Below are 110,718 nucleotides of genomic sequence, written 5' to 3' on the forward strand. Positions count from 1 at the left end.
CTCCCAAAACAGTACTGAACATGAAAAAGCCTGCCCTTTTCCTAGGCAAATTCCCAAATTATACCTCCCATACACTTTCTTCTGGACTCCAGAATCCTATGTCTACAACTGTGAATTCTGCATTTTTGCTTAGAGGTCAACTAGGCATAGCAAACCTAACATATTCAAACTAGTCATTGCTAGCTCAGTAAATACCTCCATTCTTCAGGACCTTAGACCATAAACCTTGTAATATGACTCTTCTGTTTCCCATTCATCTCATCAACATCCAATATGTGAGTATCTAACAATTTCCCACTTTTTCCACCACTACTACACTACTACCTTTGTCCAGGAAACTTTATGGATAACTAATTTTATTGCAATCTTTTTTTTTTTTTTTTTTTTTTTTTGGTATTGGGGATTTAACCTAGGGCCACTTAACCACACCCCCAGCCCTTTTAATTTTTTGAGACAGGGTCTTGGGAAGTTGCTTAGAACCTGGCTAAATTGCTGAGGCTGATCTCCAACTTGCAATCCTCCTGTCTCAGCCCCGCCCAAGTCACTGGAATTACAGGCATGTGCCATCATACACAGCTGCAACAGCTTCTTAGTTGTCCCTCTGTCCATCCTTTCCCTCCCAATAATGTATTGTCAGTAAAACAGAAAAAGTAACAGTTTAAAATGCAGTTTATTTCCTGTCACTTTCCTGCTCAAAAAAAATTAATTAAATCACAAATGAGGCCAAGAATTTAGCAATGTTGCTCAGTAGTACAGTGGATACATAAGACCAGCATACACACATAAAAAGGGATTATAATGAAATACAAGAAAGGCCAGGGCCTAACTCAGTAGTAGTACCATGTATGAGGCACTAGGTTTGATCTCCAGTATAGGAAAAAGAAAAAGACAGCACTTTCCTAAATTGATCTACAGGTGCAATGCAATCCCTAACAAAATTCCTATGTTGTTTTTTTTTCCAGAAATGAACAAGCTTACTCCTAAAATTCATATGCAAATACAAGGGATCCAGAATAGCCAAAACAATCTTGAAAAGGAAAACACAGTTGAAGGATTCACACTTCCAATTTCAGAAATTACTACATTCAGAAACTATATAGTGATGGTGGTTATACAACATTTTGAATGTACCAAATGACACTGAACTTCACGCTTTAAAATTTTATGTGTTTTTTTTTTTTCTTTTGGGGAGATGTGGTCTATGTTGCCTAGGCTAATCTAGAACTCCAGAGCTCAAATAATCCTCCTACCTCAGCCTCACAAGTAGCTGGGATACAGGTATGCACTGATATACTGGATAATTTTCTTTTAAATGTACTACAAAGCTACAGTAATCAGGACAGTATGATACTGGCATGAGGATTAAATAATAGCTCATTGAAATAAAACCAGGAGAAGAGTATAGAAATAAATCCATATATTATTGGTAAATTGCTTTTTTTTTTTTTAAGCTGGAGTCTCACTGTGTTGCCCAAGCTAGTTTCTAACTTGTGGACTCAAAGCGAGCCTCTTGCCTCAACCTCTCAAGTAACTGGGATTATAGGCAAATGCCACCACCTCTAGCTTTTGGTCAATTGATTCTTTTTTTCTTTTAGGTGATGCTGAGGATTGAATCCAGGACCTTGCACAGGCTAGGCAAGCGCTCTGCCAACTGAGATATATTCCCAGTCCAGATCCATTGATTTTTTAAAAATATTTTTATTAGTTATTGATGCACCTTTATTTATTTATTTGCTCATGTGTGGTGCTGAGAATCGAACCCAGTGCCTCACAAATGCTAGGAAGCACTATACCACTGAGCCATAACCCCAGCTCCCTGCTCCATTGATTTTTGACAAGGATGCCAAAAACATTCAAGGGGGAAGGAATAACCTTTTTGACAAATAGGGCTGGAACAACTGGGCAACTACATGCAAAATAATGAATTTAAGCCGGTGTGGTGGGCATGCCTGTAATCCCAGTGGCTTGGGAAGCTGAGGCAGGAGGATTGCAAGTTGCCAGCCTCAGCAATTTAGCAAGGCCCTCAGCAACTTAGAACCTTTCTCAAAATAAAAAATAAAAAGGGCCAGAAATGTGGCTCAGTGGTTAAGCACCCCTGGGTTCATTCCATAGTACCAAAAAAGAAGGAGGAGGAAGAGGAAGAAATTAATTTAGACTTCACATCATATACAAAAAAATGACTTGAAATGGATCACGGATCTAAGAATGTAAGAGTCAGCACTACAGAACTCTTCAAAGAAAACACAGGTGCCAGGCACAGTGGCACATCCTGTAATCCCAGTGACTCCAGAGACTGAGGCAGAAGGATCCCAAGTTGGAGGTTAGCCTGAACAATTTAGGAAGAATCTGTAAAAATTTTTAAAGGGTTGGGAATGTAACTCAGTGGTACAGAGCTTGCCTAGCAAATATGAAGCCCTGGGTTTGATTCACAGTAACACACACACACACACACACACACACACACACACACATATATCAAAACTTTCCTTCTTCAAAGAATACAAATGAATTAAGTATAAAGACAATCCAGGGCTGGGGCTATGGTTCAGTGGTAGAGCACTTGCCTAGCATGTGTGAGGCACTGGGTTCAATCCTCAGCACCACATATAAATAAATAAAGGTCTATCAATAACCAATAAATTTTTTTTAAAAGACAAGCCAATGGGAGAAAAATATTTGGAAATCACGTACAGGATGTTTCTAATATCAAGAATAATATAAAAAGCTCAGCGGCTTGGGAGGCTGAGACAGCAGAATCGTGAGTTCAAAGCCAGTCTCAGCAATGCCAAGGAGCTAAGCAACTCAGTGAGACCCTGTCTGGAATAAAATACAAAATAAGGCTGGAGATGTGGCTCAGTGGTTGAGTACCCCCGAGTTCAATCCCCAGTACCAAAAAAAAAAAAAAAAAAATCAGCCCGGAACAACTCAACAGGACCCTGTCTCAAAAGTAAACAAATATAACTGATGTGATTCTGCAATCTGTATACCGGGTAAAAATGGGAGTTCATAACCCACTTGAATCAAATGTATGAAATATGATATGTCAAGAACTATGTAATGTTTTGAACAACCAATAATAAAAATTAAAAAAAAAGAAAACTGGAAAAAAAGTAAATAAATATTTTTTAAAAAAAACTCCCACAACCCAACAATAAAAAAAAATCCCAATTTAAAAATGAGAACTTAAATAAACATTGCTCCAAAGAAGATACACAAATGGCCAATTAGCACACGGAAATATGCTCAACATCACTAATTATTAGAGAAATGCAAATAAAAAGCCAGAAGATTGCACTCATATCCACTGGGATGGCCACGACAAAAAAAAAAAAAAAAGATACATAATACCAAGTGTTGGTCGGTATGCACAAAAATTGGAATCCTCACACATGGCTGGTGCGAATATAAAAAATGGTGCAGTCGCTACGGAAAACAATGGTCAGTTCCTCAAAATGTTAAACAGAGTTACCATAAGACCCAGTAATTCAACCGCTGCTAGGTTTACAGCCAAGAAAAATGAAAACACCCCACTATTATTCCAACTCAGATCTCCAGGCTCCAATCAGACAGATCAGTACGGCCCAGGCCAGTACTGAACGCAGGACCTTGCATATTCAAAAGTGCTCTACCACCGAGCAACATCCCCGGCTTTCCGGACTACCCTGTACTAAGCACTGATCCCAGGAATGATCTACCACTGAGTTACATCCACCAAACCTTTTTTATTTTATGTTGAAACAGGATCTCACTAAATTGCCAAGGCTGGTCTCAAACTTGCGATGCTCCGTCGTTGGGGTAATAGGCGTGCGCCACCACAGCAAGACAGGACTTTCTCTTTTTGCTGTCTGCCCTGCTCTCTTTAGTTTGTTGCCTGACACACTGCCATCAAGTGCTCACTGTCGCAAAATAACCTACCCTCTACTTTCATTTCCCTTCTGCCGTCAACCGCGGCACGATTTCTCTCCCAGAAGGCCTCAGAGAGAGTGACAGAGCGCTTTACGACAGTTGCTTTGTGGCAGCACTGGAGGAGGAAGATGGCGGCCACCTTAGTTGCTGCTCGAGGAGAGGGTCCCGCACCCGCCTGGGGGCGGGAGGCCGTCGCTCCAGACTGGGAAAACCGGGAAGTCTCCACAGGGGTGAGGAAGGAGTCAGGATTCAGAAAATGTGCAAAACTGGGGAGGATAAAGCCCAAGTGGGGTTGGGAGAGGGGAGGTGGACTGTGTTATGCTCACGGCGGGGGAGAAGTATTCTGAGGATGCTGAAGTGGTGTGGTACGTTGGTGATGGGGAGTAAAGGGTGGGTTGAAGCGTGAAATTCTATCTTTCAGAGCAAATGAAACCTCTGAACTTGAGGGTTGGAATTCTGGTATTCTGAGGAGTACCAGATTGGAAAATGGGTCCGCGGCGCACGAGTTTTGTATTATGGATCTGGGGAAGGAATTGTTGGGGTTTATGTATGTTGGGGAATGTGGAAAAGTCTAGACTCACCCTTCTCTCCCTTTTCTCAGACCACTATCATGGCTGTGCAATTTGACGGGGGTGTGGTTCTGGGGGCGGACTCCAGAACAACCACTGGGTGAGCTCAGGACAGATTTATGAAAGATTTTCCCATCTTTCCCTTTCTTGCCTGCCGGACCATCTTGTTTTCCCTCTTTTCGGTGCTGGGGAATCGAACCTGTGGCCAGCCAAGCAAGTGCTTTATCACTGAGCCACGCATCCCTAGCCCTGCCAGCCCATCCTTAATCCTCCAGTCTAATGTGGGCAGGGAAGTTTCTCGTCTACCTGGAGAGAAAGATTTATCCCAGCTTGTATTTCTATAGCTTCATTCATCCTTATAAAAGTCTGTTCTCCATCTAGCCTACTTCCATTTGTATGAGAACCAATAAGCAATACTGGTTTCCTATCCCTGAAAACACACACACCCCAGGTACCCCCCATTCCCCTGTGGATAGTGATGGGATGGAGGTGGGAGGCAGGTGGGGTCATTCCCTCACTATTCTGCCATCCTGCAGGTCCTATATCGCCAATCGAGTGACTGACAAGCTGACTCCTATTCATGACCATATTTTCTGCTGCCGTTCAGGCTCTGCAGCTGACACCCAGGCTGTAGCAGATGCTGTCACTTATCAGCTTGGATTCCACAGGTGCTTGTGGGCAGGGAAGGAGCAAGTATGGGAAGGGAACTGGGACCTGAGGCACTAAGTGGGCTCACTGTCAGGACCTAAGACTGCCTTCTTTGTAACCCCCACCCAACCCTCCAGCATTGAACTGAATGAGCCTCCATTGGTGCACACAGCAGCCAGCCTCTTTAAGGAGATGTGTTACCGATACCGGGAAGATCTGATGGCGGGAATTATCATTGCTGGCTGGGATCCTCAAGAAGGAGGACAGGTGAGAAAATCTATTCCAGCACTGAAGCCTTGCCTTAGATCCTTTCTCTACTCCAACCATTTTCTATTTCTCATTTCAGTTTCTACCTCACTTACCATTAACTCTCCCCAGACTGATCCCACGATGGGAAGGTGGATGTATATGTGCTGGGAGAAGGTTATACACTGTGACTATTCTCCTTCATCTGGCAGGTATACTCAGTTCCCATGGGAGGTATGATGGTAAGGCAGTCCTTTGCCATTGGAGGCTCTGGGAGTTCATATATCTATGGCTATGTTGATGCTACCTACCGTGAAGGCATGACTAAGGAGGAGTGTCTGCAGTTCACTGCCAATGGTGAGAACTTGGGTTTCTGGGCCTGTGGTCGTCAACTCTCCCTACCTAAGCCAGGCGAACATTTCTCATTTATTACAGTATTCCCAGCAACTAACTCCAAATCCAACTTCCTCCTTTTATCCACAGCTCTTGCTTTGGCTATGGAACGGGATGGCTCCAGTGGAGGGGTGATCCGTCTGGCAGCTATTGAAGAATCGGGGGTAGAGCGGCAGGTACTTTTGGGAGACCAGATACCCAAATTTACCATTGCTACTTTACCACCTCCCTGAGTCTGGGATTCTAGGATGTAATAATATTCACCCCATACCGATAAGACTTTAATAAACAGTTTGTCAAAGAGAGTCTTTGTAATTTGAGGTTCTTTTCTTAACCTCAAGCCTGAACTTGTCTGGCCCACTAGTGGTTTGTGCAAACTACTGCACTAAACTCAAGAGGAGTTACACAGAAGATTGAGGGAGTTTATGAATGTTCCACCGCTCTTCTAAACTTTTGCATGTGTGGTTTTCTTCCTTCCTCCCTCCTCCTCTTTCCCTTCTCCACCCCTTCCCCCTTCTTTTCTCTTCTCTGTCTTTTTGTGGTGTTATGGATTAATCATAACAGAACCTCCTACATGCTAAGCAAGTGCTTTACCACTGAGCTGTAATCCCAGCAGCGTCCAGGCTGGCCTCATGCTTGCCGTCCTCCTACCTCACTGCCAGCCTATCTCAAACCTCACATAGTCAGGATTACAAGCATGTAGAAGTATGCACTGCACCCAACCTGATTTTTTTTTTTAAGGATTTGTTTTTGCTTTTTTGTTTTGGTAAACTTTTTTAGAGAAGTATTGGTTTACAGTAAAATAGAATGGAAGTTAGAGATTTTTCCATATATATGCCCGTCCCCACATACAACTGCCTCCCCTGCTTTCAACATTCTACACCAGGTGATGTGTTTATTAGAATCGATGACCAACAGTGACACATGCTACATGGTTGCCCCCAGCTACATGGTTGGTTTTCAAACCTCTTTCTCCAAACTATCCCCCATATTTCCTTTTCTCTATCATTTCTAGCTACTTAAACTATTAGAATATGGTTAATGTGGGGGCTACCAACAATACCTACCCCTCTATGTTCAAGTCCAAGGTAGAATTTAGAATTCTGAGATTGAGGTCATCTCTCCTGGCATACCAGTCATCATCAATGATTACTGGGCCGAAGACCAGAAGAACTCTCCTTTAGCCTCACTTCATGGTTCTCTTTCTCCATACTTAACTTCTGTTACCTCATCTTGTGGTCAGGACATAGCAATGTAACTTCCTTGGCTTCAGGGGAAAGAAGTTGGTCTTGTCTGCAAGTGGAATTTAAACGCTTTAGACTGGCTCTGAAAGTCACCATTCTCACAGAAGGCTGAGAATGGATTCTGTTCCTTCCAACGTCAAGGACCTAAAGGAATTCAGTGATGCTTATTGACAGTGACAAATGTTTAGTCTTCTTTTCTCCAGTGTAGGGGTCAGGGAACCATAAAAGATACATTTGGAAACCTTGTTCTAGTATGCATAATATCCTGCCTTGGAGGGGTTTAGAGGGCAGGAGAGAGGAGCATACATAGAATTCATCTACTTACCATCTCCATACCACAATCCTGATCCAAACTACCATGATCTCTGAATGGCAACAACCTCCTAAATGGCCTTTCTGCTTCCTACTTGCCCTTAGGACAGTCCTTTTCCCATACAGCAAGGGAAGTAACCTTTGTAAACATGAGACCATGTTGCTTCCCTGCTTTAACATTCTTGGATGTCTTACCGTACCACCTGGACTAATATTTTGGCTCCTTACCAAGACTTTGAAGTTCAACAATTGCTTAACCTTAACACTCCAGTCATTCCTTATTTTTGGTTTCCTACAACCTTACCATTTACTGTTTTTTCTGCCTGGGGGGGCCTCATCCATGCTAAGTAACAGCTTTACCACTGAATTATACCCCCAGTCCTGTGAAAATTTTAATTTATTCTTTGTTACTGGGGATTGAACCCAGGGCGCTTTGCCACTGAACTACATCCCCAGTCCTTTTAATTTTTTTGAGACAGGTTCTCATTAAGTTGTTAAGGGTCCAGCAGAGTCGCTAAGGCTGACCTCAAACTTGTGATTCTCCTGACTCAAGCCTCCCCAGTCACTGGGATTATAGGTGTGCAGCCCTGCACCAGCCTGATTTTTTTTTTTTTTTGAAACTATTTCTTACAGCAGTATTAGGTTTACAGCAAAATGGAGTAGAAGGTAGAAATTTACCATATACCCCTTCCCCCACATATATACAGCCTCACTGCCATCCTGCATCAGAGTGGTATGCTAGAGTCAGTGGCCTACACTGATACCTCATTTCCCAGCTTTCACTTGGCTGCTTGTCGTTCAGGTCTCAACTCAGAAAAGCCTTTCCTATCCATCTGAAATTAAAGAAACACCATCCTCTGCCATCTCATTTTCACATTACCCTGTTTAATTTTCTTGTTAGTATCTCATATTGTCATACTTATTTGTTTACTTGTCTTCTCCCTGTACTAGAAAGTCAGCTCAAAAAAAAGAAAGAGGGGCTGGGGATGTGGCTCAAGCGGTAGCGCGTTCGCCTGGCATGCTTGCGGCCCGGGTTCGATCCTCAGCACCACATACCAACAAAGATGTTGTGTCCGCCGAGAACTAAAAAATAATAAATATTAAAAAATTCTCACTCTCTCTTTAAAAAAAAAAAAAAAAAGAAAGAAAGAAATAGAGTTTTTTCTTCTTGATTCAATGATACATTCTCTATATCTGGCAGGCAGTTAATACCAAATATTTATTGAATGGTATGCTCCCTAATCCCATCTGTTCTGCCTAACCTCCCACAATCCGCCCCCCCAAAAAGGGGATTGAAACTCGTGATGCTTAACCACTGAGCCACATCTCCAGCCTTTTATTTTTATTTTATTTCAATTTTGAGACAGTGCTTAGTGCCTCACTAAATTGCTGAAGCTGTCCTCGAACTTACAATTCTCCTGTTTCAGCCTCCTGAGTCTCTGGGGTTACAGGCAAGCACCACCATACCCTGCAAACCATCTCCCCAAACTTGTTCTCACCACACTCATCTCTTTTTTTTTTTTTTAAGAGAGAGAGAGAGAATTTTTTAATATTTATTTTTTAGTTTTCGGCGGACACAACATCTTTGTATGTGATGCTGAGGATCGAACCCGGGCCGCACGCATGCCAGGCGAGCACGCTACCACCTGAGCCACATCCCCAGCCCCCACCACACTCATCTCTGAAGCTGGGTTTCAGCAAATTTACTTTCCTGTTAGCACACCTGGGGTCTGCCTCACAGTTACCATTTCTGTGACCCACTCCCACCTGATGCTACACTTCCCACCTCAGCCTTATACTCAGCCTTAGTGCCTTGACCCTGTCAACCTTCCAGTCATACACAGAACACTTGGAAAGTCTGAAAGAATTTAATGAGAAGGTCATGATAGATTTGGGAGCCAGACACTGGGACCATTGAGAAATGGGTAAAGGGAGGTTTCCAAGTCTTCCTGGAGGTTCAGCCCCTGATTGCCTCCCTTCAAATGGTGGAGTCATTGGCCGATGCTATGTCATGCAGCTGGTGGCGGAAGGAGAGTCGGGCTTTTCTGCTGAAGTAGGCACCAGCCCCTGGGGAGGGTGGCCCTCCCTCAGTCACCATGGGGGTGATAGCTGGGCTGGAATCTGGAGGGGCAGCAGAACCCAGGCCTACAAGGGAGATTGGAGGAGGAAGAAAGGGATTGTGGTTAAGGGTTCAACTCCCCCCCACACCACCTCCCATCAGTAGCTGAAGAGGAAAGAAATTGTCCTGGGAGTCTGAGGGATGAGAGAAGTTGGTGGCAGCAGCAGGGATGTTAAAAAGCAAGGCTGGCTTCACAGGCATGCAACCTGAGCAATTGCAAAATCCCCCTAAGTCCCTCTCCTGCTCAGAAAGTCTCCCACGCTTGGAATAGTGGTCTACTGTCACCATCTTGAAGTTTTTAAATTTTGCCACAGGGCACCACTGTTCCATTTTGTACTGGACTCTGCAAAGTCTTTAACCAGTCTTGTGAGAAAGTGAGGAATCCACCTCCAAACCAAGGAGATACAGGATCCTTTTTCCTTTGCTGGTTTGAGGGTTTATCTTTCTCCCCATACATTTGTCTATCTGTATGCCTAACAATCCCCCTGTTCCCTCAGTTAACCCTCATACCTGCTCCTCTTTCAGTCCCCCGTTGTCTCCGGCACCCACACCATGGGAAACACCATACACCCTTCAGACCCATCTCAACAATGGAGAAGACCAGGATGCTGGGAATGGCCAGGAGGGCCCCAAGGGGAGGAGTGTGGTTTCTAAGCCCCCCCACCAAGGGCAAAACTACCACTTAGCCTCAGACTGCCTGGTGATTATAGGCGCCAGGGGATAGAAGGGGAAGAGCAGGGAGGAGGAGGGAATGGGAGAGAATACCCCCCATTGAGACACCTGTGTGTGTGTGTGTGTGTGTGTGTGTGTGTGTGTTACTTGGGATTGAACCCAGGGCCTTAAGCATGCAAGGAAAGTTCTCTACCATTGAGCTACATCCTCAGACATTTATTTCTTGTGCCCCTTTAATTTTGAGTTTCTCTCTGATACTCATGTAAAAGCAGCAGAATGGGGTGGGGGGGTGGCTGTAGCATGGCATGGCAGAGATAAACACAGAGTTGCTATGACTCCTGAAAATTTAGTAGAACAATGCCTGAGAACTTGGTGCCAGAGGCTAGACACTGCCAGGGTTGAGAATCTGTTTGTATTTTCTTTCTTTTCTTCTTCTAGGTATTGAACTCAGGGCCTTGTGCATGCTAATAAGCATGTGCTCTGTCACTAATTTATATGGCTAGCCGGCCTACCCACACTCACTCACTTCTTCCTTCCTTCCTCCCTCCCTCCCACCCTTCCTTCCCTCCTTCCTTCCTTCCCTCCTTCCTTCCTTCCCTCCTTCCTTCCTGACTTTCTGTACCAGGGATTGAACCTAGGACTTTGCGCATGCTAGCTTGTCCTGCCACCAGCACTCTACACTGAGCTACCTAGCCAACACTTTTTTTTTTTTAAGTTTAGAATAAGATTTGGAGTTGAGCCAGGCATGGTGGCACACACCTATAATTCCAGTGGCTCAGGAGGCTGAGGCAGGAGGATCACAAGTTCAAAGCCAGTCTCTGCAACTTAGCAAGACCCTTAGCAACTCAGTGAGACCCTATCTTGGAATAAAAAATAAGAAGGGCTGGGGATACAGCTTAGTGGTTATATACTCCTAGGCTCAATCCCTGATACCAAAAAAAAAAAAAAGGGGGGGGGGAGTACCGAAGGTATAATGTATAAATTTTGAAAGAATACTCAATTTTTAGAATGAGAAACTTTACTAGATAGGGAAATGTTATGTTCTCATTAAATGGTCTGGCAGCTTTTGTCCCTTTTATGTTTATTTCTTTGTTTTGAAACAGGGTCTCACTATGTTGCCCAAGCTGGTCTTGAACTCCTTGGAACAACAGGTACAGTGTCATGTGCCCAGCACTCTTGACCATTTTTTATGGGGATAGTTGTAATTGATTAATTATGCAGCGCCCTGTAGATGCTAGAGACTTAACATTTTTATCTCATTTAATCATGTTAATGATGGGGGGGGAGGGTGGAAACAAACCCAGGCCCTTAAACCTAAACTCTGCTACTGAACCACACCCCTAGAACTCAATGATCTTTTAAGATTATTGTTATTACTGTCCTGATTTTACAGATGAGGAAAGAGGCACTAAGAGATAAGATAATTTGCCCTAGGTCGCAGAGGTAGTTATTGCAGAGCAGGAATGGAATCATGCCTCCCCAACCCTACTCGAAGTCTGTCTGACTACAGAGAAGGCTCCATTAACCACTACACTGAGCTTTCCAACCATATTCCCAGGCATTGATGTCCTCAGCCTGTGTAGCTTGGCCAGAGCCTAGTCTGGGAGCTTTTGATTTGAGAGCAATCTAGCCAAGAATTCCAAGTGCCTTGAAGTAAAACTCAGCAAATAGTGCATCATTGTTGCCTAAGGATAGCATTCCGTGGGAAATTTTAGGAAGCACTATTATACTATATGGCCTGACTTAGAAATCTGTTTTGTTTTGTTTTTTACAACCATTGAAGTAAAAATGTATGTACAATTCAATACACATAATGTACAGTTCCATGAGTTTTGTCCAGTATATACACTCATATAATCATCAACTCCAATCAAAATATGAGTGATTTCTATCACCCTGAACAATTCCCTTATAACCAGACATGGTGGCACACACCTGTAATTCCAGCGACGCAGAAGGCTTGAGGCAGGAGGATTGCAAGTTCAAGGCCAGCCTCGGCAACTTATCTAGGCCCTAAGCAAGTTAGTAAGACTCTGTCTCAAAAAATAAAAAGGACTAGGGATGTGGCTCAGTGATAAATCACCTCTGGATTCAATCCCAACTACAAAAAAAAAAAAAAAAAAAAAAAAAAAAAATTCTAAAGAATTCCTTTTGGAGTATAGGATTATAGGATGTAGTTCAGATGGAAGGATCTTGCCTAGCTGTACTGAGTTCAATCCCTACCACTGCAAAAAATAAAAGAAAATTCCCATTATATGTCAGTCTTTCCCCATACCCTGACACAGGCAGTCAGTAACTAGATTTCTATTGATTGGTTTTGTCTGTTCCCACCCCACCCCACTCCAGTAATCAGGATTGAACCTAGAGACACTCTACTACTGAGCTATATCCCCAGCCCTCTCTATTTTTTACTTTTTTCTACATCTCCCAGCCTAATTATTTATTTATTTATTTATTTATTTTAGTCCTGGGGATTGAATCTAGGGGTACTTTAACACTGAGATCTATCCCCAGCCCTTTTAATGTTTTAGTTTGAGACAGAGTCCCATTAAGTTGCTTAGGGCCTGGCTTAATTTCAGAGGCTGACCTCAAATTTGTAATCCTCCTGCCTCAGCCTTCTTAGTCACTGGGGTAACAGACAGTGCCACCACACCTGGCTTCCAGCCCTTTTTATTTAGAACTACATCCCTAGTTCTTTTTAATTTTTATGTTGAGACAGGGTGTTGCTAAATTGCCCAGGCTGGTTGGATGTAGTGGCACACACTGGTAATCCTAGTGGCTTAGGAAGCTAAAGTAGGAGGATCACAGGTTTGGGACCAGCCTCAACAACTTAGAGAAGCTCTAAGCAGTTTAGCAAGACACTGTCTCACAATAAAAAAAAAAAAAAATGGGCTGGAGATGTGGCTTAGTGGTTAAGCACCCCTGGGTTAAATACCTGGTACCAAAAAAAAAAAAAAAAAATTAAATTTAAATTTAAAAATTTAAAAATTTCCCAGGCTGTCCTCAAACTTGCAATACTCTTGCCTCAGCCACAGAGTCCCTGTGATTACAATGTTGCACCATCATGCCTGGCTGGTTCTGCCTGTTTTAAGACTTGGTATAAAGGAAATTATCTGGTATTACTCTTTTGTGTCTTGCTTACTTCAGTATAATGATTTTGAAATTCATCCCTGTGGTATGAATTAACAGTTTGTATGGTTTATAGCTTCATTGAAATATAACACACATACCATAAAATTGACATGCACAATTTTAACATACGCAATTCAGGGCTGGGAATGTAGTTCAGTGATAGGGAACTTGCCTAGAGTGTGCAAGTCTCTGGGTTTGATCCCCAGCACCTTTGTACTCTTTAGAGTTTACTCCCCATTTGTCCTTCTCCCCAGCCCTGTCAACCATTCTTGTCATTCCTGTTTATATGGATTTGCTTAATCTGAACATTTCAAATTAATGGAATCTTACACGTGGCTTTTTGTGTCTGGTTCCTTTCACTTAGCCTAATGTTTCCAAGGTTCATCCATGTTACTAACAGTATGTATCAGTACTTATTTTCTTTTCATGGTGAGATAACATTACATTGTACAGAGATTAATTCATGAATGTTTACAATATGTACTTCTAAGAAGAGACTTGTATCCAAATGATGGACATTTGGCTTGTTTCCACTTTTTGGTTATTATGAGTAATGCTGTTGCAAATATGTGTGCACGAATTTTTCTGAGGGATTATTTTCATTTCTCTTTTGTTATCTACCTAGGAGTCTAATTATTGTTCATATAGTAACTCTACATTTAACAATTTAAACTATTTTCTTCCCCTATCCCCAGTACTGGGAATGCCTCGCTTGAACTATTTTCTAAAGTGGCTACACCATTTACACTTTATTCATTTTATTGTAAGTAATATTCTATTATTAAAATAGACCACAGGGAGCCAGGCAGAGTGGCGAACACCTGTAATCTCAGTGGTTTAGGAGACTGAGGTAGGAGGATCACGAGTTCAAAGGCAGCCTTAGCAAAAGCGAGGTGCTAAGCAACTCAGTGAGACCTTGTCTCTAAATAAAATAAAAAATAGGGCTGGAGATGTGGCTCAGTGGCTCAATGGCGGAGTGCATCTGAATTCAATCCCAGAACCTAAAAAAAAAAAAAGGAATTGTTACTGACCTTTAGTCTATTTTTGTTTGTTTGTTTGTTTGTTTAAATAGACCACAGGGCTAGGGGTGTAGCTCAGAAGTAGTGTTTGCTTAGCATGTGTGGGCTCAACTCCCAGCACTGAGATAGAGAAAGAGAAAGAATAAACCATTTAAAAACAAACAAACAAAACAAAACAAAACAAAAAAACTTAAGCTCTTCAAAAGGTACAATTTTTAAGAAAATGAGCAGAGCACTGTGGAGCATGTCTGTACTCCTAGTAACAGGGGAGACTGAGGAGGAAGATGGCAAATTCGGGGTCAATCTGGGGAATTTGTGAGACCTTGTCTCAAAAAAAAAACTAGAAGGTTGGGGATGCACCTCAATCATAAAGTGCCCCAGATTCAATCCCTAGAACCCTAGGACTGAATTTTTTTTTAAAGTCATCACATCCTGGGACAAAATGTTTACAATATGTACTTCTGTGAAGAGACTTGTATCCAAAATATATGGAAAACTCTCATAATCCAGCAAGAAAACATGATTTTTAAAAATCAGCAAAAAAACTTGGGCTGGGGTTGTGGCTCAAGTGGTAGCTAGCGCACTCGCCTGGCATGCACACGGCCCGCGTTCAATCCTCAGCACCACATACAAACAAAGATGCTGTGTCTGCTGAAAACTAAAAAATAAATATTAAAAAATTCTCTCTCTCTGTCTCTCTCTCTCTCTTTTAAACTTGAATAGGCACTTTACCCAATATATATATAAATGGTAGTAAGAACAAGAAACATGGTCAACATCATAATATTAAGAGACATACAAGCTGAACCCAGTGGCTGGTGGACACATGTAATTCCAGCAGTTTAGGAGGCTGAAACAGGGAGGACTGCAAGTTGGAGGCCAGCCTCAGCAATTTATCGAGGCCCTAAGCAACTTATAGAGACCGATACTGAAAGGCCTGGAGATGTAGTCCAGTAGGTAAGGCTTTCTGGGTTCAATCCTCCATACCAAAAAAAAAAAAAAAAAGAAGAAGAAGAAGAAGGAGGAGGAGGAGTGGGGGGGGGAGGAGAGAAAAAAAGAGATAAAATGAAGTTGCAATGATGCACCTATTTTAGAATGACTAATTTAAGATTGACAATATTATATTAAATGTTGGCTATGCTGAAGAATGACTAGAATTATCACACACTGGTATTGAAAATGTAATTTTTTGTTTTTTGCTTTTTGTTTTGGTGTTGGGGATTGGACCCAGGGGTGCTTAACCACTGAGCCACATTCCCAGCCCTTTTTTTTTTTTTTTTTTTTTTTGGAGACAAGGTTCTGCTAACTTGCTTGGGGGTCCTGGCTAAATTGTGAGGCTGGCCTCGGATTTGCCATTCTCCTGCCTCAGCCTCCAGAATAAAGCCCGGTTGGAATAGTCATTTTAGAAGGAGGCTTGACAATTTTGTTTTTTCCTTTCAGTGCTGGAGATTAAACCCAAGGCCTGATGCATGCTAAGCAAGGCAGTTTCTTTTTAAATTAAACATGCTTTTATAATCCAGCAACTCCACCCTTAGCTAATTACCTAAGAGAAATTATAACACATATGCACATAAAGACACACAAAGATGTTCATAGAGGCTTTATTTGAATGGACAAAAACTAGAAACAACACAAATATCTATCGAAATAACAAATTTTCTTAAAAAAAAAGAGAAAGAAATAGCTTTACTTTTAGGATCTGAAAAAATATCCTGTTTTTCCTTAGTTTGTAAATTCCAGCATAACAGGTTCTGAGGCTCTTGTTTACTATTGTACCCTCAGTGTCTGGCACAGACCTTGCACGCAATAAATGTTTTGTGAATGAATGAAAGAATGCAAACTTTCACACAGTAATGATTTTGCAGCCACCACACTTCGGAATTTTTTTTTTTTTTTTTTTTATTCCCGCATTCCCTCCACCAGGCCCGAGGTGGTTTCGCAGCCTGCTCAGCAAGGGAGCATAGGAGGTTCCCGAGGTGGAGGCGAGTTGCGCCAGGATTCCAGGCAGAGCTCGCGGCTGGCCGGGCCGGGGGCCGAAGCCGGAGCGGAGGAATGTGCGCAGTGTTGAGTGCTCTCTGGGTGGCCTTAGAACAAGGTGTGACAGACGGCGCGGGACGGGTGGACAAACCGGCTGACAGCGCCTGCAGGGCGCACAAAACGGGTGGCAGATAGCGCCCCCGGGTAATGGGCGGCCCTGGGGCCACTGCGGCGCTAGGGACAGCGGGGCGGGCGGAGGACGGCGGGGGCGGGACAGAATAGACGAGAATCCCGAGGAGGTGAGGCTGGGGGGCCGTCCCGCCCCCAAGGGCAGGCCCTGAGCCCCGGCCCCGCCCCGGCCCTCTGGGGTGTGGGCTCTGGCTCCGGCTCTTCTGTGCTCCCTGTGCTAGCGAACCCGCGAGGGCGCCGGCTCCCGCAGCCAGGGTGAGGGGGCCGGGGAGGGGGCGCCGCAGAGGTCCCGGCCCCGGAAATCGGGCGGGGACGGGAATGGGCTGGGGTTGCTGGGCTTTCTGACTCAGCCACACGCCCAGATTTCGGCTTTTCTCTCCCGGGCGGGACCGCGTAACTTCCTCCTTCCCGCCTGGACCCTCTCTCCCTTCTGGTCTGGCCTGGCTTGAGCCCCGCGGGACCTCTTAACCACCCTGGACTCCTTCCCCAGGTTTCTGCGATACCCCAGTTCCTGGCCATCCGGGCCTGTCTGGGTGTTCCCCCAGGACCTGAATAAGGGACGAGGGGCGGGGCTGAAGGGTTCTGGATGAAGGACCTGAGCAGGAAGGGATGGAGGTTACACGAGGGTTGGTGGGGCGAGTCAGATCAATGGGTCTGTAATCAGAGAAAGGTTGGGAGTCAGCCAGAGGTAGATGAGTGGAAAAGATGAGGACCATGGAGCTTAGGATGGGGGCCAGATTCTGAAGGTCACGTCACTTTGCTGAGGCCTCCTCATATTCCTAGGATGACAGCGACCCTGGAGAGCCCCTTCCCTTCTGGGGACGACCTGGACTCCAGCCAGTTACATATGGAGCCGGATGAGGTGGACACTCTGAGGGAGGGAGAGGACCCAGGTACACAGGGAGTATGAGCCTGAGGGAGGGGAGGTCTGGGTGCTGGGGCCTCTTGGATTCTATACCCTTGGCCTTTTTTTCTTCCCAGCTGACCGAATGCATCCCTTTCTGGCTATCTACGACCTTCAGCCTCTGAAAGTACACCCTTTGGTGTTCGCCCCTGGGGTCCCTGTCACAGCCCAGGTGGTGGGCACTGAAAGATACACCAGTGGATCCAAGGTGGCTGGGCTGGCACCTGGGAGGGGCTTAGAGGGAATCCTGGCCAGACTGGGGGACTGGGACCCAATCAGGGGACATGGATTCAGTTTCTCACACCCCCAGATAGGAACCTGCACTCTATATTCTGTCCGCTTGACTCATGGTGACTTTACATGGACAACCAAGAAGAAGTTCCGTCATTTCCAAGAGTTGCATCGGGACCTCCTGAGACACAAAGTCTTGATGAGTCTTCTACCTCTGGCTCGGTGAGGGGGACCCCACTGCTTCCTGTGAAGGGCAATGCCCCTTTCCTGTGACAGATATCACTTTTCTGCCTGTTTCACCCCCAGTTATAACCTTTCTTCTTCCCCCCAAGTCTAGCTGCTGGGCCCCCTCCCCTGACCTGGTTACCAGGAAACTTTCTCTGCTCAGCTCTCCCTCTCCATGGTTCTATGCCAATATCTCAGCTGGGCTGAATGCCCAAAATACCCTTGGCAGCCTTTCCCTTCTGTTGTCTCCATTCCCAGGGTAGGGAGCCTTCCTTCTGCCAGCATCTAGGCCTTCTCCCCTCCTCCAAGACCCCTCCTTCACTGTCTAGGCACCGAGCCTTGCAACTCTTACCTGAGCCTCACCCCATCCCTTCCACAGTTTTGCTGTTGCCCATTCTCCAGGCCAAGAGGCAGCTGACAGAGAGATGCCCTCTCTACCCCGAGCAGGTCCTGAGGGCTCCACCAGACATGCAGCCAGCAAACAGGTGCGAGCAGACACGAGGTCCTCTGGAAAGGTATGCAGTGTGCAAAGGTCTCTGGTCTCATCTGTCTCTCTCTCTGCCATCCTTACTTTAGAAGTACCTGGAGAATTACCTCAATCATCTACTGACCATGTCTTTCTATCGCAACTACCATGCCATGGTAAGGTCCAAAGACTGGATGCCTGGGTCCTTTGAGGTGGAGCAGGATAATTAGACCCCCAGGAGGCAGGGGGTGTTCTAACTCAGAATCACTTAGAGTTTGAGGGGTTGAAAGTCAGGCCTTCCCTCCAAGCTTTTTTTTTCCTCTGCAGACAGAGTTCCTAGAAGTCAGCCAGCTCTCCTTTATCCCGGACCTGGGCTCCAAAGGACTGTGAGTGTGTGGACCCCTCCCCTAGCCATCTGCACATATCCCTATCCGTGCCTGAGAACAAGGCAGGCAATGCAGGGTAGGCTAGGGTCTGGAGTCCCCATCCAGCATCTCTCTTTTCCTGATGTTCCTGCAGGGAAGGGGTAATCCGGAAGCGCTCCGGTGGTCACCATGTTCCTGGCTTCACCTGTTGTGGCCGAGACCAAGTTTGCTATCGCTGGTCCAAGAGGTGAGGGCTCAGGCTAAGCAGCCAGACAGTGGATACAGGTGAGGAGGGAGATTGGGAGGGAGGGAAGAAAGCACAGAGCCCTTCCTGCTCCAGGTGGCTGGTGGTGAAAGACTCCTTCCTGTTGTACATGCGCCTGGAGACTGGTGCCATCTCATTTGTTCAGCTCTTTGACCCTGGCTTCGAGGTGCAGGTGGGGAAAAGGAGAACAGAGGCACGGTATGGGGTGCGGATCGATACCTCCCACAGGTAAGAGCTCCCTGGTGTGAGAGTCAACTGGTGAGTGGAGAACAGCCCATGGCCCTGAATTGAGTTTAGCAGAAAACATCACAGGAGAGGAAGGCTTTTCTACCCCCACCCTCTGGATCCACTACAGTTTTAAAGCAGGGAACAAGTTCAGCCAGATGCTTGGTATGCTCTTAAAGTCAGGACCAAAGGACATGGGGGTTAGTACAAGCCTGGAGGAAGGGCTCCCAATGTAAAAGACGAGGAATGGCATTCATTAATTCATTCATTCAACAAATCTAATTGCCTGATACAATGCTAGTTGCTGAGGACACAACTGTGAGTAAGGTAGGTGTATGCCCTGTGTCTATGGAGTTATGATTAGGGGCAAGGAAGGAAGTGGGGATAAGTAATAACCAGTTCCGGGCACAGAGGTGGAGGCCTGTACTCCCAGCAACTCAGGAAGCTGAAGCAAGAGGATCCCAAATTTGAGACCAGCCTCAGCAACTTAGTGAGGCCCTGTCTCAAAATAAAATATAAAAAAGGTCTGGGGATGTGGCTCAGTGGTAAAGTGCCTCTGGGTTCAGTCCCAGTCCCCCCACCTCCTACCCCCCCCCCAAAAAAAGAAAGGAAAAATAAAGAAAAGGTAACAGCCAAAGCTGGGAAGTCTCTGGGCGAGACCATAGGTGGTTCATCTCATTGTTTCTGTCCAGGTCCTTGATTCTCAAGTGCAGCAGCTACCGGCAGGCACGGTGGTGGGGCCAGGAGATCACTGAGCTGGCACAGGGCCCAGGCAAAGACTTCCTACAGCTGCACCGGCATGACAGCTATGCCCCACCCAGGCCTGGGACCCTAGCCCGGTGGTGAGACACTGAAATCCCTCTGAGCTTGTGTGTGGCTTTCTTGACCCCCTTGGTCTTCTCTGAGTTCTTGACCCTCTCTTTTATCTGCTCTGACATCTTCTGATTCCAGTGCCCACTTTGATTCCTCCAATCTCCCAGATTGCTTTAACCACACTGATTGATGCTGCTGACCTCCCCTCCTTCCTAACTGCTGACCTCTTAGGAACTCTTTAATCTCTCTGATTTTGTTTGTTTTCTTTCTATCTTTTATTACTTTCTTTCTTTTTTTTTTCTTTTTATACTAGAAATTGAACCTAGGGGTGCTTTACCACTGAGCTATATCCCCAGTCCAATTTATTTTTTATTTTGAGACAAATCTTGCTAAGTTGCTTAGGGCCTCACTAAGTTGCTGAGGCTGGCCTCAAACTCTCAGCTTTCTGAGTTGCTGGGATTACAGGCCTGAACCCCCACACCCAGCTGAACCCTCTCTGTTTGTGATCTCCTCAAATCTCTCTGATTTATTCCTTCATTTATTAAGCATTTTCTAAGTACTACTATATGCCCATCCAGTGCTGGCAATGATACAGGCTTCTTTGGTTTAGGGAAGTAGGTGATCTAATAATAAAACAATGTGAACTTGCTGTAAGCATGATAGATACAGTGTAAGGAGCACAGAGGGGGAGCATCTGCCCCGGCAATGGAATGTCAGAACCAACTTCCAGAAGGCATAATCCTGAGGTTTGCTTTAGCAAGATAAAGAAAATGGAGAAGGGCAGTCCAGGCAAAGAATGTAGAAATAGCTTGACATGTTTGGGAACCGTGAAGACTGATTATTACTGCAGAGAGGAACAGAGAAGAGCCTAGGAGTCAGTAGCACCTGATCTTGCAGGGTCAGTGTGCTAAGCCAAGAGGTCAGACTTTACCACAGGCAGAGGGGAGTGGTGGAATGAATTTTTTCTTGGAGGTAGTGTTGAGATTTAAAAAAAAAATACAAGAACTGGGCTTGGGATGTGGCTCAAGTGGTAGCACGCTCGCCTGGCATGCATGTGGCCCGGGTTCGATCCTCAGCACTACATACAAACAAAGATGTTGTGTCCGCCAATAACTAAAAAATAAATATTAAAAAAAATTTCTCTCTCTCTCTTCCTCTCTCTCTCTCTCCCTCTCTCTCTCTCTCTCTCTCTAAAAAAAAAAACAAAAAACAAAAAACAAAAAAAACCCTAACAATAGCTACCACTACATAGCATTTCCTTTGTTCCACAAACTAATTGTTTTATATGCATTAACCTTTGGATCCTCACAACTCTGTGAAGTAGGTGTGGCTGTCTCTCTTTTGTAGATGAGAAAACTGGGGCAAGGAGATGTTAGGTAATTTACCCAAGGTCACATTCATTGTGCACACTTGAACTGGGACTCAAATGTGGGAAGACGGGGTCAAGACTCTGCTCTTTACCACCATCCTAGACTGTTAGTTTTAAACGTCAAGGGCTAGGGCTGGGGTGTAGCTCAGTGGTAGAGTGTTTGCCTAGCATGCATGAGGCACTGGGTTTGATCCTCAGTGCCACATAAAAATAAATAAATAAAGCAAAGGTATTGTGTCCATCTACAACTAAAAAAAAAAGTCAAAGGCTAGCCCAGAGCAGTAACACATGCCTTCTGAATTCCAGCCACTTGGGAGGCTAAGGCAGGAGGATCTTGAGTTAAAAGCCAGCTTTGGCAATTTTGCAAGGCGCTAAGCAATTCATTAAGACCCTGTTTCTAAATAAAATACAAAAAGGGCTGGGGATGTGGCTCAGTGATTAAGTACCCATAAATTCAATCCCTGGTACCAAAAAAAAAAAAAAAAAAGGGCTAGGGATGTAGCTCAGTGGTAGAGTACCTTCCTAATACTTTTTTTTACCCCCCCAAGATCCTGTGTTTGATCCCCAACACTACAAACAAACAAACTTTTTGACTACAAAAAGTCAAAATTCAGTAACACAAAAAATAAAAGAAAGATTAAAACTTAACTCATTGGAGCTGGGGTCCTGACTCAGAAGTAGAGCTCTCACTTAGCACACGTGAGGCACTGGGTTCCATCCTCAGCACCACATAAAAATGAAATAAAAATATTTTGTTCACCTGTGGGAAGCCATTCTAACACGTGATTGGTGACTCCCGTTAAGGGCCTGAGGCGCTTTGGCTCTGTAGAAGCTTTCCCGACCCTTTCCTGATGAGAGAGCCCATCCGTGTGGGGGTGTGCCTGACCACTGACCCCAGGGACCCAATCACTGACCCTGACCTTGGAGTGCAGCCCTCCCTCAACCTTCATTGGATGGAATTCTCCCCTGAATCTCTTGTTCCCCAATAAAGGGCTACTCCCAGGCGTGTTCGCTCTCTCTCTCTCCTGCTAGCCCTGAGTAATCCTCGCTGCCCTGCTGGGCGGCTAGAGGTGGGAACCAGAGAGGTGAGCCGTCTCGGACCTAGCAATATAAATAAGGTAACTGTGTGTTTTATTTCGATCTATTCTAACTAACTTTATGCCTAGAACCTCATTAATGAAACCACTGCGCAGGACGCATGGTAGATCCACCTACAACTAAAAAATAAATATTAAAAAAAACCTCACTCATTACATAACACTCTATCTACTCCTCCTTACTCCTTCCTTAAACCTGTCCCAGCAATCCCATTTCTCTTCCCAGAAATAACCCTGACAGTAGTGGATATTTATCCTCTTAGATCCTTTCCTGCATATTTTTATATGTGCATGCACATATGTTATTTTTTAACATAAATGATATATACATCTTCTTGCAACTCCCCTCCACTTACTACATGTATTAGAAATTAAACATTTGGGTTATTTCCCATTTTCACTTTCATAGACAATATTTCCATAAACACAGTCTTTGCCTAAGCATTTTAGAATATGTATTCCTAGAAAGGGAAGTATAACTCTGTGGTAAAACATGCAAAACCCTGGGTTAGGATCCCAGCATCACCACAAACAAAAAGGAAAAAGAACATATATTACTAGAACTAAAATTACTATGTATATTTAATGGTATTGAAGAGTGTTGCATATGGGGCTGGGATGTAGCTCAGTGGTAGAATGCTTGCCTAGAATGCATGAGGCCTTAGATTTGATACCTAGTACTACCCCCAAAAAAGTTATTCATTTTAATTTCAGTTTCTTGTTTGCATATCTTTTTCTATGATTAACTATTTTTAAAACATTTTTTTTAGTTATAGATGAACACAATATCTTTACTTTTATTTATTTATTTTTACGTGGTGCTGAGGATCGAGCCCAGTGCTTCATGCATGCCAGGCAAGCATCTGCCATTGAGCTACAGCTCCAGACCTGATTAACTATTTTAATTTTTTCTGTTCTTTGCCCATTCTTCAGTGTCTTTTTCTTAATTAATTTGCTGGAGCTCTTTATGTGTAATATAGTAATCCTCCTAGTCTTTAGTCCATTTCTTTAGTTTATTGTGTCTTTTATCATTTTTTTAATGTAGCTCATATTGGCAGATCATACTGGTAAACCCCACTTTGATACCCTCTGACTTTTCTGATAATTCCTGATCTTTGACTTTGCTTTCACCTCTGACTTATGACTGTCCTCCCATCTTCACTCTCCAGAACTTTCTGGCTTCTACCTCCCCTGACCTCCTTGGCTTGGCCTCCCCCCAGGTTCGTGAATGGGGCAGGTTACTTTGCTGCTGTAGCAGATGCCATCCTTCGAGCTCGAGAAGAGATTTTCATCACAGACTGGTGGTGAGTGGAGAAAGACCTATGAGAGAAGGGGTAGGGTAGACCTGTAGCAGATCCGCATACAGGTTAAGCAAAGAGTGGCTGCCTGGCTGGAGCTCAGCTTGCCTCTTACCTACTGCCCTGAATCCTAGGTTGAGTCCTGAGATTTACCTGAAGCGTCCAGCCCATTCAGACGACTGGAGACTGGACATTATGCTCAAGAGGAAGGCGGTGAGGAAAGTGATCAGGCTAGAAAGGAGGAATGGTGGGATTGCATGTGGGTGAAGGTTGATTAGAAGGACAGCAGCAAGGGATAAGATAGGGAATCTGAGACTTCAGGGGAGGGAAATATGCTTGTCCTGGCTCAGTGTCAGTCAGACATCACCTCTTCTCAGTACTGGCAGACTTCACTCCTGGTACCCATAGCACGTTATTGTTACCTGGGGTGTACATGTATATCTCGTACTGGACTGATAAACAGCATTAGTTCTAGTTCAAAGCACAGCACCTGTCATATCAGGGGGCATTTGTGGATGTTGATAGCTGGGAGGAAGGCTACATGGATGATGGAAGGTGACTAGGTAAGTGGATGGATAGATAATGGAAAAGGAGATGAATGGAAGAATATGAGTTGGAAACATGGAGGCATACAGAGTGGGTGGGAAGGGGAATGAATGAGAGATGGTAGATAAGATGATGAGTAGGCTGGGGATATAGCTCAGTTGGTTAAGTGCTTGCCTCACATGCAGAAGGCCCTGGGTTCAATCCCCAACACCACAGGGGGGGAAAAAGATGATGAGTAAATGGTTGAGAAGATGGATAGATAGATAATGAAGGGTAGGTGGATAGACGTGTGGATAGATGAGTGGATGAGTAGATAAGTCAGTCTTAAGTTTGCTGCAAGCATTAAGGCAGTGTTGCATGCAGAGCATCTAGGATCTTCAGGCAGGTGGAGGGCCATATAGGAATCCTGAACATGAAGAAGGGAGGGAAGAAAGGGGCCAATCTGGGAGAGGTACAGGTTTTTAATTCCCTTATTCACCACCAGGAGGAGGGTGTCCGTGTGTCTGTACTGCTGTTTAAGGAAGTGGAATTGGCCTTGGGCATCAACAGTGGCTATAGCAAGAGGATGCTGATGCTGTTGCATCCCAATATAAAGGTGACTCTGCGTCAGAGACCCCTCCCACAGAAGAGTCCTCCTCACCACACTTCCCCATCCCCTCTAAGCCCCCTCCCTGGAGGTCTCATCCTTCCATCTTTCCCTCTCCATCTTCTCTTACCTAAATCCACCCTCATGACTCCTTCCTCTACACATGCTCCAGGTGATGCGTCACCCAGACCAAGTGACATTGTGGGCTCATCATGAGAAGCTTCTGGTAGTAGACCAAGTGGTGGCCTTCTTGGGGGGTCTGGACCTTGCCTATGGTCGCTGGGATGATCTACACTATCGACTCACTGACCTTGGAGACTCCTCTGAATCAACCACCCCACAGGTAATTCTCCCATGGCCTTCCTGAGGTTCCCCCAAACTCAGATAGTCAAAATCCATATGCCTTCCCAGCTCTACCCTTCCCCCTCCAGTCATTCCAAGCATTGCCCACCCTCAATCTTTCTAGAATCCCAAGAACCCACTTTGAGAATACTATAACCCAGTTTTTTCTCCATTTTCACTAACTAAAAGTGCAGCTGAAGGGGAGGGATGAAGGATCAAACTCTCTTTCATTCTTACTGTCTCTGTCTCTCTCAGCCTATTTCAGTGTTCCTGTCTTCTCTTTGGCCTGGCTCTGTATGGCCCCATGACCTCGCCTTGCCCCATGTTGCCCCTTACAGCCTCCCACCCCATGCCCAGACTCTGCAACCACCCCAGACCTCTCTCACAACCAATTCTTCTGGCTGGGCAAGGACTACAGCAATCTTATCACCAAGGACTGGGTACAGCTGGACCGGCCTTTTGAAGGTGAGGCTCCCTTCCTGCAAGGCCTCCAAGAGCTGGGAGCAGGGGCAGAAGTTGAGGCTGGGACTGAGAACTGGTTGACATGGTTAAAGATAATGTAGCCTTCCATCTGGTAGCCTCCTCCTCCTCCTCCTGCCCCAGGTATCCCCAAGAGACCAGCCTGACCTCTCCCCTGACTCGCCTGGGGCTCCCAGATTTCATTGACAGGGAGACCACACCACGGATGCCATGGCGGGACATTGGAGTGGTCATCCATGGCTCAGCTGCCCGAGACCTTGCCCGGCACTTCATCCAGCGCTGGAACTTCACCAAGGTGCTCACTCCTCCAGGGCATCTGGAAGTAGGGAGGGAGAGCCAGGCTTAGCTGCCCACCTCCTGCTAACTCTGCCATCCCTCTACCTCAGACCACCAAGGCCAAGTACAAGATACCCATGTACCCCTACCTGTTGCCTAAGTCCACCAGCACCGCACACCAGCTCCCCTTCACACTCCCTGGGGGACAGTGCACCACTGTGCAGGTGAGGCTCCTGACTTCAGCCAGCCCACTCTTCCCCTTACCCTCAGTCCAGTGCCCCACCCATGTTCCCTGTTGTGAGAGTTCCCAAGATTCCACCTCCTCTGGGATTAGAAACCACATTATTTTCACTGTGCCATTAGGTCTTGCGGTCTGTGGACCGCTGGTCAGCAGGAACTTTGGAGAACTCTATCCTCAATGCCTACCTGCACACCATCAGGGAGAGCCAGCACTTCCTCTACATTGAGGTCTGACGGGGGTGAGGGTGGAGGAAGAGGATGGAAGGGATGTCCCAGGGGAGAGGCTGAGAGTGCAAGTGTGATCGTGGAGAGCTGGTGTGGGTGGGCCTGGACTAGATGGGGAAGTGCAAGACCAAGGCCTGGGCTGGGGACTGGGGGGCGGGGAGTGAGGACAGGGCCTGGGACCAGGCTGCTGATGTCTCTCTCTGGTCCCTGTCCCAGAATCAGTTCTTCATTAGCTGCTCAGATGGGCGTACGGTTCTGAACAAGGTGGGCGATGAGATTGTGGACAGAATCCTGAAGGCCCACAAGTAAGGTGGACTCAGGATGGTGGGGACAGTGGGCATGGTTTAAGCCCAGCCAGAGTGGGTAGGGTTCACTTAGGGGGCGTCACACCTCTGATTCTGCCCCTTTCCCCAGGCAGGGACAGTGTTTCAGAGTATACGTGCTTTTGCCCTTGCTCCCTGGCTTCGAGGGTGACATCTCCACGGGTGGAGGTAACTCCATCCAGGCCATTCTGCACTTCACTTACAGGTGACCACAGCCAGGCTCTGCGTCTCATTCTGCCCATGCCTCCTCCTAACTCTGTCTTGACTCCTTCCTGCTAGACCTTTGAGGTCCACCTCTCCTGAAACCTCCCTTCCCCTGCCCAGCCTCCACCTCCCTCCCTTCCCCTGCCCAGCCTCCACCTCCCTCACCTTTTTTTTTTCCTCTCAGGACCCTGTGTCGTGGGGAGTATTCAATCCTGCATCGCCTCAAAGCAGCCAGTGAGTGCTGGGGACTGGGTCAAGCCCCCACCAGACCTCTAGGGAGCTGGAGGTCTGGGAGTAAGGAAAGGAGGCTGTCATTCTATTTTTTTTTTTTTTTATGGTACTGGGGAGATTGAATCCAAGGGTATTCTACCACTGAAGTATTCCCTAGCTCTTTTTGCTTAATTTCATTCATTTATTCAGTCATTTATTTTGAGGTACCAAGGATTGAACTCAGGGGCACTTGACTACTGAACCACATTCCCAGTCCTATTTCGTATTTTACTATTTAGAGACAGGGTCTTACTGAGTTGCTTAGTGCCTCAGTGTTGCTGAGGCTGGCTTTGAACTCACAGTCTTCCTGTCTCAGCCTCCAGAGCCATTAGGATTTCAGGCGTGTGCCACTGCGCCCAATTTCATTTTATTTTTGAAACAGGGTCTTGCTAAGTTGCCCAGGCTGGCCTTTTGTCTCAGCCCCTCAAATTGCTGGGATTAAGGCCTTTGCCACTGCATGGGGCTTGTCATTCTTCTGTGCTTCTGGAGCTACTCAGACCCCAGGTGGCCTTTCATTGCCAAGAGAAGTGTACAGATTAGACTCTAGGCAGGGCTTCTGAAATGAGGAGAGAGGTGGGACAGGGCCCCATCTGCACACAGAGGGTACTTCTCACCTCACTCCCCATCCTCTCTTATGTGCAGTGGGGACAGCGTGGCGGGACTACATGTCCATCTGTGGGCTCCGCACACACGGAGAGCTGGGCGGGCACCCAGTCTCAGAACTCATCTATATCCACAGCAAGCTGCTCATTGCAGATGACCGGACAGTCATCATTGGTCAGTTTTGGATCTGGGCCCCTAGCATCAACAGGAGGGTGGAGAGAGGCAGAGGGGTGACAAGGGATGACAGAGACTGCAGTTGAGGGTCAAGGGAGGTTTTGCCCACAGGCCAGTTTTCTGATAAAGGTGATGGGATATTTGAGGATGCCCCTGGGCCAAGGCAGATGCAGCATGTCCTGCACCTACCACAGGTTCTGCAAACATCAATGACCGGAGCTTGCTGGGGAAGAGAGACAGCGAACTGGCGGTGCTGATTGAGGACACAGAGATGGAGCCATCCCTGATGGATGGGGCAGAATATCAAGCGGGCAGGTTTGCCTTGAGCTTGCGGAAGCACTGCTTCAGGTAGAGCCGGGTGGGGTGCTGCAAGAAGGAGGGGGTGGAGGAGGGGGACTTGCCTTTTGAGTCAGATGTGAGAACTGCCTAGAGCTAGTGTTCAATTTCCCAGGAGGCAGGCTAATCCAGTTTAGGCTATCAGCAAAGTAGGAACACCAAAAAAAGGAAAAAAAATTAAAAATAGAGACAAATCAATGCTCTGTTGGACTCATTTACTTATTTTACAGTTTAATAGTGCCATCTAGTTTGAAGTACCAGGGTAGAGATACTATAACTTTTCTGATATTCATGTTCTCTAAAGATCATAATTTGGCTGGGGTTGTGGCTCAGTGGTAGAGCTTTTGCACTGGATTTGATTCTCAGCAACACCTATAAATAAATAAATATAATAAAGGTCCATTGACAACTAAAAAAAAAAAAAATCTTAATTTGGCCCCATCCGGATCTTTTCTTCCATAGTGTGATTCTCGGGGCAAATGCACGGCCAGACCTGGATCTTCGAGACCCTATCTGTGATGACTTCTTCCAGTTGTGGCAAGAGACAGCAGAGAATAATGCCAATATCTATGAGCAGGTGGGAGCTGAGGGGGGGCTAGCCTTGGGGATTTGATGAATTATCTTGCTGAAGGTGAGGCAGAGAGAAACAGTCATTCTCAGAAAGGAGGTGGGGGGGAGGGGGACTTGCCTTTTGAGTAGGGAGCATTTACTATTAGGGGATTTAGTGGCCCCAGTCAACATGGGGGATATTGAGAAGTGGTATGGGGAATCAAGAGTCTAGGCCAGTTAGCTTAGACTCTTGTGCAAGCGTCTCCAAGTGTAACTGGCTTCCATGCTCACCTGCCCCCAGATCTTCCGCTGTCTGCCGTCTAATGCCACCCGTTCCCTGCGGACTCTCCGGGAATATGTGACCGTGGAACCTCTGGCCACAGTCAGCCCTTCCTTGGCCAGGTCTGAGCTCAACCTGGTCCAGGGCCACCTGGTTCACTTCCCTCTCAAGTTCTTGGAAGATGAGTCTTTGCTGCCCCCGCTGGGGAGCAAGGAGGGGATGATACCCCTAGAAGTGTGGACATAGCTGAGGCTTCAGACAGGGAGAGGTCACCAGCTGTGGAACTCTACCATGCTTGGTTCTCTGTCCCTAAACCCTGAGGACTGAGGGTGGGTGCCCTTTGAGATCTGAGGAAGCAGGCATCCCTGGAGGGGACTAGAGAAATCATAGAGAACCTTTACTTGAAAAGTAGTCAAAGAGGCACTCCAAACCTGGTCTGGGGAGGCAGAAGAGGGTCCCTTTGAGGTTCACCCTCCCTGCCTCAGCATTGAAACCACTGCTCCAGAGAAGCATAATTCCTACCAGACGCCTGAAGTCAAGCTTCTTATTCTGGGAGGAGGGGACTCTACCCTGGGCATTCCCCATCTCTCCTTCTTTTGCCCTTGGACCCCCTCCCTACTCCAGGGTCTCTCAGCCCATTGCTGCCAAGATGGAGGGAAGGATAAAACCACTTCTGGCTGCAGCCCCCACTGGGGTCAGGGAGGAAGGCACACTAACTCCCTTCACCAGCCTGCTGACAGACACTAACTTCTTACCAGTTCAATAAGCATTTCATAAATAAAAGTTTAGAAAAGGCATATGCCTCTTTATTGAAGGAGTTTAGTGCTCGTCTCAGACACCCCCTTCCTGCCTACAAAGGACACCAGTCTCCTACACCTTCTCCCCCATCCCCACTCCTTTCTTCTTCCTGTCTGCATGCATCTCCGTGCTTCTGTCTGTAGCTTCAGAGCACAGTGCTGCTGCTTCAGTATAAGGAAGGGCAACGCAAAACCACGACACGGAGAACCCTGGAGCTTATACTGCAGCTGCCAATGACAGGGGTGCCCTGAGAAGGGCCTGACAGGCTCCTCTTATTCAAGTAGCAGTACCCAGAGGAGCTTATGAAACCCCTTTGGAATGGTTAAGAAGTACATGTTTGAGTCTAGGGGTACAGCTCAGGGGTAGAACTCATGTTTAGCATGCATAAGACCCTGGGTTCAAAGCCCAACACACACACACACACACACTCAGTATAGGCTTGGCCAGGTGCAGTGGCTCACACCTGTAGTCTGAATAACTCAGGAAGCTAAAGCAAAAGGATTACAAGCTTGAGAATGATTCAGCAAGACCCTTTCTCAAAAAATAAAAAGGGCTGGGAATGTAGCTCTGGTGGAGTACTCCTGGGTTTAATCCCCAGTACCAAACAGAGGCAGGGCTGAAAGGTCAAGGTCAGGGAAAACTGGATTTATCACTTAAAGTTATCAAGATACATTAATTCTCTGGGCATCAGTGGTCTGGACAGGAAAATGGGAATAATACTTTTGCCCAGCTTGCTATAAAGACTCAGTCGCTGACCTGAATATTAACTGAGCTCCTGCTATCTGCCAGCCACTGTTCTAGACTCATAGAATGAAGTGCAGCAAAGTCCTCACCCTTAAGGCAGGTTGCAGTGCTTCATTGTCCAACATAGTAGCTACTAGCTACATGTGATATTTCAATTTAAATGAATTAAATCGAGAGAGGGTGGGGGATGTGGCTCAGAGGTAGAGCTCTTGTCTGGCATGCTTAGGACCTTGGTTCGAACCTCAACACCACAAATAAAGAAAGAGAGAGAAGCAAGAAAGAATTCAGTGCTTCACATTTGCCACATTATAAGTGTTTAAAAGCCACTTATTGCTAACAGCCCCCATACTATTCAGTGCAGATATACACCATTTCTAGCACTGCACAAAGTTCTATTGGAAGAAATGCCCAAGAGGAAAGACTAAAACGCATAGTGGAGGAAAGAAGATAACACCAAATTGAGGATGGCTATCTCCCAGGAGGGGTACACAAACAGCTTCAATTCAATTGAAGATAAACTCAATTTATCTTTTATACTGAGTAGTGAATACATAGTTTATGAAACACACTTTATGGACTATACATAAATGTATATATACACACAGTGTGTGTGTGTGTAAATATGTGTGTAAATATATGTGTAATGGGTTTTATACATTTTTTAAAAAATTTTACTAACGTATTTATTTATTTTTTCTTGGACAGGGGATTGAACCCAGGGTTGCTCTATCACTGAGCTACATCCCCAGTCCTTTTTATTTTTTATTTTGAGACAGGGTCTTGCTGAATTGCCCAGGCTAGACTTGAATTTGTGAACCTCCTGCCTCAACTTTCTGAGTTGCTGGGATTACAGGTGTGGGCTACCATGCCTATTAGATTATATATACACATATATTCATAACTTTTCTTTAAAGTGACTTTTTTAATATGTATGAAATATTTCAAAGTTAGAAAAAAGTTGATCACTGGACCTAGTTTATGCCCTTCCATTCCACCAGTCTCAATCACCAGTATCACAATTGGCCACAAAAGCAGAAAGAAACTAAGCAGAGTAAAGCAAGTTTAATGAGGTTTCCTGCAAGATGGGGATTCAGGGGGGTGATGATGGGAAGAGGACATAAAGTGCCTGCCCCATCCTTTCTTTTTTTTTTTAAATTATTTTATTTATTTATTTTTTTGCAGTATTGGGGATTGAACCCAGGACCTTGTGCATTTTTTTTAATATTTATTTTTTAGTTCTCATCGGACACAACATCTTTGTATGTGGTGCTGAGGATTGAACCCAGGCCGCACGCATGCCAGGCGAGTCCACTACCGCTTGAGCCACATCCCCAGCCCCCCAGCCTTTCCTTTGAGTTCAGGTTTCTGGTTCTCTAAAGAAGCCACTGTCAGTGCCTGGATTCAATCCCCAGACCAAAAAAGCCACTTCTGTGCAAGAAATCCCCCTCCCACACAGAGCAATCTCTGGGTACTAATTGGCATTCTATTAATTAGCCTCATTGTTGGTACTAAGTACTTCTTTCCTAAGAAGACAGTACCTCATAATTGTGGAGTGGGATGGAGGCAGTAGTTGCCCTAGGCAGGGTCAGGGGCTAGATGGGCCTCTACTTAACATTGGCAACTTGACTTTCCTTCCTGAGTCCTTAAATCTTGATTGGAAGCCCTCTAGCAAGTGCGAGTGTTTAGTAAGGGAATAGTAGGAGAGGGCTTAGAATAAAAATAGTTATATTTGGGAGGTATCAGAGATTGAACCCAGGGGTGCTTAACCACTAAGCCACACACCCCCAGCCCTATCTGTTTTTTTGAAACTAGCTCTAAGTTGCTTAGGGCTTGGAAAAGTTGCTAAAGCTGGCTTAGGGGTTGAGGGTGTAGGTCAGTTGCAGAGCACCTGCTTGAAATGCCTGACATCCTGGGTTCAATCCCCAGCACCGAACAAAACAAAGTCCGTAAGACCAGCATGGAGGAAAAGGTTGGTGGTAGACAACTAGGCCAATACAATATTCATTATTCCTCCAAGGGTTCTATAATTAATCTTTTGTTGTATGTTTGGGTCTGGGGATAGAAGCCATGCTAAACAGATGTTCTACCCCTGAACCCCCAGCTAGTTTTTGTTTGTTTCTTTTTGTGATGCTGGGGATTGAACCCAGGACCTTGTGCATACAAGGCAAGTACTCTACCAAGTGAGTTACATCCCAGCCACCCCAGCTGGTCTTATTTTTATTTTATTATTATTTTTAAAAAATATTTTTTTTAGTTGTAGGTGGACATAAAAATCTTTATTTTTATATGGTGCTGAGGATCCAACCCAGCACCCCACACATGCTAGGCGAGCACTTTACCACTGAGCCACATCCCCAGCCCCTTATTATTTTTTTAAAAGAGGTACTGCTTTCATTTATTTTTCCTTAAGAATTTAACCTTTATTTTATTTATTTGTTTTTGTGTGGTGCTGAGGCTCAACCCCAGTGCCTCACTCATGCTAGACAAGTGCTCTACCACTGAGCTACAATTCCAGCCTCTATTTATCTATTTATTTATTTATGAGTTGTAGTTGGACACGATACCTTTATTTTATTTATTTTTATGTGGTGCTGAGGATCGAACCCAGGGACTCGCACTTGCTAGGCAAGCGCTCTACCATAAACCCAGCCCATCTTATTTTATTTTTGATGATGGGAATCTAACCCTGGGCCTCATGCATGGCAGGCAAACGCTTTTCTACTAAGCTATATCTCTAGTCCCTGTTGTATGTTTGTTTTTGTTTTTTTTTTAAAGAGAGAGGGAGAGAGGGAGAGAGAATTTATATATATATATATATATATATATATATATATTTTTTTTTTTTAGTTTTCGACAGACACAACATCATTGTTTGTATGTGGTGCTGAGGATCGAACCCGGGCCGCACGCATGCTAGATGAGCGCACTACCGCTTGAGCCACATCCCCAGCCCCCTGTTGTATGTTTTGTATTTTAAATTTTCTTGATGCCCGGTCCAGGTCTCCCCCCACCATTAGTTTATCTTTTTGTTTTTATCATAGATAACTTAAAAATATATAAAAGTAGGGAATAGGATAAGGAATCTTCACAGATTCATGTTTACCCATGAATTCCTACTCTAGCTTCAATAATTATCATCTTGGAACCAAGTGTGGTAGCCCAGGCCTCTAATCCCAGCAATTACTCTGAGGCAGAAGTATCGAAAGTTGGAGGTCAGTGTCAGCAAGTTAGGTAGGCCCTTAGCAATTTAGCAAAACCCCATCTCAAAATACAAAATAGTCAGGGGATGTAGCTCAGTGGTAAAGTGCCCCTGGGTTCAATTCCCAGTAAGAACAACAACAAAAAAGTAATTATCAGTTTAGGGCCAAACTTGTTCTTTGTCCTGTTTACCCCCAGATTTCGTTGCCTCTTGAGGATTGGGTGGCCATTTATTCCATCCCTGTGACTTTGATTTATTTATTCATTCATTTAATATCTATTAAACACTTTATGAGTCAGTCACTAGTAAATTTATTGAGGGTCTAGTATATGCTGAGTGCTTTACATTTATAATTGTATTTTATCCTAACATCTATTATTATCTCTGTTTTACAGATGATTAGAATTGAGCCTCAGTGAGGTAGTGATTTGCTTAAAGTGCTAACTTCAAATTCTATGTATTTTGTAGGGTGTGGTAGAGCGACCCTGAAATCTCAGCTACTTGTGAGGCTGAGGCAGGAAGATATAGCAAATGCCAGGTCAGCCTGGGCAACTTAGACCTTAGCTCAAAATTAAAAAAAAAAAAAAAAGGGACTGAGTGTAGCTATCAGTGATGAAGCATTCCTGGATTCAATCCCTAATAGGGGTGGGGTGGGGGAAGGGTGGGAGTGAAGAAATCTATACTTATTTGTAATATCCAATGATATTTTTTTCTTTTTTGTCAATGGACTTTCATTTAAATTATTTATATGCAGTGCTGAGAATGGCACCCAGTGCCTCTCACATGCTAGGCAAGCACTTTACCTCTGAGCTACAACACCAGCCCTATCCAATGATCTTGACCTTGAACTATTATAGTGCCTCTCTGGACAACAGAGGCCTTCATTCAAATTAAGTGTTCGTTTGCTCTATGCACCCAAGACTGATCTTATTCTTACCTTTAAGGAGAGTCAACAGACACCTGCAACTCAAAAGTCTTAAATTTAAAGGGCTTAAACCAGGTAGCTAAAACAGAAGAGCCAAATTCAGAGTGGGTCAAGAGAGCCTTCAAGAGAGGTGATTTAAACATCTAGATGTGCTAAGGGTCCAGAAAATAGGTCGTTCAACTTTTTTCCAAGGACCTTTCTTTCAAATTTTCCTAAGATTTTTTTTTTCATTCTGGTTTTGGGGAATTGAACCCTGGGGAATTCTGCCACTGTGCTACATACCCAGCTCTTTTTATTTTGAGACAGGGTTTCACTAAATTGCTGAGGCTGGCATCGAACTTGTGATCCTCCTGTCTCAGTCTCTCAAGTAGCTGGGATACAGCCCTGTACTACACGTCAGACTCCTAAGTGATGTTTATATTAAGGTTGCTGGGGTCCTTCAGAGATAGTATTAGTGTTGGAAGAAATCTTGAGACCCAAAGACTTCCCCCTGAACTTTGCAATGAAAGAAAAGCCCAGGGAAGCAAAGCTCAAGGTCACAAAGCAAATTAGTCAGTGGGGGCAGAATGTGACTCCCTGTTCTTAGACAGCATTATCCAGCCTTTAGTGAGGCTAATGGGCGGGGGGGGGGGGGGTGCTATGCCAACCTGAGCAAGTTTTAAGGGATTAGACAGTTTCTTCCTCTTCCCCCGATTGGCGATTCCAATGATCAAACAGTTCCTCTGTGCAGAACACTTTAAGAGAGGTGCAGAGACAAAGGTCTGCAGTGGGATTCCCTATGCTCAGATCTGAGATTCCCCTCTTCAACGCTCTTCACTCTAGCTGGGGTAGAGAGTAAAGGGCATTCCCGCGGCAGCCAATGCCCGCTCCATCCCGCAACTCCCACGTGGTTTCTCCAGCCAAGTTCTCACGGAGAGGCCCCTCCCTCAGCGGCTCCATAGTTGCCATGGCAATTGGGTGGGTGGACAGCCCGTCCTATCTAGAGGCCACCCAGCCCTCGCGTGGGGAGTTACCATAACAACTCCCCAAAGTAATAGAGGGGGTTGGGTCCCGCCTCCCTCCCCCCGCAAATAGAGAGGTGGGTGGCTTGATTGGCAGCTTGGCACGCGAAAGGAGGGAAAGGAAAGGAAAGGCGTCAAAGGAGATCTAGGAAGGAAACAGGAGAGAGAAAGAGCAAAAATAGGAAAAGGGAAGAAAAACCGTGTGCGCAGGCGCACCCGTTGGTGGGCGCGCTCTGCGGCCGCCCCGGCCGCCGCCCACTTCTTTCAAGCCAGGCTCGCGCGGTCGCTTAGTCCTGGTGCGCGCCTTTCGTCTGCTCCGCTGCGCCAGCGCGCAGGTGCCGGCGCCTAGGGGGAGGGGGAACCCGGCGCGCTCGCGTCACGTTCCCTCTTCCACCCTCCCGGGGCACCACCGCTCCGCGCCTGCGCAAGAGAGTCGGGAGGCTCGGGTTGCAGACTCCGGGGCGATTGCTCCTGTCAGTCGGTGGGTCGGTCCTCCCGCCGGCCCTCCCCCCTCCGCGTTCTCCGGGGGAGGCGCGGTGGAGTCCGCCCCCAGGGTCCCCCGATGGGGGAGAAGCGGCGACGGCGGCAGTGGAATAACCGAGCCGGAGTGTGAGCGGCCCCGGGGCCCCGTTCCCGGCGGAGGCCATGGGCGACCCAGCCCCCGCCCGCAGCCTGGACGACATCGACCTGTCCGCCCTGCGGGTGAGCGCGCCGTCCCCCAGCCTCGCCCTGGTTACTAACCTCGCCGCAAGGGAGGGAGCCTGGTGGCTGCACGCTTCACGTGCTTTCCTGGCGTCCCCCTCCACCAGCCCGGTTCCTCTCTGCGACCCCTGCCCCTTTCCCGGGCTACCGCCGCTGTTGGGCCCCCGCCCTCTGCTCTCCTTCTCGCTTCACTCGCTGCAGATTCTGGGAGCCAGTTTGGTCCCACCCTGTGGTGCCCCGCCCCCACACCTCCCTGCCACCCCTACCCTCTGGGATTCAGTACCCCCTTCTTCCTAGGTATTCGAGAGTCACCACTGAATTCCTTAAACCTAGGCCCCTTTCATCACCTGCATAGTCTTTATTATGGCCCCTCACCTCCTCTTAGCCCTCTTTACACCCTTTCTGTTACTTATCTCTTTCCTCCCCCTTCTCTTCCTCGGTTCTCCAATTTTGACTTTGCAACTGCCTTGACAGCCTCCCCCTCATCCCTCTTTCTCTTCCTCGCCCACCCCTGAATTGCAACTCTTCCCTGGTCGGCATTTCAGCCTCCCCACTCCACCCCACACCTCCTACGGTCTCTCCAGCCCCACGTTCAGTTTTCCCTGTCCCTTCTCTCGGGTTTCAAGTGCAGCAGTCCAGATCCAGGCATTTCCGGTCTCGGGGTCCCTGATATTACATTACCAACTCTGCAGCAGTGTGGGGCCAGGAGGATAGACAAGTGCACTGGGGGAGGAGGGGAAGCATTTATTCCTTTCAGAAACTCTAGCACGGGCTAGGAAAGGATGTTTGCATATATGTACACACAGAAAACACATGCTGCATGTGATCAGTCTGGAGGTCTGGAAAAGCAGTGGGGGTAGAGGTAATGATGATGTCTCAAGGGAGAGGCTAATTAGGAAAGAGGTTTAGAGGAAACAACTGCAGCAGGAATTTCTTCAGAATACCTTTCTATTGTCCCCGCGTGGGGAATTTACTTACTTCACCTTTAGGAGCTTTTAGCAGCATTTATATTTTTCTTCAGCTGGAAGCTTTGGCTTAAGGGCAATGTAGTGATTTCAAGGTGAATACTTAAGGCTGTCACCCAGGTGGTGTTTGATCTAGTGCCCTTCCAACTTTCTCAACAGGTCAAGGTGCAAGGAGAGCAGGGTTTTGCTTCTGTAGGTGAGCTTCTCAGGAGGTCCCTATTCACATTGTCTTCTGGCTTTTGAGTTAGCTAGGAACATGGCCAGGAATGGGAAAAGGCGGTCAGCCACACAGGTGCCCCGGATATGACTGGAGGGAAGAGAGGAATTGAAGAGAGCAGAGTCATGTTGTTAATTGGGTTTCTCTAGGTGACACAGTTTTTTCTTGGCCATTCAGGTCATAATTTATTTGATGCAGTGTTGGGCTATAAAACCTGACTTGCTGGAGATAAGATGATAAGTTGCTGGGAAGGGAGACCAAGCATTGAATTTCTGTGTGTGTGTGTGTGTGTGTGTGTGTGTGTGTGTCTGTCTGTCTGTGTATGGGAGAGGGTCCAAAGACTTTAGGAGATCAGCTCAGCCAGGGTTTAAACTGGGATACTCCAGTCAGTTGGAATATAAGATGCAAATCCAGGCTGTGAGTAAATGTCCCTTAGTGTGGTCCACGCTGGGATGAACCCCACCTTCCTGGCTCACCTTGGTTGTTGATTAACTCTGGCTACAGGTTCTGTGGCTCTGACAACTAAAATGTAGTTACAAAATGGGTGGGTCCAAACCATGACCTTTGATTTGAACTTTGTGGGACTCTACTTTGGCTTCTCTTTCCTCTTAGCCTCCCTGGTAGATGGGCCTGGACTCTCAACCTGGGATTTCCAGCAATTTTGTAAATACTCTCTGACCTTGGATGTGGTATTTCCCTTCCGGACTTCCCTGCTTGAAGCAATGTTAATGTCCTTCCTTAATAACCCCCTGCCTTATTCTCCTCTCCTTTCCCTCAAGAGAGCTTGGTGTCTGCTCTTTGTGCTTGTCTGTCTTGTCTTATGCTTCTGAAGAAACCTTCCGTGTCCCTCTCTACCAGCTCAGTACTCCAGGGCTTGAGGAAGAACTGTGCTTTCTTTGAAATAGGACTGGAGAGGGCCTGGGTTTTCCTTGCTGCTTATCTTTTCTCAATGTCTGTCCCCTCCAGTTCACCTCAGAGCTGCCTTGGCTCTGTCGAGCAGCTGGCTCAGTCATCACCTGTTCTGTTTCTGCTTTCAAGAGAGAAATGGTTATCTGGAGAATTGGCAGTAAAGGATGTCTCCCTTGACTTACATGACTATGTATTGGGGGTTGGAGTCCGGGTGACAGAGGACATATTCAGCATTCATTAGCTGGCCTTAAAGAACTTAAGGTGTCTCTCTTCTTGTTTCAAGATAAGCCTTGCTGTTCAGCTGGTGATGAGAGTTAATAGTCTGATAGTAGGAAGACTGAATTGCATTAATCTCTTAGCCATGTGTGAAGTGAAGTTGCCAGGTGCATCTGCTACTTTGCAATTATAGCCACACTGACTTCCTTTTTTTTTTTTTTTTTTTTTTGATACCAGGGATTGAACCCAGAGGCAATTTACCAGTGAGCCACATCCCCAGCCCTTTATAATTTTTATTTTGAGACAAGGTCTCGCTAAGTTGCTTAGAGCCTCATAAAATTGCTTATGCTGGCCTCGAACTTGAGATCCTTCTGCCCTAACCTTCCAGGCCTCTGAGAATACAGGCGTCTGCCACCATACCTGGCTGCACTGACATCTCTAGGGCTCTTTTTCTCCACTAACATGGTAGCACAGTGTAGAGGAGAGATACATGGAGCCTGGAATTGCATTCCTGTGTTCAAGCCCTAGCCTCTTCATTTCCTGTATAACCTGGACCTCGGATCCACTTTACTCTTACTCCCCTTACTGCAGATTCTGCAAAGAATTTTACCTCTGAGCTCCATTTTTTCTTCTATGTGTTGAGAATGGTGATTGTATTGAACTTAGTGTTGTCGGGGATTAAGTGAAATGCTGCACGTTAAATTCTTGTCCACTTCCTGGCACACGTATGTGGTAGCCCTTATTACTGCTAACAATCAGAGAAGTCTTCCAGGACAACTTTGTCTAAAATAGCACTCCCTTCCCTGCTTTATTTTTATACAAAATTTTACATAGCATTTCTTTAGTCTGCTTTATCTTTCTTCGTAGTATTTATCACCAGCTGACATAGATTTATTTCTGTCAACCATGACTGAAATGCAAATTCAAGCCAGCAAATAAGCTTGTTGGCAGAGTGCCTGCTTAGTATGTGCAAAGTCCTGGGTTTGATCCCCAGCATCACAAAAATAAAATGAAATGCAGGTTCTGTGAAAGCTAGGATTTTGAGTGCTGTGTTCATTTTTGTCTCCCAGCATCTAGAACAGTGTTTTGCACACTGTAGAGCACAGATGCTTGTTGAATTTGTGTGTATTCTAACAATCGAAAGCTCTTAGCACAGTGCTTACTTAGAGAAAGTGTTCACTAGAGGTTGTTATGCTTCCTCTTCCCCTCATTTATGTATACACATCATTGAGATTGTATCCTTTCTGAGATGCTTTTGGAATCAGACCTGGCCTTGTAATAAACAGAATTCTGGATGCCTCCATCTGAGCAATGGTCCTTGAAATACAATTAGGATGATCCATGAGAAAATTTGTGTCTCTTGTTTCAAACCTTCTTTCTCTGTGTCCAAGCTCGGTTAGATTCCAGAAGAACCTTCTTGCTTGGAACTCTGGGCTTCTCACAAAGGATGAAGTATGAGCGGAAGTGAATGGGACAACGACAGAAAGACCCCAGGCTGACCGCTTTCCTTTTGCATCACTGCTTCTGTTTGACCCACTTCATAAATCAAATAGCTTCTCTTTACTGTCCAGCCAGTTAGAAGTTTTAGACTGCAGTGTCCTTGAAACTGTGAAGCTGGGCTCAGTGTTGCTAAATTGAAATAATGTAGAGCACATTCAAGAAGGACTTGTTGTGAGGTGGTAGTTGCTGACAGAGATGTTCTTTTTCAAAGGATTTTGTTGTTGTTGTGGCTGTTCTCTGGAAAAGTCTCTTCCCCTTCCTTCTCTTCTCATATGGCTGTGGAGCCAGCACCATTTGGAAAGCTGGCAATTCTGGGCATGTATTTCTAGGCTGCTGCACAGGGTGGGACTGCTGCTGTGTTCTGATGTGCTAGCTGTCCAAACAGATGCCTTGGACAGGGGAATGGGAAGGCTGACCTCTTACAGCAGAGTAAGGTTATTTCCTGACTTTTTTCCTAGAAAAACTGCATGTGGGCATTTAGGGAGCTTGTGGCATTTTGAGTGAAATGAAATGATGCTTTGGCCAAACATTGGAAGGAAGAGTACAGAGAACTTTGCTGGTATTAGATATTCAGCCATTCTCCAGACCCATTATACTGTGAGATAGGTCAGATTACCACAGCCTTTAGCAATACATACAGAGGAGGTTCTTTGGGAAAGTGAGGTTTTGACAGTTAAGATAACAGTAAGAGGGGGCTGGGGATGTTGCTCAAGCGGTAGCGCGTTCACCTGGCATGCGTGCAGCCCGGGTTCGACCCTCAGCACCACATACAAACAAAGATATTATGTCTGCCGAAAACTAAAAAAATAAAAATAAATAAATAATTATATATTTAAAAAAGATAACAGTAAGAGGATGAGCAAGAGAGCTGACTTCTCCACCCCTTTACTCTTGCCCCAAGAGTTCAGTCAACATGCTGCTGCATAGGACCCTGATGTCACGTCTTGCCTCCATTTCCTTCCCATTGTGAACTGTGTGGCTGTGACATAGATGGGCCATGAAGAACATCTTCTTGTCACATAAGGGACAAGAAGGCAGAAAATGTGCTACTACTGTCAACAAATTTATGTTCTAGTATAGGTCTGTAAATAAGGAATGTGGTAACCTCGTAACCCAGCAATAAATAACAGTGCCGGGCCTGGAGGGCATCTCCAGAAACCATCTGAGGGTCTGCCTGCTGAACTGTTCTGTCTTTGGGTAAAGTTACATCAGAAGGTTATCAGTACTATCCTTCTCAAGTCACTGAGTATCGTCAGTTTAGTGTTGAGAACCAGGTTCTATAACAAGGTGTGAGATTGTACTCAGTTGTTTAATCAGAACTTTGGGAGCATCCATCTAAGAAATGCCTTTGTAAGCTCAAGCTCTCTTTTTCCTTCCTTCCTTTCTTTTGAAACAGGGTCTTATGTTGCCCAGACTGGCCTCGAACTCTTGGGCTCAAGTGATCCTTCTGTCTTCCAAGCCTTCCAAGCAGCTGGGACTGTATGTGCACACCACTGTACCTAGCTAAGCTCCCTTTTTCTTAACTGTTGTGCTTTCCTCAGTATCTTAGAACTGTTAAGGTTGGGACATGTGCATTAAATATGATTGCTGTGAATTACACACATTTGCCATTGTCTCAAGGTTAGTAATCAGTCATTCTGGAATCTGATATTCAGTTCGTATCCTCCTCAGCACCTACTTTATACCTCTATCCTTTTCAGTTTCTTCTTCCCTAGGTTGAAGAAACAGAACAAAAGTAATCAAGTTAATAAGTCAACTCTGAAGCATTTCTTGAATGCCCACCAACTATAGGAGAATACATAAACATGGTTTGGTAGAAGACTTGGACCCTGTTCACACCTCCCATTCATTCTTTGTTCTCTCCAGTTCTTGCCATTCTCCTCCCAGCCAGCCAGTCCTTGAGTTTGGGATTCTCCCAACTATAGAAAAATCCTCTAATGGGTATCAATCTAAAAGGTACATGAGTTTCTTTGTTCTTACTTAAGGTTAGAAATAGTGGACCCAAGGGAGCCCCTAGAAATGTTATCCACTGGTCAGATAGCCTGAGGATGAACCTGCTAACTGTGAGTGGGATTTCGTGTTCTGGTTGAGGAAGGACCTAGTACAGAGGACACAGTAATGATCAAGGCAGATAAGGTTCTCATAGTCTTAGTAGTGAATGGAGACATTAATCAAATAATCATGTACAGTTGGGCCTCTATATCTATGGGTTCCACATCCGTGGATTCAACCAACCTCAGATCAAAATTATTTGGAGGGGAAAAAAGTGTTTCTGCACTGAGTATGTACAGACAGATTTTTCTTGTCATAATTCCCTAAGCAATATAATATAGTAAATATTTACATAGTGTTTACACTGAATTAGGTATTATAAGTTACCTAAAGATGTTTTAAAGTATAGAGGAAAATGTGTATAGGTTCTATGCAAAATGTGTATAGGTTCTACCTGGTTTAACTTCCAAAAGAATGTCTTGTGAACCTTGTGAAAAAATTGTTTGTTTCAAAAGATAAGGTCATGTTCTGGGGTTGGTGGCGCAGCCTGTAATCCCAGCACTCAGGAGGCTGAGTCAGGAGAACTGCAAGTTCCAGGACAGACTGGGCAATTTAGCAAGACCCTGTCTCAAAATAAAAAGGACTGGAGATGTAGCTCAGTGGTAGAGTGCTCCTGGGTTCAATCCACAGCATATATGAAAAGAGCATATGACTCTATGACCCTTACATTTATTTATTGAGAAGAGTCTTTAAGTACAGGTCTGTGGCTCTGCAGAGGATGGGAGAGTGTGCTTTTGTCCTCTGGAGCTTGTATGTGTGGGAGAAGGGTGTATCACTAGATGTTATTAGCTTGTATGGTGGCTAAGTGGTGACAAGGGTTTAGAATAGGTCAGTCAGTCTTCCAGAAATAAGAACAAGTAGGCCCAGGCCTGGGCTCAGATCTTTTGGTCTGTGGTAAGTGGGATTCTTCCTAACATTAGATAGTGTATAAAAATAGACGAGACTCTCAATTTACATTGTGTATAAGTAAAGGATGAGTGGGGTGTGTAGGGGGAGTGTTACTGATTTTGCATGTTTGAAGAGAAACAGGGTTGGGGAAGCCACAAGTCTTGGGCTTGGTAGAGGAGCCAGACTCTAGGAGCAGCTTGAATGTCAGGTGGTTGGTGGTGTAGAGGATGGTGGGATGGGCTGCGAGGAGCTTTTGTGGCACAGCATGTGGGAGGAGCCCAAGAGGCTGGAGGAAGATGAATGGAGGAAATAGGGACTGTTTGCCTAAGGAAAGTAGAAGTGGTTGGTGAGCAAGGGGGCCAGAGACCTAGAGACCTTTGGCGGAGGAGGTAGTTAAGATTTGACACTCGCCTGAGAAGTTCACATCACCAGAGCAGGAGACTCTCAGGGCCAGAGATTACAGGTGAAGTGGGGAGTTTCTGTAATCACACCTGGGAACCCCACCACTCAGCTTGTGACAGAAGGCTACTGGTTCCATCTTGGACACCTCTGCCTTGCCTTTGGGACAGAAGGCATCTGTAATGCAGGCCTGATAAAAGCTGGTCTTCTGAGGGAAAATGGAAAATGTCTACCACTGAGCAACCCTCTTCTACTGAGGGACCATTCAAGGATGGGACTTGAAGGGCTTGGGTTCCTGAATTTCTCCTGGAACCATAGGTTTAGAGGAGTTTTCCATAGACAGTGGTCCTTTCAGGGACAGACTGAGGGTCAGAAAGGCTGAGTGAAGAAAATTCCACTTCCTTTAAAGAGCCACCTCAACTTCTGTTTTTTTTCCACAAAGCTTCCTCTGACAATGCCAGCCCTTAACCGATTATCTGTTTCCTTATAGACCTTATGATTTAATTTGATTATACGTTCATAGATAGATAAATTGATAGGGAGTGTGTGTGTGTATGTATGTGTGTGTGAGTGTACTTTGATACTGGGGATGGGAACCCAGGGGGCACTCTACCACTGAGCTATATCTCCAGCCATTTTTATTTATTTATTTTTAACTTTTGAGACAAGGTCTTCCTAAATTGCTTAGGATCTTGCTTAGTTGCAAACCTCCTGCCTCAACCTCCCGAGTTATTGAGATTACAGACATGTGACACCATGCTCAGCTTGTTGCTTTGTATTGAGTGATGTTTTATGAATCATTTTGTATTGAATGATGTCCCCGCTACCTTATGTATAGGGACTGTGATCCATATTTCCTATCGATACTATGCCTATAAAAGTGCTGAGTATATAGTAGCAGTTCAGTAACTATTTGCTTGGTGAAATACAAATTTAAGAGACTTATGCTTTCCTACTAGATTCAATTCATAAGTCATGAAGTGTGCCTCATGTATGCTGGGCCCCATGGGACACAAAACCATACAAGTGTGTAGTCATGGTTCTCAACCACTCTGGCACTGTCCACATGTTTGAAATATGTTGGAGATGGAGTTTTAACTGTCACTATGTTTTGGGAGCAGTAGTGGCACTTAGTATGTGGGGCTCAGGCATGTTAACCATCCTGCAATCCTGGCAACAGTGCATTAGAGAATTGTTTCTCCACCCAGATTGCCACTAGAGCCCTGGTGAACTGGTTATGGGTTTGGTAGAAGCCAGGAGAAGGACTAGACAGGTTTCTTCTGTGAAATAGGAAGTACTTCTATGTCCCCTTCTTTACTTCTTTCTGGGTACAGAGAGGAAAATACAGGGCTCTAAATTATTTTTGTGCATGGCACATATCTCTTAGACTAACAGCTTTTATTTGTCTGCCAGCACACCTCTGAAGGTAAAAGGGGGTAGGCTCCGAGCCAGACTGTAAGGAAGATTTTTGTGTTCTCTCTTCATCACCCACCCACTCTTTCTTTCAAGGCACATTTGTAAGAAAGTGGCTGAAGCATGCAGTAGTTGGGCTTTCATTCTGAGTGGCTAAGGACGGAGTCTTCGAGAAACCAATTAGGCAGGGCACCCCAAATCCTAAGCAGTGTGAAGCAGAGGTAGGCATGTGTGCACAGTGCTTGAGATAGGGGCCGGCATGTTTATCTCTTCTCTCATGTCCTCCGGCTGTCCCCTGGAAGATGGAGGTGAAGAATGGTTGTCATCACACAAATTGTAAGGGAGTGACCAGAGGGTAGAAGGCACTTTGCCCTAGTGGATCTTTTGGGGTTGGGAGTGGTGGACACCGAGCCCTGAGCAGAGCCCTAAGCAAGGCAGCATCCCGCCTGTGTCTCCGGATCTGAGTGAGGAGAACAGAACTTGACAGTCGAGTGGCCTTGCCGAGCCGAGGTTCAGAGAAACTGGAGATGTCTCTCCAACCTTAACAAAGTCATTACTCACCCTGGAAACTACCTTGGGCCCACATGTGAAAGCAAGGTGGAGGGAACAGGCTGTGTGTGGATCCGGAGCATGTGGTTCTGTCCTTCCAGTCTTGTCTTGTAAACCCCTCTTTTCTTTCTTCAGTTCAGAACAATGATTGCTTTGATACAAGTTATTTATATTTTAATGTGGATTCATTTCAGAAGGGGGGTTTGGGGGCTGGAAGAGGAACAACAAGGAGCAGTTACTACACAGTAGTTTCTTTGCTTATGTAATCTCATTATCCCTCACAATAACCCTTTGAGGTGGAGTGATTGTCCACATTTTCTACATGAAGAAACCAAGGTTTAGAGAAGTTACTTGGAAATTAGATAATTTGCTCGAGGTTGGACAGCCAGTAAGTGGCAGGGCCCAGATTCAGACTCAGGTCTGACTCACTGCAGAACCTGATCTTCCATTCACCCTGTGCATGTGGGTGGGCTGGGGGCCGCGTGTAGCCAGCATGCTGCTCCATGTGCAGCCTGCGCTGCTCTCTGCTTGCTTGAATCATAAATATATAATATTTTTGTGACCTATGGTAAACAGGACTTGTGGGCTTGACGAGGGCTCTAACACCATCCATAATGCTGCTTGGTATCCTACATGGAGACTTTTGGAATGTGGCCCACTTTCTGGATTAGAAACAGCCTGTGTGAGAAATGGTTTCTGCCCTCCAGGAGCACGTGGTCTAGATCTGTGTCCTAGTGGAGGGCAGATTTTATTGGTATACCTGGGGCAGTTCTGAGGGTAGGAGGGAGTAAGGGACCTTAGCCTGAGCCTTTGAAACTGTGAGGGGGTTGGCATTGGAGGGCACATGGTGGGGTCTGTGCCCAGAACTGATGGGGATTTCTGGATGTTGGGCCACTGGATAGAGCACTTGGATAACAAGAGGAGAAAGATGTGCAAAAGAATGCAGAAGATTTAGTCTGGAGGAAAGAGAGTTGAATAATTCAAAAGAAGGCCTATTCTTCATAGGGAAGAGAGGAAGGCTGTCTCATTTCCTCCCACTGCTTTTTAAAAAAATCTTTTTTATTATGGTTAAATATACATAACATTAGACTTACCATTTTAACCATTTTTAAAGGTACAGTTCTGTGGCATCAAGTACTTTCACATCGTTGTGCTGCTGTTGCCACTGTCCATCTCTAGGACTTTTTCAGTCTTCCTCATGAACAGTAACAGTCTGTTCCCTGCTCCCCCAACCCCTGGCAACCACCCACCACTCTACAGCTCATCCCTGTGTGTGTGTGCAGAGTTGAGCAGAGGGCCAGACATAGCAGGTGCTTAATATCTGTTGAGTCAGGTGAGGTGAACTGAGAAATCCGTGTGTCATAAGCCAGCCCAGAGCACTGCCCTCCCTCCTGGCTCCAAGGTGGTAGGCCTGAAGGCTTAAATGAAATGGCTGCATGGAATCACAAGAGGTTTGGGCTGTGGAAAGAGAAGAGTTTCTGTTGTATTCAGCTCCCAGCTATAACTTGCTTTCCAATTCCATTGTGCTTTTATCTGTCACCTTGCTTGTTCTCAATCTCTTACTTTATCTCATCCTAGGGCTCTGGGGGCAAGTGCTAAAGGAAGTTGGAAGGAAGGTCGGTTAGAGGATGAAGATAATAAGATTTAACAGCCTTTCTGTATTTGTGTGTAAGGGGGTACGTGTGTTGAAGGGAGAGTTGAGAGCCAGGTCAGGCTCCTTATCCCTCTGTGGTGTCCACAGCCTTGGACAGATCCAAAGCATGACCTGACAGTGAGTGGATGTCTTAGGATAGATGTGAGCAATTTGATGTTCTTTCCTTGTCCACATGATTTACATTTTTTTCTTTGATCTTCAGTGGGGGAAGAGGGGAAAAGAGGGAGAGAGAGAGACTTAGTTTTAAAGTGAACCTGGAAGAATGGAAGAGAGGAGGCCAGGAGAGCCCCCTGTCTTCGAGAGGCCCACCTTGAAGGTCAAAATCCAGGCACAGAGTCCACTGAGTGGTAGGTTGGGGTGGTATCTTAGGGTGCACTGGTCAGGGCTATGCCCCTAGATTACCAGGCAAACGCCTGCAGCACAAAGACCTCTGCATGTCTTTCAAATAGCATCCTCATCGCAAGGATGCAGGGAAAGCTAGTGGACTTTAAGGCCTTTGCCTCTTCTTCATGACCTTAGAGGAGGCTACATGTGTTCAACCTCGCCTTCTAGGGCTGCCAATATTGAATGGCCCTTCTCACCACAGTTCCTTTCTACAATCTAAAGCCTCCTTTTTTCTTAGATTGAGCCAGGTATGAATTGAGCCTGATTGTTTTCCTTGGGTTGAACCTAGTCTACCCAACCCTAGTGCTCAAAGATTGAATAAAGAAATGTTCCAGTGTTGACTCCTAGAAACTCTGTCTTCCCAGGTGTCATCCATTATGCACTTCCTGGATGTTGTTGTCATCATAATCATTAATAAAAGTAAAAGGTGACTTGAGTGCTTGTGCCTACAGCAGACATGGGGGATTGGGCATTTTACATTTTAAAAGGTTCCAGCAGTAGGCCAACTTCCCAGAGCTAGTTAGAAATGACTTTGGTACTCATATGCTTGGTTAATTTGCTGGATTGCCTGGTCCCCACCAGAAATGTACTCAAGTGTGTGATGGTTGTCCTGGGGTCCCAGGTACAGCTTTGCAGATTAGATATATTTTACAGATTAACAATGAGTGCCCTGTAACTGCCCAGATCTGCTGCCCTGGTGTCAGGACGTCCTTGGGTAAAATTGATGTCTCTATTGAGCTCCCACTTGGAGCCCTGCTGATAGGAGAGTCTGTGCAGCTTGGTTTAACTGCCTTTGAGCAATGTGATCCATGAAGTAAGCATGACATTAGGAGCTGGGAGACCTGGTTCTAGTTTCCATTGCATTTCTAGTTCACGTCTCTCTGGGACTTAGTTTCTTCACCAAAAAAAAAAAAAAAAACCAAAAACAAAAAACAAGGGTGTAGGAACTCTGTAGCTTTTAATCAGAGGTGCAATCAGAACCACCTTGGTAGCCTTTGAAACCTACACATACCAGGGCCCTGCCCCTGGAGGTGATTCAGTCCCCCAGGGTAGGGTCCTGGTGTGTGTGCTTTCCCAGTGAGCCAGTATGATTTCTCCAAGTTCCCTCCAGACCCAGGAGCCCTTCTTCTGTCTCTTCCTTCCTAAAAATCTGAGTGGCTGTTTAACCATATCAGTAGATCAGATGTGGGATTTGCAGTGTTTTCTGTGCAAGGAAAGGCGCTCATAAGAGGTGGTGACTGTGTGTTAAGCCGGGCGAAGGGGTTGGGAGAGATTGATAGGGAGAGTAGAAGTGGTTGCCAGTGTGGACTGGTGGTTTAGAGCTGGTCTAAGAGATGTCAGTCCCCAGTATGGAGATCTCAGCGAGGGCACCATATTGGAGAGTGGGCATGGGGCCAAGCATCTGTGGGAAGACACAGATGACCTTTGGAATATATACACTCTAAAGACTGTTTCCTGTCCTTTAATGCTGAAGAGGAAGAGCAGTGGGAACCAAGTGAGGACTGGCTTGGGAAGACAGGGGATTTTCACTTGGTTTTATGAGGGGAGGTTGCAATAGATGGAGCCTTCCAGCAGTGTAGACCTTGGAGACTTGGATTCAGATCCGAGTTTTTCTACTTACTATGTGATCTTTGGCAAATAATCAGTACCCCTGTACCTCATTCTGTCCTTTGTAAACTGAAGATAACAAGACCCACCTAATAGTGTTGACAAGAGGATTAAATAAAAGCCATGGGAAGTGCTTCCTTCAGCAAATACTCATTAGATAGGTGGTAGCTGCAGCTTCTCTTATTGAAGAAAGTACTCAGAAAGGGTGTCTTCTGGGGTTCTGTTAACATTCTTCTCCTGACTTACTGTTTTGTTTAAGAAAGAGAAAACCACTTGGTCTATTGATTTCAATCTTAATGGCTGTGGTGAGTCACAGCCCCAGGTGCAGGTCTGGAATTCTGTGAGCCTGACTCCCCTTGCCCTGTCCTAGAGCCTTTTGCCATCTCCTGAAAGTCTTCCAGCATCACTGGAATAGAGTGACTTGCAAATCTTCTGTCCTGACATGAAACTCCTGTTTGTCCTGCCCACTGAGTCAGGAATTCTGGCAGTCACCGGGTAGTCCCTCTGATCCTGCTTTGTGTGAAAGCTCTGGACCCACCCAGAGGAAGTACTCAGATGGTGGGGATTGAAAGGACTGTGCCTCACCCCTGGGGACATTCTGATGAGGATAGACTTGGGATATGTGAAATAGGATGTGAGAAACAAGTCGTTCGTACAAACATGTCTAAAGAGTGTCATCAAAGGCGCAGACTCAGGGCTCGGTGGTTAGAGATGCTTGGCTCCTCTGCTGCCTAAAGACCAGAGCCTCTCTCCTGCCTTAGAGCCCCCTTGGGCCCTCTGTACCATTTGCTTCTGTTTGGTTAATCCTTACTTATCCTTAAATATCACTTCCTTAGCAGGCCTTTCCAGGCCCTCTTCCCCATCACAACCTCCTTTTAATCTTTCTGACAGTACTCAGTACTTTCAGTTTTACACAAAGTGGAACTAGGGATTGAACCTAGGGCCTCACACATGTTAGGCAAGCACCCTATCATTGAGATACATCCCTGGCTGCTTCTTTATTTTGAGACAGAATCTCTCTTCAAACTTGCAAACTTCCTGCCTCAGCCTCCAAGTAGCTGGGATTACAGGCATGTACCACCATGCCCAGCTGGTGTGTCCTTATTAATCTCTGCTTCCTTGACTAGGCTGTAAGGGCCATGGAGGAAAGAACTGTTTCTGTTGTATTTGGTGCCTGCCCTAGTAGCTAGCAGAGCCTGACACACGGCAGGTACTCAGTGTTCATTGAATGAATGCAAGAACTGGTTCACCAGGCCTTCAGAGTTGGTATGAAAGGAATCAGAGAGGGTTTCTTAGGAGAAACAAGAGAGACAGGGCTGGTGAAAAGTTGTGTGAACATGCTTGCTCCATCCTGCTGGTCAGGAAGTTCCTCCTCCTGTCTCACCCACATCCCTTGGGCTGTAATTTATTCTGGGTTGGTTCTTGACAGAGCCAGAGAATATCTGGTCTCCACACTGTGGAGAGTAACCTTGTCCTTCCTTTTGAAGTCCATGATTCAGACCTTCCTGCCGGCCCCACCCTCCACCCTCTCTTCTTCCAACTGACTCAGCTTTGCACCTCTGTGCTTCCTCCTTTTCATCCTCTCTGACCTCCTGTGACACTGTTCCCTACCTTCCTTCTCCGAATTCTCATGGCCTCCAATTATCTTCTGAAATTAGACGCAATATGGGGGTAAGACAAGGCACAGGTTTTCTTGGTCATGAAGCTTCCCTAGTCTTTTCCCCTTGGATTTGTGGACACCTGACTCCAACAGTAGGAGGTTGGCAATGAGGTATAATGATTTGTTTGTGCTACCATTGAAAACCAGCAGGGAGAAAGCTTATTATTATCCAACCCCTGATTACTAGTGTTGTCCTCCTCCGTTAGCTTGGTATCTGCAGCCTGAATGGGCCTGGCATCTCCCTGCCTGCCTGCTCCTCCTGCTTCTAGACCGTGCCTTCTCCTGCTCTTCCTGGTGTCTGCTCCTGGGGACTGCCCCTAGTGGGCCTGCCTCCAAGGCCACAGGTCTTATTTCCTCTCTTCTCCCTCACCTGCCCTCTCTACTTTTTGTCTTTCTTTTCTCCTGACCTAAGTCCCACTGATGTCAATGGTTCCAGTAAATCACCTCTTAACAGTTTCTCTGCTTTGTGGGAGCCAATTTCTTCACAAAGATTCTAGGCAAATTTGTAGCACTTTATAGATTTCAGAATGTTTTTACATCAATGAATTTTTTTTTTTGGTGGGAGGTACTAGGGTTTGAACCCAGGGGTGCTTTGCCACTGAGCTACATTCCCAGACCTTTTTTTCTTTTGAGACAGAGTCTCCATAAGTTGCCCAGTCTGGATTTGGACTTGAGATCCTCCTCCCTCAGTCTCCAGAGTTGCTGGGGCGGGTACCACTGCACTGGGCTACATCAATGAATTTTTGTGACATGGGATTGGGTACATAAGGAAAAGAGACCATGAGAGCTTAAATGATGTGCTTGTTTGCCTAAACTGCACGAAAACATCAGAACCAGCACCCAGGCCTTCTGGTTGTTAGTACAGTAAGAACACTAACCATCCCCTATAGCTGCATCTCGCCACCATCCTGTCTTGCTTTCTGCTTCAGCTGAGAGGACCCACCCTGAATCTTCCTTTTACACTTTTGAACCTTCCAGTAAGCTGTCCTCTAACTGAGATGGGGCCTCCTTCCACCCTACTCACCCAACCCAGCCTCTGCCAGCATCTTTAACTCTCTTCTCCTCCAGGAGGCTTTCCTTTCATCTCTTCTTGCCCTGTTGCCTTCAGTGATGTTTGGGCCTTTATTAATGTTCTGTTTGGGTTTTGCTGATCATATAGGAGTTTCCTCCTTTAAGAGAGTCCACTTTCTGGTAATGCTTATTTACCAAGCAAATGAATTATGGAGTGTTGATTCACATGACAAAAAGGATTCACTTTTAGTTGTTGGCATAGTGCACTGAAGCGAATATTTAAGGATCATTTTGGAAGGATGGAAATAACTCCAAACTAGTGTTAGAAACCACTGCTTTAAGGAGCAAGGAAGGTTTTTCTAGAAACACCAATGTTTTTTTTACTTCTACATTCATTCATTGCATAGATAGGCTTTGAGTATGGCCTTGACCTCCAAGAACTTAGTCTATCAGAGTTGACAGACAAGCAAAAAATCAATCACAAAAATGTAATTGGTATCATGAAATGGGTGGTTCAGGTGCTGCAGGAGCAGGGACTAGAGATGGTAATGTCCAAACTGGGATCTGAAGGGACGGGCACAAGACATCCTGGTAAAGAGGAGAGTGATGAACTTGGAAGAAAAAGTGCAAAGACCCAGAAGTAAGAAAGGGTGGGCATAGAACTGAAAGATGCGGTAGAGTGCGGGGCTCCTGCCCCTTGCCTTGACTCACACCAGCAAGAAACACAAGGACACCAAAGTAAACCACACCTGACATAGTCAGCTGTGAGGCAGTCACATCTGAACCTGCAGCTTCATCTCTTGAGCCCATGACCGGCAGGGGGAGGCTAGCCATAACAGCAGTGTGGTGTTACCATCAGAAATCTAAGCAGACTTGAGTTCAGGCTTCACCATGACTTTAGCTTGTCAGAGTCTTGGTTTCCTCATCTGTAAAATGGGGTAATAATTCCTTCTCAGCCACCCTGCAGGCTTGATGTGCAAATGAGATAATGACTGACAGCACCTAATAGATTGTGAAGCACTGGGCAATGGGGTGGTGGCCACAGCTGTGAGGTGATGAAATTAATTCTGCAGGCCAGGGACAGAGACTGATCCTTGTGGAAGAGATAGAATCAAATTGCTCTGACAGCTTGTAACATTTTAAAGAAATGCTTTTTTTGTTTGTTTTGTTTTGGGGTTTTTTTTGGGTGCTGGGGATTTAACCCAGGGACTCTTGTGTGTAAAACTAAGGCCTTGCGGAGCGCAGTGATACATGCCTGTCATCCAGCAGCTCGGGAGGCTGAATCAGACTCAGCAAAAGCGAGGTGCTAAGCAACTCAGTGAGACCCTGATCTAAATAAAATACAAAATAGGGCTGGGGATGTGGCTCAGTGGTCGAGTGCCCCTGAGTTCAATCCCCAGTACCCCCCCCAAAAAAAAAAAAAAAAAAACTAAGGCCTTACCAACCTAAGGTGGGACTTGGGAAGGAAGATTGGGGAGATAAAGGCAAGATACATCTTGGCTGCCTAGAAGATTTTGCAAGATCTTCTGATTGGGGAAAGAAAAATGGCTAGAATGACCTCTGGCAGTCTCCTGACCCAAGGTTAGGGGTTGGCTTCCCAGGCCTACAGCTCTGTTTTCTCCTAGAAGGCACTGGAGACAGACAGAACATCAGAAGCAGGCTGTTTATCTTTTAGGTTTTTCCGTTTATTTTTAAATTCCTGAGTGTAATGGTGTTTATTTTTCCCTTTTCCCTTTCCCTCCTTCCCCAGCACAGCATCAGAAAGGGACCATCTGTCCTTGCCTTGCCTGCGGCCATTTTAGAACCAGCGCTAGGCTGCTGGATTTCTGGTCCCCTCTTCTCCCTCCTGCCTTCCCTCCTCCACTGCCTGTCTACTCCACACTGCTCCCAAAAGCTCTCTCCTCTCTCCACACGTCAGTTACCACCTCCTGTAGGCCTCTCCTTCTGTAAAGACCTCTAGACCTGGCCCTGTCTAAGGCCTCCAGGTCTGTGGGGAGCCTTACATGGAGGCAGCAGACCAACTTAGGATGCCAGGTTCCCAGCCTCCTCATTGCAGGCAGGGCCCCCTCTGCTCTGACCGGTTTCTGATGAGAATGGAATTTGTGTTCATAGATGTGTCACGTCTTGACTTGTTTCTGCCTCTGCGTGTATCTGCAAGTGTGTGTGTGTGCGTGTTTCACACATCCTGGCTTATGAGACCCAGGAGGAGTCGCTTATAACCACCATTCCTCCCCTATATAAATTTCCTGCCTTCTTTCCCTCCCATCTACTCCTGAAGCCTACTTGATTTCCTCCCTCTTGAGCTTCATTCCCATAAAAACACTTCAAAACGTGGATACACAGAGGAGTGATACTTCACAGTGTAGAATCAGCACAGAGGGGTCTGATTGAGGTCCACAGTGTGAGAGGGAGGGCTCTCAGAGTGGAGAGTCTATTTCAGGCAGTAAGGAAAGCTGGGAAAAGGAGTTTGGGGAAGGCTTTATTAAAGACTCCTGTTTGGCTGGATGCCTACCTGTATTCCCAGCAACTTGGGAGACTGAGGCAAGAGGATCGCATGTTTGAGGTCAGCCCCAACAAGTTAAAATAAGACCTTGTCTCAAAATAAAAAGGTCTGGGGATGTGGCTCAGAGGTAGAGCACCCCTTAGTTCAATCTGCAATATTGGGAGAGGGAGTTGCTTATCAGTGGGCATGATGGACAATAGGGAACTGGTAGGGTTTCAGCCTCTACCCATTCTTTCTTCCTTTTGGTTATTGGCGCAGTGAAGAGGTGCTGTAATAAGCATCTGTCCCCTATTTACTTCCTTTCTCCCCCTAGGAATATTTAAACTCTCATGCTTTGGCTTTGGGCCTGCTTTCCACACCAAGCCCTTTGGGTCACACTATGTCCTCCCCTGATTCACTTGGCAGACTTCTGACTTCTGCTTTGGGGCTGTGTCTGGTATCTCTACTGGGTAGGAAGTGGGGGGTGACCTCTTGGGACTTTTCCTATCACCTCCCTACCCTTGGCCTCCCTTCTCCTCTCCCATTTTCTTTTACAGTCTGTCTTTTTCATAGTCCCTCCTGTATTCTCTCCTCTTGCACACATCCTCTAGCTATTCATATCTAAGTGAAGGTTGTCTGAGACTCCACCCCCTCTACCAGAACACTTGCCCCTCTTTCCATGTCTTTGCCAGTACTTTCGCCCCTTCCCTGGTGGTGGCATCAGAAAATCTCACATAGAAGGAGATTAGGATTATTAATCCAGTTGGTAGGAGGACTAAGGGATGGGCTTTAAAACTGCATTTGACTGGGCATGGTGGTGCACACCTGTAATCCCAGCAGCTGGGGAGGCTGAGGCAGAAGGAGCACAAATTCATGGCCAGCCTCAGCAATTTAGCAAGATCCTGTCTCAAAAGATAAAAGACAGACTGGGGGTAGGTGTAGTGCCATGGTAAAGCACCCATGGGTTTAGTCCATCCCCAGTACCCAAAATCCAGCATTTTCACAGAATGCAGTGTTTTAGTACTTGGATGGTTGGTGTTTTGAGGGCCAGCTTTGAAGGAGCTGCCAAGTTTATGGGAGGTGGAAACCCCCCTCCAAGCTTTCCCTTGGCACTTAACTGCCTTTGCCCCTCTCTTCCTCTTCCTGTGGGCCCTCTGATTTACAGGAAGAGCTTAGGAAACCAGGCCTATTGTTTTCAGCCAGGAGGGAGGAGGACCAGCCTCTCAGCCCAGCCTAGTCCTGGTCTCCTCTGAAATGGAACCAGAGAACAAGGGCTGCGTAGGCCTTGGCAGCCCTGTCTTCCAGGGCGAGTTGCTTGGCTTGGCTTCCCTCTTTATGCCACAAGTTCCCATTCTCTGTCTCCGGTGGCCCCTAGTTCTCTTCTCCCCCTCTTTCCTTCTGTTTCTGTCTTATCAGACGTTTCCCTAGGTCTCTCCCCTCACTATAGAGTCCTGGCATGGTTGGTGACAGGAGGAAGCCTGTCTCCTGTGAGTGCTCAGGTGGGACTGCAGCCCAGAAAGTGGGGTCCCCCCTCTCCCATCCTCACAGTTGGTTCACTCTGCCTCGTCCTCCTGTCCCTGACACCCTGTGGCAGTCCCACCCACCTCCTGGCACTGTTTCCCTGTTGGGGTAGGATGGCACCTTGCCTGGATTTGGGAAAGGCACTGGCTACAGCAGCAGGACCTGCCAGGGCATATCTGAATGAAAAATCACTGTTGGGCTCGAAGCACAGGCGAGACCAGTTCTTCCCTTGTCTCCACTAGGGTTTTGTATGCTTCTTTCCCAAGAATTTCCATCCCCCACCCACCAGTCTTTTTTTTTTTTTTTTTTTAATTTTAACACCAAACTCTTTTCTTTCTTTCTTTTTTCTTTTGTGTGTGTGTTTTAATTGTACATGACAATAGAATTTTGACATATTGTACACAAACAGAGCACAGCTTTTAATTCCTCTGGCTGTACATGGTGCAGAGTCACTCCAGTAGTGTAACCATACATGTATGTAGGATAATAATGTCTGTCTCATTCTTCTGTCCTTCCCATCTCCACAGCCCCAACCCTCCCTCGCTCCCCTCGACACAAACCAAAGTTCCCCCCAGTCTTTATGGTTCTAATTTTTTCTACCATTTTAGCAGCTCCCAGGACCTTCTGGAATTCATAATGGACCCTTCCAGTTCTGAATTTCTACAATTATAAAACTCATGGGTCAGCAGAAAGTGAGGGATCCGTTTTCCTATCCTATCTGCTTCTCCCGCAGTTGCTTCACAAGCAAATCTAACCCTTTATATTTTACACATGTAACTTTCTCAGGATATTAATTCTCTTCTCTCCTTGTTGGTAGCTTAAAAGCTCCCGCCAGGTTTTTAGATGGTATAAAGTCTTTGCGCTGGAGGTATATAGCTCAGTGGTAAAGCCCTTGCCTTGTGTCTGGTTCTTTCCTGGCCAGCTCTATCAAGCAGAGTCCAAGGTGAAGTTGTAAGTGGGTGTCTTGGGAAGGATCAGTATGCTGTCCTTGTCATTGCCCAATGCTGAGGAGAGTCAGAAACATAAGCAGTGCCTTCAGGAATTGTTGGGCTCTAGCTGGGGAGACTCTCACACTAGCAATAATCAAAAGAGGCTTCAAGACAGGGGTGCAGAGTCTGAGGGGCAGTCCATACCCTACTGTGCCTGCGCCCTTCTGCCCCTTTGCCCACCTTAGGCTATGTGTTTTTCTGACCCACCCAGTTTTGTATCTCTTCCATCCTTTCAGTCCTATATCCTTAAATTATTCTCACCTCCAGGGGCTGGGGTTGTGGCTCAGCATAGAGCGCTCGCCTAGCACATGCAAGGCCCTGGGTTCGATTCTCAGCACCACATAAAAATAAATAAATAAACAAAAAAACAAACAAATAAATAAATGTATTGTCTAACTACAACTAAAAAATATTTTTTAAAAAATTATTCTCACTTCCCCCACCCCCTACCAACTTCCTGTGCTGGGGATTGAACCAGGGCCTTATACTTGCTAGGCAAATGCTCTGCCACTGAGCTACCTCCCCAACTTTGCTGACTGTTTTGACCACACAAAAAGATGTGTCAGTTGTCTCAGAGTCCCGCCCTTCAATAAGTAGGTCCAACACTTGTGATTCCTTCCTTAGTCTCTTCATCAGCCAGAAAATATAAGTATGTAAAATCCCACCTTACCCTCCATACTGGGGATCAAACCCAGGTCCTCATGCATACCACATGAATGCTGTACCAGTTAGCTAGCTACATTCCCAACCCTTTCTATTTATTATTATTATTATTATTTTTTTTTTTTTTGGTATTGAGAATTGAACCCAGGGGCACTTAACTACTAAACCACATCCCTAAACCCTTTTTATTTTTTGAGACAGGGTCTCACTAAGTTGCTAAGGCTGGCCTCAAACCTGTAATCCTCCTGCCTCAGCTTTCCAAGTCACTGATATTACAGGTGTGTGCCACTGCAACCAGCTTATCCCAGCCCTTTTTGTGTTTTATTCTGAGGCAAGATCTTATTAAGTTGCCCTGGATAGCCACGACCTGCAGTTCTCCTGCCTTAGACTCCTAAGTTGTTGGAATAACAGGTGTGTGCCACCACATCTGTCTATAATTTCAGTATATATAAAATATGGGATAATAAGATATGCTTAAATAAAAAGCTATAGTGAGAGGAAGAAAGCACTCATATACTGGCTTCACATGCTCACTGTGCATCCTGAGTATGTCACGGAGACAGAGAGGCATGGAAAAAATTCTACCATTATTTTTCATTTCAGCACCCGTATCAATATGAGTCTGCCCAACTCTCATACTGTATATGAAACCCAGTTACCATCTAAACAGCTTCTGTTCTGCTTTGGGAAATGAAACCCAGTGATGTGAGAAGTGCAGTAGGAATGTGGTGTCTGGCTTGTTTGGTTGCAGGAACCTGCTGTGGCTAGCTCAAATAAAGAAATGGTTGTAGAATAGATTCTGGAGTCAGCCGTGTGCATACAAATCCTGGCTCTACCACTGAAATGGCTGTTTGACGTTGGGCAAGTTGTTTCCCTCCACTGAGTCTCAGTTTCCTCTTCTGTAAAGTGAGAATAATAATACTGTCTACCTTATGGAGTTCTGTGAGGATTAAATTAGTTGGTCTTTGTAAAACTCCTGTTTTACAGTGTCAGGCTGTCAACGTTATTTTTATTTAAGGTCAAGAATTTTGTTAGAGTCTGAGCACCAGAACTGCAGCGTAGATGGTTCTCTGGAACTGGAATTGCAGGGTGGTTCTGGATTCATGTAACAGCAGGGGGTGGCTAAAATCACTCACTTGCTCACTCTCCCACTCCTGTCTCCTCTGTAGCTCTTGTCCCCTCTCCGACTGCATATGCTTTGATCTCTAGGTTCATCGTCCCTCTTTGCTCACTGAGAGCTTCTGCTCTCCTTTCCTGTGGTATAAAGCCTCAGTAGTCCTGGCTGTCCATGTACCATCTGGCATCTTCCACCTGGTTGGAATGGCTGAAGGGAAGTTTGCCCTCAAGTCATTGTTTCCTTCAGTCTTGGATGGGCTGCCTTAGGTCAGGAACTCATCTCGTGGACTCTTACTGAGGCAAGAAAGGGAACCAAATGTTTGAAAACATAGTCCCTTAGGCCACAGGAGCTGTGAGCCAAGTAATGCACACTGTAGGCCTTGGGATCAGATTTTTGAGGCCAGATCCTGGCTCCACCACTTCCTAGCTGTGTGTAACACTGGGCAAGTCATGTAATTGCTCTGATTTTCCTTCACTTGAAGGAGTTTATAGATGAGTGTAACTGTTGTACCTACCTCTAAGTTTGTTATGGGATTATATTTTTTTCCCCCAGTGCTGGGGACTTGTATACATTAGGCAAGCACTCTACCATTGAGATAATTCCCAGCCCTTTAAAATTTTTTTTTATTTGAGACGGGGACTAGACTTGCCCAAGTTGGCCTTGGACTTGTAATCCTTCTGCCTCAGCTTCCTAAGTAGCTGGGATTACAGGTGTGCACCACCACATTTGGCTGAGATTATACTTCTAAAGTACTTGGTAGTACCAGGAACAAAGAAGATTCTTTAAAACTGCTAGTTATTATAACTATTAAAGGGCAGTGAGGATTGTAGGCAGTAAGTGTAAACTCTGAGATAGCAAAGGTGGGAGATCTCTTAAGTTGTAATGGCAGGGGCCAGGGGAAGGGACATGTGATAGCCTGCCTTTTTAGATGAGGTGCTGGGACAGCTTTCTGTTTGTGGCTTGGGCCAATTTTCTTTCAAGAGCCTTTTCCTGATTCCTGTGATCAAGTTTGTTCTCTTAATGCCCTATATGTCTTCATAGCACATAGAACATCACAGCTATAATTAAATAATCAATTTTTAAAAATATTTTTAAGTTCTAGTTGGACACAATATTTTTATTTTATTTATTTATTGTATGTGGTGCTGAGAATTGAACCCAGTGCCTCACACATGCTAGGCACCACTGAGCCACAACCCCAGTCCCTTAAATAATCAATTGTAGAGTTGTTTTGTGCAAACCAGGATGGCAGGAGCTGTCTAAGTTTATTCACTCTTCTGTTCCCCAGCCTAGCAGTCAGTGACACAGAATAAGGAAGGAGTAGAGATTAAGGTGGCAGCTCCATGGAGTGTGGACGTACACTTGAAATTCTAGTAGAATTGAAGAGTTTTCTTAGAGCATCAAAAGGGAACCCAGAGGGTTTAAGTGACTTGCACCCAAAACACAGCCTGTTTGTGGCAAATCCAAGAATAGAAACCAAATTATCAAACTCTTAATCATATGAGTTATCATATGTTATTATTTGCTTTTTGACTCAGGACTTTTTTTTATATTTGACCTGAAGCACTAAGGACTCCTTTCCACATTAGTAGGGTAACTTTCCTTTTCTGTTTGCTTTTTTTGTTTTGTTTTGTTTTTGTTTACCAGGGATTGAACCCAGAGGTACTTAACCAGTGAGCCTATATATATATATATATATATATATATATATATATATAAAGATGGACACAATATTTTTATTTTTATTTATTTATTTTTTATGTGGTACTGAGTATTGAACCCAGGGCCTCATGCATGCAAGGCAAGCTCTCTACCACTGAGCTACAACCCCAGCCCCCCAGCCCTTTTTATTTTTGATTTAGAGACAGGGTTTCCCTAAGTTGCTTAGGGCCTTGCTAAATTGCTGAGGTTGACTTTGAACTTGTGGACTTCCTGCCTCAACCTCCTGAGCTGCTGGGATTACAGGTGTGCACCACTGTGCCTGGAAGGGTAGCTTTCTTAGAATGGAAATTATCATTAATCAATAATTTATTAAGCCAGTTGCTGCCACAACCTGCATGGCCATTAATTCAGAAACTGGCAAGGGGCAATGGGGGATTGGAAAAGACAAACAGACACACATAGAGAGAACGCTGGAACCAGCTATGTGGGACACCGTCTTCTGATAGAGGAACAATGACCAGAGCTAGCTTAGAATCTTTATTATATAGGTTCTATCATCAAAAGGGTTTTCTGTGAGAAAGTTTCGTCAATGCAGGTAGGCTGAAGGACAAAGTCCGATTATAGTTACCTTTTTGTGCTCATAATTCTCTACCCCTGGCAGCTGGTGTCTGAACTCAGGATCAAGACCAATAGTCCTATGCCTTTCATAAAATCTTTTAGCAGGGCATCATCATAGCAACTGGGCAATCTTGACCTGCGTCTTTGTACAGGAAGTTCCCAGCCCAGGCACAGACTCCTGCTGCGAGACAGTCAGAGATCCTGAGCCAAGTCACCACTCCCCACAGGCTGCAGTGGCACATGCCTATAATCCCAGCATCTTAGGAGGCTGAGGTAGGAGAATTGTGAGTTCAAAGCCAGCCTCAACAGCTCAGCAAGACTCTGTTCTTTATTTTTTTTTTTCGGGGTGGGGGGGCGGATATCAGGGATTGAACTCACGGGAACTTCACCACTGAGCCACATTCCCAGCCCTATTTTGTATTTTGTTTAGAGATAGGGCCTCACTGAGTTGCTTAGAGTTTTGCTAAGTTGCTGAGGCTGGCTTTGAACTCACAATCCTCCTGCCTCAGCCTCCCCAGCCACTGGGAAGACCCTGTCTTTAATAAAATACAAAAAAGGGTTGGGGGGGAGTGACTCAGTGGTTAAGTGCTCCTGGGTTCAGTCCTCAGTACCTAAATAAATAAATAAATAAATGAGCACTATGGTAAATACTTTTTTTTTTTAGGTTTTTTTTTTTTTTTTTTTTTTTTTTGTCTTTTTGGGGGAGTGGGGGGATCTCACCCAGGGGTACTTAACCTCTGAACCACATCCCAGCCCTTTTTATTTTTTATTTTGCAACAGGTCTTACTAAGCTTTGAACTTGCAATCCTCCTGCCTCCTGAGCTGCTGAGATTACAGGCATATGCCACCATGCCCAGCACTTAGGGTTATTTTTAATAAAACTTCATCAATATAATTCATATGCCATAAACTCCACCCTCTTAAAGGTTGTTAAAGTGCTTTTTAATAGATTTGTACAAACATTACAGTATCTACTTTCAGAATATTTTCATCAGCTCCAAGTGAAACCCAGCCCCCATTCACAGCTGCTGTCATTCCCCCCTCACCCCTTCCACAGGCAGTCGTTAATCTACTTTAGGTCTCTATGAATCTGCCTCTTTTGGACATGGAGTCCTACAATACGTGGACCTTTTGTAACTGGTTTCTTTCATTAGCATAACACTGTCAAGATTCTTTCCTGTTACCACTTCTAGACCTGCACTTCATTCCTTTTTATTGCCAGTAATATTCCACTGTGTATGTGTGTGTGTGTGTATATACACACACACACACACCACGTTTATCCACTCAGCAGTTGACAGACATTCTTGTTTTTTCTACTTTGGGGATTTTATGAATAATGCTGCTGTGAACATTCATGTACAGATTTCATGTGCTTTTAGTTCTTTTGAGAGTCTGCCCAGAAGTGGAATTGCTAAGTCATAATGTTAACTCTCTTCAACATTTGAGGAACTTCCTTTTTTCCAAAGGGCCCTGAACTATTTTACATTCCCACTAGCAATATACAAGGGTTCCAATTTCTCCTCATCCTCATCAACAATTGTTATTGTCCGAACTTTTTGATTATAGCCATTCTAGTGGGAGTGAAGTGGTATTCTCATTGTGGTTTTGATTTGCATTTCCCTGATGACTATAGATACTGAACAACTTCTCATATGCTTTTTGGCCACTGAATATAAGTTCTTTGAAGAAATAGCTATTCAGATCCTTTCCCTGTTTCTTATTGTTTTAATTTTACTTGTTTACCTGGCTCAGACTTCCCTCTCTCCCTACCCCACAGGCACAATAAGTGCTGCCCAGAGTGTGCAGTCTTATTTGGAGAGCACCTCTGCTCAGTGACAGGCCTCCTAGGGAATCAGGGGACAGAAGGACCCTGGCAGGGGGCCTCCTCAAAGCCCACCCCAACCCAAGAGCTGCATGGCCAGCATACAAAAACCAGCATTCACCCATAGTCTGCAGGTGGTGCCCCTGACCACCTCAGGCTCTGGTCCACAGTGCTAAAGGGTTTCCCCACTTATAAATTGGGCTCTTGATCTTTTTTCTTTATTTTTCTGATATATGTTGGGATTGAACCCAGGGCCTTGTGCATGCTAGGCAAGCATTCTACCACTGAGATACATTTCTGGCTCTTTCTTTTTATCTTCATTTTGTGTGTGTGTGTGTGTGTGTGTGTGTGTGTGTGTGGAGATCAAACCCAGAGCTTCATAAATACTAGGCAATACTCTACCACTAAACTATACCCTCAGCCCTATTTATCTTTTTATTATTGAATTGTAGGAATCCTTATTGGATTCATAATTTTTTTAGTTGTAGTTGGACACACTATCTTTATTTATTTATCTACCTATCTATATGTTTACTTATTTTTATGTGGTGCTGAGGATTGAACCCAGGGCTTTGCACGTGCTAGGCAAGTGCTCTACTGCTGAGCCAGCTCCATCCCCAGCCCCTAGATACATAATTTGAAAATGTTTTCTCCCATCCTATTGGCTGTCTTTTTACTTTTTAAATGAAATCTTTTCAGCCTCACACATGTTAGGCAAGTACTCTACCACTGAGCTACATCCCCAGCCTGTTGTATATTTTATTTTTTATTTTGAGATAGCGTCTTGCTAAATTGCCCAGACTGGCCCTGAAATTGCAATCTCCTGCCTCAGCCTCCTGAGTTTGCTGAGATTCCCAGCATGTGCCATTGTGCCTGCCTCTAGATACCTCTCATTTCTTTTTAATCATTCTGGCTAAAACCTGCAGTACAATATTGAATCAAAGTGCCAAGTGGGAATGTCTTATTGTTAGATTATTCTTTTAAATGTACCTACTTGGTCTTGTTCTTGAGAAATTTCAACTCAGGGCAGGGATAAGATCAATAAAGAAAACCAAGCCCCTTTTATTTTTGAGACAGGGTCTTGCTAAGTTGACCAGGCTATTCTCAAATGTAATCCTTCTGTCTCAGCTTCCTAAATTGCTGGGATTACAGGCATACGCCACAACGTTCATCTTCCTTCCTCTTGACCTCAGGAGACCACTGTCTATTCACTTCTCATCTCTCCCTGTCCTTTCTCGCTCTTCTCAGCGATATCCTCATGCTCTGGTTATCATCTCTTCCTATCTTCTGACAGCTGGCTAGACAAAAAGCAGATTCCTGAGAGGAGAACAGAATTGGGGGCATCACGAAGAAGAGCTAGACAAGACTGACAGCACATTGTAAAGCTGTGCCAGGGCCAGCCAGGACCGTCTGGGAGCTTCCCAGGAGCAGAGCACCTCCTTCTGGAGACCCCTCACCTTTGAAGAGGTGAATGGAGGCGCCATATTTGAAGGGCTACATTTGTAGCCTAATTAACACAAAAATCAAATCTGAATTGTGTTATACCTCTCTGGGCATTCTAATCCATGGGTATCTGAATAAGAGAGAAATAGGCACTGTTGGGTTTTATCACTACTGCAAACCAGAGAAAGATCATTTATATATTATGGAATAAAAATATGCATACACCTGGACTGGGGTTGTAGCTCAGCGATAGAGCACTTTCCTAGTACGTGTGAGGCCTTGGGTTCAATCTCCTGCACTATAAAAACAAACAAGAAAAAAACTATATATACACATATATTATTTTAAAAAACAGTTCCTCTCTCATTCTCCCTTTTTGGTTTCTTTCCTTCCTCAGGCATGAACACTCTTCCCTATTTTGAAAACCATCTTGTCTGACCCTGCTGCCTCCTCCAGGCATCATCTGATTTCCCCTTCCTCTCAAAGTTCGGCCTCTCCAGAGAGGGTACTGCCCCTGTAGTCTCTACTTCCTCATTGCTCCCTGCCTCCCCTGGCCCCTGCTCTCCGCCTTGTTTTTGCAACTGCAGTTCCCACAAAGGTTCCCTAGGCTAAGGCCAGGGGTGTTTTCTCAGTGTCCTCTGACTGCTCTGGAGCATTTGAGCCACATTCACCCTGTCCTTCCTACAGGATGGCCTCCAGGGTCGTCCCTCTCCTCGTGTCTCTTCACCTGCCCTCTAGCGTGCAGCCTGCAGCTACTTCTGAGGCTGGCCTTGGCTCTCCCTTTCTGCTTTCCCTGGACACTCTCCCTCAATATTTTGTCTTATGTCTTTCACACTCAAGATCTCTCTCCAAATCTTTATCTCCAGATCCTATTTTTAAATGCCCCATAGACATGTACTCCCACGTCTCCCCTAATCTCAACTTGGCTGTCCCTCAGCAGCGCATGGCCTTCTCTGCTCTTTAGTTCCTCTCTTCAGTTGAAAACTTACCATCCTCCAAAGCCCTCCAGGGAGATGGCCAGACGTTCCCAACTAGAATTTAATTCTCTCCCCGAAACCATAAAACAGGCTTTTTACCCAGTCCAACTCCCTCTCAGTTTGTGGGAGGAAGATGAGGTCCCAGACACGCAGGGCTAATGCCCAAATTCTCACTGGAAAGCCACTCTCCCATGCTCTTTCCACCATACCAGCTTCTTCATTTGCTCTTATGACATATACCGCCACATGTCCATTTTGGATACTTGGCCTATCTGTAAAATGATGAGGTGATATGCTTCTTATACATGGTTGAGCTCCCATGGTGCCTAGTTCAGGAGTTGCTGCATAATTAGTACCTAATGAATACTTAAGGGATGAATGAAATAAGGTTTTCTTATCGATATCCCCTCATTAAGGCCTAGCCCTGCGCAGGGCAAATGCAGACACTGGTTGGTTCATGACAGAGCAGGGTGGATTCCAAGCAGAGCTGCTCGGGCTGACCTCCAGCAATGGGGAGCTGGGACAGTGCTGGGACAATTAGGAGAGCACTGTGCTTGGAGGATCAAATTGGCCAGTGGCAGCAAAAAGAGCTATGGAGGGACAGGAGCTGCACAGAGGAGGACGGAAGGGACAGGGCTGACATGGCAGGTGCAGGAATTGAGAGTGAATCAGGACACTTGAAAGGAGAGGGGACAGTGATGCTGAGAAGGGAGGGGCAGCTGCAGAGCACGATGCTAGGGGTGGATTTTGATGGGGAAAATGTGCTGCTGTTCCACAAGCAGAGTAGGCAGGGCTCCATTGAATATCAATGTCTGACCTCAGATTACCTCATTCCTTAGTTCCCCCCAAACATATAGGAAGGAGACAGATTAAAATTAGGATTGCAAAGTTAAGATTTATTTGTAGTGATTTTAGGAAATGGTGATATATCACTGTACTTTTAGCAGGCCAATCATTATTTTCCCTCTTAGATCAGGAACATTCAGAAAATCACAACCCTGATCCTTTTTTCTGTCTCCCTCCACTGCAGAATTAAAGTTAGATTCAAGAAAGGACTGCCCAACTATGAAAGTTGTGAGGCTTCAGAAGGGATGAGCTCTTGTCTTGGGGAGATACACACACACACACACACATTATACCAGGGACTGAACCAAGCATGCTTAACCACTGAGGCCTTGGGCCTTTTTAAATAAAATTTGAGAGGCCCCTTTTTTTAAATTTTTGAGATAGGGTCTTGCTAAGTTCCCCAAGATCTCATTAGCTTGCTGAGGCTGGCTTTGAAGTTGCAGTCCTACTGTTTTAGCCTCCAGGGCTTCTGGGACTACAGGTGTGTGTTGCTGTGCCAGGATCTTGGGGAGACTTGGGGGGGGGGGAGAGGGGATACTGGGGACTTGAACTCCGGGACACTTGACCACTGAGCCACATCCCCTATTTTGTATTTTATTTAGAGTCGGGGTCTCACTGAGTGTCTTAGCACCTCAACATTGCTGAGGCTGGTTTTGAACTTGTGATCCTCCTGCCTTAACATCCAGAACCACTGGGATTATAGGAATGTACCACCATGCCTAGTCCTTGGGGAGATCTTTAGGGAAGTGTGTTCTCCTCAAAGCTCTAAGTCTGGAGTTGTAGTTAGACATGAGAACTTCTTCCAGGTTTCTTGCAATTCTCAGATGCACACAAACCTCTCATTTGCCCTCCACCCCAGTGATGCCTCTTTACTGTGAACCTTACTGATTTTTTAGACAAACTAGTAAAAGATTTTTTAGTAATAACTTCAATAGAAGCAAAATAATTGAACATACCCCATGAGGTTCTTGGCCTGGTCAGCCCAGTCCCCATCAGAGCCCCTGGGAGGTCTCCAACTTCTGTCAGGTGCCCTCTGGGGCTGCCAAATGCCAGGCCTGGGCTGGGTGCTGGACAGCCTTAATGAGAGATGAGAACATGGGTCTTTTCCCCAGGAGTTTGCAGACCTGTAAATGCAGTTGCTGCATGTGCCACATGCTGTGATGGGGCAGGTTCAGGGAGCCATTCCTGCCCTCTAGTTCCTCTCTAGAAGGTGCACCGAGTTCAGTGAGGACATTCTTTCAAATCCTTGAGCTATGTCTCCACCATGCCTGACTCTTGTTTTGTATGCTCACATCAGTGGATAAAGGGTATGCTTGCCTTGCTTGTGAGGTTTATTTTCTTGTGTTTTTATCTTTTCAGAAACCTTGTTAGTGTTCAGAATGAGGGAGAAGGGGGTCTTGGATTATATATGATCAACACAGAGGCCCAGGTGTTTCCTGGAGAGTTTATTCTCAGGCGCCGTCCTCACTCTGCCTCCCCTCCCTATCCCTGCAGTGGTGGTAAAGGACCTGCCCTTTCCACAGGAGCCGCAGGAGCATCGACAGTGCTAGGGCCTCTCTCCAGCTTGCAGCTCCACCTGCTAGCTTCTCTCAAAAAAAAAAAAAAAAAAATGTCCTGCCTGGAGTGTGTGGGTGGCCTCAGCCCAGCCATGGCAGCTGTGCCTCTGAGGCCAGGCTGCCTGCTATGGCCCAGCAGACCCAAGAGCCTCTTAGAGGCTTTGTTCAGCCCTGGGCCCTCTCCTCCTGGCACTGCTTGGCTCAAAAGAGGAGGAACAGGGAGTTCTCCCTGCTCATTTGTCCACCAGGGGCCCTTTCTAACTGACATCTGTTCTTTCCCTCCCTGGAGTTTCTTTCACCTGCCCTAAAGTGCCTCCAACCCTGGCCTTGAAACCCCCAGTCTCAGGAGGACTAGGAAGGGGAGAAAAGGACCAGAGGAGAAGGAATTCTTGCTAGCCCCTCGTGCACCCTGCTAGCTTTCTTCATCCCTGCCTTTAAAATAAAATAATAATGATGGTAATTAACTTTTATTGAGTACACGCTCTGTGCCAGACTCTGTCTTGGCATTTTATGGGTATTACATCACTTAAAGTTTTCACCAACCCCAGAGGTGGGTCCTTCACATCCTCATTTGCAGGTGCGGATGCAAAAGAGCTGCTGCTCAGTGTCTTTGAAAATCCATCTGGGTTGACTTCCATGCTCCCTCCTAACAGCCCCCTCCTGACTTTTCCCGTAGAACATGAACTCTGAACCATCCAGGGGCAGGGCAAGCTGGCCACCATAGTAGCCCCGCGAGCCCCCCAGTGACATTCTCATATACCCTTCATCATCTGACAGAACACCCCTCTTTTCCCCTCTAGCATCAGAGTCCTTTTCTGAAGTGTCGACACTTTGTTATTTCTGTGTCCCTCCTGTCCCCTTTTCCCAGGACCCTGCTGGAATCTTTGAGCTGGTGGAGGTGGTTGGCAATGGAACCTATGGACAGGTGTACAAGGTGAGATTCTAATCGTGCAGAAGTGTGACCTCCACATTTGCAAGGCCCTCTCAAATGGACGAAGCACTTTCTAGTTCTGGAGATTTGAGGGGTGCTACAGGTAATTACAGAGGCTGGGGGGGAAGAAAAGACCCATGAAAGAGGAGAGCAAAGAGAACAGCTACAAGAAGTGGGGCATTTGACTGGGCTCTCAGTGTAGAACTGGTCTGGGCAGGAACAGTTCTGCAGCTGGGTGGCTGTGGGACAGGAAGTGGGAGGAGCCAGGGAGGCAGTGGGGAGCATATTTGGGTGTCAGAGGTCATCTGGGAATTCAGAACTCAGACCAGAGATGTGGGTTTTACTCCTCCGAAGACCACAAAGAGACCCAGGAATTGGGGTTGGTGACCCTTATAGGTAGCCTTCTGCAGAGGGGAAGTGGCTTCATGACCTCCTACAGCTTCGTGCAACAGAGCTGGAGCCAGAGCTCAGGTCTTCTGCTTATGAGTCTGCCTTCTCCTGCACAGAAGTGGCATTTTCTCAGCCACTGATGGTACTTTTTAACCCAGCCTTCTCACATGGCCAGACCACTGTCCACACTTGGATTGGGGGAAAGGGAGTGGAGATGTTAAGAGTGCTAGCAGCCTCCTAGAACACACAGCCTGCTTCTGTGTCTCCAAACACAGCACTTGGCATTTTCACAAGTCCACTCTTTGTTTATTGGGTCACTGGAACCACTTGACTTTCTTTTGCCTTCCTTCCCTTGTAAGCCTTGGGAAACAGGCACCCTGCCCCATCTCTTGCCTAGTTGTTGCCATGGAAATAGTAGCTCTATGTGCTTCCGTTTCTCTGGGATTGGGGTCTTGAATGGCTGCGGAGGACAAAAATAATCCATGGGCTGGCAGTACCCAGGTCCATCTGCACAAGTGGCTGCCTTCCCCTTCCCTCCCCTTCTCAGGAAGCCTTGGACTTTCCTGTCTAAGCCTTTGATGGCTCCTCCTAGGAATTTTAGAAGGATGGGGTGGATAGGGAACAACTGGGAGTTAAAAAGGGGAAGTTTCCGCCCATTAAGACTAGTGACGGAGTCATTATGCCCCTCTGGGTCCCTGTTTCCCCAAGTTCCTTAAGATCCTTAGCTGGGTCTCTGTTCTTTCCCTGTTGACAACTAATAAAAAACCTTGTGGTGGGTTGATCCTGGAGAGGCCTCCTGTCCGGCACTCTGCCACACAGAGGTGAGGGGACAGCCCCTCCCCCAGCTACCTCCATTGGAATGGAGAAGTATCTTTCTCTCCCACTCTAGCTTTCAATCTGTGGAATAAATGACAATCACTCTCGAGTTTTTTATAGGAGGGGTTTCATCTTTGTAGCTTGGCAGTCCAGTCTAAGGAGCTCTGTTGGCCCCAGTGGCTCAGGTGCTTTCTCCCTCTATTGTCTATGACAAACATGGTTTTTTAGTTTGTTTATTTGTTTGTTTGTTTGTTTATTTCTGAGACATTATCTCCCTAATTGCTGACGGTCTCAGTAAGTTGCTGAGGCTGGCCGCAAACTTGATTCTCCTGTCTCAGCCTCCCAAATTGCTGGGATTACAGGCATGTGCCACCACACCTAGCTTATCTATGACCAACATGTACACTGAGGCATCTGGTCACAGTGAGGGGCACATTGTAAGACTAGAATTAAGCTAAAAGATAAGGCCTCTCCCAGAATCAAGCCTTCTCTGTTGGTCTGTTCTCTGAGTATAGACCCAGATCCCGCCATGCTCTCCTCTCTGTCCTGCAGGGTCGGCATGTCAAGACTGGGCAGCTGGCTGCCATCAAGGTCATGGATGTCACAGAGGTAGGGAGTAGAACAGGGCAGAGGGCAGGCTGGGCATCAGTGGAGGGATAGAGTGGTCAGCAGACTCACTTCCTCATGTTCACCTAGGACGAAGAGGAAGAGATCAAACAGGAAATCAACATGTTGAAGAAGTATTCTCACCATCGAAACATTGCCACCTACTATGGAGCCTTCATCAAGAAGAGCCCGCCTGGGAATGATGACCAGCTCTGGGTGAGAAATGCTTTCTGGCTGCTCCTTTCATACTTCCTGTCTCCCTCTAGGCTGCCTATGTGGAAATCAGGGTCAGGGCCCAGCATCTCTGCCTGCCAACCCTCCCTTCAGTATACACAGCCTTTTTTGTCTCTTGATCCAGAGGGACCTCATGATTCACATGGACCCTCCGTCCAGCACAGCGCAGCGTGGTATTTGCCCCTATTTTTGCCCCGAGCAGTCTGACGGGCAGTAAAATCCTGGTAAGGGCTAGAAGAGATGAGGGGCACTTCGTCCATCAGTTTTCCTGCCTGTAAGCACAGCTCCAGGGAGACCCACAAAACCAAAATGTCTATCAGAAATGACATGATCTAGACCCCTCCCAGCAGTGTACTGCCTTTTGGGATGATTATTTGACCAGAGCCCGCCCAGGATCCTCCTGGCCCAGAACATTCTTAAGAGTCATTCCCCTCCCTTGCCTGAACACTGGTGCCAGTGGGATTCTCTTAGCCTCACCCTTTGTGGTGCTGCACCCGGCCCTGAGGGGAGAGCAGCAGGCAGTATCGCAATGGCTTTTGGGAGTTTTGGAGCTCATGCCAGGCCTCCCCTCCCAGCAGTCAGCCAGGCAAGTACTTAGTAAGCACTTTGCATATACCCTGCACAGATGGGCTATGAGCCATGGTCCTGTCCTTAAAGGCTCTGAGGCTTTTTGAAGACATAGATTCATACACACAAAGGTGAGAAACAGGTTAACCTGCCGGATGTGTGTGTAGTGGCAGATCATTGCCTCAATGATCTAGTGGCTGGACGCCCTCTTCTGGACATACTAGGCACTGTCTCTTACCACTGTGTTCCCCTGCCCCAGGTACAGGCCCAGACTCAGGACACAAGCAAATTATTTCAAATTAATAGCAAATGTACACGTCCCATCCATTTTTTTTTTCTTTGCAGTACTGGGGATTAAACCCAGGGGTACTCTATAACTGAGCTACATCCCAGCCCTTTTAGTTTATTTATTTATTTTTGTATTAGGGATTGAACCCAAAAGCTCTTAACCACTGAGCTACATCCCCAAATAAAATATATTTTTTTAATTTGAAACAGGGCTTTACTAAGTTGCTTAGGGCCTCACACAGTTGCTCAGGCTGGCTTTTTTTTTTTTTAAATTTTTTTTAGTTGTAGATGGGATGCAATATCTTTATTTATTTATTTTTATGTGGTGCTGAGGATTGAACCTAGGACCTCACACATGCGAGGCAGGCGCTCTACCACTGAGCTATGGCCTCAGCCTCTCAGGCTGGCTTTGAACTTGTAATCCTCCTGTCTTATCCTCCCAAGCTGCTGGGATTTTATGCACATCTCTGCCGGCTTAATTTTTTTTTCTTTTTTTTTTTTTTTTGGTGGGGATGGGGTATACTGGGGACTGAATTAAGGGGCACTCAACCACTGACCCACATCCCCAGTCCAATTTTTATATTTATTTAGAGACAGGCTCTCACTGAGTTGCTTAGCACCTCTTTTTTGCTGAAGCTGGCTTTGAACTTGAGATCCTCCTACCTCAGCCTCCTGAGCTGCTAGAATTACAGGTGTGTGCCACCGCACCCGGCTTGTGCTGGCTTAATTTTTTATTTTGAGACAGGGCCTCATTAAGTTGCTGAGGCTGACCTCAAATTTGCAATCCTCCTGCTTTGCTCTCCCAAGTTGCTGACTTCACAAGTGTCTACCACTGTACCCAGCAGACAGAGCATTAGTTCATAACCACTTGGATCTGGGGATCTCAGTGAAAATCTGATGAAAGCATTGGGCCCTTCCCCAAGGAAAATGCACCTGCTAGTTCTTTCCTAGCTATGTTCTTGTTCTTTCTCTCTTGATCTCAGGATGTCCTGTGCCTCTTAGGGGTCAGGCAGTTCCTGCTGTCTGACCTAGATCAGTTCTGGTCCAAGGTCTCTGGTCCTCCTCCAGGGATCTGGCAGGGGGCAGAGGCCTTGCTTGATGAATACTTTCCCTTCTGGTGCCTTCCTGGGACATAGCTGGTGATGGAGTTCTGTGGTGCTGGTTCAGTGACTGACCTGGTAAAGAACACAAAAGGGAACGCCCTGAAGGAGGACTGTATCGCCTACATCTGCAGGGAGATTCTCAGGGTGAGCTCAAGGCTCCCTCCCCTCCCCGTGTCAGAGCTTCTCCATGGGCATGCAACCTCCCCACACTGGGGAGAGAGAACTGCCCACTCTAAGGAGCATGGGGGTGGAGACAGGGTCCCAACTTTGAGAGCTCTCAGGGTGTTGTAGGAGATGCTCCAAGCTCTGCCACTTCTCCTCTTGTAACACTGCAGCTGCTAGGGCCTCATGGGGAGGGAGCCACCAATTTGATGACGCTTCTCCCAGGATAGTTCAGTTTATATCTGGGCCCAGGTGGGGAAGGTCTGCACCTTTAGCCCGCCTCTGTCTAGATGGATCACTTCTGCTCCCCTCCTTGTTCTTTCTCACACCCTCCAACACCATGGCTGATTTTCTCCACTCTGCTGTCCCAGGGTCTGGCCCATCTCCATGCCCACAAGGTGATCCATCGAGACATCAAAGGGCAGAATGTGCTGCTGACAGAGAATGCTGAGGTCAAGCTAGGTACGCTGATTCACTGCGAGGCCCTCCTACTGGGCAGAAAATGGGGGCCCCCTTTTTCCTTTGGTGTCTCAGGTCTAATGCCTGTATCCTGAGGAGGTCTACTTCCTCCCTTCCTGTCTTCTGCCCTGGGATGCCTCCCTCCTCCCTTCTGATGAAAAGCACTTGAGAAGCTTCTCACATGCCGTCTATTGGGCTCCCAGTACTGTGCATCTGTCAGAGGGAGATGGGGTATCATGACCCTTACTGCCTGGGATGCTGTCCCTTGATCCCCAGGATATAGGAAGGCTTGTCAAGTTCTCCAGGACATTGATGGGGGAGTGCTGAGGGTTTCTAAGCACTCTCAGAGATGAGGCCAGGGCCTCAGCTGCTGTGCACACGGGACCTGAGTCAAGGGAGCAGAAGGGGACTCCTTGTGCTGACATCCCCTTCTCCCAACTCACAGTGGATTTTGGGGTGAGTGCTCAGCTGGACCGCACTGTGGGCAGGCGGAACACTTTCATTGGGACCCCATACTGGATGGCCCCGGAGGTTATCGCCTGTGATGAGAATCCTGATGCCACCTACGATTACAGGGTATGACGTGGGAAGGTGGGGCATGGGGCCCACAGGGAAAGGAAGTGAGATGGGGAGGATGGGGAGGTTGAAAGTTTGGGTGCATGAACAGAGTGGGGGAAAAAAGTGAAAATGTGGTGACATGTTCCTAGTAAAGAACGTTTTACGGCAAGGAAAGGATAGATGGGAAAATAGGATCATTTGGAGAACAGGGGCCTCAGGAAGGGATCCTAAAGGGGCTGGAGATGATGGGCAGAGAGAGGTTACTGGGCAGAATTGTCAGGAATATTCACCTGTCCCTTCCTCTCTCCCCTCCTTAGAGTGACATTTGGTCTCTAGGAATTACAGCCATCGAGATGGCAGAGGGAGCCCCCCGTAAGTGCTGAGTCTGTCCTGGATAGGATGGGAAAGAAGGGAGGGGGCCCAGAGAGTGGCTATAAGGAGGAGGTAGACCTGGGAGGTCATGTTGAGGAGAGAGGTCCTTTGGGCCCTCCATGTGGAGAAGGGATTGATGGTGTCTCTTCTTGTCCCAGCTCTGTGTGACATGCATCCAATGCGAGCCCTCTTCCTCATCCCTCGGAACCCTCCACCCAGGCTCAAGTCCAAGAAATGGTAGGTCTCTGAGGGCTTGGGGTCTGAAAAAAGAGGTCTCTGGGCAGGGTGACCCCCACCCTAATACTCTTCTGTGTATGTGATCTGCCCCGTGGAAGAGGTATGGGTGGTGGGTGGTGATGGATTGGGAAGTGGAGCTGCCAGGAGGAAAGTCATGGTGGCTTTGGGGCAAGTGGTCCACCCTCTTCCTCCTGCAACCCTCCCCTTCCAAGGGAGGCCCCCCCAGTGTGAGCCACCACTGTTTCCAGGTCTAAGAAGTTCATTGACTTCATTGACACCTGTCTCATCAAGACTTATCTGAGCCGCCCGCCAACGGAACAGCTGCTTAAGTTTCCCTTCATCCGCGACCAGCCCACGGAGCGGCAGGTCCGCATCCAGCTCAAGGACCACATTGACCGGTCCCGGAAGAAGCGGGGTGAGAAAGGTCAGTGGGCAGGTAGGAGGTGGTGGGTCTTAGGAGATACCTCAGCCCCCACTCCCTTCAGCCCTGACTCCTCGAGGCTCCACTTCATATGCACCTCCCAGGTCTCAGCTCTCCTCCAAGATCTCCTTTCTCAAACTTTCAGCCCCTTTCACATCCTGGCAGATCTCACACTGAGCGCATGCATGTGTCAGTGCATGTGCACATCTGTCCCATGCCCCCTCTTGTGGGGTCGTGCCCCCATCTCTGTCCTGGCCCACACCTGAGACCCCTGCCTCCCCACTGCTCTGGGGAGGCAGATGGAGCCTCATGCTGGTTATCCGACAGACCTTTACTAGTTATCCCTGTCTAAGGTTTCCCTAGCCCAGGGTGGGATATGGGGCACTGGATGAAGAAACATAGGTGATCTCCCCCTGCAGAGGAGACAGAATATGAGTACAGCGGCAGTGAAGAAGAAGATGACAGTCATGGAGAGGAAGGAGAGCCAAGGTGGGTTTGGCAGGTAGAGGCAAGAATTGGGGCCATCCTGTATTAGCTGAGGGGACAAGAATGGTCCTGGCTTTGAGGACTCTCAATCTGGTGGTGGTGGCATTAAAAAGGTAGATGCCTATATATACCAATTCCCTGAGTGCCAGAAAGAGATCAAATGAACGCATGAGCCAGTGGTGAGGAGGGACGTGATTCAGGGATGCAGCGGGTACCGGCCAGAATATTAAAGACAAATCTCCTGGCCCCCTGGAAGTGGCCAGAGGCAGACTCTAGCAGTTAAAGCACCCACTCAGACAGGCACCCAAGGGATGAGGTGGGAACTAGCAGGTCCTGACCCAGCACTCTTTTGTGACACTGACCCAGCTCCATCATGAATGTGCCTGGGGAGTCCACGCTACGCAGGGAATTCCTCCGACTCCAGCAGGAGAATAAGAGCAACTCCGAGGCTTTAAAGCAACAGCAGCAGCTGCAGCAGCAGCAACAACGAGACCCCGAGGCACACATCAAACACTTGCTACACCAGCGGCAGCGTCGAATAGAGGAGCAGAAGGAGGAGCGGCGGCGGGTTGAGGAGGTAGGGCCGACCTCTGCCCTGGTCCCAACCATGGTTCCATTAAGGCAGCAGGAAGAACACGGACTGAGCTGGGTCATCCCAACCCCACTTCTTTAAGACTTTTCTACAAAAGCTCTATCCTGTTATTAGAAGCTCAGTTTCCAGGCCTGGGTCCCCATCCACTGTCCCCCTCAGTCCTATGTGGTTGTACTGTCAGCACCCTTCAGAGAACAGCCAGTTTCTGAAAGGTCATTGCGATTGCCTAGGACAAAACTGTCCTCTCTTGGTTTCTGCTATGAACCTCTACTCTGGATGTATCTGGTTCCATGAGCTGCCAGGCTCAGGGAGAGGGATCTATGTACTTGAGTGCACCTGTTCATCTTACTATCAGATGTGCTGCTGATCTGTTTGGAATGGGAAAAGGACCCCTTCAAAGTCTCCTTTTATTTCTGGTTATTTTGGCTTGGATTAAACCCAGGGGTACTTTCACTGAGCCATATCCCCAGCCCTTTTCTATATTTTATTCAGAGACAGGGTCTAAGTTGTTTAGGGCCTAGCTAAATTGCTGAGGTTGGGTTTAAACTCATGATCCTGTGGTTCAGTGGTAGAGCACTTGCCTAGCATGTGTGAGGCACTGGATTTGATCCTCAGCACCACATATAAAAAAATAAAATAAGTCCATTGACTACTAAAAAGTATATATTTAAAAAAAAACTCACAATTCTCCTGCCTCAGTATCCCAAGCCACTGTGATTACAGGTGTGTGCCACCAGAATCTTATTTTTAAATAAGTGTAGTTTTCTTTCTTTTCAACCAATTATAATATATTTGCATATACATACATGTTTAAATTACTTATTTTGCAGGGGTAAGGAGAATATAGATTTTTTTAATGCCTTAAATGATTGTATCTTTTAATTTTTGAAATTATTACCTAATTTCAAAGTTCATAGCTGGGCTTAACAAAAATAGGAGGCAAGGAACTTGTATAGCATCCACACCACCTATTACTCTCTCAAGCAGGCTCTGCAGAACAAAAAATAATCTGTAAGAAAGGCTGCTAAGACTCTTCCTCAGTTTTTTAATACATGTAGTGCCGGTTAGCCTGAAACAGAATCTGGGGTAACAAGTTGTTATCTCCTGGAGAAGGCTGCCAGCAACTCATTGTAGAACAAGCACAAGTTCCTTCTTGTGTAAGGGCCCCTGGGACTGAGCTTGACTTTTTCTTGTTTTGGGGAGCCCAGAATCATTGGTCAGGAAGATTCTGAAAGTCACAGGCAACCTGGGACTATGGATTTGTCAAGGCAGTTTCTTAAATCCAAAGGTTGCTTTTCTGTGTGTGGCTACCTGGTGCCCTCTGGTGGCCAAAGTGTGTCACTTGCACTCATTGTCTTTGGACCTCTGGGCAAAGGTTGCTTTGAGGCCAGGAGTTGGGGGTGCTGAGGTTATTGCAGATGAGCCTTAGTTTTGTTTGTTGTTGTGTGGAGTAATGGTTAGAGGAAGGTGTCATCCAATTCAGGCCCTGCCAAGGACACAATCAGCTCTTAGCCTCTGGTCCCCTGCTCATGGCTACCTTAAACAAACCACTTTCCCCCAAGCCAAGCCCTTGCAGCCTCTGGCACAGGGGCAGGTATATTTGCAGAAACATGTTAAAGCTGTCCTCTCCACCACCCCTAGCAAACAAGAAGACCTGCTCCTGTTCATTGAGGGCCCCCTTTCTGGGCTGGGCTGTCTTAACATCTGGCATGGTCCAAAGACCACTTTGTCTTTGGTTCACAGCAACAGCGGCGGGAGCGAGAACAGCGGAAGCTGCAGGAGAAGGAGCAGCAGCGGAGATTGGAGGACATGCAGGCCCTGCGGAGGGAGGAGGAGCGGCGGCAGGCAGAGCGGGAGCAGGTACGGGCCGCCAGCGCACACTACACACCCGCCTCCCTCTCCACCTGCCCCGTCCTCCCCGTCCACCCTCCCCCTGCTCCTGCTGCCTGCCTCCCCTGCTCCCTTGTGCCCTTCCCCCCTGGCTCCCCTACCCCTAGATTCCCCTATCTTTTCTAGCTTCACTCTTTCTCTCTGTTTTCTCCCACCCTTCAACCCCCAACCCTGGCTCCCTGCCCTCCTCCTGTCTCTGTGCCTTCATTCCCCATCTCTCTGACCATCCCTGACTCCTCCCCTGCACCTTCCCTCATGGCCCCCACCCGCTTCCTCCTCATTCCCTGTGCCCTCTTCTTCCCATCTGTGCTGCGTCACCCCCACCCCCACCCTGGGGCTCATCTTCCCTGCTCCTCCTCATCCTCACCCTGCTGATTGCTCCCTTCGCCGCCTGCTGCTGCCCCTCCTCCGCTGCCTCTCCCTCTTTCCCTGCCCTGTGCCCCCACCCCCACCCCCCAGGAATATATTCGTCACAGGCTAGAGGAGGAGCAGCGACAGCTCGAGATCCTTCAGCAACAGCTGCTCCAGGAACAGGCCCTACTGCTGGTAATGGGGTCCCTTGGCGTCCTTTGGGAAGATGCCATCCAGAGCTGCTTTGATGGACTGGGATGGGAACACTTCAGGGGAAAGGACTCACCCAAGACATCACAGGAAAGCAGCTTTTGTCTAGGCAGTTGGAGGAAAGAAAGGGCACGCCTGCTCTAATTTCCATGGTCACACCCTACTGAGCCCTCTTTCCCTACCCTTGGGCCCAGGAATACAAGCGGAAGCAGCTGGAGGAGCAGAGGCAATCAGAACGGCTCCAGAGGCAGCTGCAGCAGGAGCATGCCTACCTCAAGTCCCTGCAGCAGCAGCAGCAGCAGCAGCAGCTTCAGAAGCAGCAGCAGCAGCAGATCCTGCCTGGGGACAGGAAGCCTCTGTATCATTATGGTCGAGGCATTAATCCCGCTGATAAGCCAGCCTGGGCCCGAGAGGTACTCACTGTCTTCTTTGCCTCCTGAGACTCCGTCCATCAGACCCACTGTTCCAGCCCTGGAAAGTGCAAAAAAGCAGTTATTCCCCAGTAGTGGGCTTTGATTAGGGGAAGGGAGCACCAACACAGGCTGTAGGACTGGGGCTGTTAGAGCAGGTGGGGATCTACATTTTGAGACCAGGAAGGTAAGAGTTGGCCTGCTTGACAGCCCTTTGTATCATAGGTGGAAGAAAGAACGAGGATGAACAAGCAGCAGAACTCTCCCTTGGCCAAGACGAAGCCAAGCAGCACAGGGCCAGAGCCCCCAACCCCCCAGGCCTCTCCTGGCCCTCCAGGACCCCTTTCCCAAACTCCTCCTATGCAGAGGCCGGTGGAGCCCCAGGAGGGACCGCACAAGGTGAGTCTCCCCATTCCTGTCATAACACACACATACACACACACAGGTAGTCACACTCAGAGTACATGTGACCACGTCCATACATACATTCACTGGAGTCCTAGGATCAGAGAGCAAATGCCACATGGGCAGACAGTCCATCGCCTGCTTCCTGCTATGAGCTTGGATGTGTTTCTATCTGTTCTTGGGCTCCAGGAAACCTGTGCCCTTTGACAGGGGGGCAAGTAATGCCTCTTCTCAGCCCAGACCCCAACTGGCAGGTGGGGATGTGCCACAGAGCAGGCAGCCCACCCTCCTGGTCTCTCCCTGCAGAGCCTGGTGGCACACCGGGTCCCACTGAAGCCATATGCAGCACCTGTACCCCGATCCCAGTCCCTGCAGGACCAGCCCACCCGAAACCTGGCTGCCTTCCCAGCCTCCCACGACCCTGACCCAGCAGTCCCTACACCAACTGCCACGCCCAGTGCCCGCGGAGCTGTCATTCGCCAGAATTCAGACCCCACCTCCGAAGGGCCTGGACCCAGCCCGAACCCCCCCTCCTGGGTCCGGCCAGATAATGAGGCCCCACCCAAGGTAAGGACAGCCCTGTGGGGGTCCAGGAAAAAGCAGAGAAATAGTGACAGGAAAGAACGGAAGGAGAACAGATGGGCACGCAAGATGGAAAGAGAATTTCGAGTGGGAAAGGCCCATGCCCTGTGGGGTGAACTGGCCAGACTGAAGGCACAAGGCTGGGTCATGTAACTCCTTGTGCTGAATGTGGGGGTGTGGAAAAGCACCAGGGTGCTTCAAGCACTGGGGCAGCCTTCTGAGTGAGAATCCCAGCTCTGCCGTCTTCCGGCTTCATAACCACGACTTACTAACTCCCAAAAAAGCTAGGGACCACACCTCAGGGCTGCGGAGGTGTCTTGTGTTCTGAGTGCCCGTGCAGGGCTGGAACGGGGTGTGCTGACCGTGCTCTCTCCTTTCCAGGTGCCTCAGAGGACCTCATCTATTGCCACTGCCCTTAACACCAGTGGGGCCGGAGGGTCCCGGCCAGCTCAAGCTGTCCGTGCCAGGTAACATCTGGGTGGAGTCAGGTGGCAGCCTAGGGAATAGGGGACTTTACCAAGTTACCCACTTAGGGGTGGGCAAGCCCTGACCCAGTCACCTCAGTCCCTTTGCCCCGGCACCCTGTGCTCCCTCCACAGACCTCGCAGCAACTCCGCCTGGCAAATCTATCTGCAAAGGCGGGCAGAGCGGGGCACCCCCAAGCCTCCAGGGCCCCCTGCTCAGCCCCCTGGCCCGCCCAACGCCTCTAGGTAATGGAGTTGTCCCTCCACTCACTCCCACCTCTCACTTCTGCCACCTGCTTCCCTCTGGTGATGGTTCCCTCTGCAGTGCAGCTCGACACCCCAGAGGGGAGCCCCTATCTCCCTCACCCTCACTCTACCCCTTCACAGTAACCCTGACCTCAGGAGGAGTGACCCAGGCTGGGAGCGTTCGGACAGCGTCCTCCCTGCCTCTCATGGGCACCTCCCCCAGGCTGGCTCACTGGAGCGAAACCGAAACCGAGTGGGAGGTACGTGAGCCCGGGCCCGATGGCCTGCCCTGGGCCCGATGGCCTGCCCTGGGCCTGGACAGCCTGATCACCACAGGCCTGCCTTTGTGAACTAGAACACCCACAGGGTGTGGGGGACCTGGATGGACATGGAACATGTTACTGAGCTCCGGGCTCAGGGCCAAGGGATCAGCCGAGGGTATAGGCTTGAGGCCATCCCTGTCCAGGTGTCAATGACCACTCTTCTCTCACCCTGTTGTGTCCAGCCTCCACCAAACTGGACAGCTCCCCAGTGCTCTCCCCTGGGAACAAAGCCAAGCCTGATGACCACCGCTCACGGCCAGGCCGGCCCGCAGTGAGTCATCTGGTGGCAGGCGTGGCCCTGCTTTACCCTGGACGGGGGCTTAGGGGCAGGATGTGGGGGGCCTCCAGAGCCCCAGGGGCTGGGTGTCAGGGGGCCTTCACTAATGCACATGAGAGGAAGGACTGTGGGGGTCATAGATGGCACGTCCACATCACTAACCTCTCTTAACCCTCTCTCCTGCCTCTTCCTGGCTGCCTTTCTTCCCCTGCGGCCCCTCCCAGAGCTATAAGCGAGCGATTGGTGAGGTTAGTGAGGGGCCACTGTGGGAGCCCTCTCCTGCTTCCTGCCCTGGTCTGCACTGGTTCCCTTTGTACCTCCTCTGCCCCGGCCCCTCTGTGTCCTCCCCCCTCCTCTCACGCCTCTCCTCCCCTGCAGGATTTTGTGTTACTCAAAGAGCGAACCTTGGATGAGGCCCCGCGGCCTCCCAAGAAAGCCATGGACTATTCATCATCCAGTGAGGAGGTGGAGAGCAGCGAAGATGATGAGGAAGAAGGCGATGGCGAACCATCAGAGGGGAGCAGAGACACCCCTGGGGGCCGGTATGGCATGTCCTGGGGAGAGGTGTCCCATGTCAGAGAAAGGGGAGAAGAGGGACCTCGACCATAAGGAGAGGTGGGGCTGTGAACAGGCCTGAGGGCGAGTGGTCCCCATTCTCTGGAGCATCGGATGGAGGTTCTGGGTTTCTGCTCATCCACTGTGGTGGGACTTTCTAGGTGCCTCTGCACCAATCTGCCCTGAGTACCATGCAGGGAGCGCCTGACTGCTTAGTGAAGGCTGAGCAGGTCGTGGGTTTTTTGTTTTGTTTTGGTGGTGCTGGGGATTGAACCCAGGGCCTTGTGCATGTGAGGCAAGCACTCTACCAACTGAGCTGTATCCCCAGCCCAGAACAGGTCATGTTTTGAAGAGAAACTGGAAGCCTGAGTCTTTGGCTCGCCTCTGCTTCCTGTGGCACTTGTGTGTGGCAGGCAGGATTTGGAGGGCCACCTTCCTCTCTCCCACAGCAGCGATGGAGACACAGACAGTGTCAGCACCATGGTGGTTCATGACGTCGAGGAGATAGCCGGGACTCAGCCCCCATATGGGGGTGGCACCATGGTGGTTCAGCGTGTGAGTGGGCCTCCCGCCCTTCCCCATGCCTGTGGCGTACCCTCCTCTGTGCCAGGACCAAACTTTTCCTCTGTTCTGCAGACTCCCGAAGAGGAGCGAAGCCTGCTGCATGCTGATAGCAATGGCTACACAAACCTTCCAGATGTGGTTCAGCCCAGCCACTCGCCAACCGAGAACAGCAAAGGTCAAAGCCCCCCCTCCAAGGATGGGGGCAGTGATGTAAGTGGGCTGGAACAGGCCCATAGGGTAAGAACCCTGCAATGGCAGGAGAGCTGGGGGGGCTGGGGCACTGTGGTAAGAGGGGTAGATGGGGCTGGGCACTGTGAGCTTCTCAGGACCTAAGGCCTGGGAACGAGAGGGGCAGGGCCACAGGCTGGGGTCTTATTTGTTTGACTAACTACTACCACTGCCCCCAAATAGTACCAGTCTCGTGGACTAGTAAAGGCCCCTGGCAAGAGCTCGTTCACCATGTTTGTGGATCTAGGGATCTACCAGCCAGGAGGCAGTGGGGACACCATTCCTATCACAGGTGAGGAAAGGAAATCTGCCATGGGGCGGGCCCCAGAGGTGGCCTGGAGGGGAATGCAGGTGTCCCTGAGGACGTGGCTTTACAGAGTACAGGCAGGAACTCTCCTTTGGGCCTCAACTCCTTCTCTGGCACAAAGGCAGGGAGACTTCTGAGACCCCTTGATAGAGGAGGCACATGCTCAGAATGGTGGCCAAGGGACCTGGGCAGAAGTACAAAATGGATAAATGACAATTAGGATTTGAACCAAGCCTTTTTTTTCCCCTTTTTTTCTTTTTAATTTATTTTGGTAGTTGTAGATGAACAGAATGCCTTTGTTTGTTTATTTTCATGTGGTGCTGAGAATCGAACCCAGTACCTCACGCATGCTAGGCAAGCGCTCTGCCGCTGAGCCACAACCCCAGCCCTTGAACCAAATCTTTTGACCTTGTACCTCTTCCTTGCACCTCCTTGTTCAACAGTCTTTCCCTTCCTTTCTGAATATTCTGAGGTACCAAGGCCATGTGTAGGGGGTTGGAGATAAAGAGATAGGTGAGAGGACTGCAGCCTACCCTCCCTCTTCTTCCTGGCAGCCCTAGTAGGTGGAGAAGGAGGTCGGCTAGATCAGCTACAGTACGACGTGAGGAAGGGCTCTGTGGTCAATGTGAACCCCACCAACACCCGGGCTCACAGTGAAACTCCCGAGATTCGCAAGTACAAGAAACGATTCAATTCTGAGATCCTCTGTGCAGCCCTTTGGGGTAAGCCAGGCCAAGAAGGCTGAAGAGGGGTCTAACACAGCTCCTGCGCTCATAGTCAAGTGAGGGTCCTGGCTCTGCTTCTGACCTGCCCAAGGGCTCCTGTTGCAGGGGTCAACCTGCTGGTGGGCACAGAGAATGGGTTGATGTTGCTGGATCGAAGCGGGCAGGGCAAGGTGTATGGGCTCATTGGGCGGCGACGCTTCCAGCAAATGGACGTACTGGAAGGGCTCAACTTGCTCATCACCATCTCAGGTATGTATGTGGAGTGGGGGGAGGGGCTCAGCTCCTCGGCTTTGTCACCATCTTCAGCCTGGGGAGGAGGGCAACCTTGGTCCAGGAGCCAGAAGGTGGGACCACACTTGTGGTTTGCAGACAGGATGGTGGGGAGGCAGCAGCTGGACCTCCAATGAGGACGGGAGTGTGTGTGTGTGTATGTGTGTGTATGTGTGTCCACCCCTCAGGGAAAAGGAACAAACTGCGGGTGTATTACCTGTCCTGGCTCCGGAACAAGATTCTGCACAATGACCCAGAAGTGGAGAAGAAGCAGGGCTGGACCACTGTGGGGGACATGGAGGGCTGCGGGCACTATCGTGTCGGTAAGGATGTTAACAGAGTGGCCAAGGAGAAAAAGAGCCTGGGCTAAATGCTGGGAGAGCCTGAAAGCTGAACACGTGGTCCTGGGCTTGGGGCAGCTTGGTGGCAGGCCCAGAGGGGGCTGAGAAAGGAAGTTCCTGCATCTGTCTGTCTTTCCTGCCTCTAGTGAAATATGAGCGTATTAAGTTCCTGGTCATTGCCCTGAAGAGTTCAGTGGAGGTGTACGCCTGGGCCCCCAAGCCCTACCACAAATTCATGGCCTTCAAGGTAATCTCAGCCTCAGCCCCATGACACCCTTTCACCATCTGGCTTTTCCACCTGTTCCCCTAATTCCTCCTCTCCTCCACAGTCCTTTGCTGACCTCCCTCACCGTCCTCTGCTGGTTGACCTGACAGTAGAGGAAGGACAGCGGCTCAAGGTCATCTATGGCTCCAGTGCCGGCTTCCATGCTGTGGATGTAGACTCGGGGAACAGCTACGACATCTACATCCCTGTGCATGTGAGCTTGGTGGGGCTGTGGGGAGAGTAGGACCACCCAGTCTGGGCACCAGACCATGGGGACACAGCCCACCCTTCTCCTCCTCAGATCCAGAGCCAGATCACGCCCCACGCCATCATCTTCCTCCCCAACACTGATGGCATGGAGATGCTGCTGTGCTACGAGGACGAGGGTGTCTACGTCAACACATACGGGCGGATCATTAAGGATGTGGTGCTGCAGTGGGGAGAGATGCCCACCTCTGTAGGTGAGTGATGACCACTCTCCAAGCCACTTGCCCCTCAGGTGGCACAGGAGAGCAGCGTGCTCACTGCCCCTCCTCCACCTTCTCCCCACAGCCTACATCTGCTCCAACCAGATAATGGGCTGGGGTGAGAAAGCCATTGAGATCCGTTCTGTGGAGACGGGCCACCTGGACGGGGTCTTCATGCACAAACGGGCCCAGAGGCTCAAGTTCTTGTGTGAGCGGAATGACAAGGTGGGAAGCTCTTTCTCTTATCTAAAGGTCCCTAGGCAGAGATCTGGGGAGGGAATGGCTGTGGTGTCTTCCTGAAAGGAGACCTTTAGAAACAGTGTGCAGGCCTAACGTCTGCCTTACCTCCCCTTTGGTTCTGAGAGCTTTTCTGATGCCTCCTCCCCTGGGATCTAGTAGCATACCTCTGCCTCTTGTGGGGCTGGAAGAGGCACCCCCATCTCATTCTGCAGTTTATTACTTCCTCTGTCTCTCCCCAGTTGAGACCTCTCACCCCAACCCTTGGTGACTTCTTCTCCTACCCAGGTATTTTTTGCCTCAGTCCGCTCCGGGGGCAGCAGCCAAGTTTACTTCATGACTCTGAACCGTAACTGCATCATGAACTGGTGATGGGACCCTGGGCTGGGGCTGCCCCACACTGGACCCAGCTCTTCCCCCACAGCCAGACTTCCCAGGCCGCCCCTATTTCCCCTCCCTGGGCTTTTGCTTTTACTGGTTTGATTCACTGGAGCCTGCTGGGAACGTGACCTCTGACCCCTGATGCTTTTGTGATCACGTGACCACCCTCTTCCCCAACATGTTCTCTCCCCACAGCTGTGCCTGTCCCCAACTTCTGGGGAGGGACACAGCTTCCCCTTACCAGGAATTGAGTGGGCCTCGCCCCTCCCCACTTTCTCCATTTAAGAGGAGAGTGCTTGGGGCTTAGATCCCTTTCCCCACTGCTGCTGACTGGGCAGGGCCCTGGACCCCTTTATTTGCACGTCAGGGGAGCCGGCTCCCCCCTTGAATGTACCAGACTCTGGGGGGGGGTCACTGGGCCCTAGGTTCTAGGGGGGTCACCAGCCACTCCAGGGGCAGGGACCATTTCCTCATTTTCTGAAAGCACTTTAATGATTCCCCTCCCCCCAAACCCCAGGGAATGGAGTGGGGACCCCGCCAGCCAAAACATTCCCCCCTTCCCAGCCCCCATCTCTTCTAGCCTCTCCCCTTCCCTGGTGGAGGGAGGGAGCAGGAAGCTCTCACCCTCCGTGCCCCCCCCTTGCTTGCATCTGTATATAGTGTGAGCAGCAAGTAGCCCTTCTCCTTCCCTTGCCCCTCCTCAATGTAGTGGCCTTGGATATCCCGTTTGTTAATAAAGACAATTCAACCAGCTCCCACCATTTCAGGCCCCATATTATTCTGTTTTTTCGCATAACCCTGGATATTAGCCAGGGAGAACATGCACCATTGGACTGGTAGGATTAGGGCTGGGGGAGTGGGGGATGGAATCTGTGATGCGTAATTATGGAGGTGGAGTGGGCTGAGCCAAGAAAACCTAGAAGACATGACAGGGCACACCAGGGCATCCTCAGCCACAGCCTTCAGTGGTGACCTTCACTGAGGGTATTGGGTCCCCACCCATTCTAGCAGAGTCAGGTCAAAGAAGCACAGGGCTTCCTGCAAGTCCTGCAGAGGGGTCTCTCCTAATAGCTATTAACTGGATAAACAGAACTTAGAAGCTCATAGGCCTGAAGTCACTAGGGCTGGGCTGGAGAAAAGCCCAGAGGTCAGCAAGGCTGAACTGAGGAGGGCAAGCCTTGCTTTCTGGAGGATTGGCACCAACAGCCTGCCTGAACCATCCACCCTCCACTTCTGTTGACACCTGGACAGGGACCAGGCCTGCCCACATGGTCACTGTGGTACCTCTTAGGAAGGGAACATAATACATAATTAGGCAGCCACTTGTTTTTTTCAAAATCTATTTCCTGCTAGAGGTGGATGGGCAGTTGTAGTGCGAGCAGGTACAAGCTCAAGCTTGGATACAGGGTGGGTAGGGGAGACGAGGCACTTGGTTGAAGTAGCCACCAAGGAAGATGAGGCTGGAACCGACACTGAAGAGCACCAGTGCAGCCCAGAAACAGATGTTGTCAAGGGCCTTCCCCATGCGCACCCAGTCGGACACCTCCTGGGGAAGAGACAGTAAAGCTGAGTCCCTAAAGGAATATCTGCAAGAGCTAGGGGCACAGGAGACAGTGAGAGGCCTCTGTAGTTCCCCATCCTGCCTCTGGCTCCTAACCCACCTCACCAGTGGCCTCCTGGTCTCTAGTACTTTCAGCCACAAAGTTCACAGCATCCACACAGCAGCGGATCTCCGGGGCTGCAGCACCCAGACTCTGGCAGAGGGCAGCTGGCAGGGGCGAAAACCGGGCTGGGTCACTAGGTTTCTTCCACTTCGGATGCCCCCATTGGCCCCCTGGGGCCCGCTGTGCTCACCCGTCCAGGCCCCGTGCCGGTGCCTCTGCCCTTCAAACACGAGCTCACTCCGCGGCTTTTTCAGGATCAGCTCCTCTGCGCGGAGCAATATGCCCACCGACGACGCGCGCCTCGGGGTTGAGGCGGCCCGGGGAGCCTCAGGAGACTGGCGAGATCCCAAGAGGCGCGGCAGCAATTCCAACAAAACCTGGGGCAGGGCAGGGATCAATTCCAAGCCCCACCTGCCACTCAAGGGCGATCCCCCTACCCGGCTCCCCACCCCACCGCCTCCTCCGCGGCTTACGTGGCGCAGCCTCTGGGACGTGGCATGAGTGGTGGGCGTCCGCAAAGACACATTAAGCACAATGACGCAATTCGTGACAATGAGCGTGGCAACCACCATGACGAAAATAAGATACCTGAGGATCCCCGAATTCATGACGTTACAGCATACTGGCTTCTCTGATGTCACAAACACACCTCAAACCCTACCTGCTCCCCCTCGGTGAGGCCCTACTGCCTCTCCCACTACCTGTGGCGGCCATGAAGGGGACTCCTGGATCCCTAGACACTCTGCTGTGGGTCTACCACTTCCACAGCTCCACCGAGGTGAGGCTATGCGAACAGTCCACCCTAAGGGCAGCCTAGGGAGGCTCAAAGGCACCCCACACCTGATGATGCCACTATCCCTGCTCGTTCTCCAGGTGGCCCTCCAGCCCCCTCTTTTGTCTTCACTGGAGCTCTCTGTGGCTGCAGCCCACGAGTATCTGGAGCAGAAGTTCAGAGAACTGAAGTCTCTGGAGCCGCGGGAACCGCCTGCCCGGAAGCCCACCTTAGTGTTGGTGCTAAGAGAAGCCGCATCCAGCATCATGAATTTTGGCGCCACCTTGTTAGAGGTGCTGCACTAGGGATAGGGTGTGAGGAGGAGTGCGGAGAAAAGGGACTGTGTAAGGGAATTAGGGCAGCGAGGCAGAGACCTCGTCCCCTCTCTAGCCCCTATACTCCCAATGCAGATCTCAGCCCTGTGGGTGCAGCAGGAGATGCGGAGACTGGACAGCAGTGACAGCAGCACTGGCCTAACCCTGAACTCCGGGGATCCAGGCAGAGCGCTGGCGCGGGTAGCCCTGGCTGCCGGCCAGGGAGCTCAGCAAGCCGGGGCTGCAGCGGGTGCCAGCGCCAGGCTCCTGGTCCAGGGGGCATGGCTGTGCCTGTGTGGACGCGGTCTGCAAGGGTCCACCTCATTCCTGCAACAATGGCGACGCCAGCTGGGCCTTAGGATCCCCGGGGAACCGGTGAGTTCGGGATGAGAGGGGCTGTGTTGAGGATCAGAGGTGGTGGGGCTGAGGAGGCACTGAAGACAACTATCCTCCACCAGAAATACTCAGGAGACATGAAGGTGGTGCCCAGAAGCAGTGAGGACACCGGGGAACCAGGAAATCCATCACAGACCCGGCCCCACACTGCATCCAAATAAAGCCAGGAGGGAAGGAGACTGCCAAAATTTCTAGAGTCCTTTGGTCTTGGCCTAGTCCCTACCCAGGCCGCCCTTGGTCCCACCCTCAAGCTTCCATGTCCAACTTTTCTGACTCCGACTTCTACATTGACCCTGCCCCCAACGCCAGAATTCACTCTGCCCTTACCTGCCCAGCAGCGGCACACTCAGAGATGTCTCTGGGATTTTCTGGGCAATTAGGAACAAGAAGACAGTCTGGGCGAGCAGGACGTTGATAGACACGGTGCATTTCTGGCCACCGGCTGGAGCGAACACCCAGTGAGAGCGGGCCTGACCCCAGGAGCGAGCCCAGGTTTAGGTTTGAGGCTACTCCTTACCCTGCGCTGGTAGAAAGTAGGCGAGCAGCACTAGGCCGGAGATGAGCACGCAAGGCACGATGATGTTAATGACGTAGAAAAGCGGCTTCCGGCGGATGATGAGCGAGTAAATGACGTCAGTTTCTCTCTGACCGTCAGCGGAGCCGCTGTCATAGTGGCGGATCATCCCTGGGCAGAAGTCGATGGCCCACTCTCCATTCTCTGCAGGATGGGAGGTGCAGTCAGTCAACTCTGGCAAGTGGGGCATCCTGCCCTGCTCTCCGGCTGCACACCTGACCATGGAAACCTGTAACTTCTGGCCAAGAAAGTTGCAGCTGTCTGACCAGGGTGCATTGCTTGGGCCATGAACATCGGGCAGAAAAGGGCAGTCCTAGCCAGGGTATGAAAAGATCACAAGCAAGGAGCCAAAACTAAAGTGACAATCAGGAATTCAGAAAGGGGTCAAGCTAAGGCCGAGTTGTCTAAATATGTTCTCAGGATGCCTGGTTTGGGGCAATCCCACTCTAAAGAATCCCCTCTTTAGACCCCATCTAGAATTGGGTTTTTCAGAGCAAGAGGGAACCTCACCAGTAAAGGCCACGGTGTCGATATCTATCTTGTTAATGGCCTGGCCATCTTCATCCACTGCAAAGACGAACTCCACCTCTTTGGCATTGTATGTCTGAGAGCTGTGGAATCAGAACCAGGGACCCCACCCAGAAACTCAGACCTGGGTCCCTGCTGTGGGCCCCTCCCTGGAAGCTTGGATATGGCCTAGAAATAAGGCTTCACCACCTTACCCAGACCCCACCTGCACACCCCTGCTTCCTTTTTGCTTTTGTTTTGTTGAAACAGAGTCTTGCTATGTTGTCCAGGCTGGCCTCCAACTCCTGGAATCAAGCAATCCTCCTGCCTCAGCCTCCAGAGTAGCTAAGACTACAGCTGCCCACCGGCCCCAACCCTACTTAGAACCCAATTCCAGCAGCCCACCCCATTCCAAGGCCTGGCTCTGCCTCTAGACAAAGCCTGGTCTCAGGAATCCCACCTCCCCATCCTGCTCCGCCCCCTGCTCCAGGCCCTTCCCACAATCATTCGGTCCTCTGAGTAACTCTTCCCACCGGAAAATGAGTGAGCAGTTCTGCCAGTCGAAGGGGAAGTAGGTGACCTCCACGGCACAGGTGCTGCGGTAGATGGCTGGAGGCAACCAGCTCACGTAGCCACCCTCATAGATGAGCACATTGGCGTCGTAGGCCACCCCGAACTGGCCGTCAATACTGTGGGCTCAGAGAAACCGTGCGTTTTACACAAGTGGGTACACCTGTCCAAGCACCCAGCCACCCACCTCACCCAAGTCCTGCCCAGCCTCTGAGGCCGGCTCCCCTCCAGCCTGGTGGCCTGACTGGTCCTTACTTGTTTTCCAGCACAATCTCTGGTAGCCACACGAGTTCTGAAGGGACCCGCAGGGTTTCTATGCCCCCAAAGTCATCCTTGCTGTAGTTGAATCGGTAATCATGCCAATCCTATGAAGAGTTGGGAGATAGAAAGACATGTACCCCACATTTCCCACCTGGTGCTGCCTCCAAGAAGTTTGGGAGAAAAGGGTCTCCTGGGCAAGACCTCACAATTCCAATCCAGACGCTGGTAGTAAGGGTCTCCTCCTTCTCGTTCTGCAGATAGGAGTTTGGGTGATTGAAACAGGATTTCAAGGCCAGAAATGAGCCTTAGGACAGAGTAGTTGGGGCCAGAAATGGGATTTTAAGGTCAGGATGGGAGTGGGACATCTTACCAATGATATGAGATTGGTCAGGGTGACCTTGAGGCTGATGGTAACAGTGTCCTCAGGCTCCTTCACTGGCCGGCATTCTGGGTCATAGTTGTCGAAGAGATGGTTATAAAGATTCAGCTCCTCATTCTTCCCCTCACCTCTGACTGGGATAAAATCAAGAAGGAAGGGTCACTGGACACAAAGAGGCAGGAGGGCTTCTCCTCTCTGCCCCTGTGGGTCTGCACAGGTCCCTGAGGCTCTGTATCTTTCTATAGCTGTCTCCTAAGCCAACCATATCCCACCTGGGGACCAAAGCTCTCTATTAGTCCCTTCATGTCAGTATTTCTGTGTATCCACTTGCCTCTCTGACCCCTGTCCTTACCAACGAGCCCCAAGAGGAGTAGGGCACCAAGCAGAGCCCATGCCATCCTGCTGTCTGGTTCTGAGTTATTCTGAGCTTTGGCAGGGTTGATGGGGGACAGGCTAGGGTGCATGTGCGAGAGGGAGGAGGGTGTTAGTTCCGGGACCGGTTAGGGGACTGTCACCTAATCCTCTACTCACCCCTGCTGCAGCTGGGGACATTTTGGCTACATCTATTGGCAACTGCCCCACCTCATTCTGGCATCCTTTACCTGGTCTTCAGCCAGCTCCCCAGCTGCAGACCTAATCTCTCACAAAACGAGAAGGTTTTGAACAGCACCTGGAATCACAAGCCCACAGCAGGGTATGGAGACCCTTCTTCAACATGCTCCAGTGTCCTTTGCCCTGATGAACCCCTCTGGGGATGTGCACACCCCTTGCCTCCCATACTTACCCATATGAAGCACACACTATCACCACCCACGGCCCTGTCAAGCTCACACTAACAGTTCCTGCCAGCAATGTTTGACAAAAAGCATCATAAAGGACACATGAGACGGGCGGGAATTAGTCAGCAGTAACAGATTCCATCATTCTGCAATATAAGGTCCTTTGACAGCCTGATCCCCAGATCTGCCCACCCCTGGTCCCCTCTGTGTGAGGGACCCTAGGAGAAGTTCCAGTTCTCCTTAGTGCTCCCGCTGCCACCTTGTGGCCACAGATGATAATATGGTGTGGATCACATGGCTTCCTGAAAAAAAAACACCTTAACCTTTTCATTGTTCTTTCTTCTTTGAGTGGGGGGTGGGGTCCTGGGGATTCAACCCAGGGTCTCTTAACCACTATGCCACATCCCCAACTTTTTTTATTTTTAATTTGGAGACAGAGTCTTGCTAAATTGCTGAAGCTGGCTTTGAACTTGTTATTCTCCTGCCTCAGCCATCCAAATTGGCTAGGATTACAGCCCAGGATCACCACATTTGCTTTTTTTTTTTTTTCTTTTGAACTGGGATTGAACCCAGAATGCTGTGCCACTGAGCTACATCCCAGTCCTTTTTTATTTTTGTGAAATGAAAAGAATCTCACTAAATTGCCTAGGCTGGCCTGGAATTTGCCTTCCTCCTGCCTCAGCCTTCAGAGTTGCTGGATTACAAGTATGGGCCACCACTCCAGGTTCATTGTTTCTTAAAACCACTCTCATCATTCACTGGAGTGCTTATTTAAAATGCAGATTCCTTGACCGTAAAGGTGGTACACGCCTGTAGTCCCATTCACTTGGGAGGCTGAGGCAGGAGGATCTCAGCCTCAACAAATAAAAAGGACCGGTGATGTGGCTCAGTAGTAAATCGACTCTGAGTTCAATCCTCAGTGCCAAAAAAATAAAATGTAGATTCCTAGCCAAGAAGTACTTTTTTTTTTTAAAGTGCTGGGGACAGAACCCAGGGCAAGCATTCTACCACTGAGCTACATCTCCAGGCCTGGGATAGGCACTTTTTATGCTACTACTTCTTCACACCAATCCAGCAAAGAAATTACCATTGTTCTGCATGCACGAAGGACTTTAAGGTGAGGTCCAAGTTCACACAAGCATGTTGGCAATAATGCATGAGATGTATTAATCAACTGTATGGATCATGTACACTTGTGTTCATTTTGGTCTTCACAAAGTACTTTCATGTCCCTCATTCTTGGTCTCTTCCCGTTGTCTATAAGGTCCCTCATTATCACCTCCATGTTACAGGTGAGGACCCAAAGACCAGCACGTTCGTGTGGCTTCTTGCCCATTTCCCACACATCCTTAAAGCCTCTGCTCCCACCTTTAACTGCCTGTCATTCCTTGTTTTCCACTTCAGACCCCTAGAAGATCTCTTGGTCCCAGCTCACCTCTTGTACCCTACATGGCTGGTACACATCTTCTTTCTCAGTTCTATGCTGCTACACATTCCATAGCCTCTGGGATAGGTTGTAATAAATGCAAATATTTATTCCAACATTGCTGGTCACTTACATGGTTCCCCACAAAGCCCAGATGCTATGATTACAGAGATGAATAAGACATGCCTCAAAGACTTATTGACTATTGGGAGACATGCAAATAAAGACTGTTAATACCAGAACTGTGAAAAGAGTAAAAACCAGGAGCCATGGAAGGTATCCTACAGTGAATCACATCCACTCAGGTCTGTCTTAAGAACAGCGAGGTTTCCTGTTTCCTGTGGGCTTACATATGAGCTGGGACAACACTTCACCAGTGTCTGAGGCTAGGACCATTTGGAGGACCTGGTAGTCACCCCCACCTCTCCTCTGCCGCTCTGTTTGTGCTGTGTGTTCTTCTCTCTGTGAACTAGCTTGCCTGTTCTACGTGTCTCACCTTTCTCCTGCATAATGTCTGCATCATTCACTGTGGTCTTGGCCCAACATCACCCCTTTGTCTTCTCTCTGCACATGTCGCCAACTCAGCCTTTGTTCCATCACTACCTGCCTGATACCATGAAGATTGCGGGTGCTGACAAGGAAGGGTTGTGGGGTTGACTTCCACTTGTCCCATTGGCCAAGGAAGTGGGCGTGGCAGGCCCTAGGACTGGCTGCACATCTGATGCCTCCCACCACTCACCAGCCCAGCTGGCTTCCCACCTCCTTCCCTTAACACCCTGTCATGATCCCCCTCTCACTGCCACACCCAAAAATTCACTCTATCTTTCCTAGCAGGGTTGACGCTTGAATTCTTGCTTCCAAAAGTGATTATGGAAGGGCCCTTCAAAAAGTCTCAACCCAGAGTCCAGTGTCCTCTGGTTTAGGTACAACCTAGTCCAAGTGTGACTTCTATCCATTCTCCAAACAGTGGGTGAAATCCTCCATTTACCATCACCGATATATCCTGTGAAAACAATTCATCACACATACACACACACACACACACACACACACACAAATACAACAGTGAGCAAAACTATCCTTGGGCCACCAATCTGCATATAGGAGAGTTGTTCAGGGGTGGCCAGAGAATAGAAACCTTCATCCCTTGATTAGGATTGTATGCCGCTGGCCCCAGGCAGATGTCACAGTTAACAGAACAGCACCTATAGCTGGGGTTATCACTTGTAAGTGAAGGTCTTATCCAGATCAGTGAATCCCATGGGCATCTGTTTGTTGCCTTGCTTCTCTTATAGAGTCAGTGCATCAGAAATCCTTCCCTGCAGGGGTGCTCTTACCCCTCCTGCCCCACCCACCCCCCACCACCACAGCAGTCCATTCCTGCTGGTGCTGGGAGCAGAGCAAGAATTCTTAGGTTTACCCAGGATAAGGGTCTGAGCCTTCCTGCCCCTTTAGGGGAGTCAGACACAGGCCTGTGTTTTATAGATGCATAATGAAAATTCCAAAGAACCTTAGTAGGCTGCCTGACCAATTTGTTCCTGGGAACATCTTGACTTACAAGCTAGGGCCCGGAGATCTCCACTCAACAGGAAACCACTCCTTTCGCCAGTGGCTGTTGGATAACAACTCAGAACAGCTGCAGCTGCCCTCTGCGGTGTGGCTGCGTTTCTCAGCCTTCAGGGGCCGCACTGTGGAAATATCCTCAAGCCCATATAACGAGGGCCCCTTCTGCATCCAACACAAAGAGCCACTCGCTCTTTTTCCAGTGAACGGAGAAGCAGGATTGGCTGAGCCAGGACAGGGAGCATCCAGCAGACACTAATTGCTGGATTGCTTCCCTCACGAGAACCCAAACACATGGCTGAGACCATCCTGGTTGGCTGGGTTGCAGGCACTTTAGGGCAGAGCCTGGCACATTATAGATGCCTGATAATTATCTACTGAACAAATTAATATGAGAATAAACAAAGGAGTGATTTTTCTTTTGCAGGGGTGGGGAATGGGTACTGGGAATCAAATTTGGGGTGCTCAATCACTGAACCACATCCCCAGCCCTATTTTTTGTATTTTATTTGGAGACAGGGTCTCACTGAATTGCTTAGCGTCTCACTGTTGCTGAGACTGACTTTGAACTTGTGATCCTCCTGCCTCATTGGGATTACCGGCGAGTCCCATCATGTCCGGCAAGAAGTGCTTTTTCTGCAACATTGTACCTTCTACTGAAAATTGTTCCCAATCATGTGTCCCCCATAGGATGTGCCAGCTACTTAGAGACCCCATTCCTTGGCTAGAATTGATTGGTCGTGGGGAGGATACCTGAACCCAGCTTGGCCAAAGAAAGTTCTTCCCTGGGAATTCTGTCAAACAGGAACTGTTGAAGGCAATCTCTGTTGCCACAAGGTATGGAATTTAGATGCATCAGGCAGCCACATTCGCTCCTTGTCTTTTACTTAAGTGAGAGAGAATGCAGCAGATACACAAAATCAAGTAGAGACAAGAAAGAGCCTTTGGCATTCCAGTCTTTGGGCCCGGAAATTCCTCAGGCCCCATGTGTTCATCTCCTCCAGACCAGTTGCCCAACACTTCCTTTGTTTGAATAAGGTATCTCAACATCTTTCCAATAAATCCCCCTTTTCTTAGCTTAAAAATATTAGGGTTTTTAAGGTTGGGGATGTAGCTCTGTGATACAATGCCCATGTAACATACCCAGGGCCCTGTGTTCAATCAGCAGTGCTGCAAAAAAAAAAAAAATTTTTTTAAAGGATTTTTTTTTAAATTAAAATAAGCCAGCCAGGCATAGGGACACACACTTATAATCCCAACAACTTGGGAGACTAAAGCAGGAGACTCTCAAATTCAAGGCCAGCCTGGGCAATTTAGCAAGATCCTGTCTAAAAAAATAAAACAGTCTGGGGATGTGGCTCAGAAGCAGAGAAAACCTGGGTTCAATTCTCAGAACCCCAAAATAAGTAACTAAATTTAAAAAGTTAAAAATTGAAAATAGCCAGGCATGGAGATATCTGAGCTATTTGGGAGACTGAGGCAGGAGTATTGCAAGATTGTAGCCAGTCTCAGCAATTAAAAAAAAAACCTGTCTTAAAAAAAAAAGAGAGAGAGAGGCTGGGGATGTGGCTGAAGTGGTAGCGCGCTCGCCTGGCATGCGTGCGGCCCGGGTTCGATCCTCAGCACCACATACCAACAAAGATGTTGTGTCCGCCAATAACTAAAAAATAAATATTAAAATTCTCTCTCTCTCTCTCTCTCTCTCTCTCTCTCTCTCTCCCTCTCTCACTCTCTCTTTAAAAAATAAGAGAGAGAGAGAGAGAGAGAGAGAAAGAGAGAGAGAGAGAAATGGCTTGGTAGATAGGTAGATCAGTGTGGTAGGGCACCTCTGGATTTAATCCCCATAACTGCAAAAACATAAAATAAAAATCATCAGTCTCCATAACACAATACCCAGAAAAATCCTACTGGCATTAAAAATACATCACTGAGAAATTGAAGAGTGCAGAAAAAGCATAATGAAAATTTAAAATTTTCCTCTTCTTTATATCTCATTCCTCTCCCCAAAGATTAATAGCTTTTGTAAATCCTAGACCAAAATTCAGCATGTGTATGTGTGTGTGTGTGTGTGGGGGGTGTGTGTGTGTAGCTGTATAGATATACATATACGGGCTGGAGATGTGGCTCAAGCGGTAGCGCACTCGCCTGGCATGCGTGCGGCCCGGGTTCTATCCTCAGCACCACATACCAACAAAGATGTTGTGTCCGCCGAGAACTAAGAAATAAATATTAAAAATTCTCTCTCTCTGTCTCTCTCTCTCTCTCTCTCTCTCTCTCTCTCTCTCTCTCCCCTCTCACTCTCTCTTTAAAAAAAAAAAAGATATACATATACACAAAACAAGCACTAGACTGTGTTTACTGTGCTCCAACTTTTTCCCACTTAACATATTATAGACATTGCCCCACATCACAAGTCTCCCTCATTGTTTTGTTTTTTGTTTTTTGTTGTTTTTTTTTTTTTTTTGGCACTGGGGATTGAACCCAGAGGTGCTTTACCATTGAGCCACACCCCAGCCCTTTATTTTTTTATTTTGAGACAGGGGCTCACTAAGTTGCTTAGGGCCTCACTCATGTGGTGAGACTGGTCTTGAACTTGGGATCCTCCTCCCTCGGCCTCCTGAGTCCCTGGGATTACAGGTGTGCACCACTGCACACAACTCCCTCATTCTTTTTAACTAACATACAGCCAGTATATTAGCATGGATGTCCTACTGATCATCTATCCACTTCCCAATGGAGAGACATTTAAGATGCTAACAATATTGGGTTTTGCAATTACATACCATGCAACAGTGAACATATTTATCTTTGACATACATTTGCACATATACCCATGAGGCAAAATCCTAGCAATGAAATTGCTGGGGCAGAGTTCACACATTATTTTAAAAAACTGTTGATGACTTTTGCCAAATTGTTCAAAAAGCACACACCCACTTACATTCATACCAATAAAATATAAGATTGCCTGTCTCCCCAGGATAGAATATTATCCAAAGGTTTAATTTTTTCCAAATAATAGGTGAAAACTATATTTGCATTGATATGAATTGCATGTCTGCAGTGAGGGTGAGTTTTTTGTTCTTGTTGTATTGTTTTTTTGTTTGTTTGTTTGTTTGTTTGTTTGTTTTTGGTGGGGAGTACTGAGGATTGAACCTAGGGTTGCTCAACCACTGAGCCACATCCCCAGCCCTTTTATATATTTTATTTAGAGACAGGGTCTCACTGAGTTGCTAAGTGCCTCGCTAAATTGCTGAGGCTGGCTTTGAACTCAAAATCCTCCTGCCTCAATCTCCAGAGCCTCTGGGATTCCAGGCATAAGCCACCGTGCCAGCTAGATTTTTTTTTTTTTTAACTGATGTGCTAGCCATTTCCAATACATGCATTCTTTTCCTGAAGTGTGCCTATTCATGTCCATGGAATGAAATGTTATTTGCTCTTATGTGAGAAACTGCTATTCTATGAAGATAGAACATTACATTAATGTAGCAAATAAAGCTTAATCAGAAAATGCTATTGACTGGGTGCAGTGGCGCACACCAGTAATCCTAGCAGCTCGGGGGCTGAGGCAGGAGGATCACAAATTCAAAGCCAGCCTCAGCAACTTAGAGAGACCCTCTCTCAAAATAAAAAGTAAAAAGAGGGGCGTAGCTCAGTGGTAAAGCAGTTGCCTAACTTGCAGATGGCCCTGGGTTCAATCCCCAGTATGAGGGAAAAATAATTGGTGATTGGAAAACCAATCATCGAGTTAATAACCAGACCCTCATATCACTCTACCTCCACCAGGTGGATCAAATATTTGAAGATAAAATGAAGAAAGTTCAAGACTGAAACAAGGATAAATGTATTCATTATCTCAGAAGAAAAATGGTCTTTCTGTCCTTTCCCAAAGCTCCAAATCAGAGACCATAAAGAAAAAGAAAAAAATATAGAAAACTTCTGTAGGTCCCAAAAATATAAACACAAGGCAAGCAAACACAAACTGGAAGAAAAGGGCTGAGGCTGAAAGCTGGCCTCCTTTATGCATAAAGTCTCATGTCCATAACCACGAAAAGCTGAGAGGATGATAAAATAACCTGGGCTGCTGGTTCCGCCTCAAAGCCCAAATCTGAAGATGGAGCAGGGTCAATGCAGTCTATAAAACTGTGAGGAATCCCTGGGAAAAGAGGCAGTGGGGGATCTTGGTATTGGAGGGGACAGGCCAGAGGAGAAGGGGTGAAGGCCAAGGGAAAGAGCCAGCAGAAATTATATAAAATCATAATAAATAACTTCAAAACCAGAGGGGCCGCTGGGCACATTGGCACACACCCAGTGACTGGAGAGACTGAGGCAGGAGGTGGCAAGTTTGAGGCCAGTCTGGGCAACTTAGCAAGACCTTGTCTCCAAAATAAAAAGGGCTAGGGATGTAGCTCAGTGATGAAGTACCCCTGGGTTCAATTTGCAGTACCAAAAAAAAAAAAAAAAAAAAAAAAAGGAGGCTGGTTCCACAGTCTAACTATTGTGAATTGTGCTGCTATAAACACTGATGTGGCTGTGTCCTCATAGTATGCTGTTTTTAAGTCCTTTGGGTATAGACCAAGAAGTGGGATAGCTGGGTCAACCACCCTCATACTGGTGGTTCCATTCCCAGTTTTCCAAGGAATCTCCATACTGCTTTGCATATTGGCTGCACCAATTTGCAGTCCCACCAGCAGTGTATGAGTGTGCCTTTTCCCCACATCCTCACCAACACTTATTGTCATTTGTCTTCATAATCGCTGCCATTCTGACTGGAGTGAGATGAAATCTTAGAGTAGTTTTGATTTGCTTTTCTCTAATTGCTAAAGATGATGAATATTTTTCATATATTTGTTGATTGATTGTATATCATCATCTGAGAAGTATCTGTTCAGGTCTTTGGCCCATTTATTTATTGGGTTATTTATATTACTTAGCAATAAAAGAGAATAAAATCATGGCATTTGCAGGTAAATGGATGCCCTTGGAGAAGATAATTTTAAGTGAAGTTGGCCAATCCCAAAAAGACAAATGATGAATGTTTTCTCTGATATAAGGAATCTGATTCATAGTGGGGTAAGGAGGGGGAGGAATAGACAAACTCTAGATGGGATAGAGGGGTGGGAGGGGGCATGGGGTTAGAAATGATGGTGGAATGTGATGAACATCATTATCCAAAGTACATGTATGAAGACACGAATTGGTGTGAATATACTTTATATACAACCAGAGATATGAAAAAATGTGCTGTATGTGTGTAATATGAATTGTAATGCATTCTGACATAAAAAAAGGAGGAGGATGTGGGAAGGAGAAGAGGAGAAGATAGAAAAAAAGAAAGAAAAGAGAAACAGAGGGGCAAAAAAATTGTGTGTGTGAATGGGAGGGAGAGAGGGAGGGAGAGGCTCGGGTTGTGGCTCAGCAGTAGAGCACTCACCTAGCATGTCTGAAGCCCTGGGTTCCATCCTCAAAAATATTAAGAGAGAGTGAGCAGGAGCAAATGGGAGAGGAACAATGAGAGGGAAGGAGGAAAGGAGGGCTGTTTAGCAATTTCCTTGGGGATCTGATCTATTCATAGGAGGGTCCCCAGGTCCAGGGTGAAGCACCCAACCTCCTCAGACTGCAATCTCTTTACCCACTTGGGTATAGAAGAAAGAAAACAAAAGTCTTTGGAACTTACCAGAACAGGAAAAGAGTCCGTACTGTTCATTTTATTAAAGGAGATTTTGAATCAACTACTCACTTTGAATCAGAGGAAGAAAACAAAAAGAATGAAGCATAAAGGGGAGTCTCCATGTCCACAAAGAATGGACAGTAGCTTCTGGGAAGTTCCACGATGTTGTGAGCTTGGCTTCAGAAAGCAAGGAGATGGTAGTGGACAAGGCAGTGGAGCTGTAGATGTAGTCCTCTGATCCTAAAACTCCAGGACATAAGGATTCAGGGAGAAATTTCTAAGAACTCTCAATTCCCAAACTGTTTGATGAAGTGGGAATCCCTTAACAAAACAGATGCAAGATGCAATTATAAAATGATATGATTTAAATCCAGGGGTTCATGCTCCTCTTATTGATGTACGTGTGTATGTGATGCTGAAGATTGAATCCAGGAGTGCTCTACCACCAAGCTACATCACCAGCCCTTTTTATTTTATTTTGAGACAGGATCTCACTTCATTGCTAAGGTTGTTCTTGAGCATGAGGTCCTCCTGCCTCAATCTCCTAAATATCTGGAATTAGAGGTGTATACCACCACATCCAGCTTTTACTAGCTTTTAATACTCTTACTACCAATTCTTAGTATTTATACTATTAATATTAAGAGTCTTTTTTTTTTTTTAATCTAAATGGAATTGTAAGCCAGGTACTTACATTCTACACTTGTAATCCCAGAAACTCTGGAGCTGAGGCAGGAGGATCAGGTATTCAAAGCCAGCCTCACAATTTAGCGAAGCCCTATCTCAAGAAATAAAAAGGACTAGGGACATGGCTCAGTTAAGCACCCCTGGGTTTATTCCCCCATACCAAAAGAAACAAACAAACAAATGTGGAAACATAAAATGGACAATCATTTCAGAAAACTGACCGTTTCTTATAATGTTAAGTATGCATTTCTCCCATGACCTAGGAATTCCATTCCTGGGTATTTATCCAAGAGAAAGGAAAGGAAAACATATGTCTGCAAAAGATTGGCCCAAAATATTCATAGGAACTTTGTTGCTAATAGCAAAAAACTAGAAATAACCTAAATACCATTCATGGGATAACAGATAAACAGACCACTGCAGGTCTAACAGTGGGATACTGCTCAGCAATTAAAAGAAACACTGAGGGCTGGGGATGTGGCTCAAGTGGTAGTGTGCTCGCCTGGCATGCGTGTGGCCCGGGTTCGATCCTCAGCACCATACACAAACAAAGATGTTGTGTCCGCCAAAAACTAAAAAATAAATATTCAAATTCTCTCTCTCTCTCTCTCTCTCTCTCTCAAAAAAAAAAAAAAAAAAGAAAAGAAAGAAAGAAAGAAAGAAAAAGAAAAGAAACACTGAGTGGCTGGGGGTAGGCTCAGTGGTAGATCACTTGCTTAGCATGTGCAAGGCCTGGTTGAATCCCCAGAACCACAAACAACAACGAAAAGGAACACTGCATATTCTTACACTAACTATACAAAACAAGGATGGATCTCCAGCCACGCTCGCTGGTGTGCCCCTTAAGAGTATCACTTGAACCCAGCCTGGGAATAGAGTAAGACTCAGTGTCATTAAAAAAAAAAGAAAGAAAGAAAGAGAAAAGGAGAAGAGTGAATCTCAAAAACATTACAATCCAGAAAGCAGCCAGACCTAAAGGAGGACATACAGTGTGATTATGGGAAGTTCTAGAACAACTAAATGATAGACATCAGATCAATGGTGGTTTGGTTGGGAGGATTGACTGGGAAGGGGCATAGGGATTTCTAGTAGGAATGGTAATCATAGGAGTAGATACATTTATCAAGATCTGTGTGTTTCTATATAAATTATTACTCAATTTTTAAGAAGTTTTTAGTTAAAAATAAATAAATAAATAGATAGATAGATAAATAAATAAATAAGCTGGTCTGAGAATGTGAGTACTTGACCAGCATGTGCGGAGGCCCTGGGTTGGATCCCCAGCACCACAAAAACAAACAACAACAAAAAAAAGCAAGTCAATATTGTCTAAGTACACAATGTAAATTGCTTACTCAACATAGACCTTTGTATTACAATTTTTTTTTCAGTTCTGTGAATGAAACCCAGAGTCTTGCACATTCGAGTCGACTGAGCTATACCCAGAGCCCCCTGCTTGAATGACTTTCCAAAAGGCCATTTTAAATAATTACAAAGAATATTTGCTGTCAGATGCTGTGGGTTACACTTTTTTTTTTTTTTTTTTGGTACCAGGAATTGAACCCACTGAGCCACATCCCCAGCCTTCTTTATTTTTTATTCGGAGACAAGGTCTCACTAAATTGCTTAGGACTTTGCTAAATTTTCTGAAGCTGGCTTTGAACTCCTGCCTCAGCCTCCCAAGGAGCATGCCACCACATCCTTTTGGGTAATACTTTTTCTTTCTTTCTTTCTTTCATTCATTTGTTCTTTTTTGTTGGGGGGCAGGGGGTACCGGGATGAATTCTGGGGCACTGAACCACTGAGCCACATCACCAGCCCTATTTTGTATTTTATTTAGAGACAGGGTCTCACTGAGTTGCTTAGCACCTCACCGTGGCTGAAGCTGGCTTTGAACACAGGTGTGCGCCACCGCACCTGGCTCTTTCTTTCTTTTTATTATTTAGTTAGTTAATTAGTTTTGGTGCTAGGGATCAAACCAGTGGCTCTACCACTGAACTGCATCCCCAGTCCCTAATCACTATGGATTACACTTTGGTGGTTACCTATTTTTGTAAAGTATAACAAATTGTATAAAATACAAAATAAATACAATTCCTATCTATCTTCCTTTTTTTTTTTTTTTTTTTTGTATTGAGGATTGAACCCAGGGGTGCTCTACCACTGGCCTACATCCCCAATTCCCAGACTTTATTATTTTTATTTTGAGATAGGGTCTGAGGCTGGTCTCAAACTTACCATCCTCCTGCTTCAGTCTCCCCAGTTGCTGAGATTACAAATGTGTGCCACTGCACCTGGCTTCCTATCTTCCTTTCATATTAACATCTCACTTTTTTACTCCTTATAATACAATCATGAGAGACACACTTTCATCACATACAATGTTTTATGAGTTTTTTAGTGACAGTTGGATTCATCTTTTTATTGCCCTTCCAATTTTTCCTTATAAAATTTACTTTATATGGCAATGATTTCATGAAATCATTCTTCCTTTTAAGTATTCTTTGTTAGAGTAGAACTATCATGAATATTTCTTCCACGAATAATATATGGGAAACTAGTAATACTTAGATATTGTTAATGGTCCTGTTCTATTTTTGAACAAAAGCAACATAAAGGGTGGATACATACCCACCTATCAGGACTGATTACAGTCTCACACTGTTGGGAAGCAGTCTTTGTATTATTTGAATTACACAGCATGTTACATTTTGGTCAAATGTGTAGCTAGTCTTTACAAGAGTAATCTAATTACTTTTAAGATCATGTGATCCTTTCTATTTAAGGATATATTGAAAGGGTAAAGTTTCTAAGCTGGAAAGCTTGAATTAAAATGTAAAAGATTAGGTATTATTAAGTTCCTCTCTTACACCCAGATTCCTGAGATAGTTAAGACAACGTCCTACTGGCCATTCAGCCTAGGGCCCTGTGCAGTTTGTCACAGGGCCTGAACCAATCAGTTTGAATGTGTACCCAGTTTAGAAGTGACCAATCACCCCTGCCCAGCCTGTTCCCGCCAATGAATGGACTAATCATGTATCAGAGTTGTTGTTCAATTTTCCCGCGCCTCATGATGATTTGTTCTGATGTATGCAAAGCCCCCCACCCTCTCCAAAAAGTGTACTTAAGCTCTGCTTGACCTCTGCTCTGGGCTCTGGGCCGCTCTCCCTTCTTGAGTGAGCACAGAGCCCCAACGCGTTGGAACGGATCCCTAATAAAAATCCCCCTTGCCATTGCATGAAGCTAGTCTCGTGTGGTCTCTCCTTCTCCGACGTTTCGCCGGACCCTTACAATATAAAAACAATTTTTAAAAGGAATATGTAATCAAAGTGAAATTAACTTCCCCCCTCTGGTCTAAATATAGAGAAAGAAAATTCCTATATTTGATTAAGATTTCTTTATTCCCATCATCTCAAAATGACAAAAGGCTTTGTGGAGCAAGAATCTGAAACAGGAAGTTCTCTTTGCTTTGTACCAAGACTGGCTTTTTTTGGTTAAATTCATTTACTCAAAAGAAATGGTACTTTACATATCCAAAAAAGAAGGAAGTATCCATAAACTGAAGCCAAAACAAACAATTATAAAGAATAGCTGGCATTAAAGTGGCAATCAAAGATCTCTCTTTGCAGCAAGCCACAACCAGTAGTTTTACAGAGAAATTCTTCCAAACTTTTAAGGAGCAGATTATCTATACTTCATACAAATTGTTCCAGAAAATATTATGAAGGTTTTGTTTCAGCTTAGGACAGGACAAGAAAATTACAATACAGTTCCTCTTTCCTTATGATCATAGATGTGACAGTCCTAAATGAAATACATATCAGCCAAATCCCAAACTTTATTGAGAAATTATCTAATCTTAGTTGAGTTTCTATAAATGGAGAGATACTCATTAGATGGGTGAATTTAATAATATAAAGATGTCTGTTCTCCCTAAAATAATTCATAAGTTAAAATTTTCATGACTTGACAAACTTATTTTAAAATGTATATGACATCTGGATATGGAGGTACATGCCTATAACCCCAATGAGTCAGGAGGCTGAGACAGGAGGATAACAAGTTTGAGGGCAGCCTCAGCAATTTAGTAAAACCCTGTCTCAAATAAAAATAAAAAGGTTGGGGGTATAGGTCAGTGGTAGAGCACCCCTGGGTCCAGTCCCCAGAACCAATAGAAAAAGATAGTGGGTGGTGGGTGGGGTGTCATCTTTTTAGATATATATATTTGTTTGTTTGTTTTTGGTCCTGGGGATTGAATCCATGGGTGCGTAACCACTAAGTCACATCCCTAGTCCTTTTTATATTTTATTTAGAGACAGGGTCTCATTAAGTTGCTGAGGCTAATTTTGAACCAGCCTCCTTCCTCAGTCTCCCAAGCCACTGGGATTACAGGAATATGCCACCACACCTGGCCATCTTTCTAGATATTAAAACATACCCCAAAATACCAAAAAAATCCATGTCAAACAAACAACAACAAAAATAAGCCAACAAAATAATGTTTAGTAAGGGACAAAATCAGGAAACTGAACAAAGAACATAGCAATAGCCCACCCACAAATGGAAGGTGCACGTAGCATAAGGCAGCAAGCCATCAATGGGGAAATGTCAGATTAGCAGGTAGAGTGAGCATCTGCCTCACTCTATGGAGAAAAAGGAAATAAAGCTGCATCCCTACCTCACACTCTATACAAAAGTAAACTCCCGATGAATTTAACATGAAAGACTTTAACATGAAAGGTAAAACTTAAATCTAACAGATGAGAATGTATAGTCTTTTGTGAGTTTGGATAGGGTTTTCTTAAACTGTCAAAACCATAATCCATAAAAGAAAACATTGATCAGTTTGAATACATTTCAATTAAGAATTTCTACTCAACCAAGGACAGAACCCTTCCCAATACTTAGAGACAGGGTCTCATTAAGTTGCTGAGGCTAATTTTGAACCATCCTCCTGACTCAGTCTCCCAAGCCACTGGGATTACAGGCTTGTGAGACGGCACCTGGCCACACCTGTTGTCTGCCTACTCTGCTCACATTTATTCATTGATTCAAGGAATACTTATTAAGCACCATGCCAGGTACTGGAGCATTGCACAAGGCACACAACCATCAGCACAATTCCTGCAGAAGCACAATTCCTGCAGAAGCACGCGGGCACTGTTGAGCAAGGGAGCAGGGGAGCTCATTCTCCAAGAGGCATCTTTTGGGGGCTGGGGCTATGGCTCAGTGGTAGAGTCCTTACCCAGTATGGGTGATGCTCTGGGTTTGATCCCCAGCCCTGCAGAAAAGGGGAAAAAATAGTGTCATCTTTTCAACAAATGTAGAGGTGGTATTTTGGCAGACTCATTTAAAGAGTCATAAATAAATAAAGACTTTAGAGGAAGCATATAAAAATGAGACATGAGGCACAAAGAAAGAAGCACAAGGAGGCACTTATTTTATGTTTTCAATCCTTCCTCAATTCAAGGAGGCGCTTTTCCCCCTTAGAGCATGGACTGGATTTTTTTTTTCTTTTTTCTCTTTTATACCCCCCAACCCCCACCTCCACCCCACCCTCACTCTCCACCTTGGGAAAAAGGAAAAAAGGTTTTTTTGCTTTGTTAGCAAATAAGAAACACAGGGGACTCCTGTACCAGAGCCTGTGGTTCACTGGTCTGGATTTTTTTGAAGATTTTTTTTTTAGTTGTTAATGGATCTTTATTTCATTTATTGATATGAACCAGTGCCTCACACATGCTAGGCAAGCGCTCTGCCACTGAGTCACAATCCCAGCCCATGGACTGGAGTTTTGAGAGCCTACTGTCCCAGAAACAGACTTTAAAACAAAGTTTCTTAACAGCTTTGGCAGGATGTTGTAGGAGCTTATAATACAGTGACTAATCTGGTCCACAGAGATCAAAGTGCAATTGACCCAGAGCTAGATCCACCAATGCACAGAAAGCCCTGTTGACAGAATATCCATGTTGAGAGTTCAAGAGACCCCAGGTGGGGGCTGGGGTTGTGGCTAAGTGGCAGAGTGCTTGCCTAGCATGTGTGAGGCACTAGGTTCTATTCTCAGCACTGCATATAAATAAATAAAATAAAGATCCACGACAACTAAAAAAATATTTTTTTAAAAAAAGAGACCCAAGGTAGATTCCAGGTCACAGGCTTTTCCAGGCAAACACAGGATAAAAACCTTCCATTCCACCTACAGATACTCCTTATTCTGACTCAGGATTAGTTCCACAAAACCTGCTTCTTTTTTTTTTTTAAACATGGGAACTCTTTTAAAGAACGGAGGTCTCTCACTATGTTACCCAAACTGACCTCAAACTCCTGGGCTCAAGTGATTCTCCTTCCCCAGCCTACTGAATGCTGGGTCTCTAGGTGGATGTTACTGCATCCAACTGAACCTGAACTTCACCTCTGTCTGGCAAAAAAAAAAAAAGAGGCAGCACCGTCCCCTTTCCCTATCAGAGCAGTGCCAGAAAAAGCTATAAGAAAGGCTTAAATAAAATCCAGAATCTCATAATATAAGACATCCAGGCTTCCAACGGAGAATCTTTTGTCATACCAAGAATCAGAAAGATTTAGACTGAATGAAAATATCAATAGATGCTAATACCCAGAGGACAGAATTTAGAATTATCTGAAAAATAGTTTAGCTGGGTGTGGTAGCACACACCTATAATCCCAGAAATTCAGGAGACTGAGGCAGGAGCATCGAAAGTTCAAAGTCAGCCTCAGCAACTTAGCAAGGCCCTAAGCAACTCAGCAAGACCCTGTCTCTAGATAAAATATAAAAAAGGACTGGGAGTGTTGCTCAGTGGTTAAGGCCCCTGAGTTCAATACCCCTCTACCCCCACTTTAAAAAATGTTTAAAGCAGCATAATAAAAATGCTTTAACAAGAAATTATGAGGGCTGGGGATGTAATATACTGGGTTCTATTCCCAGCATCCAAACAAACAACAACAACAAAAAAAGAAAATTATCAGCATACTTAAAACAAATGAAAAACATATATAAAGCCAGAGTGGAGAAACAGAAGATATAAAGAAGAACTAAATGGAAAATTCAGAGCTGAAAAATATAATAACTGAGATTAATGCTCAGTGACTGGGCTCAGCCACAGAAGAGAGGCAACAGACAAAAAGAATCAATGAACTGCAAGATACAACAATAGACATCACCCAGTCTGAACATCAGAGAGAAAACAGACTTAAAAACAAAAAATCCTCAGGGACTGTGGGATGATAACAAAAGATCTACCATTTGGGGTAGATTGGAAACAGAGAATCAAGGGTGGAGCTGAAAAAGTAATCCAGGGAATAATGGCTAAAACTCTATACATGCAAATAGCTGTGCAAACTCAAACAGGACGAACCCAAAGAAACCTAGGCCAAGACATACCATAGTTATATTTTTTAAAATTAAAAAAATATTTTTTTAATTTTTGATATTTATTTTTTAGTTTTCAGCAGACACAACATCTTTGTTTGTATGTGGTGCTGAGGATCGAACCCGGGCTGCACGCATGCCAGGCGAGCGCGCTACCGCTTGAGCCACATCCCCAGCCCTTAAAAAAATCTTAAAAGTGGCCAGAATTTTTTTAAAAAAGCACCCACCTATAAGGGGAAAACCAATTTTTTTTTTTTTTTTTTTTTTTTTTTTTTGGTTCTGGGGATTGAACCCAGAGGCACTTTACCCTTTACTACTGAGCTACACCCCCAGCTCTTTTAATTCCTTGAAACAGGATCTAAGTTCTCAGGGTCTCACTAAATTGTTGAGGCTGGCCTGGAACTTGGGATCCCCCTGCCTCAGGCTCCTGAGTCACTGGGACTACTGGTGTGAGCCACCACACCCAACTAAGACATATTAAAGTTATATATTTTTTAAAGCTAAAAATCTTAAAAGCATGCAAGAAAAAAAGAGGCATCTTGGGCTGGGGTTGTGGTTCAGTAGTAGAGCACTTACCTCACATGTGTGAGGTACTGCATTCGATCCTCAGTACTACATAAATATAAATAAAGATATTGTTTCCATCTACAACTAAAAACATCTTTTTAAAAAAAGATGAGAAAACCAATTTGAGTGACAGTGAATTTCTCACTAGAGAAACCATGGAGGCCAGAGGAAGTGGCACAATATTTTTCACGTACTGCAAGAAAAGAACTATAAACGCAGAATCCTATACCCAACAAAAATACTCTCAAGAAATGAACAAAAATATCAAGACAGCTTCAAATGAATGAAAACTAAGAGACCAACAGACCTAACCTTGAAAAAAAGAAAGAAAGAAAGGAAATGGTAAAAGAAGGAATATTAGAACATCAGTAAGAGCTGGGCATAGTGGCATATGGCCTAAAATCCCAGCTACTCCGAAGGCTGAGGCAGGGGACATAAGTTCCATGCCAGCCTTGACAATTTAGCAAGACCCTATCTCAAAATAAAATTTTTAAAAAGGCTGGGTATTTTTTTAAAAAACGGGAAGAAATGGGCCTGGGGAAGTAACTCAGTGGTAAAGTACTTGGTTAGCACATATGAGGCCATAGGTATAATCCCTACTACTGAAGAGAAAAAAACAATCAGGAAGGAAGAACAAAGTAAACAGAAATATGATAAATACAATAAGCTTTTCGTCAGTTTTTGAAATCATGTTTGATGGTAGAAATAAAACTGATGGGCTGGGGATGTGGCTGAAGTGGTAGCGCGCTCGCCTGGCATGCGTGCGGCCCGGGTTTGATCCTCAGCACCACATACCAACAAAGATGTTGTGTCCGCCGAGAACTAAAAAATAAATATTAAAAATTCTCTCTCTCTCTCTCTCTCTCTCTCTCTCTCTCTCTCTCTCTCTCTCTCTCTCTCTCTCCTCTCTCACTCTCTCTTTAAAAAAAAAAAAAAGACATAAAACTGATAAAAGTTTTCTGATGTACCTAAAGGATATATTTAAGAAAATTATAAATGGAAAAGGATAAAGGCATATAAAGGGAGTAAAGTTTTTTTTTTAATTGTAGATGGGTATAACTTGTTTTGTTTATTTATTTTTTTTATATGATGCTGAGGATCAAACCCAATGCTTCATATGCCAGGTAAAAGGGCTCTACCACTGAGCCACAACCCCAACCCATGGGAATAAAGTTTCTCAACGTCAATTGAACTAGTAATATGACAACTCAGAGGGGCTGTGATAAGTTATTTATGTATAATATAATATCCAGAGCAGCCCCTAAACATGTTTTACAAATGGATACATTTTTTAAAATGGCATAAACACCATTGGGGACATTCTCAGTGGTAGATTGTTTGTCTAGCTCATAGGAAGCTCTGGGTTCCCTCCCCAGCACTGGAGAAAAAAAGAAAAGAAAAGAAATAATGACAAATAAAACTGAATTCTAAGAAATGTTTGCATAACCCACAAGAAAGCAGGAAAAAGAAAAGAGAGGGCCAGTGGGTGTGGCTCAGTGGTATAGCACTCTCCTAGCATTTGAGAAGCCCTGTTTTTTTTTTTTTTTTCCCAGCAGTGGAAAAAAAAAAAGAAGGCAGAGAAGTAGAAAACAAAGATAACAAACAGAAAACAAAGACAAGAGATTGAAATCATAACCTATCAATAATTGGATTAAGTATAAATGTGTCTAACCCATCAATGAAAAGACAGATATTGGCAAAACGAATTAAGATGCATGACCCTGGGTTGGGGCTATATCTCAGTGGCAGAGTGCATGCCTTGCACAAGTAAGGCCCTAGGTTCAATCCTCAGTACCCACCCCCTCCAAAAAAAGTCTATGACCCAATATATGGTGTTTTCAAGAAAATCACTTCAAATATAAAAAAATAGGCA

General features: G+C 46.7%; 6 protein-coding genes across 25 annotated transcripts; 4 read left to right on the forward strand and 2 right to left on the reverse strand.

The window, feature by feature from the left end:
- Positions 1 to 4,000: 4,000 nt before the first annotated feature.
- PSMB6 (proteasome 20S subunit beta 6) lies at positions 4,001 to 6,067 on the forward strand. The gene is made up of 6 exons (XM_081271170.1): positions 4,001 to 4,136; positions 4,508 to 4,575; positions 5,012 to 5,143; positions 5,261 to 5,390; positions 5,582 to 5,726; positions 5,853 to 6,067. The coding sequence occupies exons 1-6, from the start codon at positions 4,035 to 4,037 to the stop codon at positions 5,993 to 5,995; spliced, it is 720 nt and encodes a 239-aa protein (XP_081127296.1). The 5' UTR covers positions 4,001 to 4,034; the 3' UTR covers positions 5,996 to 6,067.
- Positions 6,068 to 9,296: 3,229 nt separating this feature from the next.
- Positions 9,297 to 10,020, reverse strand: LOC308635818 (uncharacterized protein C17orf114; the record flags this gene model as incomplete). The annotated part of the gene is made up of 2 exons (XM_081270585.1): positions 9,297 to 9,463; positions 9,948 to 10,020. 2 exons carry the CDS (start codon positions 10,018 to 10,020, stop codon positions 9,297 to 9,299), a joined length of 240 nt encoding a protein of 79 aa, XP_081126711.1.
- A 6,196-nt stretch (positions 10,021 to 16,216) lies between these two features.
- On the forward strand, positions 16,217 to 33,592 carry PLD2 (phospholipase D2). 7 transcript variants are annotated; one of them, XM_081270571.1, is made up of 26 exons: positions 16,526 to 16,681; positions 17,210 to 17,319; positions 17,408 to 17,538; positions 17,641 to 17,783; positions 18,166 to 18,271; positions 18,363 to 18,428; positions 18,580 to 18,638; positions 18,772 to 18,864; positions 18,958 to 19,110; positions 19,800 to 19,949; positions 23,607 to 23,690; positions 23,819 to 23,897; positions 24,715 to 24,825; positions 24,989 to 25,159; positions 25,497 to 25,623; positions 25,815 to 25,933; positions 26,025 to 26,138; positions 26,278 to 26,382; positions 26,596 to 26,684; positions 26,794 to 26,907; positions 27,091 to 27,140; positions 27,819 to 27,953; positions 28,148 to 28,301; positions 28,752 to 28,866; positions 29,140 to 29,240; positions 33,508 to 33,592. In XM_081270571.1, exons 2-26 carry the CDS (start codon positions 17,211 to 17,213, stop codon positions 33,575 to 33,577), a joined length of 2,748 nt encoding a protein of 915 aa, XP_081126697.1. In that variant the 5' UTR covers positions 16,526 to 16,681; position 17,210; the 3' UTR covers positions 33,578 to 33,592. The 7 variants fall into 7 exon arrangements, with proteins under 7 accessions (XP_081126695.1, XP_081126696.1, XP_081126697.1 ...); XM_081270572.1 differs by lacking the exon at positions 33,508 to 33,592 and adding an exon at positions 31,897 to 31,950 and having other exon boundaries at positions 16,527 to 16,681; XM_081270569.1 differs by lacking the exons at positions 16,526 to 16,681; positions 33,508 to 33,592 and adding an exon at positions 16,217 to 16,441 and having other exon boundaries at positions 29,140 to 29,907.
- Positions 33,593 to 36,164: 2,572 nt separating this feature from the next.
- MINK1 (misshapen like kinase 1) lies at positions 36,165 to 86,062 on the forward strand. Of its 12 annotated transcripts, none has more exons than XM_081270562.1 (34): positions 36,165 to 36,487; positions 68,480 to 68,545; positions 70,301 to 70,357; positions 70,445 to 70,570; positions 72,580 to 72,690; positions 73,080 to 73,170; positions 73,613 to 73,743; positions 74,043 to 74,097; positions 74,256 to 74,334; positions 74,583 to 74,758; positions 75,175 to 75,244; positions 75,608 to 75,818; positions 77,577 to 77,693; positions 78,183 to 78,269; positions 78,479 to 78,697; positions 78,920 to 79,093; positions 79,466 to 79,666; positions 80,063 to 80,148; positions 80,281 to 80,391; positions 80,533 to 80,651; positions 80,897 to 80,985; positions 81,216 to 81,239; positions 81,370 to 81,533; positions 81,996 to 82,101; positions 82,183 to 82,320; positions 82,522 to 82,630; positions 83,200 to 83,367; positions 83,476 to 83,619; positions 83,829 to 83,963; positions 84,128 to 84,228; positions 84,311 to 84,460; positions 84,548 to 84,707; positions 84,799 to 84,938; positions 85,239 to 86,062. In XM_081270562.1, the coding sequence occupies exons 1-34, from the start codon at positions 36,431 to 36,433 to the stop codon at positions 85,320 to 85,322; spliced, it is 4,056 nt and encodes a 1,351-aa protein (XP_081126688.1). In that variant the 5' UTR covers positions 36,165 to 36,430; the 3' UTR covers positions 85,323 to 86,062. The 12 variants fall into 12 exon arrangements, with proteins under 12 accessions (XP_081126688.1, XP_081126686.1, XP_081126681.1 ...); XM_081270560.1 differs by having other exon boundaries at positions 36,168 to 36,487; positions 74,583 to 74,749; positions 79,406 to 79,666; XM_081270555.1 differs by having other exon boundaries at positions 36,169 to 36,487; positions 79,406 to 79,666.
- Positions 86,063 to 86,198: 136 nt separating this feature from the next.
- On the reverse strand, positions 86,199 to 91,230 carry CHRNE (cholinergic receptor nicotinic epsilon subunit). Its single transcript, XM_081270575.1, has 12 exons — positions 91,121 to 91,230; positions 90,760 to 90,902; positions 90,596 to 90,640; positions 90,384 to 90,493; positions 90,092 to 90,247; positions 89,562 to 89,662; positions 88,995 to 89,195; positions 88,805 to 88,919; positions 87,469 to 87,583; positions 87,186 to 87,372; positions 86,993 to 87,099; positions 86,199 to 86,877 (listed from the first exon to the last, which is right to left on the reverse strand). The coding sequence occupies exons 1-12, from the start codon at positions 91,164 to 91,166 to the stop codon at positions 86,722 to 86,724; spliced, it is 1,482 nt and encodes a 493-aa protein (XP_081126701.1). The 5' UTR covers positions 91,167 to 91,230; the 3' UTR covers positions 86,199 to 86,721.
- On the forward strand, positions 87,591 to 96,079 carry LOC308635816 (uncharacterized protein C17orf107). 3 transcript variants are annotated; one of them, XM_081270583.1, is made up of 3 exons: positions 87,591 to 87,773; positions 87,869 to 88,060; positions 88,178 to 88,798. In XM_081270583.1, exons 1-3 carry the CDS (start codon positions 87,630 to 87,632, stop codon positions 88,469 to 88,471), a joined length of 630 nt encoding a protein of 209 aa, XP_081126709.1. In that variant the 5' UTR covers positions 87,591 to 87,629; the 3' UTR covers positions 88,472 to 88,798. The 3 variants fall into 3 exon arrangements, with proteins under 3 accessions (XP_081126709.1, XP_081126708.1, XP_081126707.1); XM_081270582.1 differs by lacking the exon at positions 87,591 to 87,773 and adding an exon at positions 95,227 to 96,079 and having other exon boundaries at positions 87,837 to 88,060; positions 88,178 to 88,456; XM_081270581.1 differs by lacking the exon at positions 87,591 to 87,773 and having other exon boundaries at positions 87,837 to 88,060; positions 88,178 to 88,456; positions 88,540 to 88,798.
- Positions 96,080 to 110,718: the final 14,639 nt, after the last annotated feature.

This window comes from Spermophilus citellus (assembly GCF_964194105.1).
Source record: "Spermophilus citellus genome assembly, chromosome: 17".
Classification (NCBI taxonomy): Eukaryota; Metazoa; Chordata; class Mammalia; order Rodentia; family Sciuridae; genus Spermophilus; species Spermophilus citellus.

Coding starts and splice junctions, on each gene's coding strand:
- MINK1 (XM_081270555.1), top strand. CDS start 36,431: ATGGGCGACCCAGCCCCCGCCCGCAGCCTGGACGACATCGACCTGTCC. Junction 72,691..73,079: donor TCTGCAGGGAGATTCTCAGG/GTGAGCTCAAGG, acceptor CTGCTGTCCCAG/GGTCTGGCCCATCTCCATGC. Junction 84,939..85,238: donor TGTGTGAGCGGAATGACAAG/GTGGGAAGCTCT, acceptor TCTCCTACCCAG/GTATTTTTTGCCTCAGTCCG.
- CHRNE (XM_081270575.1), bottom strand. CDS start 91,166: ATGGCATGGGCTCTGCTTGGTGCCCTACTCCTCTTGGGGCTCGTTG. Junction 89,196..89,561: donor CGACACCGTGGCCTTTACTG/GTGAGGTTCCCT, acceptor CCCATCCTGCAG/AGAATGGAGAGTGGGCCATC. Junction 88,920..88,994: donor CTACTTTCTACCAGCGCAGG/GTAAGGAGTAGC, acceptor TGTTCGCTCCAG/CCGGTGGCCAGAAATGCACC.
- PSMB6 (XM_081271170.1), top strand. CDS start 4,035: ATGGCGGCCACCTTAGTTGCTGCTCGAGGAGAGGGTCCCGCACCCGCC. Junction 5,144..5,260: donor TATCAGCTTGGATTCCACAG/GTGCTTGTGGGC, acceptor CCAACCCTCCAG/CATTGAACTGAATGAGCCTC. Junction 5,391..5,581: donor ATCCTCAAGAAGGAGGACAG/GTGAGAAAATCT, acceptor TTCATCTGGCAG/GTATACTCAGTTCCCATGGG.
- LOC308635816 (XM_081270583.1), top strand. CDS start 87,630: ATGTCACAAACACACCTCAAACCCTACCTGCTCCCCCTCGGTGAGGCC. Junction 87,774..87,868: donor ACTTCCACAGCTCCACCGAG/GTGAGGCTATGC, acceptor CTCGTTCTCCAG/GTGGCCCTCCAGCCCCCTCT. Junction 88,061..88,177: donor TTGGCGCCACCTTGTTAGAG/GTGCTGCACTAG, acceptor CTCCCAATGCAG/ATCTCAGCCCTGTGGGTGCA.
- PLD2 (XM_081270569.1), top strand. CDS start 17,211: ATGACAGCGACCCTGGAGAGCCCCTTCCCTTCTGGGGACGACCTGGAC. Junction 18,639..18,771: donor GACCTGGGCTCCAAAGGACT/GTGAGTGTGTGG, acceptor ATGTTCCTGCAG/GGAAGGGGTAATCCGGAAGC. Junction 26,139..26,277: donor GACAGTGCACCACTGTGCAG/GTGAGGCTCCTG, acceptor CTGTGCCATTAG/GTCTTGCGGTCTGTGGACCG.